Source organism: Glandiceps talaboti, chromosome 21 (assembly GCF_964340395.1).
Source record: "Glandiceps talaboti chromosome 21, keGlaTala1.1, whole genome shotgun sequence".
NCBI lineage: Eukaryota > Metazoa > Hemichordata > Enteropneusta > Spengelidae > Glandiceps > Glandiceps talaboti.
Genome location: NC_135569.1, coordinates 12,021,922 through 12,153,518, shown reverse-complemented (window position 1 = coordinate 12,153,518; position 131,597 = coordinate 12,021,922). Strand labels below are relative to the sequence as shown.

Below are 131,597 nucleotides of genomic sequence, written 5' to 3'. Positions count from 1 at the left end.
ATATTTTGATATAATATAATAGCAAAAACCCCCGCCGAAGGCGGGTATACACTCGAATTTGGTTCAATTCGCTCCATATAGTTGTGATATGGATGAGGATTGTGTTCTTATTTTTGACGTTTAATTTATAAAACAATGTTATCTACTTAAACAATCGAATGTGAAGCAACATATATCAAGTTATTGTTTTTAACGCAATACATTGCAAACAGATAACAAAATGTGTTTAAAAGTTTGTTATTGTACGTACAATAACAAAAATTGTACACTTCTATTAACCTTGTGCAATTTATTGAGCTACAAACAAGGACTTCACATATGCTGTTTCACATTGAGTTTTCAGGTAGAAAGCTATTATCCTCATCCATATGGCAACTTTAATGGCTTCAATAGGGAATTTACAAACCCGCCATGTTGAATGCTGCATCATGGGAAATGTAATAATAAATACTAACGAATTGATATTGTAAACAATACTGTTACACTGTTTGCAACCACGAATGATAACATAAAACCCAGACCATTGTGGGAGGTTTATTTTATCGGTAACTCCAGATTAGGTATTACGATAACCACAGATAATCCCATAGTCCTTTGCGTCTGAGCATGCTCAGTCTGGATTGCAAACTCCCTATTGTTTACCTAAGTGACACATATATAACTGTCGTTCAGAGTTCCATGAGTGAAACACCAAAGTAAGCCCGTTTTTAGATTAATGACTCACCTTTGTTTGGTGATATTACAGCAACATACTTCAATATCAGTCCCAAAGTAAACATCCTTCGCCTTCAAAATGAAAATATAGTAATCATTTTGTAGTACGTATTCCCAGTCATTAATACCTCAACAAAGACTTCATATATATATATATATATATATATATATATATATATATATATATATATATATATATATATATATATATATATACCTCGAGAGTTGTCTGATGATCGCACTATACGTGAAACTCCGAGTTACAACCAAGAAAGAGTTCCAGTACTACCAAAACTATATATATATATATATATATATATATATATATATATATATATATATATATATATATATATATATATATATATATATATATATATATTATAAGAATATGTTTTAAATAGTACTAAAGCACTAAATTATATGAAACACTTCTTTCATTGAGGCCCTCAGTGACAAATCGTATTTCACAAATTCAGTATCTCTTGAGTAATTTGAATTCAATTTAGCATTGTTAATGACGTCAGATAAAGATGCAACAAAGTAACGAGCTTAGGTTCCAAATTAAAGATAGTTTGTAAAGTATGTTTGGGTTAAACTGCTTTCGCAAACTTACAATAGTGCCCAAGAGGGAAATGGTGTGCGGATGACCCATAGGCCTCAAGAAAACTGTCATATATATGGCATTGCCCAAATATGGACTACATGTCACGTGTTACAATGTCACGTGTTGCCATACAATATGAGGAGCTGGGGCAGTTGATAAAGCACCCTTTCAATCAAACATCTTTACAGGTAACCCCTCCCCCCCCCCCCACACACACACACACATACCCAGAAAGTTCAACTACCCTCCTTGAACCCCTTCCAGAGGTGTTTCTGAAAGCTGCCTTATATTATAGAATGAAGTCAGGCTAAAATACCATGGAAAATAAAATTCTACATTTCATCGCATGCACTACACGAGCATGATTGGAGATGATGTTCTTGAACGCATTTAATACACAGAAAAGGAAGAAAACCAATGGTTCCCGAAAATCAACTCATGTGTTACTTGGTAACTTTAGGCATATATTTGAAACAAAAGATACCCTAGTGCAGCTTAGCTGAGACGATGACTGAGCTCATAATCCCCCTATTAATACCACGGAACAATATTCGTTGTCGGTCTGTTTCTTCCTTGTCTATATTTAATATCAATGGCGTCATTATTCCCATTATTCTGCCATATAGCTAAAAATCCAGCTACGGTACACAGACATAACAGGGAATGACGCCATTGATTTCTGTTCTTGGCACTATTCTTTGACCATATTGTGAAAAATTGAAGCGATTTGATAAATTGGGATTTTCTCTTGCATTACATCATCAAATAAAATTCAATATTTCTCACCAGATCACAGAAGTCCTTAGTGTCTTTCTTCACGAGTACCTTGAAGTTCATTGAATATTCCAGCGGGCAGGTCTTGATTGCACAGGTATTCTTAGTTGTTGATCGTGTTGTAGGGTTGGAAATTGTAGATGTTTCTCCTGTCGGTGTAGGGATATCTGGCTGTGTAGATACAGGACTTGCAAAGGTATCTGTGGTGGCACTATCTGGCTGTGTAGATACAGGATCTGTAGTGATTGATGTGGTGGCAATGTCTGGTTGTGTAGATACAGGATCTGTAGTGATTGCTGTGGTGGCAATATCTGATTGTGTTGATACAGGATCTGGAGTGACTGTTGGTGTTGTTGTTGTTGTTGTTGTTGTTGTTGTTGTTGTTGTTGTTGTTGTTGTTGTTGTTGTTGTTGTTGAAGGGCACGTCGATGGGCAGGCAACACGAATAGCATAATCCTGGCATTTGGCTCCTTCTTGCTTATCGTGAAAGCAAACAAATCCTGAACTTAGACTACATACTAGTTCTTTTTGACCAGTTTGGTTATAAGCAACACTTGTGTCATTAGCAAGTGCACACTCGATTTGAGTAGGGTCATCACAAAATTCAAATGATTGGCTTAATATGCTAAATACTTCAAATTCTCCAGCACCGGCTGGGTCGACAGCTGTTCCATTCTCGTCACTCATCCAGTCTGTCCAAATAGAACATGATGTACCAGTAGAACCTGAAGTAGGAGCAGGTGTAGATTGTGCCTGGGGATTGGTAGGTGTAGTTACAGGATTTGTGGTGATTACTGTGGTGATGCCATCTGAACTTGTAGATACAGGATCTAAACTGATTGTTGTTGTTGAAGGGCACGTCGATGGGCAGGCAACACGAATAGCATAATCCTGGCACTTGGCTCCTCCTTGCTTATCATGAAAGCAAAGAAATCCTGAACTTAGACTACATACTAGTTCTTTTTGACCAGTTTGGTTAAAAGCAACACTTATGTCATTAGCAAGTGCACACTCGATTTGAGTAGGGTCTTCACAAAATTCAAATGATTGGCGTAATAAGCTAAATACTTCAAATTCTCCAGAACCGGCTGGGTCGACAGCTGTTCCATTCTCATCACTCATCCAGTCTGTCCAAATAGAACATGATGTACCAGTAGAACCTGAAGTAGGAACAGGTGTAGATTGTGCCTGGGGATTGGTAGGTGTAGTTACAGGATTTGTGGTGATTACTGTGGTGATGCCATCTGAATTTGTAGATACAGGATCTAAACTGATTGTTGTTGTTGAAGGGCACGTCGATGGGCAGGCAACACGAATAGCATAATCCTGGCATTTGGCTCCTTCTTGCTTATCGTGAAAGCAAACAAATCCTGAACTTAGACTACATACTAGTTCTTTTTGACCAGTTTGGTTATAAGCAACACTTGTGTCATTAGCAAGTGCACACTCGATTTGAGTAGGGTCATCACAAAATTCAAATGATTGGCTTAATATGCTAAATACTTCAAATTCTCCAGCACCGGCTGGGTCGACAGCTGTTCCATTCTCGTCACTCATCCAGTCTGTCCAAATAGAACATGATGTACCAGTAGAACCTGAAGTAGGAGCAGGTGTAGATTGTGCCTGGGGATTGGTAGGTGTAGTTACAGGATTTGTGGTGATTACTGTGGTGATGCCATCTGAATTTGTAGATACAGGATCTAAACTGATTGTTGTTGTTGAAGGGCACGTCGATGGGCAGGCAACACGAATAGCATAATCCTGGCACTTGGCTCCTCCTTGCTTATCATGAAAGCAAAGAAATCCTGAACTTAGACTACATACTAGTTCTTTTTGACCAGTTTGGTTATAAGCAACACTTGTGTCATTAGCAAGTGCACACTCGATTTGAGTAGGGTCTTCACAAAATTCAAATGATTGGCGTAATAAGCTAAATACTTCAAATTCTCCAGAACCGGCTGGGTCGACAGCTGTTCCATTCTCATCACTCATCCAGTCTGTCCAAATAGAACATGATGTACCAGTAGAACCTGAAGTAGGAACAGGTGTAGATTGTGCCTGGGGAAGGGAATATCTGTCAATTAGAGGTATATTTTATCTATAGGTAGCATAATTGTGTTAAATTGACTTCTTGATTCATGGGAGGGGGGCTGATTTTTGGATGCGGACACAAAAAATATACTTGATTTAATATATTACACCTTACTATCTTTATTGCTACACAGATGTGGTTACCAACAAGGGATCCGGATTTAATAAATGTCGTGGTGAACAACAACCGAGTAATAAATCATTATATTTATTTACAAATATTTCAAAAAATGTTCCAGTAGTAACTATTGAAAATGTCAAAGTAAACAAGGAGAATAGTTTTATTTAATATATTCTGCATAACTGGAAATGTTATTCAAGCAAAAGACAAGTGCCACAATTTTAAAGATTTCTCGGCAGACAATTTTTAAAGAACGCTAGGCACCACATTATCTGCCTATGTATGACTGGCCTACCTTTCTAAAATCTATTATCTGAAAATATTGTTTTCCTAGTACTAGCATTACATATCAGGGCAGCCTTACTTAAATTCTATGTTTCGAATGACCCGACTGTCCCGGAACTAGATCCCATTGGTCATCAGTTAAATGAATAATAAATAAATAAATAAATAAATAAATAAATAAATAAAGATATAATAAATAAATAAATAAATAAATAAATAAATAAATAAATAAATAAATAAATAAAAAAAAAATAAAGATATAATAAATAAATAAATAAATAAATAAATAACCCTATATTTCTTCAATCTGGCGAAAACGTACAAATTCGACGCCCTCTACGGCAGGATTAAAAAGTCACAACGTCGCTGATTGTCATGCTAACCCTAATGAGAGCGTATCTGAGCGAAAATTATCGTTTATTGGTGAAATTCGGGAAATTTAATAAAACAAATCAGTTTCCTCATTCAGACTGTTAAAGTACGCTCATGAAAGTATCATCAAAATATCATTCATATACTTAGTTTTTGTTTATTTTTTTTTAACTTATCGATCGGCCCATTATTTTTAAGGTGTGTTACTGTGAATATAGAATTACGTACCTTCACCCTACCCTCATAAACCCCCTACACACCACCACCACCACCACCACCCCCACCCCACCCCACCATACACCACCACCACCCCCACCCCCACTCCCACCCCACCCACCAACTTATAGACGTTCAGGGAAAGTTTATGCAATTGATTAGTGTTTCTCAACACTCAAAGGCAAACGCAAAGTTTATGGTTAGCCTACAAAATGAAAATGAGAAAGCTTTTATTTACCTGTGACATGGTGACGAGGAACATCATAAAAGGTAAACAGATGAGGACCATCATAAATGAGGTCTTGCTCTGAACTTTTCGTCCTAACATTTCCAATTCTCTTCTGAAAAGTAGAAACATTACACACAACACAAATCACATCAAGATCAATCTGCGTACATGAATATCGTCGTGTCAGAGGTTATCATTCGACGCTTCAGATCTGACAACGGCGTACCCATGGGTAATTTTTCGTTTTGCACTTGAATAAAACGAAGGGCAAGAAAATAAGAACTGATTCAAAACTTTTCAGAAATGTATATGTAGTTTAATTTACAGAATAAACCATTGCGTCAGTTTTTTTCCCATAGCACTTAAACACAGCTAACGATCGCGACAAGAATATGTTTCAAATATTTCTCATGAAATTATGTTCACTGTAAATTCAATCTCAAATTTTTTGAAGACATTCCTCCACTTTCTTTTAAAATGTGGATTTTCGTTAGTTTAGTCCGTTTTAGAGCACAATTTGGATATTGGGGGGTTTTGCCAAACACAAGCTAGGTTGAATGCGTTCGAACAAAAATATGGGTTTTATACCCTGGTCGTTCTACATCAAGACGACTCACATCTACGGTGCAAGAAATGTGAGTCAAAACGTTCCAAATCGCCATTGTTTTCACAAGTAATGCTTGTGAAAGTATGATGACTTTATTCATAAACACATTCCACCTAGTTTGTACATATGTCGTATGTTCACTCGTTGCAGTGTCTGACTTGTCGACGACTCTCCTCTTGGATTGGGTTACAGTGTTTGTCTTTCGTTTCATGACTTTCCGATTATAAGCCAACATCGCAGTTCCAATGTCTAAACTACTGTGCAACGGAGTATATATAAAATACACAAAGCCCACCAAATCAAACATATTACTCATGCAACGCAGAACGGTTTTACGGGTCACCAGTCCGCACTGGTTCATCAACAAGGTGTTTTGATGACTGTGTATGGTACGACTGTTTACGACTAGTGGGTACAGTAAATGTCACCTGTTTATGCACAACATAAAATGACTGACGCATCGAAACATTCATTTTACCGCCGAAACATTCATATTACTCATGCAACGCAGAACGGTTTTACGGGTCACCAGTCCGCACTGGTTCATCAACAAGGTGTTTTGATGACTGTGTATGGTACGACTGTTTACGACTAGTGGGTACAGTAAATGTCACCTGTTTATGCACAACATAAAATGACTGACGCATCGAAACATTCATTTTACCGCCTTTGTTCAAAAAGGAGTGCCATGGTCTAACTCAATCGACATTCCACTTGCTTGAATTGACCACACACACAAGATTGTTAAGAGAACAATCATTTGAATCTTCTATACTGCTCGTAATTGTCACAAAAGTTGCCCTTCATTTTATGCATTGAACCTGAATGGGCGTATTATGTTGTTTTGAATGTCCTTAAAATAGAGAGAGAGAGAGAGAGAGAGAGAGAGAGAGAGAGAGAGAGAGAGAGAGAGAGAGAGAGAGAGAGAGAGAGAGAGAGACAGAGGGGGGGAGAGAGACAGACAGACAGACAGACAGACAGACAGACAGACAGACAGACAGACAGACAGACAGACAGACAGACAGACAGACAGACAGACAGACAGACAGACAGACAGAGAATGGAAATGGGTTGCAAGGCTCAGGGAAAGTTATACATATCAGTGGTTTGACACGTTGTTGTAATTTGTTTGTCTGCCTGTCTGTCTGTCTGTCTAGATCACTCTCCATTGATGTCGTCAACTGCCAAGTACTGTAACAACAGGTAAACGAACTTACCTGATTTCTCATAAAATCACATCCACAAAACTAAAATAGTGAACATAAACAAACAAACGAACAGATTTCTGGCAATCGACTTTTCACAGCACTCCCCTGCAACAGAGAAACTTTCCCTGGCCTTGAGTATTGCACTTACACACGTTACTTCATCTACATAGACAAACGGATGTGTATCATTCGCAGCATGTAGAACAACAATGCCCGTCCCTTGATGACAATGTTATGGATTTGGTTCATCCAATTAAATTATTTTCTGTTCGTAGGTTGACATGCTTGAATGTACCTAGTGTTATACGAGAAAGATTGAGAAGGGTCTGACCTTAGAGTGTTTACCCAAGGAGGTCAGTATTTTGTCATGTAAATATGCATGAAAGGAGACGTCTTCTCAGGCCACGTACTGAAGTGGTGGTATGGACCTAATTGCCACATTTCTTTACGTCAGCCATGACTTTTCTTTCAGGTCAACCTGTAACTGCGTTGGTTCGGGGAAATGAATATTTTCTTATATTTTCTAAATTGACAGGGCAGATTTGGAACATTTTAACCTGCCACACATACGAACACTTTCGATAAATGACAAAACCTTCAAAAATGCGACGTATTTCTACAATGTGTTACACCCACGCATGTTCCTAACCTGGGTGGGGCCATTTGTTATTTGGATACTATGTTTCCAACAGGTAGTAACCTTCGGCTTTACCTTTCGTGTATCTTCGGTTGTTTCCGAACACAATAGCGCTTCAAAACCACCTGTTCTGCATGTTTTACGACCTGTAGTCATAAATATTTGTGGGTTGACTTCAAGAATAACCATCAGTGAGTATCAATCAATTCAAAATAAAAACGAACTGATAGGAGAGAACGCTACTGGATGTTTCAACTTTGACCCAGTCTATGATGTAGTTATGTTGTGCTATTCGTACGCTATTTTACTCTCATTATTGATAGTAATGTGCACATATCTGTCTGTCTATCTGTATGTCTGTCAGTCTGTCTATGTATGTATGTATGTATGTATGTATGTATGTATGTATGTATGTATGTATGTATGTATGTATGTATGTATGTATGTATGCATGCATGCATGCATGCATGCATGTATGCATGTATGTATGTATGTATGTATGTATGTATGTATGTATGTATTTAAGTATGTATGTGTATGTATTGCTCTGTACTGTACTGTACTGTACTGTACTGTACTATACTGTACTGTACTGTACCCTAATTGTACTACACTGTACTGTAATGTACTGACTGCACTGCTGCATTGCCTGTATTGCACTTTAACGCACTACACTACACGGACACCACACTGTACTATACTATACTGTGACTGTACTGTATTGCTCTGTACTGCACTGTACCGAACTGTACTAGTACTGCACTTCCATGCACTGCACTGACAAGAATTTACATTGAAAGTGTTGTAATATCACCAACAGAGTTTTTATTTTCTGATATGTACACTTTTTTACCTAAATGTGCAAATCGTTGTCAAAATAACAATATAATACTAATAATGTTTTTTATAATATTTTTTTTCTAGCAAAACTCAGAGAAATCAAAATTTTCATATAAGGGAGGGTAAAAATAGCAACATAAGTTTTGGGAATAAATAAATGAATAAAAATAGCTGGCCTAAAGAAATATATATAGTCTTACGACATCATGGAGTATGTACACTAATTTAGTCATGTGGTTAGCATAAAATAATCTTAATTCAACAACAGTGTAATATCTTACAATATTGCCCTTGTAACACCATGACATTTATAGGAGACATTAATATTATGTTATTCATCAGAATCGCTGAATTATTTTTCCCATGTCGCAAATTTTAGTGATGACGTCATCATATGTGTACCAAAAATCGCCTATGACAACATGGCGTATGTAGACATAGTCGATCAATGCCTGTGATCTGGAAGGGACAAAATATGGTTTAATTTATTTAAGTAGCTAATGATGGTACAGACCATGTACCTTGAAGAATATGTAAATTGTCTCCAAATTGTCTCCTGTCGCGTGTCGTATCTGATAACTGTTGTTGTGCACTATTTATGATAATTGGTTGGTTTTTTTCAGAATAAATACTAAATATACATTTGGAAGTTTATGATGCCGGCGAAATAGAGGATCGGAGGTAGAATTAATATCCGAAAATGTGATTAGCTGGATGATTTTCGTCTTTGGCTCATGTAGATGTAGGCAGTAAGATACGTCGTGACGTTTCGCCCTCACCGGCCTCCTCTCAGATGTTAGGGGTTGGCCGATGTTTGAGGGCGCACCGTCACGGCGTACCTTACAGATTAATGTAGATGTAGGCTGGAGAAAAGTCCAAGTATTCCCCATATTTCGATATGGGTCAATTAAAAGTTTAAGGTACATAGTTTTAATACCAACCGCACGACAACTTATTGTATAACTACGCCCCGTTTCATGCATGGTACCAGGCACACATTTATTACTGCGGTTTTCAGTGGACGCTAAGGTTACTTAGAGCGCAGACCAATATATTTTCCATAGGGGTCTGAGCTGAGCATATATTTCCCTCCGAGATCCCTCCCTCCGTGTCTTGGTAAGATTGGTAAGATAACATAAACTGGGAGACAGCCATCTTACAAAAAGGTCGGTAATCTCTGAAAAGGTTAACGACCTTTGAAAAAAAATAATCAGCCAATCACGAAGATGTGTTATTAATACGGCGTGCATTTCTGTATATAGTAAATTTCAAGTGTGACCTGTATTTAGTGAGACCTGAGTGATAAATCTATATTATACAATATAATTTACATTCATGTAAGAAAAAAACTCGTCAAAAAAAATTGTCATATCATGATTGCGTTGATATTAGCATAATGTTTATGTAAATGATGAGCTGCAAGACTTTATCTGTATACGTCGTTCCAACTCTGGTGGCGCTGCCTCCCTTAGAATGACCTTTGCTAGATGGTGCGTTGGTTGTAGTGTCGCCATCGAGATCTGGAAAAATACGAAAGCATTTACTAATAATGAAATATTTAAGGTTATTGATCAAAACGTGTCTTAATATTTTGCTCTAAAATTTGACAGCCATTATCATATTAATATTAAGTTTGTGTTCCTTTTTCAAACTCGAAGTATTATTTTATTAAAAAATTTAGCAAAATATATATTTTGTAAAAAAAAAAAAAAAAAAAAAAAAGGAAGAGCAAAGTTAATTGAACCCAACAAATGACTAAGTTTATATCATAATACACGTGTACGTTTTTCCACAATCACTTTATTTTCTTTAAATCCCTCGAAATGTAACTATTCTTTCGCTAAATGTACTTTAAACGTCGGTGACGTCTAGTACTGTAATAGAGCTCATTATTTGTAATATCAAGTAGTTGATACAGACTCACAAACATACAGACACATGTAGTAGTGAAACAAGCATACAATGTTTGCATGAGCATACATATTTTGTTTTGTTTGCTCAGCTTTACGATATATGACGGTCAGATAGCGTGCATTTAGAGAAAACTATCATATATGGCGATGTTATCTGATGTTTTCTATTACTAGTAAACGATTTCTCAAGCCGTCGTCGTTGTTCTGTACTCTTTTGAAATGTAACCCCTCTCGTCGTGTGTATTAAAGGAAACGTGGACTATCATTTTGATCGGCATTTGTTATTGTAAATAAACTATGACCATTTTCGTACCAGAATATATATCAAATCATAAATGAGGGTTATAGCAATGTTCATAGTCCAAAAATTATACATGATGTACTAAAAATTTATAAAGAACGAAATCTTTTTGTTAAGAATTTTGGCGGGAAAATATGTGTTACCAAGAGCGCCTATCGGCAAAATCTGACTTACTTTCACAAGACGGTACACTGGCATTCCACACACCATCGTTACAGTAAATAGTGCGTTCTCCCTTCAACCTGTGTCCTGTGTCACATTCAAACCAAATATTTTCACCATGTTTGGTGTTTTCACCTAAGCGATGTCCATTGGCAGGATTTCTAGGTTTTACACAATTTGCTGAAATAAAAAATATTACGCTCACGTGACAAGCTAAACGTAATTGACCGCTGGTGGCGCTTAGTAGCGCCATGCAACCCACAGGTGCTCATTAGCACAATTTCGAATTAGGTGACTCCTGAAAAGTCATCGCTTTCTAGGTGCGCTGATTATACTTTCATGTCGGTTTTATTTCCACTCGATGTTGTGCCTTCAAGTAATTTCTTTATGTTTGACTGCAAAACTTCATATCATTTTGAAAAGAGCGATACACTTTTCAGAAATCGTCCATCACTGCGACCACCGGCACAGTATTTGAAACAGATTGCACTATAATTGTACATTCACAGTGTCGACAATTTTGGACAATTATAGTGCCAAAAATAAATGGTCACTAATGTAAAGTTCACTCATCCAAGAGTATAAGTTATATTATAGATTGTAAGAATCTCGTCGTGTACTTGAAATAATTCATAGCGTACATCTAGAATTGAACTGTTTACAGATTGTAATTCACAAACATCAATTTCTAAATTATATTAAGAAATTGTCGAAGATTTACTTAAAACTCACAGAAACAAATACAATGAAACATTTTACATATAACTCAGAAACATATTTATACATTTTGTCGAAAAATCTACTTAAAAACTCACAGAAACAGATTTTTGGCGGGAGATCACTGTCGTCAACTTTAGTACCATTATTGTACCATTTCCCATCAGACTGGCATGTTAGTGTGTTGAAACCATTATGTGTCTTGTCTTCGGCGCAGCTCAACTCTAAAATACTACCAATTTTATAAATTCCACCAATAATAGGTAACGGCAGTCGAAGCCCAGAATCTGGGTTGCCAAAATCTGGGCAACCAACTGAAAAATAAAACATTATTTTAAATTATTTGAATTGAACGTTGTTTTGATAAACCAAGCCATTAAAAATAAAACATGATTTTATTTGAATTGAATGTTGTTTTGATAAACCTCGCCATTTCAAACAATAAAAGTAAAGCACATACTTTGAAAATATATTGAAATGGTCTAAGTACGAAGTTTGAATGGAAAGAATTGCCGGCCATTTTGTAGTTCGGCCAACGAACATTGTCCTGCTATCCGTCCGTCGTATATCACATGCCCTAAATTATGAGCACTCTAAAATGTCAAACATTAGTTTTTTACTGTTATTCAGAACACCACCCACAACATTGTCTGCAAAATTTGTTATCAACATGCAGTAACGATAGTATAGAATGTGGGGACTCTGCACCATCCCTCATCAGAACATTAATATCCCATTTTTTGCTTTCTCATGGTCATATCTGTATATATATCGCCTGCTTTCTCATCTGATGCCAGTGATAAAGTACTGTTTCAATATCAGCTTTGGCAATCATATGAATATTTTACAATAGTCTAGAATAGTCAGGGCTATCATTTCAATTTTGAAACCAATATTTACCACCATTTTTGTGACGGGTTAATTCAGAGTTGAATTTTTAGTTTACTTTTACTTTTTACTTTTAATATTTTTCTTCATATTATGTCGTATGCAAACATCGAACTTGACGCATTGCTCTTTTTTGGAAAGTGACTTAAGCGAAAGAATTTTTCAACATTATTTTTCCAAATTTTGCCATCTATGGAAACCTGCTAATTGCAGTAATTTAGTATTTCAAAGTACATATATTGTTCATGTTCGTATGACTGTCTGACACGTGGTTCATATGTATTCTATGATACATGATAGTTTTATTTCTTTTTTTGAGAAGAAAGAGGCCGTGCTGTAGAGATGGCATCCCTTTACCTTCACACACATCATCCCCAAGACTCGGGTTGATAACATTGCCAGTCACACATCTATGACCCGTATCGTGCTTAGGTAAATAGCCTTCATCACAAACCAGCAGAAACGATGGTGGGTCCTCGGGTCCTCGGAGTAATACTGCATGGCCTGCCGCGAGTGACGTACTACCACAAGTTTCATCCGGGGACCTCGTATAGCATACCACATTCAGCGATAGGTAGGGCAGAATGCAATCTGGAGGGGAAAATTAGTCGATGTTTAGAAATGTATTTGAGTTATAGCTTGGCTATTTTGTCAAAATAAGATAGAATATTTTTCGTCGAACTGTTACTAAGCAGTGAACAGAAAACTGCATACTCACAAGTTATATTTTTTTGTCCAAACAACTTCCTCTAGACTAGTACACTTTCTTTCAGCTCAAAATGTTCATATTTGTGATGACCAAAAACTCGTGTCAGTAGCCCCATAATCGGTCGCAACTAAGCCATTATCAACACCGTGACATTTTCTCGTGTTTAAGTTGTAACAGTCAACTGAGTTCAATATGTACGACAAATTCGGTGGCCGTACTTTATAACGACTCCGAGATGTAAAAGTTCAAAGAGAATGGTTGTAATAAAAAGTGAATGAAAAATCAATCAAATCAAAATTCTATCTGCTGTCCATTTTAGCCAGAAAATGTTTTGAATTCCCGCCACGTGTTTTTTGACGACACTTACTTCCACAGGACGGCACACTATTGCTCCATACGCCATCATTGCAATATATGGTAGCATGTCCAACCAAGTTACCTAGATTACATTCAAATGTGATACTTCCACCGTGTAGCAGACTACTGCTGACCCGTCCTCCGTTGACTGGGGACCCTGGATCTAGACAATTCGCTGAAATGATGGAACAAAAAAGATATACTACGACGGAAATCAAGCTACTGGTAAAGTACAACAGAGGCAATCGAGATTTCAACTTACTTAGAAAGACACACGCTATAACTAGTGTTCAGTTTGGTACATTTCACAAGTGGATGGTGGTGGTACCTCTGTTGTATTGATGTATAAATCAGCCAGCTAAACACCACCATACTGAAAGATTTTTTGAACTTTTGATATTTTAGTGAAATTCATCCCTGGGGCGCATTCTACCTTAAAAGAAATTACCAATAGGTTATAGCCACTGGGCTTTAACTAAATGCAGACGTAATGATGAACAATGTGGTTGTAAAACTCACAGAAACAAATTTTTGGCGGGAGATCACTGTCGGCAACTTCAGTGTTACCATTATACCATTTCCCACCAGACTGGCATGTAAGGGCGCTGTAACCGAAATGTGTTTTATCGGCTGTACAACTCAAGTCTACAACACTACCAACTTTGTAAAGTCCAGTCGTGACTGGTTCCGGCGAACGAAAACCAAATACAGGACTGCCAAAATCAGGGCACCCGACTATAAAAGAAAAGAGAGAGAGATAACGTACCTGTTGATATACGTTAATATCAGTCACAATTTGGGGAACAGGTGAAATAGTGATATATACCTTGAAGTTAATGTGTGTGTGTGTGTGTGTGTGTGTGTCTGTCTGTCTGTCTGTCTGTCTGTCTGTCTGTCTGTCTGTGCCTGTGTCTGTATCTGTGTGTGTGTGTGTGTGTGTGTGTGTGTGCGCGCGCGCGCGCGAAGACCTACTTGTAAAATATAAAAAGTATTTTGAAAACAGTTCGATCTAATACACAACACAGTCTTACCAGTGACATAGGCTATATCATTATACTATATATAACACCTCAGCCCACCAAAACTATACGCAAGCCAAATTGAACGCTTTCGAACAAAAAATAAACGATTTATACCCTGGTTGTTCTACGTCACGTACGCCTAAATGTGCGCCTACACATTTCGTTTTCGAAGTCAACGTCACTCCTCCCTAATTTTCATAAATAATGCTGATATGACACAGGTATATAATTGTATTAATCCAATAATTTTCTTCATTGTACTAGAAAATACTCTTCACTAGTGGATGTTCTCACTTCTCATCTCCGACCCGAAATGACAAGGTCTCTTACAACCAGTGACAGACAAGCATTTACAAGCGGAACTTGTTACAAACAGGGAAAGTAAATAAATGAATTAAATTAATACCACTTGGCACAGCATGTTAGAAGTACAGAGACAAATATTACATTCCATCATTTGATAAGAACAGTTTTATGGACTCTTTACACAATAGCTCACATTCACAAAATAAATTTCAAATTCCCCTTGCATTTCATGTAAAAGTAAAGAAGCCATCAATCTGTTCTTATCAAAGCATTTAATAGGTCTCCGCTGTTCAAACATGCTGTGCCAAGTGTTATTACTTCAAATCAGTTGTTTACTTTCCCTGTTTGGAAAAAGTTCTGCTTGTAAAGGTTTGGTTGTCGCTGGCTGTACATGGTCAGGAAAAGAACATTTAGTTGTCCAGGGTAAATGGAGGGGTATCTAAAAACCATCCACGTACCTTCACATGCATCATTTCCAAGACCAGGGTTGATCATGGCACCTATCGTCGGTGAGATATAAACGCATGTATACCCTGCATCATACTTTGGTAAAAGTCCACCGTTACATACCACCAGTAAAGATCCCCCCGGTGACACTTTACCGGTAGGAGCAAGGTTTGTATTACTGCATGTATCGTCTATGGCTTCTATGTAACATTCCACGTTAGATGGGAGAGCTGGTAGTTCACATTCTATCAACAAAATTAATGAAAATAAGTAAATTAATAAATAAGTACATGAATTTATGCTTCCTATGATACGTGTCGTGTGATTGGACATGCTATCATAAGGACATGCTTGATATGATACGTGTACATTGATTGGCCAACATGCTATAATAATATGAATAGCCATATGTCCATTCATTGCATATAGGCCTTGTAATGTCTTTATTTTGGTGGTGTATGTGTACGACTTTCACCCTAAAGCGTAGCCGAGTGTATCCCCAGGGCCGGTATCAGTGGTCAGCTCTGCTGGTACTGGTGTGTGACCAGTGCTGGAAACCCCAGGCCCTATTTTAGACCCACTTTGACTAGGTTTTGAAAATTGTTAAAATACCAATAATTAGACAAGTTTCATTACTCGGTGCTCCATATTATCCATATTAAGCAGTATCGAAACAAGTTGAAATCGTGCTCGCCGTTGAGGGCGTTGATTTTTAGTGCGAATCTAAATATCAATTTAATAGATTTCTTGTGTATACAGCTACAAAAATGCGTTTGTACACAGATGATATAATACATGTACTGTTCATTGTGTACTTTTACGAGTAAGTTCTTGTACTTTACAAAACATTTTTTTTAAACGTTCAAGTTGCAGCTAGTGCAGTTTTGATGAAGTTGAAAACAACCACCTATAGTTACATGCAGTAAGGTGAACAGAATACCCAACAGTGTGAGGTTGAAAAACAGCTGAGATTTAAGAAAAGGGTCGTGACCTCTAAGGCGTAATCCCTGCCACTGGCAATAGGCAGACTGTAAAAAAGTGATTAAATATATATGACAATGTGGGAGTTCACAAAAACAACATAAAGCCTACACTCCAAAGCGTCGTTTGACAAAGCGATCCAAAAATGGAAATAACGCCGATTTTCAGCTTTTGTATTACAACAAGTTAGTGCTCTGAAAGGTCAAAAAACTGTGTATATGGCAAAATAGTATGGAATTCTGAAGTTCGACTGAAACTGAATTTGTGACTGAAAGACGCGAATACAACGTTCCACAAACGCCATTGTTTACGTAAAATGTTATACAACTGTGCAAAACACATGTGTTTTACTAGTATCGTGTTTATATATGCTGGTTTACTGTACGTGTGGTAGTTTAAGGTCCCAGTCACCATGATGAAGTATGTGCGGTCAGTGTCACGAGCTTTTGAAGGATTCGTGAACGATGTTATGATGTTTGTACATATCAGCTATTAGCATGTTGTTGAACATTTTGTTATCCACTTTGCAAAGACATTTCTCAAACACTTGTAGCCACTAAGTATTTGTACCCACGCACACCTACCACCAACCAGATCACGCCACTCTTCTCAATGAGCTACGCACAGGCCAGTGTTAATTTGCAGAGCATCATTTTTGTTTAAGTCGTGAGAAGACCATTCCCCAAATACTTTTGACCACTAGTGTTTCTATCCACACATACACACAGATCACTCTTCTCAATGAGTCACGCAAAGGCCCGGCGGTGTTTACCAAAGCTTCAATTTTTTTAGGTCGTGAGAAAACCAAATTCTAAAGAGACGTTTGCTAAGACGTTTGCTAAGAGTACACCATTAACAATGACGTGGCCTTGTAGACGATTGAAAGGTGATTCTAAAAAAAATATTGATAGTATCGAGAATTGCTTATATTGTTGTTTATTTTTCTATTGCAATATACATTTTCTATCTATTTTAGTGTACTGAAGTGTACCATATAGGGAAAACTTATCCTGCAAGTGAATAAAGTACAAGTAAAGTAATATGAAAATATTGGGAGAGAGTGTCAGGGAAAGACACGGACGGACGGACGGACGGACGGACGGACAGACATACAGACAGACAGACAGACAGACAGACAGACAGACAGACAGACAGACAGATGGACAGGCGGACAGACGGATGGACAGGCTGACAGACAGACAGACAGACAGACAGACAGACAGACAGACAGACAGACAGACAGACAGACAGACAGACAGACAGACAGACAGACAGACAGAGTTGTGACATCTATTTGGTGTTTATAGCATGGTCACTTTAATGCCCATATGTACGTCGTAAAACGTCCGAGTCAACGCCTACTTTGTAAATGGGTAGTTGCACGAGTGTTTGAAGAGACGTTGTGATACAACGTTGTAAGTACTGTTAATCAGTCTAGTCGTTAGCTGTTACAGTTTTAACTGTTCGTTAAGTATTTTGCAGGTAATGTTCCACCAAAGACAAGTAGTCCGTATTTGGGCGCAACAAACTATTAAACGTCGGAGTAAATTTTGCAAGGAATGTTATGTTATAGTATAGTATATTATATTGATTATGGTTCGAAGATATCAAATCCAAGCCTCTCTTAGTACTGACGTACCATGTATTTTCAGATTCACAACAAAATTATCGTCGAAATAGTATCCGAATTATGCCCAAATTATTGAAAATTTTCTGTCTCATCTCATCAAGAGCTATTACAATTTCAAAATTCTTTACGAACAGGCTTATGGACCGAATTTGGGTATCGGATGCATTAGCAACAAATTTGTCTGGTGGTGTAGTCTTTGATGTGGTTCACGGTTTGTATAACTATTGTTGTTTACTTCGTCCCACTTCCACTTGTGTCGAACTCCTCAATACCAATTTTTTTCACACAAAAATGGATTACATACAAAAATACGTACCTTGTGCGTGTGCTATACATACAAATTGAAGCAGTAATGTCGTCAGAATAAGAAATCCCGCCATTTTGTATTCGCCGACACCAAATAATCCAGTTGAAAAATTCGCGAACTCAATTCAACGTTCAGCTCTGTAAATATACGGTTCTACGCTAGTAGTCTGGACAACAAGCCAAAGGAACGTACGTTGGTGTGACGGTGTGAATTGCAACAAGTCACGATCTCGATAGTTATACACTCGTTCAAATTAATCATACAAAAATGTGGCACGGTTGAATGCGTCCAATTCACTGAAGTAGCGACTCTTAAAGAAATACCTGTCAAACTGTGTTTTTATTGTATGAATTGTCCAATGAAACACGTGACCACTAAAGTCGATGATGTTTGTACAATTTGAAGTAAAACACGTCACTTTAGTTATTAATACTCTGAAACCAAAACCTATAAGACAACTATTGTAATATTTCTACAATAAAATATTTAAGAATTCTGGAAAAAAAAAACCGTGTCGACGGCACGGACTTTGGGATATTAGAACTCACCAATGCTGCCAATCTGACATGAAGCATGCAAAGGTGTGGGTATATTTGAGTAACACTGAACAATTATCCAAAGAACACGAAAAGGCATTCATGCTTGCTATCAACGCTTCTGTGTATAAATAAGGGTGGATATCTTCTCACCAACAAAGGTTCAATTTCGGAAATTGAAAGGCGTTGTCTCTTTGAAAGAAACGTATTGTATACACGGAGAGGATAATTTTCTGTTTATTTCCACCCAGCCTTTTTGGGGTCAAAAGTCGTCACGAATAGCACTACTATATGGCTAACAGCATTACTCGGGTATGGAGATAGGATTGCACGTTTTCACTCGACTGCTTCTCTAGCATTGTTACGACTTCAAATGAGATAACGAGACAAACACATAGGCAACCAAACAATTGGGCAAACCCAAGAGAGCAAAAGTGTGTCACTTGTATTATTAATGGGCGGTGTGGTGTGGTGTGGTGTGGTGTGGTGTATATGTGGTATGGTCTGGTCTGGTCTGGTGCGGTGTAATGCGATGTGAAGTGGTGTGGTATGGTGTGGTGTGGTGAGGTGCGGTGTGGTGTTTCGGTGTAATGCGATGTGAAGTGGTGTGGTATGGTGTGGTGTGGTGTGATGTAATGCGATGTGAAGTGGTGTGGTGTGGTGTGGTGTTGTGTTGTGTTGTGTGGTGTAATGTGATGTGGTGTGGTGTGGTGTGGTGTGATGTGATGTGTTGTATTGTGTTGTGTTGTGTTGTGTTGTGTTGTGTTGTGTTGTGATGTGATGTGATGTGATGTGATGCGATATGATGCGATGTGATGCGATGTGGTGTTTTGTTTTGGGTATGATGATGTACTGCTTACAATCTTTCCGTCATCAAATGCTACTGAACACGTGACCAGTGTTATCTTTAAGCAAAGCCTTTATTTTATATCCAAATTCAACCCCCACAAAATGGAACTTGTCCCCCTCGAAAATAATACTGACCCTGTCATGTGATAGAAACTTTTATCCAATCAGCGCTGCGGAATTCGTCTGTCGCGTCCAGAACGGAACGTCCGCGTCCACCCAACAACAACAAAATGTAAACACAGTGGCGTTAGTACGGTAGTCATCTTTGCGGAGAACACAGTTCGATAAATAGTCTGTCATTGATACTCAGAATCAGAATCTCTCTCTCTCTCTCTCTCTCTCTCTCTCTCTCTCTCTCTCTCTCTCTCTCTCTCTCTCTCTCTCTCTCTCTCTCTCTCTCTCTCTCTCTCTCTCTCTCTCTCTCTCTCTCTCTCTCTCTCTCTCTCTCTCTCTCTCTCTCTCTCTCTCTCTCTCTCTCTCTCTCTCTCTCTCTCTCTCTCTCTCTCTCTCTCTCTCTCTCTCTCTCTCGTTTGCATTCTTTACACAACATCGCATCAGCACATATGTCTGAGATTGCTTCATTTATTGTTTCCTTCAACACTGACATTCATTTCAATCAAAATGTTTTAAAACTTATTTACAAGTAATTACTGTAATACAATTAACTGGCTGATTAGATCCAATCACATGACAACTACTAACAATCATACATCACATTACAACAAAACTATTTCACAATATCTAATACCTTATTGCATTTTCATAAGTTTAGTATGCTGTATGTTTCCATGAATAACTTCACTTAACGTGGTCATATGGATGAGGATTTGGTATTTATTTTGGATTTTTAATTCATAAAGCAATTTTATCATGACTTCCTACTTGAAAATCAATGTGAAATAACATATGATAAGTCCTTGTTAGTAACTCAATAAAATACAAAAGATTACTAAATGTGTAAAATGTTTGTTATTGTATGTGCAATAACAAACTTTTTCCAGATTTTTTTAGCTTTTTACAATGTATTGAGTTACAAACACAGACTTGGTCTATGTTGTTTCACATTGATTTTTCAAGTAGGAAGTCATGATAAAATTGCTTTATGAATTAAATATCCAAAACAAATACCAAATCCTCATCCATATGACCTCTTTAATTCTATTTAACACCTGGAAGTAAAATCACAGAACAGTGTGTATTTTACGTCAAATCTTATCATATTTCATTAAAGTAACCATGTAGATGAACAATGGTAAACTTAGCCACCATTTCAATGTAAAGGGAAAAGTTGTGATTTTCATACCCAACTTAGGTAGTCCAATGGTCATTTTATAATTCACTTAGCTGTAATTTTTATTACCAACTTAGATATTATTATTGTTATTTATAACTATTTATAACCATCTCAGGTGGTCTGGTTGTTACATTTTGTACTTACGTGGTCTAGTTCTTATTCTTAAAAAAAATAACTGACTTAAGTGGTCTAGTGCTTATGCTTTTTTATAACTGACTTAGGTGGTCCACTTATGATTTTTTTTTTTTTTTTTAACTGACTAAGGTTTCCTAATTGTAGCATAGACCCTACTTGGTGTAGGGTCTATGATTGTAGCAAAAGTTCCAACAGCCTCTGGTGCGCAGATAATTACTATACGGTACAAGTAAGTTACAACAATAGTTAAGTCTGCAAACACAGAACATTCTTCTAAAATCTTAACTTTATCTAAACTAAACAGTAACAGTTAGTCAATGAATCTCCAATGTATAATTCTAAAAATTCCATGTTATGACTGTCAAATTTGTAATATCTACCTAAATTTCAACTTTCCTGTACATGCTTGTTTGATATTGAAAAACTCAAAAACATTGTTCCTTCTGTTGTTTCCAACATGAAGAAGCCCCATCTCAGTTACACAGCCTGTCGCAGCTGGGTGTTCTTCTACCAGACCACCAAAAGAAAGTTTGAGAAAATGAGATTAGAAGACGCCTGGTTTATTAAACCTGCACTAGCTGTAACTAGAGTATTTTTTTTGTTTTTCATAAAACAACCGACGATATATTCACTGCAAATTGTTCGTCCAATCAGTGACTTCCATAGATTCAGACAGTGGCCATCTTCCTTTACAATAGGTACTCACGCTTTCAATACCTAGCTATCACTTGGCTTGAAGTGCGCCATCAGTGGTGAGATTGGGTAATTGAGACTTACACTTTTCAGGCAAACAATTCCTGTTTTAGCTGTATACATTTACTAACAAACATATGAATACATAACATATATAAATTCAGTGAATAATTATTAATACTGACATGAAATATTCCAAGATAAAATGGCACAAGCTGAGTTTAGAAAGTTTTTACTGAAGTGAAAATACCTCGATTAAACTATTTTTAAAATGCGTTTATGTCGATGCATGCCTTGTACAACATAACGATTGTCTTCTGGCATTGTTAGAACAGTTGATAGCATCGTTGAGATTACCTGAACATTTTGATACAATATCATAAATTACGTCATGGGATCGTTTATGAATTATATCTTGATACCAGGTTTGAGTTCAATCAATTGCAAGTGGTGGCTAAGTGTACTCTAGTAAGTACAATACTCTGAGTACCTTGTAAATATACAACTAAACCCAAACACGAGTAAACTCAGCTTGTGCCCCCTTTAAGAATGACTTTGTATAGGCTAACCATAATGACAACCTAAACAGCGTTATTTCATCGTCGTAAACCACAGCCTCTTTTACGGCACCATCCAAGACACACCGCCAATAGCTCTCCTTATTTTGTAGTGTCGTGGAAGAAATAACAGCTCTGGTTTGCGAGAATACATTATTTCCAATCACTTTTCTACTAAAATTATCAAAAATCTATCTGGGGAACAATGGCAAAGCTAGTTTCATCTTGGCTACATTTGTCTATTCATAAAGGGTCAAGAAAAGTCTTTTTTCATCAATTCTACATTCCATGAAGTTCTCTAAAATAGAGTTATCAAAATGGCAAATCTGGACTAGAAGTAGTCTCGGTGGCCCAGACTCTCGCCACTGGGGGCCTCTGCCTACAAGACCACCCCAAAGAAATGTACTGTGTGACTTCTGTCACAGGGTAGTTGGAATGTGGTTTTCTCAGACACTCATTTGTGGAGGTCTTGTAGGCAGAGCCCCAAGCGGCAAGAGTCTGGGTAACCGAGACTAGACTAGAAGAGGCCTGCTGAAAGCTAGAGTGAGGCATTCTGGGAAACACAGTTTGCAATTTCATACCTCAGACCTGTTCCATTGACTAAACAATGTTCAATGCTATTGTTTTAAAGAGATGTGAAGCTCCTTACTTTGTTTGTTTCCCAGAATTCAGTGTCCCATTGAACAGCACGCATATTCTAAGCCAGATATGGCGAAAGTATAAATTTCTAATTTTTATATTTGTATGTTAACGTGGCCATATGGATGAGGATTTGATACTGATCTTTAATTTATAAAACAGTTTTATCATAGCTTCCTACTTGAAAAATCAAAGTGAAACAACATAGACCAAGTCTGTGTTTGTAACTCAATATGTTGCAAAAAGCTATTTTTTTAAAACAAATGTGTAAAAAGTTTGTTATTGTACACATTTATGAATCTTTTGCAATGTATTGAGTTACTAAAAAGGACTTGGCATATGTTGTTTCACATTGATTTTTCAAGTAGGAAGTCATGATAAAATTGTTCTATGAATTAAAAATCCAAAATAAATACCAAATCCTCATCTATCTGGCCACTTTAAAGAGGTTCATGATGTTGAATTGGTGAAAATTACTTTCCTTAGTAAACATACAGAAATACAGCTAATATAAAATCAAACTCACTTTTGTTTCCCTTTGATCTGTAAAAATGTCAACATATCTCACAAACACATCACTCAAACAGACTGCTAACACAGTTGGAACATAGATACAAATATTTACATGTAACTCTTTAGAAGTTTTGAAAAAAGTATAAAAGTTTTTTTTCTGTTTGAAATAAATATTAATAAGAACTTCACTGCTTATATTACAAAAAATAAATAACTCCATCAACTGCTGCGACCAATACATGTAAATTGGCAGTAGTTACCAAAATAAATATACAACTTTTTAAATATTTTGAAAAAAAAAACAGTTTGCAAATGTGTATACTATATGTACGTATGAATGAACTTCATGAAGGCACTGCAATTTGAAGGATGCCAAAAGGAGATCTGATTAAAATCTGATGTAGTAGTGGGCTGAGACTGTAAGCTACATCAATGTCACTACGCCCTCGCTGGCCTGATCAGGAAAGGGATTGACCGATGTGTGAGGGCGCCCCATCATGGCATACCTTACAGACTGTAGTGGGCCATTTATTCATTAGTACTTTTGGTTTTTTCTTCAATTGTCCTTGTTATTACACATTCATGGTTTGGACTTGCTTGCCCCTACATCAAATCAGACTGCATTATATTTAACCAATAAGAATGCGTCTTGTATAATGCTCCATTTAACCAATGAGAATGTGTCTTACTGCAGTTCATTGGTTTTGATTAACTATTCGAGATTTGAATTTTGCCAGTAATGAGCATGATTGAATGTACATGAAGGTTCAGTAAGTATTTGAATGTACATGAAGGTTCAGTAAGTATTTGAATGTACATGAAGGTTCAGTAAGTATTTGAAAGAAGTGATAATTCCTGAAAGCAAAATAATGAAGGTAATAAATCACAAATAGCTCACCGCTACATCAGATTTCTTCAGTATAGGACATAGAGTATAGGACATATGGAAAGAAAGGATGGTAAAATTCATACCAGGTATTACTGCAGAAAGTAAGGTATCGACTAATAAACGCAAACTATTACATAAAATCTACTTTAAAAAAAAAATTACACGAGTGGATGATAGTGGTACTTCAAAATGTAACAAATCTATAAACAATGTTACCACTGGGAAGTTAGTAAGGTGAAGACGTCATAAAACTGGTGTGCAAAAATGAGCAATAGATATTGTTATTTCACACATGAAATAAATGCTATAAATAAGTGTGGTACAGACGTTGAATTGAACCATACTTGCATTAGTATGCATGTATACCATACAACTATATGGGCCACCAGTGTCTACTGAATCCTAACTACACATGTCTGGCAAGGCAAGTGAAATCAGATAAACCGAGATATTTTCGCTACTAGAAAATGTGGCGATTTGACAGTTTTCAACTACTTTTCAAAGACCAATTTTTACTAATTACCAGATTGATATAATGTATTTATGTACAAGGAGGCATTTTAGTCACTACTTATTTTTACTAATTACCAGACTGGTACATGTGTGTTCATGTACTAATAGGCATAGTCACTACTTATTTGTACTACTTACCAGACTGGTACACTGTGTTCATGTACAAGAAGGTATTTTAGTCACTACTTATTTTTACTAATTACCAGACTAGTACATTGTACAAGAAGGCATTTTAGTCACTACTTATTTTTTAACTAATTACCAGACTGGTACATGTGTGTTCATGTACAAGAAGGTATTTTAGTCACTACTTATTTTTACTAATTACCAGACTGGTACATTGTGTTCATGTACAATAAAGCATTTTAGTTACTACTTATTTTAACTAATTACCAGACTGGTACATTGTGTTCATGTACAAGAAGGTATTTTAGTCACTACTAATTTTAACTAATTACTAGACTAGTACATTATGTTCATATACAAGCAGGCAATTTAGTCACTACGTATTTCCATGTTTTTGTTTTCCAGTGAAATAAGCGAAAATAAGTCTTCAGCAAAAATGTCCTGGTATACAGTATTTTCAGTGTCAAAACACAGAAATAAAACATCCAGTTCAAAGTATACAAACCTCTAAGAGAGACAGAAATCATAAATTAAATAAACAGAATTTACTGGAATATTGCTAAATATACAAAACATATATGCAATGTTAAATATACAAAATAGATACACAATGCATTATCATACACATGTTCTCATAAATTATGGCTGGAAGTTTTCTTTGAAAGAGATTTTTTTCATCTTTTTTTTATGTTTTATCATTCTGCTATTGTCATTAGTCTGTAAGGTGCGCCATGACAGGGCGTCCTCACACATTGGTCAACCCCTCACGCTGGTGAGCAGTGTGACCTCTAATGATAGCCAAATTTTGTTGTTGTGGGTCAGTATGATAAAAACTGGCATTTCATTCTTGTGAGTAACCACATAGTAAGAGATAGGGGAACTCCAGCATCACTAGAAATTGTGTGCATCAGTGGCACATCAAATTGGCTTAGAGGACACACTGCTTGTGGGGGCAGAGCAACACAGCATATGTGAAAAACAGCTTTTGCATGTATCTTCAGGTAAATCCAGTACTTAAAAAATATGACCACAGTATAAATTGAAGGCATAACTGAGATTTGAAACATTGTAATGAATAAAAAAAGCACTTTGGCAGTGATTTTAAAGGCCTGGGACTAACAATTGACAGATGTAAACTTACGTGTATGGTCTAAAAAATGGGGGAAATAGCATTCCAAGTTGTTAGGCCCTGGAAGAAGTTAGTCACTTTCTTGAAGTTGACAGTCGTAAACTTTCATGTACAGTCTGAAAAATGGGAAAAATGTGGTCATTTTCCTTGTCTTCATCTTGAATCCACATCCTTCTAATGTACGTTGTGCTGCGACTTGTGACTCACTGACAGACGCTTGGATTTTCTCATACCGATTCTTTTTACCAAAGCTGATGACTGCTTTAACTAGCATTGTCCCGATTCCAACGTGTCGGTACATTCTGGAGACACTTAGCGTTTGTAAGCGAAGACTATGAGGGTCTATACGCATGGTGTTGACTGTAACGGTTCCGACAATTTCGCCATCATCATCAGCGACAAATAACCTGGCCTGTCGGTTTTCAATGTAGTTACGCTTGATATCTTTCAAGTCTGACTGAATCCTGCTTTTCGCATACGCACAACTTTTGATGTAGCTAACAACATACAAGACTGCAATCGTCGTGACGACAATAGAACCAGCTATTGCGAAAGAACGAAAAAACACCCACCCAATGAACGCAATGATACTTATGTATAGTCTTGCACTCTGTCGTTGCAAAAACACACGGAAGATATCATGGGAATTATCAATACAGCCATCTCTGAAAACCTTCACGACTGCTATGATATCTCTTCTTTCACAGGGTCTGATTTTAATCCCAGAATCTGAAGCTAAATACTTCATACTTCAAATTTATCACCCTAGATTAGATAAAAAATAATAAAATTATGAATAATCTACACAAATAAGAGTGAATAAAGACAGTACCTCACTTGACCCCTTTGTGGAGTGCAACGTACGCAATAGTCCGAGGAGGCTCCGACTTGAGTACGGAGTCGGATATATTTGGTCACTATGAGAATTGAGTGATATCAAATATATCTAACTGTATTCAAGTCAGAGCCTACTTTGTATTTGTACACTACAGCCATACTAGACTGTAAGATACGTCGTGACGTTTCGCCCTCACCGGCCTCCTCTCACTGTTAGGGGTTGGCCGATGTTTGAGGGCGCACCGTCACGGCGTACCTTACAGACTACAGCCATACAAGTAGAGCTAGGAACGAGTATGCATAATCAGAGATGGCATACTAGACTAGACTAGACAAAAGGATTCTATGCTCCCCAGTTGTGCCAGCAGTAAGTAAAAATTTAAAACACATTGATTAGAATGGAAGAGCACTTTTATAATAAAAATGTATTATTAATATCAATTATTAAAATGAAAATAAAACAAAATATTATATGAATACATAAATAAACAACTTATTTCTGTTTTACATGTATTTCATATTTTTGGTACCTTTTTTTTTCTTTGCTACATGCACGTATAAGTTCACAAGGTCTTAGAATCTGAATGAAAACTAAGTACATCGTGCGAACAGAAAATGATATTATATCACTTTTTTCAGTGCTGCAAATTACTGATCTGTGATCATGCACGTTGGACAAATATGAAGACATTATAATTCCCGGAATTCACAGATTCTGTTATAGTTGAATAGTTTCAATCAATGTGGTCAATAAAAATGTTCTCTAGCAGATGCAATTGTCCAGGACTTACCTCCAACCGTCGATATATTACTGTTAATATTTATGGTAGTAAATGAGCGAACGATATCTTTATAAAAGGTCAATTAGAGGTCAAATTATATGAACTCCCTAGGTTAGTCGGATTATTATGCACCGTGTCTTGCCGAGCGAGAGTACGAAAATAAACCAAATGGCTAATCTAACGTAAGAGTAGTTAGTTAAACTGCTCATTTCTTAACGAACAACTTAATATAGTCCCATGGTGTACATTTACGGAATTGTTTCAATTACTGCACGACTTCGAGTTTAGGACTCCCCAGCAGTGTTCGACAGTTTTCGGTCCTTGTCGGGATTTGTCGACGTGTCCACTTCCTTTTTCGACACAGCGTTCAAGATGGCCGGTGGTAGCAAAAAACTTACAAAAGAAGAGGAGCTTTTGCTCCAAGATTTCAGCAGAAATGTCAGTACAAAGTCATCAGCATTGTTCTACGGAAATGCATTTATCGTTTCAGCCATTCCAATCTGTAAGTTTTCTTATTTTTACCCAATATTCTGTCGTTATCTTAGGCAATGGAATTGTGGACGGCGTGACCCACGCCAGCGTAGCGTAGTAAACAGCTGATCAGAACGCTAGGTTGTGTTGTTTACTGGAGAAGTGTGTGTTTTTCGAAGCGGATATATTAAAGTCTCAGGGCCATATTGTATTGGACTAAAAATATTGCAGAGCTTTGAAATTGTATGAAACGAAAATTAATGTACATGCGTACGCATTTCACATGAAATACAAAAGTGTGGAGAAACACAATGAAGCTACACTAAAGGTCGTACAGTACAGGGTAACTTACCATATTGTGTGCCAAATAGTCAGAATCATATATTCTAAGTTGTAGCCTGGACCAATGGAAGCAAGGCTGGTAAACACAAGATTGACAGGCAGGCATAGATGTATTTTCAAACTGATCATCTTGTGAAGGTACATGTAACCCAGAAGTCTGAAGATAATAATTTCTTTGTTTTGCATTGTAGGGGTATTTTGGCGTATTCACCAAATGGACCTGTTCCAATCTGGTATACTCTTTGGAATCATGACACTTGTTAGCACATGGATGGTGGCCTTTGCCTACAAAAATGTCAAATTTGTACTCAAACACAAGTAAGTCTGAGAAATGACAACAATAGACGTACTGTCGGTTCCAAGATTCATTGCTCGTCTTTCCATACAATACCATGTATTGTGAGCGTACTGTGTGTGCCCACGCACTGCTCAGGGGATGGTTGTCACCTGACTGTACCCTCGGTTCACCCATAAAATCCCTCTATATCATTGACGACATTATGACGTTTATTCTTTGTCCTATAAAATCACCCATAATCAAAGAGATCAACTTGTCTTTCCATCGTTTCCTGATGAAAATGTTACTTCAAATGTAATAAAGACAAAACAAGACTAAATGTAACAACATAAGTGACGTCCTCTCGAGCAACGCATCTTAGAACCAGAAAATTGACAATATTACTGTAGATGCACTATCGGCAAACTAACACAGATAGATGTACAACTGTTATTGCAACTATTGCAACATTATGGTTTGAAGTGTAATACAACCGATAACACCAAAGTAAAGCATTTTCTGTATATACTACAATCATTTATAGCATCCACATCATGTGTAAAAGTATACTGTTTCATTTGCTAATACAACCCATAACACCAAAGTAAAGCATTTTCTGTATATACTACAATCATTTATAGCATCCACATCAAGTGTAAAAGTATACTGTTTCATTTGCTAATACAACCCATAACACCAAAGTAAAGCATTTTCTGTATATACTACAATCATTTATAGCATCCACATCAAGTGTAAAAGTACAATGTATACTGTTTCATTTGCTAATTGACCACATCAGAAAGACCACGTGCTAGGGCTGTAATAAACCAATTGAAACAGTTTACTTTTACACTTGATAGGAATGCTATAAATGAGTGTAGAGAAAATGCTTTACTTCAGTGTTACTCATAAGATATTATGCCCCAATATTTTTCTTTGATCAGTCACAGAAAATATGGGTGACATACATGTAATTTGTCACTACGAGTCGCTAGAAAGTCCTGGTATTGTCAATGTACATGAACTTTTTGTTATTCATAGAATTGCTTTGAAAAGAGAAGAAGCTGTCTCCAAAGAAGTCATGAAGAAATTATCAGATGCTGACTCTAAAAAGATGTCACGCAAAGAAAAAGATGAAAGGTTAGTATTTTCATTCAGAGATATCCACTCACAAGTTGTTGATGTGAATGAGTTGGCAACATTGTGTGTTAAAATATTAGTTTTGTAGGGTGAATTTATCAGATGCTGACTCTAAAAAGATGTCGCGCAAAGAAAAAGATGAAAGGTTAGTATCTTCAATCAGAGATATCCACACACAAGTTGTTGATGTGAATGAGTGGGCAACATTGTGTGTTAAAATAATAGTTTTGTAGGGTGCCCTCTATTGTCCAAACACTGCAAACATGTTAAAAATCAAAAATATGAAGTTATAGCCATTGCGTAGCTACAGAACCATTAGCCCTTGAATTTAATGTCTACACTTGGTAAAATTTAGCTAAGAGAACTGTGTTCTATTGATATCTTTCTGCCTAACAGACAACCACCTTGTAAATTTGTTAGTCTAGATGCTAGTCTCTCTCACCAGTCCTCGGGAGCATCGCTGAAAGGACTGTTTTGTATGTACCGATATCTACTGCATAATTACATGTATTGTATTCAAATATCCTTGTACTGTGGACCCTCATTGACTACATGTTTATATGTCTAATCACTCATTAATGTGTTACTGCAATGCCTCAAGAGCATCGCAATAACACAGTGTAGCAGTAACACAGAGTGTTGCAGTAACACATTAACAAATTATTAGCCCTACGTAGTCGGAGTGCCCACATGTACATAGGTCTAATCACTCATTGATGTGTTACTGCAATGCCCCGAGGAGCATCGCAATAACACAGTGTCGCAGTAACACGGAGTGTTGCAGTAACACATTAACAAATTATTAGCCCTACGTAGTCGGAGTGCCCACAGTACAAGGACATTCGAGTACAATTATGTGGTAGATATCGGTACATACAAAACACCCCTTTTAGCGATGCTCTCGCAGACTGGTAAGTTAGTCTTACCGTCTATCTAGATAGATGCATTGTTTAGTAGTCTATATATGCCCTGGACTACTGTCAATTTGGTAGTCTAGATACAAGTTTAGTACCATAGTCTATTTGCCCTGGACTACTTCTAATTTTTTCAATGTTCAAAAAAATGAAAAAAGATGTTATGACTACTACTATGGCTTTACATACCATGAGATGGTTATTCCAACTTCAAAGTCCTATCTTGACCATTTAAACTTGTCTTTACAGAATCTTGTGGCAGAAGAATGAAGTAGCCGACTATGAAGCTACCACCTTTGCCATCTTTTACAACAATGCCCTCTATCTGTTCCTCATTATCCTGGCATCATTCTACTTCTTGAAGTCTTTCAACCCCACTGTGTATCCTTTTGATTTAATATTAGCTACTGGGATAGCTACCGGTACTAGGAGTCTACAGGTGTATAACAAAACAAGTAGACTCCCACTTGTCCACACACACAGACAGACAGACAGACAGACAGAGACATTCATTGTGTATTCTTTGATTACAAGCTACTAGGGGTTTGAAGTTGTGTGACAAAACAAATACACAAGCAACCTCACACTTGCCTACAGACATAAACATGTCTGCTAGCATGTTTAGCCACCAACATACATACATACATACATACATACACACATACATACATACATACATACATACATTATGTATGTAACATACATACATACATACATACATACATACATACATACACACACACACATACATACATACATACATACATACACACACATACATACATATATACATACATATATATATACATACATACATACATACATACATACATACATACATACATACATACTTGTCAGTGCTCATTTATCCACTACATGCACACATTTAGTGTTACAATTTGAACGTCTTTAATGATATGTAATGACAAACTGATTGAAAAATCAAAAAGTAAAGAAATGAAACCATAGGAAAATAAAACACTTACGGCAGATGCAAGTGAAGCTAATGAGCACATGGGTTGTGAAAATACAATAAACAGATCCCTGATATTGATGGTAGGATCCTTGAAGTTCCTACTGACATGAAAGACTAACGAGCTAAGTAGCTGCAATTGAAGGATAGTTGATTAATGTGTATTTATAGTAACATTCGCTGTACTAAATAACATGCCTTTGGAATATACATCAACAGAGATCGGAGTTGTACAGAAAGTGTAGTCTATGCAACATCGTTATAATTGAACTAATCATCATTTTTCCCCTTTGAGCATACTGCTTAGTGGAACCGTCATTGAAAATAGTTTTAGTTCGTTAGTTTATTTCAGTAAAACAACGAGCAAATGAAATCTTGTACAAATTGTTGAATTACTTGGAAAGCACACAAAGTTGATGACACATGTATCAATAAATTGTAAGTTACAGTGTATCACTCCCATGCATTCACTTACAAGTTACCCAACCTCCACAAGGTTGTTGTGTTTGGTAGACACTAGCAGCAGTGGAGATTTGATATCAAAATTTGTTTTGACAAAAGTATAAAATACTATTACCTATAGTAATACAATTTTCATTCCTTCAATGATAACAGCTTTTGTATTTACTACTGAGATGTTGATAAAAATTTACTTCTAATGTGAGATGTGATGCTGGGTTTCTGGTAGTCTTAAAATGTGTTTACAATCATGTTTTTACATTACATTGATTGTAGTGGTGTGACCGCTTCAGTTTTCATCAGTTTATATCATATATAAATGTTTGGTGTCGCACTTGTGTGTGTGTGTGGTGGGGGGGGGGGGGCTAATTTAACTATGTTCGTTTGTCGAGTTGTGGGACATTGTGCTATCGTCCCTAACCACCAAGTTGTTAGTAAGAATTGATTACAGTAGTGTCAACACTAACGATACTTTGACTCCACAAGGCCGTCAATGTCCAAAACGTCATGGTACATTTGTATTTTACAAAATGTAGTACATACAGTAAGTGCACTGTGATAATAACTTCACCTAGTTTTCAAAGTGGTGTATTTTTCCTTGACAACATTTTTTTCCAGAAACTACGTTCTGTCTGTGGCCATGGCTGGAGGATTACTAGCATTATTCTCAACTGGGACCAAATAGTACTGTGTTGAAGAGTTTTAACAAAAAAATATAAAATATCCACTTTTTTTGCTTCATTTTTACATGCAGATGTAATTGTCATTTGGTGAAATAAAGAACAACACCAAACTGATATTGACATGTAGTTTATTTGAATGTGGCGCGTGTGAAAATTGTAAAACTTCCTTCTCATTGCAATATTAGAACTAGTGTTCCTTTTAGACAGAATTTTCCTGCGAGAATACATGTTCATGGACTCTGGGTTCATAGTAGTCTATCTGCTAGACCTCGGATGTTCTTCCGGTAGAATACGACACCCGCCCGAACATCGCTATCGAGGATGGAACATCCGAGTGTTTGGGCAAGCCCTCACTGCGAACTTTGTTCACTTATAGTATCGAAAGAAAGCCCAAACGTCTAGCAGCAAGACTACATGTAGGTTCATAGTTACTTAGGTGGTTCTGATTATGCTAAATTTTAGAACAGGTAGGGTAGCTAGATTTGTTTCTTTTTCATGTGCGAGTGTCTAGTTCAGGTCCTCCATTGTTTTCCAAATGGTCTCTCTCTTATTTATTTCCATCAGATGTACAGCCATTACAGATTGGAAGAACAGTTTTATATTGTCTCCTTAAGTTGATATCAGTTTCCGCATCCGCGATTTCTCGTGAGAGTTCACATTTTTATAATTTTAATATTTTTTCTTGAATATGTAAAAAAAAACAGTTTAGGGTCGGCAGTGAAAAACTAGGTGAGGGTAGGGTACCGGAACCAAACAATTATTTTTTTAGACCGAATGAAAATTCATACTTGCAGTCAAAAATGCCTCTTTATCCCCCTCCCCAAATGAATACTGAATGTTTGTCTCCCCCTCTACTAGATAAGTATTGAATGCTTCTTCACACCCATCCTACCCAAATGGGAAGTTCAAAACAAAATCATTCTTCCCCTTGTAAACGACTCTTTAAGGTTGCATCTAGAACGCGGGGTGGGTTTTTTTTTTGGTTTTTAAAAAAAATTTTGTTACATACAACTTAATCATGGTGTAGTACACTGTGAACAGTATTTACATCATGTGATAAATGTATTTCATGTAAGTTGTATTCACGATAAATCAAATCAAATTGATCTTCGGGTCCGCACCTCAAAATCAGCGCCCTCAACGGCGATCACGATTCCAACCCGTTTCTATATTGCTAAAGAAAAATATCGACCACTGATTAATATGTGCAATGTTTACAATATACTGTGGTTAGTTACAAACTGGAGCTTTCGCTCAATATTTAAACTTGCCACTATACTACACTACCTACAGTTGATATTGACCGTAACAGATAAAGTGTCTTTTTCTAAGTAACTGACAATTTTAATGAATATATCGTTGGTTATTTGATGAACAAATGTCCCAATTGTAGGTAGTGCAAGGTTAATGACCACGTACGTGCTTAGTTTGTGGGAATCTGGAATTCACAAAAGTGTACGCATGTACCCATGCATTTTAAGTGACCGTGGTATTTGAGCAACGCAGTTCAGTTCATCATTTAATACCATGAAGTGTGTGTGTGTGTGTGTGTGTGTGTGGTGGGGGGGTCACAATATTGGGTGATATGGCCCCAGGAACCCTCAGCAAATAATCAGCATGGGTTATAAAGCATGATTCGAACCACGTGCACGTATATACTATACTACTTCTTTCGGTCAGCCAGCAGAGATCTGAGTTACACATCACAACCTGCTCGGGTAACTTGAAGGTCTCATTACGCCTGTGTGACAGACCGAAAATGTAGAGAAGGTTGAAGAGATGTATTTTTTACCGAACGATAGTAACTATTTCAATACCATAATTTAAAGTTCGAATTCATTGTTAAGCTTACGTGTAAACAACAAATTAAAGTGAAACTCCTCAAATTGGAGTTAGACTTTGTCTGTCTGTCTGTCTGTCTGTCTGTCTGTCTGTCTGTCTGTCTGTCTGTCTGTCTGTCTGTCCGTGTGTGTATGCGTGTATGTATGTATGTATGTATGTATGTATGTATGTATGTATGTATGTATGTATGTATGTATGTCCTTACTTTCAATTCCTTCTATCTAGAAGCTAAGCACTTAAAAATGGATGTCTGTCCAAAATTGTCCAACGATCGGATTGTCGAGAGATTGAGTTAAATAACGGAAGCGATTTGAAGACGAAAGTACATGTATATGTCTTTAAGTGCTTACGTTTGTCTGTTACCAGCTGATATGGAGTGATTGCTGGACTAAGTATCTAGATACATCATGTATATCCGACCATATCATAAGTTAACTAAATACATAGTTACAGCATATAAATAAAAAAAATAATCATTACGAATTCCAAAATTCCATTGAAGCACTCCCCAGTCAGAGTTAATTTTTAGAGATCGCGCACAGTCGAAATACATGACGTACAATACGAACTAGTTTCCCATTGGTTAGTGAAAACTGGTATACAGACTAAGTTTGAAGTCCGCTGAGATTCATCTGAAAACACCTGTTACGTACTTGCGTTGCGAGTCACTATGTATACCGTATGCTGTACATATAATACAAGGCTGTATGTACTATACTCTACGTCATGTACTAAACTGTACAGTCATTTTGATTTGCAAAATTGATAAATTGACTGACAATGCAAGCTTTACTTATCAATTTAAAATTTAAAAAAAAAATCACTTGACACTGAGTTCCCTAATTCCAGATACCGCGTACACGTACACACACCACCCGTATGGTATTTGTTTCACAATATTAGCCCTGCATCTATCCCTTCTTGTAAATGTTTTTTTTTCATTCTTTTAAAGCAAATTTCGACATTTTCGGTTAAATACAACTGTGAATGTAGACAATTTATGGAAAGTTAGCAATATTACAACAGTATGCACAAGTTACTTGCATTTTTGCGAAAATTTGTTGATTTTTGCATTTTCTTCAAATTAATTGATTGCTTCTATTTTTAGAAAGATTTTGCCACATGTACTCCTCACTTTCCCCGACCCACGAGAAAAATTAAGTTTATTCGCAATGTTCACTAGTCAAGTATAGTTAACATTATGGGATGGCAGGGAGAATATTATGGGATAAGCCCCGGGGCTAATGACGTCATACTGCGCATGTGCAGGACTCGTTTTGCCACCCTTTTGTCGTGGGGGGTGAAACCAATCGCCGCCATTTTCGACACCCAGACGATCTACCATTGATTGTCCTGGAAAATCTGCGGGGATATTGCCGATATTTTTGTGAAAATTTGATCACATCTTGTGTTGATTGATAAGTTCCAACTTAAAGAATGCCAGGGGAGAAGAAGAAAGACGGGGAATCCTCTGCCGAGGAGACAGAAGTCGCCGAACCATTAGAAGGTGGGTGAGAGGAAAAAAGGGTTTTGTCACTCCAAATTTTCCTTTGTTTGCTTTTGTAAAAAAATACGATATTTGAACTGTAATCCTGTGCCATCGTCATATTAAAAGTATTTCAACAAGTTGTGTCGCAAATATAGGTGGATATTAACCGGAAAAGTTTGTTTTGGTTCGTCTGCGATGTCGGCGAAAACGTGTATGTGAACCTGCTATTGTTATGAATGGCATTTTACACATGTAAATGCTGCACTGCCTTGGCGAATGCTGGGTGCGGGGATGACCGCGTTTCGTCGTAGCGTGGCATAGGTAAAACTCAATTTCACGTGCCTAAACTGCAATTTCAAAGTGCTGGCCACAATTTCAAATCAATATTCACCAATTCTTCGGTGTTGTATCTGGCTTATTTTGATTTTTTATTCGCCTGAATGAAAATTATCACGTATGGTCGTAGCAATTATTATGCAAATTGCTCGTCTCGCAGAGATCGATATGCACGTCGCACGGGTCTGCGACGGCTAGTCGGCGAGACTGCCACACAGGGTCCGGGCGAGCTGCATCAATCTCCGGTCTCAAAAAGTCAAGTCATGATCGAAATACTCCGGATTTATATTAATTTTGCACTTCGAATTTTTAAACCATAAAAATATTAAATTAAGTGATAAAGTATGTCGTTTTCGATATGCTTTTGCCTTGATACGTGTTAAGATAATTGAATTAAAAGTCTCATTGTTTTTATACAGTAAATAAATTGTAATTTATTACAACCTCTGGGTCAAATGTAATTGCGACCTACAGACATGTGATTGTGAATGTAGTTCATTAATTATCAAAACAGAGAAAAGTATTACAATATGTTATTTTGTAATCTGTTTTGTACAAAAATGTTTTATATAAAAAAAAAATTATTCAAATTGTGGTGGAAAAAAATTAAATCTTTCCTGTACATAAAAAATATTACATATCCATATGCTATGATATAGTCTTGATAGGGGAGCACCTTTCGAGATTGACACCTTGTAGTATGGGCATTATTTTGGCAGCTAGGGAGTTAGGGGTAGGGTAAGAATGGGGTTAGAGCCCGTAACTTAAACCCTGTTGTTATCACTAATACTGAATTCCCACTGTTCTCTGTTTCCCCTTTAAACTTTCAGATACTGTAAGAAATAGAATTGAAAGCAGTGTATTTATGGATTTAAAATCATACCTCATGTTTATTTATATAGTCGATGCGAGATTTTCAAATCAAAATTCATCTGTGTTGGTAAACCATCGTATCGAATGAGCTTTTGTTCCAAACACAAACTTAAAAATTGTACCTGAAATTTTTGACTGCACACTTCAGTCTTTGTGAATAGATTGACCCACTATTTAGAATTATTTAGATGTTTTAATCTTGTGTCTACAATATGGATGCTTTTTAAGAATTAACTCAGGTCAAATTAACTGCTACATGTGCAATGTAAGTTTGGTAGTCATGATTTAGCTAAGTGAATGTGTCAGCATCAAATTGCTATAAATTGATTGTCATTGGTTTGATAGACTACCACCTTATAAACTCCCATAGTCTAGATACAATGTTTAGTAGTCTACATGTATGTGTCCTGTACCGTACTACTGCTAATTTGGTAGTCTAGATACAATGTTTAGTAGTCTATGTGTCCTGGACTACAGCTAATTTGGCAGTCTTGATACAATGTTTAGTAGTCTATGTGTCCTGGACTACTGCTAATTTGGTAGTCTAGATACAATGTTTAGTAGTCTATGTGTCCTGGACTACAGCTAATTTGGTAGTCAAGATACAATGTTTAGTAGTCTATGTGTCCTGGACTACTGCTAATTTGGTAGTCTAGATACAATGTTTAGTAGTCTGTGTGTCCTGTACTACTGCTAATTTGGTAGTCTAGATACAATGTTTAGTAGTCTGTGTAGCATGGACTCCTAGCAATTTGGGTGTCTAGATATAATGTTTAGTTAGTAGTCTATGTGTCCTGGACTACTGCTAATTTGGTAGTCTAGATACAATGTTTAGTAGTCTATGTGTCCTGGACTACAGCTAATTTGGTAGTCAATATACAATGTTTAGTAGTCTATGTTCCCTGGACTACTGCTAATTTGGTAGTCTAGATACAATGTTGAATAGTCTGTGTCCTGTGGACTACTGCTAATTTGGTAGTCTAGATACAATGTTTAGTAGTCTGTGTAGCATGGACTCCTAGCAATTTGGGTGTCTAGATATAATGTTTAGTTAGTAGTCTATGTGTCCTGGACTACTGCTAATTTGGTAGTCTAGATACAATGTTTAGTAGTCTATGTGTCCTGGACTACAGCTAATTTGGTAGTCTAGATACAATGTTTAGTAGTCTATGTTCCCTGGACTACTGCTAATTTGGTAGTCTAGATACAATGTTGAATAGTCTGTGTCCTGTGGACTACTGCTAATTTGATAGTCTAGATACAATGTTTAGTAGTCTGTGTAGCATGGACTCCTAGCAATTTGGGTGTCTAGATATAATGTTTAGTTAGTAGTCTATGTGTCCTGGACTACTGCTAATTTGGTAGTCTAGATACAATGTTTAGTAGTCTATGTGTCCTGGACTACAGCTAATTTGGTAGTCTAGATACAATGTTTAGTAGTCTATGTTCCCTGGACTACTGCTAATTTGGTAGTCTAGATACAATGTTGTATAGTCTGTGTCCTGTGGACTACTGCTAATTTGGTAGTCTAGATACAATGTTTAGTAGTCTATGTGTCCTGGACTACAGCTACATTTAATTTGGTAGTCTAGATACAATGTTTAGTAGTCCATGTGTCCAATCTGTTTTATTGATATTGAATATTCAGTGTACCCAGGTGTTTTCATCATTTTTGAGTAATTTTTTTTGTCTTTTAATGAGAGGGCACACTAACCTGTACCCCATGATGTGTTGCAAGTGTGTCAGCCTATTTGCAATGTAATTTGCATATGAATTTACATACTATTTACATATAATTTGCATAGTATTTTGCAAGTCATTTCCAAACCATGATATTGGTACTTGGTGTCCAGAATAATATTCTAAAAGCTTGAGTGAAATTTATTTTCAAAAACATCTAAATATAAGATTTACACTACTGCTCATTTTAGCAAATTTTCCAAACATTTGAGTTTTTTTTCTAGTAATACTGTAACTGAAGTAATATGATAGTATTTTAAAATAAAAAGACCTGGGGATGTTTTCTGTGAACGTGGTGAAAGCTAGTCATGATTGATGATGTTTGTCAAAAAAAGTTATCATTAGTATCAAATTTCTAAAATGGTCACAAGACCCCTAATGTTACCTTCCTGATCTATGGTGTAGCAACTACAGAGTGTTATACTGGTATAATGTACATGCGACTGAACCCTTGTGTAATTTCACAGAACACTTTTCGTAATATGAAAATCGTGATCCAAACCGCTGTTTCTGTAGAAATGAGATCACAAGCTTCTCTCGTCATAGTCTCTGACTAGTAATGGCTTGTCACTTGTCAACAGTGTGCTCTCTAATGATAGTCAAATTTTGTTGTTGTGAGTCAAAATGATAAAAAATTGACATTTCTTATGAGTCACCACATAGTAAGAGATAGGGAACACAAAATTTTGGTGTCAATTGTGTGCTTCAGTGGCGTGTCATATTGGCTTCGAGGGCACACTGCTTGTCATCGATCCCTCAAGATAAAATTCTACAGAAAATTTTGGGTATTGTTAGAGAGTATTGTAATCCTGGAAATTTTCACTCAAGATTTGTTTCTCATATTTTACTGGAAAACAAAAAAATGGTGATATAAGAATTGACAAAATGCCTTCTTGTACATGACATTGAACACAATGTACCAGTCTGGTTTATATAGTCAAAAATAGTCTTTGAGAACTACATTGTACCTGAAGACTGTAAAATTGGCTAAATTATCTAGTGGCAAAAATATATATGGTTAGATGTTGAGGAGAATTGGGTATTCATTGCCTTTTAGCTCTGATGTTCAAAGTCAGAAAACTATTTTGTGCAATTATATATTACTGTTCTCCCCACTGTAGAGAAAGTAGAGTGCTGCTAACACTGTCCTAGCCACTCAGCCCACGCCGTGCTTGGCAGGTTTCTGCCTTGCTATGGAAGTGTTCTACCGTCCTTGAGCTTTAGTAATCTTTGAATGACAAAATTATGATATAATACTTTCACATGAAGATAAATGGCTGATCACAATGTCCGTGTATGTATGTGTTGAATATAAACATGTCAGGGTAGGTTTCAGTGTTGAAGATGTGCGTATTATACAATACATATGTGCAGATCATTATGTAAATTTCATTGTCATTAATATGTAAATGATTAATATGTAAATTATTATGCAAATTAATATGTCAATGTAGGGAAAACACTGGATATTATCCCCCAATTAAATATTTATGTTAACTGAGGAAAAGATATTGTACATAAATACATGTGACGTCACAGTTCTTCTTAGCCATTGTTTCTTTGACTTGAAGCCACTCGTTGCGGTTAGCAGGAGAAGCTGAATTGGAGTCAGTCATCCAGTGCTGTAAACAGACTAATGATGTTCAGAGGTAGCAAATAAATGTGTCTTTTTATACGATTAACAGTGGCTGAAGGAGAGGAGGAGGAGGAAGAAGAAGAGGAGGAGGAAGAGGAAGGGGAGGGAGAGGGAGAAGAAGAACATGAAGAGGAGGAAGAAGAAGAAGGCGAGGAGGAAGAAACCCCCATGGCAGAAGTAGAGCCTGAACCGGAAGTAGAACCAGAACCCGAACCTGAACCAGAGCCAGAAATTGAACCACCCCCTCCCCCACCACCAGCACCAAAACAAAAACCAAAGAAGAAGAAAGGAAAGAAAGAAGGAAAAAAGAAAGAAGGGAAAGGCAAGAAAAGAAAACGAGAGAAAGATACGGTAAGACCTACTTCCCTTTAAAGTTTTTCTATTTTTTAAAGCGCCATTTCTATTCATTAATATTCGAAAGCATTGTACATACAATATATATATAAAAGCATGGTAAAGCAATCAAACGAATAGAGCTAAAACAACAAACTGGTTATAATAATTACAAAAAGGCTGAAATGACATCTTAGTAAAAGACACACAGTAATACATCAATACAGTTTATAATATTGTTTAAATAGATGGGTCTTTAGTTCACCTTAAAATGTTCACTCTTGAATTTATTATATATATAAATTTTGTTTGCTGTGCCATCTTACCTGCACTCCTTGGTCATTAATGGCCCTTTAAAACGGTTGTTTTGTGTAAACTTTGGAATTATAATAAAGAGGATATTTTTGCCAGATTTTTACTTGCTGTACGTTATTTTCAAGTCCTTTCATCAATAAAAGATAACCTGTACCAAATCTCTTTACTACATGCTCAAAATAAGGAATTAAAACTTTTGAAATCTTGCAATTACTTACATGTTAAGTGTGCTGATTTTAGAGACGGACATATTAGCAATGAACCAACAAAGTTAGGGTTAGGGGTTCTTAAAATGACCTTGCTTTTTATCCCAGATAAAAAGTGATAAAATTATTAATTAATGTACCCATGAAATTATGGATATCTGAAATGAATGATGTGTGTGTGTGTGTGTGTGTGTGTGTGTGTGTGTGTGTGTGTATGTATATATGTAGCTATGTACATGTATGTATGTATGACAGTACATTGCACATGTATTGCGTGTATGCGTATATCATGTTTGTGTGAATGTATGTATGTATGTATGTATGTATGTATGTATGTATGTATGTATGTATGTATGTATGTATGTATGTATTTAACTACAAAAAACTAGAGAAGATGCCACTTTAGAAAGTTGATGTACCATTTTTGGCACATTTTTTACTATGTTTGCAATATGCTGTATATAATAACAGATGTTCTCAGGGTTAAAGGGGTACAAGCTGAGTTCATTATTTGTTTTGGGATGAGATTCTTAGTATCTAAAAGTCACTTGTAGTATTCTCCTTACTGAAGTATACATAATTTAATTATCACTTGCAATTGACTGAACTGAAACTGGATATTAAGATGATAACATACAAAATAATCCGATGACATAATTTTTGACATGTATCAAATAATTTTGAGGAATCCATGCAAGACAATCAACTGTTCTACTATTTTCTGGTGGGTTGGTGGTTGGGGTTGGGTGGTACATTAAAATGTGTCTCTGCTGTTACTTTCAACCTTTATTCATGACTGGCCAAGAGGAAGTTCGTTGCGTAATAGACTGACAAAACCAGAAAACAATCGGCCATTTCAGACTGCAAACAGGAAATTGAGAATACAGCGCCCTCGCTCAAATTGGGGTATCATCACCTCATAGTACCGTTTCTTAAGAGCTTTGTCCCTTGGTATTCTGTAGAAGTGTAAATCAGGGATGTTTTTCGTATTGTTCAGAGATTGAGGAAAGCAGCAGTGCTCTATGATTAACCAAGTAACCTATACCATGTATACACCCAAGGTACACACAGACAGGAAGTAGAGCGCCACCACCATGGCATATTTTGCAAAGGCCTATTGGAATGTCACAGAAGGCATTCATTGACATTTAATGTTTTGTGTACTAAGTATCTCACCTGAGGAAAAGGTTTATAAACTCAGTTTGGGCCATTTACTAATACTAGCGTGTTGCTATAGTGACAAGCCTTGCATCCTTTGACTTTCTATAGCATGCAGACCAGGCTGATGGAGAGGAAGCGAAACCTAAGAAAAAGAAGAAGAAAGACAAAGATGACAAAGAAAAAACACCAAAGGTAGAAAACTGGGTTTCTTGTGAAGTGGTGATATTCTCCAATGTGTATTTTTCTTAGTTCAACTTCTCCTATAGTATCTAATAAGTATATACGACCGTAATTGTATGTTTTTTTGGCAGAACCCTGTGTTCATGCCATTATGTGTGAAAAATAATGTTTTTGTGGGTACAACCCTGCTGTGTATATCAGGGCTCAAAATTAATGGTAGTTCTGCTTCCACAGATAACCAAATTCTTGTCAGGCGGCTACCATGATTTGCTGCTGGTAGCCCTGCTTGGGTTACCAGTGATTGTGCAACAATTTAGAAGACAGAATGTTCAAGGAATTGAAAGTACTTTAGTAACAGGCATACATGTATGCTCCTTCAGTTCAGGAATATCGGACTGACTTCTGGTCACCATCCTTTTTGCCCACCAATTTTGTGAAAATTTTAGCCCGCTGGAACTACAAAAAATGTTAATTTTGAGCCCTGTATTGTGTTCATTTGATTTTGTGTGAAATAATTTTGATTTCATTTGTTTTCGTTTGTATGAAATTGTATGTTATCTGGGGAGAATGCTGCTGTAATAATAGTTCATCATGTTATTTTGTCGTAGAATCCAGTTTTGTAGGAATTTTGCTCTTGTTTCCCCCCTACCACATCTGCAACGGTCGTATATTCAAACCTAACATTAGATTTTGATTTCCTGCAGTGACATTGAATGTGATAATCATGTTTACATCGTACAACTCGACCTTCCATTGTCCAAGTTGAATCTAATCACATGGTAACACTATTGATATTATCTCACAGTGAGAAAGGAAAACCCCAATAAGAAGTTGTGCCTGTTTTCTGGCCAGAGCTTCATTACAGCAACAAGTCGTTCGCAAAATGCCAGGCGTGGTAGTAGAAAAACGATAGAAAAATGCCAGGGATGGTAGTGGAAAAATGATAGCAAAATGCCAGGCGTGGTAGTGGAAAAGGGAGAGCAAAATGCCAGGCGTGGTAGTGGAAAAATGATAGCAAAATGCCAGGCGTGGTAGTGGAAAAAACGTGAGCAAAATGCCTACACCACTGGATTCCAGGTTAATGCCGTTGTGTGTGAAATTGTTTTTCTATGGAGAACTGTACATTGCGTATATCGCTCATGTTCATGTATTGTATGTGCTACTGTAACATTCTAACCTAACTTAAAAATTAGGAACCCAAGGAGCAAAAGACACCAACAGAGCTATTCAATGAATTTGGCTTTGAAGAGGTGCAGTTTGAGTACAACGAGGAAGATTTTGACACCTTGACAACTTACAAGCTGTATTGTGCTCACATACGGCCTATGGTAGTGGAACAACATCCCAAAATTCCTCCCACAAAGATGATGACACTCTTGGGTGCATTGTGGCGGGAGTTTCAGGATGTAAAACGAGCTCATAAATTAAACCCACAACCCGATGAGTCTGAGAAGCCCAAAAGAGAGAGTATGTGTAAATATCCAATTTTTGTGTTCTCTTGTTCTGCACACACACTTTGAGTGTTGAGTTTGACTGTATTCCTGGGCTGTGTCGTAAGTATATTTAATATAAAAACAACCAGCCGTCTGTTTAATTCTATAGCCTTCATTCAGTACCTTAAACTTACACTAACACCTAAATGTAGTAAAGTCCGGGTATTTTTACTAAACAGTGTCAGTTTTTTCCCTTGTGTTTAAAAAAAAATGTTGAGTTGTTCTGTATTTCGTTGTCAACACCGTGAATTCTTCATTAGCATAGAATGTTTTCAAAGTATAAACAAATCCATAAGTCGTTTTGAATGTAATTGTTGATTGAAATCATTGTCTGGTCATTTGGTGCTACTTTCAGCCAACAAGTTTTTGTTCCTCCGTGTTCGAATTCTTGAGCTTATCAAAGATAGTTGCAGGTTAGGTTTATTTTCTCCTGATTCAGATTTAAGAAAGATAGTATTGTTATCTCATTTCATATAAGCCTAGACCCTCCACCAACAGGATACGCAACTGCAGTATTTCCTTTGAAGTTAGCAAGGCGTAGAGTTGACTAGATACGTCAGGAGGTTCATTTTTGTTTTGATTTTCTTTACTTAGCAGGTAGACAGGGTGCTTGGTGGTCATATAGAAAAGTTACTCTTAGGAAAGGTCAGAGAAGATATCAGACAGGTGAAGGATAGTATAGGGGTCAGAGTTCAGAGTTCAGAGTTCAGGGGTCACGCTTATGGCTACTTTCAAATAATCAATATGGAGGCATTTTCAGACATTTTGCGGTCGTGGTGATCTTCCAAAAATAACATGTAACAGTGGTCTTTCGGTCTTGTGTTACTGATTTTAAGGAAATGTTTGATGATTTTATCTCATCCTGAAGAAGCCCTTGCATTGGCAAATTGCCAGAAAATGTTGAAAATTCGAAAGTGGTCCAAATAGTGTATACGTGGAGGAAGTTGTTGAAGATAGACTTAGAGAGACTAATCAGGACAGAGAGGGTTTTCAAAGTAGTAGAGAGGTTGAAGGAAAGGTAGAAATGCAGATATGTTGAAAATCCAATCTGACGGATAACAGTAGAGGACAGATGAATTTAAAAACACTGACACTGCAGAGAAGAACTTAATGAAAAATTTAACAACTTAGACATACATATAATACAGAGAAAGCCCATAGAGTAGGGAACAGACACTCCACCTGCACAGAAAACTGTTTCTCATTTTTCGAAAAATTTTACCCCCTAATTTTTCCCCTAGGTAAAGTTAAGATTGGCACCGGTGCTCAGAGGAAAAAACCCAAGAAGAAGCCAAAGAAAGTAGTAGCACCACTGAAAATCAGAGTTGGGTTTGGTAGAAAGAGGAAAAGTTCTACAGTGAGTGATTATTTACTCGTATTCATGTTACATTTTGAAGTCTACCCTGGTAGGTAGTAGTGAGTACATAAGATAAATGTAACTGTACACTATTCATTCCCCAGCTTGTACTTGATGTCAGTACCCTCTAATGATAGCCAAATTTTGTTGTTTTGAGTCAAAATGAGAAAAACTAGGATTTCTTGTGGGTCACCACATAGTAACAGATAGGGGAACACCAAATTTTGGTGTGTCGCTAGAAATTGTGTGCGTCAGCTCTCTAAGTCAAATTCACTTAGAGGGCACACTCACCACATAGTAAGAGATAGGGGAACACCAAGTTTTGGTGCATCACTAGAAATTGTGTGCATCAGTGGCACGTCAAATTGACTGAGAGGGCACTCTGGATGTTACAATGACTCAATGCACCCAAAGTCATTTTGTAGAGGGAAACCATTACAAAATCATGCACTCGCATTATAAGGGAAGGCTATCAACATCCTTCAACTATGGTGCAATAGTTGGATGGCAGTCCAGTAAACCTGGTAAAAACCAGCTTTCCACTGCAATGTCTGATAACTTGTGCGTCTAGGGACCTGACAACAAGCAAGTACAAGCTAGGAATGAAAGTCTTCAGTTAAAAGAAGGTTGAAGGTTCAGTTCGGCTTAGGGTGAAAATTCAGGTGTGAAAAAATGTTGTGAAGAGCTATAGTAAAAGTTGGTTCTGAACAAAAGAATGATTCTATGCAACCATTATTGCGTCACAGTCTGTCTGTAAAATATGACATACTGAGCCATGCTATCAGCTATCATTGATTTGAAAAGGCTGAACAACATGACATATCTTACAGTCTAATGGTCCCACTGAGAAGATAACACTAATGCAAGAACCTGGGATTGAAACCCTGGCCTTTAAGTAATAGTTGAATGTTTATTTACTTTACAGAGTGGAAGTGATAGTAACTTCAGTGATAAAGATAATTCTGATGAAGAAGCCAGCATGCAGTCAGCGTCAGTGTTGTCGGACAGCTCAGCCAGTAGACTGTCTGCGCCAAGGAGAGCTAAACGCAGAGATAAAAAGAAGAAGAGGCGAGATGCTGGCGGATCAGATTCAAATGGATATGAGGTAAAGTTGTCAACTCAACTTGTACAGTAGTGTTTCGTTTTGGGTCATGGTGGTTGAGGTAAGGTTGTCAAGTCAAGGTAGTCTTTCAAGGTGGGTCATGATGGTTGAAATAAGGTTGTCAAATCAAGGTAATCTTTCAAGTTGGGTCATGATGGTTGAGATAATGTTGTCAAGTCAAGTTGGTTGTCTTTCAAGTTGGGTCATGATGGTTGAGATAAATCAACTTTTATAGTAGTCTTTCATGTTGGTCTTGATGGTGAAGGAGATTGTCTGGTCAACTTGTAGCATAGTCATTCATATGGAGCCGTGGTAGTCGAATGGCTAGCTGGCTTGGGAGTGCAAGTTGTTGGTCTGAGTTACACCACTGTCATTTTTTTCTGAATGGTTAATGAGGTAAGGTTGTCTGCCAGCTTGTACCATAGTCGTTCTGTGCTGTTTGTTTCTGAATGGCTAAAGTCCTTAGCAAGATTTGAACCACGATTGTACCTCAGTCAACCCAGCTGTATAATTGGGGACCTGGTAGGATAGAGGTTGCATTGTGAATGCTTTAATTATATATACTTACAGTGGCTGCAATGAACTGTTTTGGATTACCGCTAGTGCTGTCTTATCAGTGGAACCAAAATGAAGATAATTACTTTTGTTCCAGACTAACTTTTTCTACAGCTTTGCCACACTACTGTTTTTCGCACTCAAGTAATAATCCCTAAAATGTGATTTACCTTTAAAGGCTCATAATTCAATCCCAGGTTCTTTGCATTTGTGTTATCTCATCAGTGACACTATGAGAATTACATTGTATATATATGTGCGTACAATTATTCTTTGTTCGTGACCAACTAATTCAAAAGTTCTGCCATACAGCTTGTTTTCCACACCCAAATGTAATACTAATCTGACATTTCCCGCTAAAGGCCCAGAATTCAATCCCAGGTTCTTGCATTAGTGTTATCTCATCAGTGACACTAAAATTACTTTGTTCCTGATCAACTTATTCAGAAGCTCTGCCACACAGCTGTTTTCCATACCCAAATGTAATACTAATCTGACATTGGCCTTTAAACCTGTTTTTCCCCAACTTGTATGTATTGTGTACAAACAAATACCCTTGGTAGACAGAGGAATAACAGCCCATAATTCAATCCCAGGCTCTTGCATTAGTGTTATCTTATGAGTGAAGTTATGAGGAGTACTTACGAGCTTTTTTTTTTTTTCAAGACTAACTTTTTCTAGGTCTGCCAGACAACAGTTTTTCACACCTTCATTTCAATTCTAATTGTACATTGGCATTGAAATGTTTGAAACTCTCTGTAGAATCCCCATGTTTCCTCAGAATAAGCTGTTGCATGTTAATCCTAATCTGACATTGTGTGTGTGTTTTATTTATAGACTGATCACCAGGATTACTGTGAGGTCTGCCAACAAGGTGGTGAGATTATTCTCTGTGATACTTGTCCAAGGGCCTATCACTTGGTGTGTTTAGATCCTGAACTGGATCAAGCACCCGAAGGTCGGTGGAGCTGTCCACACTGTGTAAGTACCAACAACATATCCATTTCCATTGAGTGTGCACTAGATTCAATTGAAGTCTTGGGAACATAAAAGTATATACCTAGTGAAACGCTTAGTCTTATTGGTTAGAAAAGTCATAGGAGTATATACTTCGTGAAACATTCAATCTGATTTGTTAGAAAAGTCATAGGAGTATACATGTATGTACACATTGAAACATTCAATCTGATTGGTTAGAAAAGTCATATGAGCATATATACCCACTGAAACATTCAATCTGATTGGTTAGAAAAGTCTTGGGAGTATATATAGCCATTGAAACATTCAATCTGATTTGTTAGAAAAGTCACATGGCATGGAAGTAGATACCAAGTAAAACACTTAATCTGATTGGTTAGAAAAGACATGAGGTATAAGAGTATATACCCAATGAAAAGTTACGTTTGATTGGTTGGTTAGAGAAGTTATTGAGTTAAGAGTATTCATACCTAATAAAGCAGTCAATCTGATTGGTTAGAAAGAGTATGGGATATAATAGTGTAAACCTTTATTAGAAAAGCAGGGAGTGAAGTGTTTCTGACACTCACAAATACATTAATTAAAGTAGGTTTTTAAAAACCCAGAAAAAGTGTTGATTTGTGTTTGTGTGATATACATCTCTTCCGAAAATGATCCGTATATTTGGCATTTTGGCAGATGAAATTCTGTGAAGCCATTCAATTTAGTGTAAGATGAAGCTATTCAATTTAGTGCAAGATGGTCAGTTGGTGCTCATTTGCATATCTAACAGTTGGTGCTTCATTTGCATATGCTATCAGTTGGTGCTTCATTTGCATATCTAACAGTTGGTGCTTCATTTGCATATCTAACAGTTGGTGCTTCATTTGCATATGCTATCAATTGGTGCTTCATTTGCATTTCTGCTGTCATTTCTTTTGCTTGTTCAAATGCTTTCTTGGAGCCTCATTAACATATGTTTCTGATTTTGTTTAACAGTTTTATCTGTGTGAGTGAATTAACTAACTTTATTGAGGCACAACTCATTAAATATAATATTCATAATATTTAGATATAACATGACTAAAAGAATTTAAAAGTATTTAGGGTTTTGATTTATATTTTTTGTTGCATTTGCTGTTTGTATCTTTGATATTTTTGTACAAAAGGAAACAAGCTCAAACAGAGGTCAAAGGTCAAAAATAAAAGTAAGTTTTTTAACGCTGTGACAGGCTTTCTTTCAATATTAATTTCAGAATGATGATCAATACAAGTTCTTTTTTTTTTGCAAATTTGTATTGAACAGTGAGCGTGACTTGTTTTTGGACACGACAAAAGTTTGATGACCAATATGTGAATATGTTTTGCTGTTTATACATCTTGGTCTTTATTTATTTCCTGTGTTTAAACAAGTGTTAGGAACTCAGGTTGTATAACCATCGTTCATGAGCAAAAACCCTGTCTTAGAATCGTGAACTACAAAATGTAGAATTATTCCAGGATGGATTTAGGGAATGTTTACATCGATATGCTGACTTTCTGTAATAGTGGGAATTCCTAGGCTTAAAATAGACCTGTTGCCAGTTCCAAGATGCATTGCGCGTCTCTCCATATACAATGCCATGTATTGTGTGTGCACTAAGAGGTTTGCATGTTCTTCTCAGGGGGAGGGGGGGGGGTGTCACCTGACCATACCCTGGCTACACCTGTAAAATCTCTCTCTGTCATAGATGGCATTCAGTCTTTGTTCTATAAAATCACTCATAATCAAAGCGGTCAACATGTCTTTCCATCATTTCCTGATGAAAATGTTATTTCAAATGTAATATATACAAAACAAGACTAAATATAACAACATAAGCAACGTCCTCTTGCTCAATGCATCTTGGAACCAGAAAATCGACTATTATGGTGTGGGCGAGGCTTCATGCCTTTATTGTTTTCTACAAATGCATAGAAACAGCTGCATAAGTAACAATATAAACTGCTGCATCAATAACAATACAAACTGCTGCATCAGTAATAATGACAACCACTGCATTGGTAACTATAGCAACCACTGCATCTAGTAACCATAGAAACCATTGCATTATTTTTGTATCGCAGGAAGGAGAGGCAGCTGAAGAGGAGGATATTGAAGATGAACATATGGAGTTCTGTCGTGTGTGTAAAGATGGCGGCGAATTGTTATGCTGTGATCAGTGCCCATCTGCCTATCACATGCACTGTCTGAATCCACCCTTGAAAGAAATCCCAGATGGTGAATGGGTCTGTCCCAGATGTTCAGTAAGTGTCTGCCTTTAGCAAATTCTGTAGTAGCTGCGCGCACAAATTAAAAAAGTACATTCCTGTGAACTGATGTTTCCATGCCAACTTGTCAATAAAAAACAACGTAATATTTGTATGGTGCTTAGATTTTGTCAGTTTTCAAAAAAACCAGACTCTTTTAATATGGTGTATCATGTAGACAGAATATTTCCCAAATGCATTTCACTAATTACTGTTTACAATCTTTAGATTTCTATAAAAAAAAATTAAAAAATTGAACTGACATGAATGAATGAGATATTTGTTGACTAACCAGTCTAATGTATTTTTCGTCTACCCAGTGTGAAGCACCTAAAGGTAGAGTTCAGAAGATTCTAACATGGAGATGGACCACCCCTGTCAACACTGATGCTCTGGACCCTGAGTCAGAATGTGGTAGTCCAACCAAGAAAGAGCACAACAATGATTGGAAGCCCACCAGAGAATTCTTCTGTAAATTTTACAACATGTCCTATTGGCATTGTGATTGGGTATCGGAAATACAGGTAAGGAGGCATTACTCAGGTTTTGAAATAGAGGGAGGGCTTATCTAAGATAAAAAAAAAAGTACCAGGACCATCACTGCCATGATAGCATGTACACTAGCATGGCATTCTATGGGTTAATGTTGTGTTGAAGTGAAAAGACTTGTGTGGCCCGAAGGTCCTCACTGGGATAGTGAAAAGACTTGCAGTGCCCTAGGGTCCTCACTGGGATAGTGAAAAGACTTGCAGTGCCCTAGGGTCCTCAGACTCCTCACTCCCATGATAGTTTCTGTACTAGAATTCTAAGGGTTGAGAGTTACACTTTCAGGATAGTGAAAATATGTGCATTCCCCCTCCCTGCCATGACAGTGTATACACTAGTATGGCATTCAAAGGGTTTCATATGTGTTGAGATAGTGAAAAAACTTGCATGGCTGTAAGGTTCTCCCTGCCATGAGGGTGTATACATTAGTCTGGCTTTCTAAGAGTTTAATGTGTGTGTGAATTGTTCTGATGTTCAGATGGACGTGTACCACCCTGCACTCTTCAGAAACTACATCCGTAAGAACGACATGGATGAACCACCACCCCTGGAAGATGGTGAGAGTTATGGAGGCTCTATAGAAAATGAAGATGATAAAAGTAACTTGGAAGACAGATATTTCAGATACGGTATCCAGCCATCCTGGCTTAGTATTCACAGAATTCTGAATCACCGGTATGTACGTGTAGACTTGGGGTCCCATGATATGAAAATCCTCACCAGTGCCTAAGTGCGCTGAAATAAAACTTTGTTTCTGAGCACTGCTGGGCGAGCAGATATTTATACAATTTACAAAATACCCCCACTCCCCCCAAGAGAATTACATTTGCTTATGATATGTATCTCTTCATTCTTGGTTACATGGTCTGTCATGGAGTCAAACTTTTAGTTTGAGTCTATCTAGTATGCTGATAGCATGTTTTCCAAAGTAGTATTTGCTTATGTTATGTATCTCTACATTCTTGGTTACATGGTCTGTCATGGAGTCAAACTTTTAGTTTGAGTTTATCTAGTATGCTGATAGCATGTTTTCCATAGTAGTATTTGCTTATGTTATGTATCTCTTCATTCTTGGTTACATGGAGTCATAGTTTTAGTTTGCTGCTAGCTTTATCTCCATTCTAGTATTTAGTTATCTATGTTTATCCATTCATTCTTGTTTACAGAGTCCGACATGGAGTCAAATCATACCTTATTAAGTGGAAAGATTTGCCGTATGATTCCTCTACCTGGGAAACAGAAGACATGGAAATCACAGATTTTCAAAAATATATAGATGAATATTTTGCTCACAGGTGAGAACACTTCCTTCCTCAAATATCACCTTAGTAACTTTTCAATCAATCAATCAATCAATCAATCAATCAATCAATCGAGTCATTTATAAAGCAGCCATATCCAATATTTTGTAAAGTTCAGGGCCACTGTACAGTTATTCAACTTTGAAATCTTGCAAAAGCCTTACTGCACTTGACATACGTTCAACTATTACCTGCAAAGTTTTATGGGAAAACCTGGTGATGACATCACATTTACCACAATTGTGATGTTCTTTGATTTCACTTCATGGCATTTCTTGCAAGGTTTCATGGGAAAACCTCTGGTGATGACACTGCATTTACCACAATTGCGATCTCTGATCTAGTTTAGTGTAGACCAAAATGATGTTACAAAAAGCAAAAAAGTGAGAAAAAGTAAAATTGTTCCCATTGATGAGTGATCTACTATTGTGTTTGCTTTCCTTAATAGGAATAAAGTTGAAGGTGTTCCTCATGGTGGAAAATCAAAGAAGGCTAAGAACAAGAAATCTAAAGACGGTCACAAAGAAAAGGAAAAGGAGAAGAAGAAGCATAAAGCACAACACCCACCGATTCCTGAAATTGATGTAAGTAAAGAATTCACAAAATATCACAAGTAACTAATTCACAAAATATCACCCACCAAAACTTCTGAAATTGATAACAAAATTCACAAAATATCACCCTCCAAAACTTCTGAAATTGATGTGAGTAACGAATTCACAAAATATCACAAGTACATTGTAACTATTAGATTCGCAAAATATCTGCCACCAAAACTTCTGAAATTGAATAGTGCAGGGTTAGTGAAACTGACTTTTCTTGGTTTCCTTATATAAAGAAATGGGGGTGAAATAATACCAGTCCATACCTTTGTTCCCCTTCAAGAGGAACAATTTATTTATTACGCATGATAATTTCAACTCCTAGAATTTTAAAATTTTGGAACTCAAATCCAAAATTTACATTCTTGCATTTATTTCTTGTCTTTAGATTAGGAAAAAGTTTGAACAACAGCCGGAGTACATCACAAAGACTGGCGGAACTCTTCATGAATACCAGCTGGAAGGTTTGAATTGGTTGAGGTTTTCTTGGGCTCATCGCACTGATACCATCTTAGCTGATGAAATGGGTCTTGGCAAAACCATCCAGACAATTTCATTCTTGCACTCCTTGTTCAAAGAGGTAAGTGTGTGGTTCTCTTCAACAATATTGAAATTGTAATTTCTAGTTTTGTTCACCCACTGGACAAAAGTTAAATAATTGTAATCAAGTTAGGGAGTTTTGGGTTGGTTTGGATGTTAGTTAGGCTCCCTAGCATGACTCTGATTCGCACTACTGACCACAGTTTAAAACTGAACAACTATTTGACCACTGCATGAACTTTTGATCTGATTGTGGTATGGCAAAAGCTAGTCGCCATCAAAATCAGTAATCTGCTGGCTTTAGTTTTCAACATTTTAGCAACCTTTTTAGTAATCCTCTATAACTTGTATGGTATTTCCACCAGCCTTTTTGAGATTCTCCACATGCTGCAAAAACTAGCAACACCCCTGAATATAAACCCTCTTGACATTGACAATGCTATGTTTGCAGGGTCACTATACAGAACCATTTCTCATCAATGCACAGTTATCGGTATTGCTGTTTTGAAGGTCGCATGACAGGACCGTGTCTCGTCTGTGCACCATTTTCAACTATCGCTAAATTGACAATGTTATGTTTTCAGGGTCACTCTGCAGGACCGTTTCTCATCAGTGCACCGTTATCAACTATCATTAACTGGGAAAGAGAGTTTGAATTCTGGGCCCCTGATATGTATGTGGTGACATACTGCGGTGACAAAGACAGCAGAGCTGTTATCAGAGAACATGAGTTCTCATTTGAGGAAGATGCAGTGAGAGGAGGCAAAAAGGCTTTCAAGATGAAGGTAAGAATGTACACTGTTATTACGACATTTATGATTGCATCGTCGTAAACCACAAGCTCTTTTACGACACCGTCCAAATGTACCGCCAAGAGGCCGAGGTTTTGTTCACATACAAAAATATTTTGCAGTGTCGTGGAAGAAATAACAGCTCTAGTTTGCTAGAATGTTATGATTGAAACCAAGATTAGATTTACACAAAAAATTGAGAAATTAATTTTGACTATGTGGACATTGTACTTCTTGCTGTTGTCATTGCAGACTGATTAATATAAGTAGTTATTGTCTAATTGCAACTTTTTACACATTTTTTTGAGCCGGGAATTGGTCCCAGAGCTTTACTTTGTTTATACAGACACATAAATATACAACCACATATTCTTTTCAGTTTTGGGACATCATGACTACTAGTCCTGAACTTCAATGACTTGGTTATAATTACTAGATAGTTCTCTACCTTTTGCCGATGACTGCAATTGTTAAAGTAAATCACATCATTTCTGTACAGAAGGTTAATACCCACAGTACTTTTAAACAAAACACACATATTTCATTTGACGTACACCAGAATTGACTTACATTTAATTGTTTTGCAATCTACAGAAAGACATGCCTGTAAAGTTTCATGTACTGCTGACATCCTATGAATTGGTCAGTATCGACATGGCAACGCTTGGCTCCATTGACTGGGCTGTACTTGTTGTAGATGAAGCACATAGATTGAAGAACAACCAATCGAAGGTAAGAGGACATCAAATTTTACTCCGAACATTTTCCCTCCACCGTTCCTACTCAAGTAGGTCGGACACGGTATATGCTACCAGGTGTACCTGGTTTTAGGAGACTTCCCGTAAGTCCTAAGTCACTACAGTTTCAGGAAATATCTTGTAGGTATCCTAAGTGAGGACAGTTTCAGGAAACCTGAAGGTTTCCAATAGGCACAGTGAGGACAGTTTCAACAGTTTCAGCACACTGATAGTAGGCAGAACTGCATCATATGGATATCAGGATGCACTCAAGTTTGCATGAACACCATACAAATTGTCTCAACTCTGACCTGAAATAGGACAGATTTTTGTGCCCATGTTAAGAAGATCAGTTGTATGGAACAGGAATCAACTTTGAGCCAAGGTAGATTTGACCTGACCTGACCTGGCTTGTGAACTAACCTCTCACAATAGTGCATGTAAAAATGCATACATTGATTCTGTTTTATTTTGTTTCTTAGTTCTTCAAAGTTCTGAGTTCATACAAGATTAATTATAAACTACTGTTGACTGGTACTCCACTGCAAAATAACCTGGAAGAATTGTTCCACTTGCTGAATTTTCTTAGTCCTGAGAGGTTTATGTAAGTATGACCTGTTATATGAGACCGGTAATCCAGCCTTCAGTTTACTAAGATAGACGCAAACTAAATCTGTTGTTCTTCAATGTGGTAGTTTACACAAGTGGGTGATAGCAGTTCCTCTGTTGTGCGATTCTAATCACCCTGTGATTAAGATAGTGTAAACATTGGAAGTCCCAAAACAACACTGCAATTTCATGGAACTCTAAATAAACTAGTTTTCAGAGATGCCTCCCTACTGAGACTATAATTAAACCCAACATCTGTTCAATAGCTTATCACTGTTGTATCAACATGTTGCGACAATAGTTTTAGTTTGTGTCTATCTTAGTAAACCAAAGGCTTAAATACCAGAGTGATATTTCAACATGTATGGAGAGAAGTGGGTGTGGTTTACAGGGTCTATTTCGGAGTCATAGTTTTAGTTTGCTGATGGCATATTTTCCTAAAGTAGTAGTATTTGCTTATACTGTGTATCACTTCATGTTGTATGTTACCATTGCTTCATTACATACAGGCCTCGAAATTAGCAATTCTGGGCACATACACTACTAAACATCACATCTTGACTACCAAATTAGCAGTAGTCCAGGACATATAGACTTTTAAACATTGTATCTAGACTACCAAATTAGCAGTAGTCCAGGACACATAGACTACTAAACATTGTATCTAGACTACCAAATTAGCAGTAGTCCAAGACACATAGACTACTAAAACATTGTATCTAGACTACCAAATTAGTAATAGTCTATGATATTACAATTGCCTTGCAATTTTGTTAGAACAGTTGATTGCCTATTATGGAATCTGCAAAAAAAATTTGGTACGTATCAAAAATTACGTCACTGGATCATTTACATGTTATATTGTGATACCAGGTTTGAGTTCAGTCAATTGCAAGTAATAATTATGTTTGCATCAGTAAGTAGAATACTATGAGTGACTTTTAAATACACAGTATAAACTATTCCCAAGAATGTATCAACTCTGCTTGTGCCCCTGTATCGCCATTGTTAGAGCTTTGCCTGTATTTTTTGTCTCTACAGATCACTACCACAGTTTTTAGATGAATTTGAAGACATCTCGAAAGAAGATCAGATCAAGAAACTTCATGATCTTCTAGGTCCACACATGTTGAGACGTTTGAAGGCTGATGTCTTGAAGGTAAGGAAATGATAACAACACACAGTGAAATCATAGTAGTTTAGTATATCAAGTCATATTTGTAACAAAACAGATGTCAAAGATCAGTTTGCATTGGTATAAAATTCTTGAATAGTTGTTCCATACATTGTCGCGTCAGTGTAGTAATTGCTATGCAATTGTATAATTCATTCTTATAAGATATAGTGTATAACTACTTTCTACCAATTTCATATTATTTTTAATCTTTTTTTTAGGGTATACCTTCCAAGAGTGAATTTATTGTACGTGTGGAATTAAGTACCATGCAGAAGTGAGTGTTTATTTATTTATTTATTTATTTATTTATTTATTTATTTATTTATTGAGCTTTGACATTACAAGGACTTTGTCTGTAATTCTATGATCATGTCTTTATATTTACTAATTGCTGGTAGAAGCCATATCAGTTGCTCGTTATGACTACAGAAAATGTGCTATGCAAATTAATATTTGTGGCGTGTGGTAGATTACACAAGTGATGGCGTGTTTCATGACAAAAGTTGATTGTAATAGTATGCCCTCTTGTGGCATGTTTTTTTGAAAATTGCATTGTGGGTAACCAGAATTTGTATGAATATTACTCATTGTGAGATCAAGGACCATAGTAGACAGATCAAAACGACGCATTTGTTTCCAATTTACCATCCCAACGTAAGTATATCTTACTGTCCTCTGTGTATTTGTGATTTTTTTTATAGGAAATACTACAAGTTTATTCTAACCAGGAACTTTGAAGCATTAAACACCAAAGGTGGTAATCAGGTGTCCTTACTTAATATTATGATGGATCTCAAAAAATGCTGTAATCATCCGTACCTCTTTCCAACAGCCGCTGCAGTAAGTACGAAGTTACCGTCAACCAGGACATTTTCGCTACAGACTTATTTTCGCTTCTTTCGCTGGAAAACAAAAATGCATAAATAATTAGTGACTAGAATGCCTTCTTGTACATGTACATGAACACAGTGTACAAGTCTAATAATTAGTCTTTGAGAAGTATCTGAAGACTATAAAATTGTAAAACTTTCTACTAGTGCAAATATCTAGGTTTACATTATGAAATCAGTCATGTTATTTTAGTCTAGTGCAATCCATGGTATCAAATCTCAAGATCTCTCAGTACGTCTGGCTCAATGAGAAGATCAGAGATGAAATTTCAAATTCTAACGAAGCCATTCAGACTCACACATCATGTCTTCATAATCAATCACAGACTTCTGGCGAATAATAAGCTAGTGTGTATTGAGAGCAGTTGTGTAATGTCCAAATATGGTATATTTGTCCAAATATGGTATGTTTGTGTCCAAATATGGTATATTTCTCAGGTCAGGATGCTACTTATACATTGTTTACATCATTCTAACAGTTGGGGTTTACTCATTTACATAATTCCAAATATGGTATGTTTGTGTCCAAATATGGTATATTTCTCAGGTCAGGATGCTACTTATACACTGTACGTCATTCAAACAGTTGGGTGTTTACTCATTTACATGAACAAATTTTGGTTTCTCATTGAGCTAGACGGGATGTAGAGATGATTTGATACCATGTGTAGCATCTAGACTATGTAATGTTGAAACTATGGATTACCTTAGTGTCGTATGCTCCTCAGAAATAAAAGTTTCTTGATACTTTCTTCAAGAAAACTCAAGCCATTTTCATTGATGCTGTTTGATACAACTACTTAGAAAACCAATAAGAAACGACACATGCTACAGTTGTGCCAAGTGTATCCAATTCATTTGTTTATTTTCCCTGTTTATAGCAAGTGCCACTTGTCAATGCTTACATGTCACTGGTTTTATTTAGTGTATATTTACTTTCCCTGTGTATAGCAAGTGCCACTTGTCGATGCTTACACGTCACTGGTTGTATTTAGTGTATGTAAATTTGGTATTGCTTGTAATTCCAGGAAGCACCTCGTATGCCAAATGGAGCGTTTGAAGGTACAGGACTCGTCAAATCATGTGGAAAACTCATGCTGCTGTCCAGGATGATGAGAACTTTAAAGAAAGAAGGACACAGAGTTCTTATATTCTCACAGGTACGATTATCAATTTAAAGGCCTATGATTCAATCCCAGGTTCTTGCATTACTATTGGAGATATGAGAATTAAATAAGAGTATTCTTTTGTTTTAGGACCAACTCTTTCCAAAGCTCTGCCAGAGAACTGTTTTCTCACCCAGATTGATCTAAATGGGAACTGAGCCTATAAATGGCCCGAAATTTTATGCCAGGTTTTCATATTTGTGTCGTCTTATCAGTGTAGCCTTAAGGATTACTTAGGATCATTCGTTTGTTCTGGACCATATTTTATGACACTAAAATTGATCTTGCATTAGCAAGATATTTTCAGTGGAGCTGTATGAATAAAATGGGATCATTCTGTTGTTCTGGACCAACTTTTTCTAGCTCTGCCAGACAACAGTATTCTGAAAGATGGCTTTTCACAGTAATATTTAGATGAAATACGACTCTGGTAATTGAACCTTCCATTTACTGAGATAGGTGCAAACTAAATGTATAGTTGTTCAATGTGGTTGATTACACAATGGGTGATAGCGGTTCCTCTGTTGTGTGATTGTAATCACCCTGTGATCAAGATAGTGCAAACATTGGAAGTCCCAAAACAGTACGCCGCAAGTTCATGGAACTTAGTCAATGAAAATCTGACACCTCCCTACTGTGATTATCCATTCAATAGCTTATCACTGTTGTATCAACATGTTATGACAATAGTTTTAGTTTGTGTCTACCTGAGTAAGCCAAAGGGGTTATTACCAGAGTAATATGATGTCTCAAGTTCACTGTGTAACTTTAATAATAATATATTTTATGATTTTTGTCTACAGATGACTAGGATGTTAGATTTATTAGAAGATTTCTTAGAATATGAACAATACAAATATGAAAGGATTGACGGCTCTGTGACTGGAGCTCTCAGACAAGATGCCATAGATAGATTTAATGGTACGTACTTATGACAAGTATGCATGTGCACATGTGTGTGAGTGTGAGTCTGAGTGTGTGTGTGTGTATGTGTGTATGTATGTATGTATATATATATATATATATATATGTATGTGTGTGTATGTATGTATGTATGTATGTGTGTATGTATGTATGTATATATATATATATATATGTATGTGTGTGTATGTATGTATGTGTGTATGTGTGTATGTATGTATGTATATATATATATATATATATATGTATGTGTGTGTATGTATGTATGTATGTATGTGTGTGTATGTATGTATGTATGTATGTATGTATATATATATGTATGTTTGTTTGTATGTATGTATGTATGTATGTATGTATGTATGTATGTATGTATATACATGTTTGTATGTATGTATGTATGTATGTATGTATGTTTGTTTGTATGTATGTATGTATGTATGTATGTATGTTTGTTTGTATGTATGTATGTATGTATGTATGTATGTATGTATGTATGTATGTATGTATGTATGTTTGTTTGTATGTATGTATGTATGTATGTATGTATGTATGTATGTATGTATGTTTGTTTGTATGTATGTATGTATGTATGTATGTATGTATGTATGTATGTATGTATGTATGTATGTATGTATGTATGTATGTATGTGTCTGTCTCTCTGTCTCTCTCCAACATGATGCCATATATATATTTAGCTGTAATGGTATGCAAGATGTGTCTGTCTCTCTGTCTCTCTCCAACATGATGCCATATATATATTTAGCTGTAATGGTATGCAAGAACGATGTGAATGTCTCTGGTTCTCTTGGTCTGTCTCAGTTTGTCTCTCAGTGTTGTGGGTGTATGTATGTAATGTGTGTCAGAACAAATAGCCTACATTTTGTTCATTTTGTTCATATTCTCTCACAGCTCCTGGTGCCCAGCAGTTTGTGTTTCTACTGTCAACAAGAGCTGGTGGTCTGGGTATCAACTTAGCTAGTGCCGACACTGTTGTTATTTATGACTCTGACTGGAATCCACACAATGACATCCAGGCATTCAGTAGAGCCCATCGTATTGGACAGTCTAATAAAGTCATGATTTACCGATTTGTCACCAGGGCGTCTGTAGAAGAAAGAATCACTCAGGTTAGCATATCAACTCTATCCTCATACAGTTGGGGGCGACATCAATAATGAAATGTAGGAATAAAACTTAATAGGGAACTTGCAATCCAGACTGAGCATGCTCAGATGAAAAGGACTATGGGATTATCTGTGGTTATCGTAATACCTAATTTGGAGCTACTGATAATATAAACCTCATACAATGGTCAGGGTAACTATGAATTGATTATTCGTGGTTGCAAACAATGTAACAATATTGTTTACAATACTAATTGATTAGTATTTATTATCACATTTCCCATGATGCAACATTCAACATGGCGGGTTTGCAAGTTCCCTATTCTTTTAGTTAGGCCTCTGTTGTTTTACTGACTATCCCGAAACTATACCAAACAAGATGACTATCTAATTCTATGACACTATAACTGGCGTCTTGTTGACTATTCCCTCTAAAGCAATAGCCACAAGTATTTAGGTCAAAGACAACGCATTTGTCTTCTAAAATCATGAAAATATCTTCGTTGTTGACGTAGAAGTTACTCGCCTGTATTTTAGACTGGGCACACACATTTTGTACTTATGTCATCACCACGCATTCGCTCTTAGTCTTAAGAGAACGTTGTGAGCAGAATGCTCATGTTCAGGTGCACACATGAGGAAAAATTCATGCGAGGCCAAAAATATCAAACATGCTAGGTATTTGGCTCATGGCCACAAATGACCAAATTCTCATTAAAAGTTGCTCACACATGAGAGGAGTCAGCGTGATGAAATTGGCACAAGTGAAATTTTGCTCAGCTGATTCCCCGAGTGTGCACTTGGTTTTAAGTTGATAACAGTAATCAGTACAACTGTACTAAAGGTAGAAATAAGTCTGACTGGACTTTTCCTTTAAGTTGATAGCAGTAATCAATACAAGTGTACTAAAGGTAGAAATAAGCCTGACTTGACTTTTCCTTTAAGTTGATAGCAGTAATCAATACAAGTGTACTAAAAGTAGAAATAAGTCTGACTTGACTTTTCCTTTAAGTTGATATCAGTAATCAATACAAGTGTACTAAAGGCAGAAATAAGTCTGACTGGATATGCATTAAGTTTTCCACAGGAGTATGACATTTGTAAGACCTACTGTTGTCACTTTTGTAGGTTGCTAAGAGGAAGATGATGTTGACTCATTTAGTGGTAAGACCTGGTCTGGGTTCCCAAGCTAAGGGTGCTATGAGTAAGAAAGAACTGGATGATATTCTTAAGTTCGGTACAGAAGAGTTGTTCAAAGACAAAGAAGAAGAAGGAATGTCAAAAGGAGGTTAGCATTATTTTACACTTACATATTTAGCATTTTGTGCGTCTCAAATAAAAATCTTACAGTTTTACTTTGTTCAATAAAAAAACAATTTTATATTGGCTTCCTACTTGAAAAATCAATGTGAAACAACATGTCAAGTCCTTGTTTGCAAGTTCGAATACATTGTAAAAGATTTATAAATATGTAAAAAGGCAAAAGCAAACATTTTTTAGCTTTTTGCAATGACCACTTTAAGTCATCTATTCCTGTTATTTTCTTGTATACAGATGATTTTGAAGGTGGTGAAGGTGTCATTCATTGGGATGAGAGTACAATTCAAGATCTATTAGACAGAACTAAGGAAGGTATCGAAGAAAAGGAATTCTTTGCCAACGAGTACCTCAGTTCATTCAAGGTAGCCAGTTATGTGATGAAAGATGTCCAGGAGGAAGAGGTGAGTATGGTGAATTGTAAGCTGTAATCTGATTGGCTATGATGGTGTTGGATTTACAGTTTTGATGGTAGTCAGCCAATAAGGAAGTAGGTTTTAGAAAACAACATACTGTCAGACGACATGTGAAACTGTCCATTGTAAGCTGTATTCTGATTGGATGAAATACATTCATGTTGCATTCATGCTATAAAACAGCCTGCATGCTATTAACTTGAAATTGGAATACAAAAAATATTTTTAAAAAAAAAAAAAATTATTTCTAGGAGGAGGAAGAGGTAGAAACTGAGGTCCTGAAACAGGAATTGGAGCCGTCCGATCCCTCGTACTGGGAAAAGTTGCTCAGACATCATTATGAACAGCAACAGGAAGATTTGGCCAGGACTTTGGGTAAAGGAAAACGTGTCCGCAAACAAGTCAATTATAACGACGCACACCAAGACAATGATGGTACGTGGTAATCATGTTGAAATGGTGGGAAAAAAAAGTTAAATTAACTTATGAGAAAGGTTCTTATCTTAGGGATGATCGCATAATGTCACACAAGCTCAATAAATGAACTTCGTTTATTTAGGGGGGTCATCAATACTTGTAACCAAATTTCAAAAATGTTCATGCCTTCAATGATAACAGGTTCTGTATTTACTACTGAGATGTTGATAAGTTAAAATTTACTTCTAATGTGAGATACAGTGCTGGGTTTCCAGTAGTATTTGAATGTGTTTACCATCATGTATTTACATCACATCAGTCATAGTGGTGTGACTGCTACATGGTTTACTTCATATAAAAACTTTTTGATGTTGAACTTGTGAATGTTCATTTAGGGGAGGGGGAGGGGGGTTTGGCTTAAATGAACGAAGTTAGTTTATTGAGCTTGTGCAACTTTTTGATCGTTTCTTAGATTACATCTGTTTTACTGATAGTCACGTAGATATGAAGCCAGTGCTAGACATGATAGAATATCACAGTGTATTTACCAAGGTGTCGGAACAGAAGTGGTGAATCTGGTAAAACTTGGTGGGAACACCCAAGAAACGCGAGTAGAATTCACCTATAGTAATATTTAGTATCCACCCTTGACAAATAGACTGGGAGCATTGACAGCGACATTGGTAATAATTTTTGCTCGTAGGACGTTTCAGAAATTCTCCATTAAGCACAAAGCTTCGTGTTGAATTGTCATACCATATGATCAATTGATTGCTCCAGCCTTGGAACTTGGATATATTCCATATATGTATTTGTTATATGACATGTCAGAACCATTTACAATCTTTGCAATATAAATTTTGGGTTCAAAAAAATCTACTGTGCCAGTAAAATGCTCACTAAAAACAGAGTTTGGAACAGTGACTTTTAATTGCAGTGTTCAAAAAAAAAATTAGGTGTGAATTCATCAGAGATTCAATTTTGTCCTGAATTTTTCAAATTATGGCGAAACATATTCTGGCATCCATACATCTTTGCCAAGATGTATTTCATGATGTTGCTATAAAGAGGTTACTATACTGTGTTTATTATTAGTCTTTTCGATGTTGTCAAATAACAGTTGTCCTATCAATTTTAGTACTGGCTTCAAATTATTCTACCATAATAGGGTTACTGTACAAAGTTGACCATTATTATTTTGTTCCTCAACAAATATCATAATGACTTTTATTAACAAAATTAAAGGGGACTGCCACTCCAGGAAATAGAGGCATTTTCATAAACTATGGGTTCTGGAGAGTCATTTCATGATTTTACATCACTTATAATTACTTGTGATTTCAGAGAAACATCAAGGTGATCTTGTGTCTTTATAAGGTATCCTTGCTCTGGGCTATTGCATCATGGGAGTCAGCAGAAATAATATATTCATGGTTGAACAATGAATATTCATGATTCCAGAGTGCTTATTCCCTTCAGTGTAAAAACATCTACTTGATGTTTCTCTGAAATTTCAAAAAAAAAAAGAAAAAAAAAGAGAAATTGTAGGTGCTGTAAAATCATGAAATAACTCGCCAAAACCCATATTTTATGAAAATGACTTCATTTCCTGGAGTGGTGTTCCACTTTAACAGTACTTATTATAACGACAGTGTGAGAGGTATGAGCACATCATAGTCAACTTTCTAGAGTAACCCTATAAATGATAGTACCAACTACTGTTCACCCATCTTGTTTTAGACTTCCAACCCCTGCATGCTGTATATGAATTCTCTACTGAATAATTAGACACATTAAATACAATCTCGGTAACATCTTATGACAGCGGCAATCAAGGTTTCACCTTTATACTAAGACAGACACAAACTACAACCCATAACACCAAAGTGAAGCATTTTGTGTATGTACCACAATCATTTATAGCATTCATATCAAGTGTAAAAGTATACTGTTTCATTTGCTAATTGACTACATTAGAAAAAGCTAGGCTTGTAAATAAACTAATTGAAACAGTATACTTTACACTTTATGTGAATGCTATAAACGAGTGTAGCATATCAAGAAAGTGCTTTACTTCAGTGTTACCAGTTGTAAAACAATTGTTGCGATTTGCTAAATCCATTGAATGGATGCTGGTGTGATTATTCTGACAGTTGGGTTGCATTGCTGATGCGTTTCGTAATCTTACAGTGTATATGTTGGGACTTCCAATGTTACACTTTCTTGATTACACAGGCTGATTGTATCAGTACAACCGAAGCACTGCTATCACCCACTTGTGTAATCTACCATGAACTGTCTGTCTATCTTAGTAAGCTGAAACCTTGACTGCCACTGTAGTATCAATCGTTATGTACTGTGCTATAAAAAGAGACTATGTTGCTATCAATTTCTCTTCTCTTTGCATGATATCCTTCTAAAAACAACCCAGTTCCTCTAGACATGGTACTGTTATCAGCCACTTTCCCAGTGTTCTCTGCAGTTGTAATGGTAGTTTTTGAAGTAAGCTGTAGAATTGTTGTTCGGCAGTAGAAAAACAAAATCAAAGCTCTGTACACATGCCCCTCCCCCCACCCTGAAAAGAAAAGACACAAAAAAACGCAAAGATTTAATCTGACCAGCATATTACACTCTTGAGACAAAACATTTTTGAAGAACAAACACACAGATGTGACTCGACAAGATTTTGAAAAAATTAAGCATTCTTTGAGACAGACACTTTAAGAAAAAGAAAGAAAAAAATGCAAAACTGTGATTTGTCCAGAACATATTTTTAAAAAACACATACTTTTTCTTAAGGACAAAAACTTTTGGTTGACGAATTGACCATCCAAAGATGTTATTTGACTAAAAAAAGGTCTGATAGAAAAAAAGTAGTTCTTCTGACGAATTATTGGTTGACAAAAGGATATCATAGCTAAACTCTTCGAAGCCACAGACAAAACTGAATCATCTAAAGAACTCAAATTGTGAGAGAGAAAGTTGATATACTTCTTCTGTTGTCATGACAACAACAATTGGGATGATGTATGATTCCATGTTGGCATGACAACACAAATTTGTATCAGTTTGTTCATCGTAGCATCGTCGCTAGAGTATTAACATTTGGTATTAGGAAAGGATTTGTGTGCTTCTAGCTCAAATCTTAGTTGTTTGTCAGCGTTCATTTTGTGTTGTCCCTTGTCCACTAAAAAAAAAAGAGAAATAGAGTTTTAGAACACTGGGGAGTGCTATGATACGTACCCTAGGTGTTTTGATTTTGATTTTCTACCTTTTTGCACAGCCTGGCAAGATAATTTGAGTGATTATCAGAGTGACTTTTCAGCCCATTCGGATGAGGAGGAAGATGATGAAGACTTTGATGACAAGGTCGAAACTCGTAGAGGTCGAAGACCTGCGTCTGAGCGAGACAGAGAACGTCTACCTCCGTTGTTGGCTAGAGTCGGTGGCAATATCGAGGTAGAGTGTCACTTGATCTTTGTTGCATGGCTGTAGAATTGTTTTGATTAGTGTCTTGAAATATTGAAGAGCGTGGTCGCTCAAAAAAATGCACGTAATACCAACAATCCAGTCGAATTTCCGAATGAATATTATAGTAAGACCGAGAAGGTCTACCTCCGTTGTTGGCTAGAGTCGGTGGAAATATCGAAGTATAGTGTCACTTGATCTTTGTTGCATGACTGTAGAATTGTTTAGAATTGATTAGTGAGGTTGGATGTTGAAGAATGACTGGCAGGAAAATGAACTAAATGCAAACTATCGGTAAAATCTATAAATTATTAGAAAGCCCATGCAAGAACCAGCTACCCTTCATCGTTGACTAGAGTTGGTGGAAATATTGAAGGTAGTGTGTCATTTGATCGTAGTTGCATGGATGTAGCAATGTTTGATAAGTGTGGTGAAATGCTGAAAAATGCTGAAAACTGAATAAAAAGCTACAAATAAATATTATAGTGCCGGATCCAAAAAGACACAATGTTTACTTTAGTTACCTATCAGTAGTAAATGAGTACAAAAGTGAATAACTCGCCATTGTTGGCAAGAGTTGTTGGCGTGTCAGTACGGACAGCAATTTCTTCGTTACTTGACACTATGAAGTTCTAAAAAGTGTGGCAGTATGGTTAACATTTCGTACATGACGGATTTATTCATGAATGGTAATAAGAAACATACACACACACACACACACACACACACACACACACACAGAACTGTCATACTCGTATCAGAGAAGATGGTTTTGGGAATGTTATTGTTAGTTTCTTTCACCCACTTAATGCCAAGGACATGTATCTGCATTTCTAGCACAGTGGCTTAGTGCTGTATCACCCAGCCTAGTCTGTGCCATATTCTGTTAACCTAGATATTTTCACTGCTAAAAAATTTGCAATTTTACAATCTTCAGCTTGATCTCAAAGAATAAATTTTACTTATTACCAGACTGGTATATTTTGTTCATTATACAAGGAGTCGTTTTAGTCACTACCCAATTTATGTTCCAGCAAATTAAGCAAAAATAAGTGTATAGTGAAAAATGTCCAGGTCAGTATTGTCTGGCACAATGGCATTGTTCTGTCGAAATATTAGCACTATGCTGTGTGAACTGACATAGAGTAAACAACCACCTGTTAATAATCGGATGGAGAATATTGAGATTGTTCTCCGTTAAATGGTGCCAGGACATCACTAATGTGTAGATAATTACTATTGACTTCAGGAGGGCCTGTAAGCCATACCTCCGAGGTCTCCGCAAAAACATAATGTGAACCAAATGATGTGTTTTAATGTCTGGCACAATAGCAGTGTTCTGTAGAGATAATAGCACTCTGCTGTGTAGACAGACAAAGAGTAAATAAACCACCTGTCAATTTAGGATGGAGACCAGTGAGATTGCTCTCTGTTAAAGGAATGTCAGGACATTTATTTTATCGTACATACAGTCCATTTCAAGTTGCGATTCAGTGGCTCTGTTTGATACAACCATGCAGAAACCAATAAGAAACTCCATATTCTATACTTAGTCTACGGTAGCAAGACTGCAATTTCTTGCTAAAATGCAATTTCTTGCTAAATCGTCTATTGAAATAAGCCATGTAAACATTCTGCAACTAATTCAGACACACAGTGCCAATGTTTTGACATTTGCATATGATGTCTGTATTCCGAGTTTACCTGGTGTCACATAAATTCCTTTAATATCAGACAAAATGTTGCAAGAAACTATATTCACTCAAAATCTTGCGATCTTAACGTGTAGCATGCGCAGTTTCTCATTTGTTTCTGCTTGGTTGTATCAAACAGAGCCAGTGAACACTAACATGAAATGGGCTGTAGATGAGGTCCTAGGTTGACTACGACTGTACTGTACATCATACAGCTGTACAAAGTTGCTCTTAGCTAAATAGCTGTTGCCAATTCATGCAATGAGAGCATGAAATTTGGTCAAATTTAACAAGTTTCAATCATGCATTTTTACCACAAGATGTGTGAATTTAAACAAACTTGAGTAGAAATTACATTACTTTACAGACATAAACAGAAATAAGAGTGTAGAGGGAAGATGATATTATGCATATAATGACCTTTGACCTTAATCTTGTGTAGTCTCAAAAAGATCAATATGGTGTCTTCCGGATTGTTGTACAAGATGTAGAAATTTGTCATATTAAATTCGACCTTTGACATACATTGACCTTTACCCTTTGTGCTGTCAGTTCTTTGTTTAGATTTTCAAAAGTTAAATCATTGTTGATGAAACCTTCCAAAGTGAAGTACAAGAATGTAGAAATTTGTGACTTCGAATTTGACCTGTGACACATGTCGTTACCAGGTGTATTAGAATATCATGCAATGTGAACGCAATGAAATAGGGCATGCTATCACATAAAACCTGACCTTTAACATGTGTTGACCTTTGACTTTCTCGTAGGTTCTTGGTTTCAACGCCCGTCAACGTAAAGCTTTCCTGAATGCAATAATGAGATGGGGTATGCCACCACAAGATCCGTACAACTCTCAGTGGTTAGTCAGAGATCTAAGAGGAAAGCCAGAAAAACATTTCAAGTAAGTACACGATTGTTGTAAAACGGCACCCTGAACTAGCACCGCAAAGTTTTGTCTATCAAATGTACAAATCAATGTTGAATGTTTTCTAAACAGTTACAGTGCTGATAAATGTATGCTGGTTTCTTATACCTATTCAGGGCCAATGTGTTATATATACTGGTTTCTTATTCCTATTCAGGGCCTATGTGTTATATATACTGGTTTCAGGGCAAGGGTCCTATATAGTATATACTGGCTTCAGTATTCTTATTCAGGGCTAATGTGTCATACATACTCGGTAATATTCTTATTCAGGGCCTGTGCTATGTATGCTAGTATCTTATTCTGATTCAGGGCCTATGTATTTATTGTTTAATATACTATTTTCTTATTCTTATTCAGGGCCTATGTATCATTATTTATGCGTCATTTATGTGAGCCTGGAGCTGATGGTGCCGATACCTTTGCTGATGGTGTACCAAGAGAAGGTCTGTCAAGACAACATGTACTTACACGTATTGGTGTCATGAGTCTTATAAGAAAGAAGGTAAGTGTCAAGACAACAAGTACTTACCCATATTGGTGTCACAAGTCTTGTAAGAAAGAAGATTAAGCAATTGTCGTGATATTGATGGAGTAAAATACTTTGGAGAACGCTGATAAATTTCACCCAACTGTAACTTTTACAGGAACAAAGAAAAAATGTTTTTGTCTTGATTTCAAATATAAGGTAGTATTTTATTTCAGTTTGTGTTGTGACAGTTTTTGAAGACTAATTCTATCAAGAGCCACAACTAATATCATAACTAGGCAAAGCCCATAAGCTCACGCAGGGTAGATTCATTTGTGACCGGCTGCCTCATGATGATATTGTAGATAGCGCCCTCAACGTGGAGAATGCACATATAGAATACACATGTGTAGTCATTGCGCCGCAATGCATCCTTGGGTAAAACCACAAAAAAAAACATCGCATAGTATATAGGATGCGCATGCGTACTAGTCATTGCTACGTCGCCGCTTCAACTTACAAGAGAATTGTTGAGTAGAATGACAAATTTTTCCTCTTTCTTTGTGTTTGTAGGTACAAGAGTTTGAACCCATAAACGGTATTTGGAGTATTGTTGAATTGGAGTACATGGTTATAGGGAATTTGAAGTCAGATTCTAGACGGTCATCTAGGACGTCCTCTCCTCTCACAATTCCAAAAGCCAGGGACTCACCTCTCAGTATTGAACACAAAGTTAAAGAAGTCACGGATAAAACCCCGAAAGCAGAACCTAAACCAGAAAGTTCAAATGAGAAGGAGAAGGAAAAGGAAAAGGAGAAGGAAAAGGAAAAGGAAGGGGAAAAAGAGAAGGAAAAGGAGAAGGAGCCGGAAACTAAAGATAATGATACTGTTCTGCCAGAGGCTGAAAAGGAACCGGAGAAAGAGAAAGAGAAGGAGGCGGTTGAAGAACAGAAAGAGGAAAAGGAAGAAAAATCTGATGAAAAAGTCGAGGAACAAGAGGTGGAAAAAACTGACAAAGATGAAACTAAAGAAGAAAAAATGGAGACGGACGATAAAGTAGAAAATCAAGAAAGTTCAAAAGAAGAGGAAACGGTAAAAGAAAAGGTTGATGAAGATGAAAAACCAGAGAAAGAAGAGAAAGTTGAAGAAAAAGTACAAGAAGAGAAAACTGATGATGCAAAAGAGAAAGTTGAACCGATGGAGACTAGTGAGGCTGGGCCCAGCAAAACAGTGGAAGAGGAGAAAAAAGAGGAAACTGCTGACGAAAAGAAAGAGGAAGCCATGGAAACAGATGAGAAAGATAATAAGGAGAAGGAGAAGGAGGAAGAAAGTGAAAAGGACAATAAGAAAGATGATAATGATGAAAAAGATGAAGAGAAAAAGGAGTCGGAAGAAAGCAAAGATAAGACTGAGGAAGGAGTAGAGAAACCTAAAGTCAAAGAACAAGTAACTAGTGATTCAGAGAAAGAGAAGGAGAAAGAAAAAGATGAAAAAGATGTAGTCGTAGAGAAAAAAGCCAAAGAAGAGAAAAAAGAAGGTAAGTGTAGTTTTGCTAATTTTAGGGGGAAGGTATTCTATGTATCTTGTTTAGGTGTGACTCAAGAATTGATAAGGAAAAATGAAATGAACAATGGTTGTGGGGAACTGAAAAACTCTTTAAATGGTTGTTTGGAACTGAAAAACTGTGTGTGTGTGTGTGTGTGTGTGTGTGTGTGTGTGTGTGTGTGTGTGTGTGTGTGTGTGTGTGAGTGTTTGTGAGTGAGTGAGTGAGGGTGTGTCTGTCTATCTGTCTCTGTCTAGCTGTACTCATTTCAGATGTCAAGTATGAAATGAGACAGGCCAAGTTTATGTAATATTTTCCCCCATGTTTTATGTCAAAAGTCAGATATCTGTGAGTTGTGCATGTCGTCCTACCTTCATGACGATTACCCACAGTCCAGTCAATATTTCAAACTTCTCTCCTTTATTACGTTTCTCTCTAGAAGTGAAAACAGAAAAACCAGCTGCCAAAGAAGTGAAGAAGGAAGAGGAAAAGAAGGATGAGAAACTGAAGTTCATGTTTAACATTGCTGATGGTGGTTTCACAGAATTACATACTTTATGGCAGAATGAGGAGAGAGCAGCTAATCTAAATAGAGACAGAGCTACCGAGATATGGCATAGAAAACATGACTATTGGTTACTGTCTGGTATTGTCACGTATCCTTCTAATATGAACAGATAATAATAATACTTCGGAAAGCTCAAATGGGCACACCACTCGAAAAAATAGAGACATTTGAATAGAATACAACTTGTATAATAAGACTGAGGTCGCATTTCCATGACATCTAATTATAGATTCATAATGTGAGTTGATGGCATGATTTAAATATGCCGAATTATGTATTCGACCAATCAGGTTTTATATAGGAAGGCCATTTGAGACTAGCATCGTGCGGTACTCAGGGTACACTTGGGAACTGTAGTGAAAATTCAAAATGTCAGTTAGGATAGTGGAATAGTGTAGCGATAGTTGTTCTCAAGTGTACAGGTAGGCTATAGTTAGGATAGCGGAATAGTGTAGCGATAGCCGTCGTCAAGTCTACAGGTAGGCTATAGTTAGGATAGTGGAATAGTGTAGCGATAGTTGTTCTCAAGTGTACAGGTAGGCTATAGTTAGGATAGCGAAATAGTGTAGCGATAGCTGTTGTCAAGTCTACAGGTAGGCTATAGTTAGGATAGTGTAATAGTGTAGCGATAGTTGTTCTCAAGTGTACAGGTAGGCTATAGTTAGGATAGCGAAATAGTGTAGCGATAGTTGCTGTCAAGTCTACAGGTAGGCTAATGTGGATTGGGTAAAACACAAAATAATCAGTTATATCCATTACTTGACCATCTACACATCTCAAATTTACAATGTACTTGATATGGATGCTATAAACGATTGTGGTAAATATAGAAAATGCTTTACTTTGGTGTTATGGGTTGTATTAATTGAAAACAGGATGAATGAATATTATAATAAGAAGAGATCATATCACTATTAATAATAATTTCACCTTAACCATTACCAGTCATGGCTATGGCCGTTGGCAAGATATACAAAACGATCCCAAGTATGCCATTGTTAATGAACCATTCAAAATGGACATGGGGAAAGGTAACTACCTGGAGATCAAAAATAAATTCCTTGCCAGACGCTTTAAGGTGAGTAAAATAATCTTGCACCCCTCAGTACATATGTACGCACACACACACACACACACACACACACACACACACACACACACACACACACACACACACACACACACAAACATATATTTACATACATACATACATACATACATACATACATACATACATATATACATACATACATACATACATACATACATACATACATACATACATACACACAATCTATTTTTATATTAGGATTCAAGTGTTTCATAAGGGGAAGATGATTATTTGGAGATATGTCTTTCAAAAACAATGATTGATATCTTCCATTATTGAACATATCTGTTTTTCAGAATGATAAGAGAGGTGACTCTGTTATAACAATGTAATCTCCCCCGGAAAGCTTATTTTCATGAAATTCTTTGCTTACAGCTCTTAGAGCAAGCCCTAGTTATTGAAGAGCAGTTGAGAAGAGCGGCATACTTAAACATGACCCAGGACCCTAGTCATCCTGCCATGGCTCTCAATGCTAGGTTTGCTGAGGTGGAATGTCTTGCCGAGAGTCATCAACATCTCTCTAAGGAATCCCTAGCAGGCAATAAACCAGCTAACGCTGTACTTCAAAAAGGTGCGTTCTTGTGTATGATGGTTATATACAGGTTAGGATGTTATGCAGTGTGAGATTAATCAGATTCGCTGTAAGAGCTCTCTTTCCAGCCAATTCAGGAGAATCTTGGCTCATACCATTGGCAAAGCTCGGAATTCTCGTACCATTGGCAAAGCTCCGAGTTCTCATACCATTGGCAAAGCTTGGAGGTCTCATACCACTGGCAGAGCTCACCATCTCGAGATAAGTCATATCCAAGACGAAGCTCAACACGAAAAAGTGTAAATTGTCCCAAAGTGAAACAATACTAACAGCAATAGAGCTTAGTGTAGCTAATTTCAGATACATTAGTTACAAGTTGAAATGAGACAACCTATATCATGAACATATTTCCTTAAAACAGCCATACAGTTTTGTCTTTTAAAGGGCTAATTTTCAATCCCAGAGTCTCCACACTTCCCAACTTGTATCAAGCCAACATTTTCTCAAATACAGTCCCCAAAATGCGACTAATTTAAAAAATACAGCAACACATTTCTTTCCCGTATATTCATAATACCGTAGTCCAATATTAGGAGATAAAAAATCTGTAATACTCTCTAAAACGGAAATTTCATACACACTCTTTGAGCTCTGTGAGTGTGTTACATCGTCAAAGTCATCGAGCATAATGAGTGTCATCTTAATCTCACCCTTATCAGTGTGCCCTCTAAGCTAATTTGACGTGCCACTAACGCACACAATTTCTAATGGCGCACCAAAATTTGTTGTCCTATTTCTTACTATGTGGTGACTCACAAGAAATCCCAGTTTTTCTCATTTTGACTCGCAACAAAATTTGGCTATCAATAGAGGGCGCACTGACCCCTATTAATATGCAGATTAAGCCTTTAAGAACAGTAATTACAATCAACTGATATATTACGTTTTCCTTCCCTTACCTTGCAGTTTTAAACCAATTAGAGGAACTGTTAAGTGATATGAAATCAGATGTAGCCAGGCTCCCAGCAACGTTATCTCGTATACCGCCAGTTGCAGCTCGTTTACAGATGTCGGAACGCAGTATTCTCAGCCGATTGGCTGCCAGTAGAGATGGACAGGCACAGCAGGTATGATCTAATTGTACCAGGTATGACAAACAGCTAGGTTTGTCTACGTTTATGGATTTGCAAACTACTAGTAAAGTCCCAGTTCGGGTTAGGATTAACATATACATGAGTAAAATCGTTGTTTTGAGAGAGTAACAGGTAAAATTTCATCTTGAACAAAAGAGTAATCCTATTTTGAAATGGAAAATTTGATGGAATAGCAATTTAGGATGTGTCAGGAACACGTCAATTTGATAGAAAGTGCAGAGGAAAAGTAGATACTACTTAAAAATAACTTATCTGGTTAGCCCGCCGTATTCAGTTGTCACGATTCACAACAGATGAAAATAGTAATGTGAAAATGTGTCAAGTATATTTGCAGGACTTATTTCTGCAGAAAAAGCTTTTGTACAAAGTAAAACCAGTACCGAATATATGACTACAATAATAGGAATCCAGCAACATGGATTCAAATATAGTGATATATATGATATAGATTAAGATACCTTTGATTCTGTTATACAGTCAGGGTATGTACCTATAACAGAACAAATTGAACAGCAAAGCCTTAAAAAAATTGTTTGGTTCTGGTTTCCCGACCCCACCTAGTTTTTCACTAAATTTTTTTTTACATATTCAAGAAAAAATAATAAAATTGCGAAAATTGTGAAGCCTTGCCAGAAATAGGGGATGCGGAAACTGACATCAACTTTGGTACTTAAAAAGACAATATAAAACTGTTCTTCCAATCTGTAATGACTGTACAATGTACATCTGATGGGAAGAAACCAATAACACAGAGACTATATGGAAAACAATGGAAAACTTAACTACCTGAAGTAGACACTCACACATAAAGAAAAAAAAAATGATAAAATAAAAAATCTACCTACCCCACCTATTCTAAAATTGAGTGTAATCGGAACCATACATTTTTTTTATTAGGCCAAATGAAATTTGTTATTTTATGTGGTGTGTACATACTTCAATTTCATTTATCAGCAGTTCATCGGTAATCACACCACACCACTTCTGTTCGTAGAAAAACTTACAAAATGTGTTGTGAAAAGTAAACTTTCAATTTATCACAATTTTGAGTAATATTACAACATGACATTTTTCATTGTATAGGTTTCACCGGGACAAGCCCAAGCAGCACAGGCCTTCTATGGTACACAGAACCCTTATGCTGGTTACAACAGTAATTTTGGTGGTAGTTTTGCCACTAGTTTCTCAGCGTACAGACCTACTAGTAGTCAGTTTGCTGCTGCAGCTCAGTATGGGGCAGGTCTACAGGCCACACCATATCAACAAGGTAGGGGTTTTGTATGTATATATGTATATATGTATGTATGTATGTATGTATGTGTGTATGTGTCTGTCTGTCTGTATGTGTGTCTGTCTGTCTATGTATGTATGTCTGCAGCTCGGTATGTGGGGCCGGTCTACTGGCCACACCATATCAACAAGGTAGAAATGTGTTGTGTCTCTGTCTGTCTGTCTGTCTGTCTGTCTGTCTGTCTCTGTCTGCAGCTCTGGGGCCAGTCTACAGGCCACACCATATCAACAAGGTAGGGATGATGTGTGTGTGTGTGTGTCTGTCTGTCTGTCTGTCTACGTATGCATGTCTGCAGCTCAGTATGTGGCAGGTCTACAGCCTCTACAGGCCACATGTTAACAACAAGGTATGTACGTATGTATGTATGTGTGTGTATGTCTGTCTGTCTGTCTGTCTGCAGCTCTGTGTGGGGCAGGTCTTCAGGCCAAACCATGTCACTAAGTCTATCTATCTGTCTGCAGCTCAGTATGTTACATGTCTAGAAGCCATACATCAACATAATCTTGTGCCACTTAGAAGTAATTATACACTACTTTAAAAAAATGCTGATTATTAATATAAATTATCGTTTCCTAATGATAGCTTCAGTGCAACAGTTTGCTCAGAGTGGGAGTATCCAGGTACCAAGTTCTGGTCCAAGACCAGGCCAACAACATCTGAGTGTGAACAGGTCCGCTGCTGTATCCTCGGTGACCCAGCCATCATCCACACAACCCACCTCCTCTAGTAACTACTACAGTACTATGCTTAGTAATGCCTCCAGTGCAATCTCTAGTACAGGTAGGTTCGTCTAGCTGCAACTGGGAGATTTGTTTTCATCAAGCAACTAATGATAACAAATGTTCATTTTACGTATGAAAAGACATGGTAATTTTGTCCGTGCATGTTGGTTTGTAGGTACTCGCATATTATGGGATACTGGTGTCATCATCACATGTACGGGTGTTTGAAAGTCGTCTAGATAAACTGGGGGAAAACCAACCCTTGTATTATGATTATAAGGAAAACACTATTGAAACTTCACAATATAGAGACTGTAGTACAGAGGGACCCCATCACTTAGTTAGCATAGAGCTGACAGAGGCCAGATAGGACACTTCACTATATAGAGACTGTAGTACACAAGGGACCTCATGACTAAGTTAGCACAGAGCTGACAGTAGAGGCCAGATAGGCATAAAGTCAGAATGAATCTATGAATCTGTGTTATTATTTGTAACGGCAATTTATGCAAAAAAAACTACTCCCATGTGTATGAGTAGTTTTGTGTACATGGAAGGACCGCATGCTTCATTTTATATGATTAGACAATAATGTTTCAGAATTATGTACCTATGTAAGTAAACATGGGTACATATGCAATTACAACCCATAACACCAAAGTAAAGCGTTTTCTATACGTAACACAATCGTTTATAGCATCCATATCAAGTGTAAAAGTATACTGTTTCATTTGCTAACTGACCACATTAGAAAGGCCACATACTAGGCTTGTAAATAAACCAATTGAAACAGTAAACTTTTACACTTGATATGAATGCTATAAATGAGTGTAACACAGAGAAAGTGCTTTACCCATTGTAACATGAATGCTATGAGTGTAGCATATAGAGAAAGTGATTTACTTCAGTGTTACCCATTGTAATATGAATGCTATAAATGAGTGTAACACATAGAGAAAGTGCTTTACTTCAGTGTTACTCATTGTAATATGAATGCTATAAATGAGTGTAACACATAGAAAAAGTGCTTTACTTCAGTGTTACTCATTGTAATATGAATGCTATAAATGAGTGTAACACATAGAGAAAGTGCTTTACTTCAGTGTTACCTGTTGTAACATGAATGCTATAAATGAGTGTAGCATATAGAGAAAGTACTTTACTTCAGTGTTACCCATTGTAATATGAATGCTATAAATGAGTGTAGCACATAGAGAAAGTGCTTTACTTCAGCGTTACCCATTGTAACATGAATGCTATAAATGAGTGTAACACATAGAGAAAGTGCTGTACTTCAGTGTTACCCATTGTAACATGAATACTATAAATGAGTGTAACACATAGAGAAAGTGCTTTACTTCAGTGTTACTCATTGTAACATGAATGCTATAAATGAGTGTAGCACATAGAGAAAGTGCTTTACTTCAGTGTTACTAGTTGTATACTTTAAAAAAACAACACTTTATGTTTCCATTAAACAGTGACTACTGGTCCGCCATCAAGTAAAGCACATGCCAGTTCCTCACAGGGTTCAAAGTCAGAGAACACAACTCAGGACAAGTCTGGTAGGTGTCTTTTCAACTTTCTCATTTTCTGTTTGAGTGGTTAATTAATCAGTTACAACAATGGTTTGATACTCTCTGTCATTCTAAAGGCAGTCATTTGCATGATATTTTTTAACTCACTTTTTGCTCCTCGCCCCTTTCCTTCTGTGTGTGTCTTTTGTCAAAACTTTCTCTGTGGTCCAGACTTGGTCATTCTGTGCTTTGATCTGATCTACTCCCATGTTGTAATCAGAATAGCCATTTTAATATATTGAATGTATGATATGTGTGTGCGTAAGTTGTTGTGGTTGGACATGTGTGAGAGAGGTGGGAGGATTTTGTGGAGGAGTTCAGCTATATGTACTGTGTTTCAAACATACAGAGTGATGTGTTGTTGATGGGTGGGTAGATTTTGATTTTGTGTCTGGTGGGGGGGGGGATCAGCTGTGTAAGGATATGTTTCCAGAATATTGTTTCAATGTGTAGGATGATATGTTTGTATGGGGGGGATGGGGGAGGGTGGGGGTGTATATACAGGGGCAGGGGTTCACAACACAGTTTCTAGAACATGTATGGGTATAGGTACAAGGGAAATGAAAGCATTTTTTTCTTATAAATTTTTTTTTGAAGAATAGAACATTAAATTTACTGAGTTTATGGCAGTTAAAAAGACAGAAATGCTAATCTGCAAACCTCATTTGTATTGTATGTAATCGTTATGATCTTTTGTGTTTTCTGTACTCCAAAATATATACAACAGTAAACCTATCTCGTTCTTGTATCACAAAACTTACAACCATTGCAGCTCTTGAACAGGAATTCCACTCCAGGAAACAGACATTTTCATAAACTATTAAATTGATTCTGGAGAGTCATTTCATGATTTTACATCACCTACAATTACTTGCGATTTCAGAGAAACATTAAGTTGATCTCTTAACATCATAGGGGTTCTTTCCTATGGGCTATTGCATCATGGGAGTCAACAGAAATAATGTATTCAATGGTTGAACACTGAATATTCATGAGGGATGGTTTACACAGAAGGGAATAGGCATTTTAGACTCATGAATATTCAGTGTGGAATAAACAGGAATTCGGAGCAGCAATGGTTGTAGTGTAACATCTTGTATTCACTTTATGTATTTGTGCACTAAATAATGTACAAGTCCTGGACAAAATATATATATCTGGTAGTTAATACTTAAAACCCTCCATCATTTCTCGAAACTGTGATAAGTGTTCTCCCCGAAAGAGGCAATGAGGACGTTAAACCCTCTTGTAATTTCGACACCCTCTTGTTTAAATGAATATCACTTCCAAAAATGCGTACATTTATGCTAAAAATAAAACTGACAAAAAATCCGAAATATTATCTTTCCAATAACAATATCAGAGGGTGTAACTGGTATTTTAGCCCTCTTGTGCAAAAACTCTTGGGGGCGCTCTTGTTGGAAAAAAATTCTCTGGAGGACACTGAAAGTGTATAAATGGAAAAGGACCCAAACAATTTTATCATTATTTATATGATCTTTTTTCCGCTGTAGTTACTGGACAACACTTTGACGTGAAACTTTGAATGTTGAATGTTCTACAGACTCTCAGGTTATGCATGGGAAACCTTGAAGCAATGCTTTCGGTTTGGCATGTATGGACTTACTGGCGTAGAGCTGACCTTGAGGTCATGACCTATGACCTATCATCATGCATCACATGTTTACGAGTACAGATTATGTCCACGCTCCATGATGCAGTACATAAATAGTCAATTATGGGACATTAAGTGTGTTCAGTGTTTATGTGATGGCCTTAGAACCTGGTATTAAAATATCAGATATTTTGTAACATTGATAATTTCCAATATGGTTTACGTTTTGTGAACCTGATCAAGATTTTGGGGAATTTTGTCATGTCTGGGGAACATAAAAACCACCTGAAACAAAACCCCTGGTATTAGTTTGTTCTATATTCTTGTTAAAACTCCCCATCCCCCTCATCCCCTCTTCTCCCTCCCCCTTTTCTCCCTCCCCCTCGATACATCCCCCTCCACATCCCACAAGCCCACTGCTCCCATCACATTATCACAAGAATACTTGAATATTTAGTCCCCTGTACACAAGCTGTACATTTTGTGAACTAGAACAAGGAAGGTTTTATGGGCCATAGTTATATGAACCCAAACATAAATTTGTTCGAACTAGTTCGAAATTGGTAGTTTAGCTAACCATTGTCATGGCAGCCATTAACCAACTATGTAAGTGGTGTTTTTGTTAAGGGTGGTAAGCATGTAAAATCTAGCCGGGTTCTACAAGTATTTTACTGGGGTTCCTCACAGAAATTTATGGTACATGATATGGAAAACTTTGCAAATTTTACCTGATTACCCTCCTCTGTTACAAAGGTTCCCAGACCTTAGCAAACACACTGATGACGTCATGAGGTGATAGTAGTTACATTTCCAATGCATCATGGAGTCTGGAGTGTGAACTGTATTCTTTTCTCTGCCATGGCCTTACTTTGTTTTATTTTCTTGTGATGCCTGCAGAAAGCAATTTAAGAAGAGACGTCAATGTTTGAATGTCTGTCAGCGCCAACTGATGATGTCATGCAATGCTTACGGTATTTAAATGCAAATGGTTGCCTTTGAACTCTCTATACTGTCAAATTCTGTGACCTTGACCTTGAACCAGTCTGTCTGCCCGCTTCAAGTCATAAACCCCTGTTGCTAACTTTGTTAAAAATGTAAAAAAATGTGATTCAGTAGTTACTCATAGTACCATACTTTCAGATCGCCCATGATTGCTGATTTGGCCACTACTGAGAAAATCAGTGTTTTGCCAATCCCTTTCTACCAACCAAAAAATTGCCTGCCAATTCGTGATCCAAGTTTACTAGTTAACATGTTGACAGACATGTGAGTCTTAACCCAAGTTAACAAAATACAAGTACAACATGTGACAGTCATTCTTGATCCAAGTTTACAAAACTCACAACTCATGACTTTTTATGCAAGTTAGCAGAAACCACAACTTGTGACTTTTGATCCAAGTTAACAACAAACAAATTGACAAACTGGGCTAAATACGCTGGTCAAGACCATAAATTTGACAATGTGTCTACGTCTCTACTATAAGTTAAAGTGAATGGTTTTGTACTCTGTTATTACACATACTATTCAATGCATGCCACCTTGCCACTTGTTTCTGCAGGCCATAATAATATAATGTATAATCTAAAGACCACAACTGTTAAGGGATATGTACAGAGTAGTCACCATGAGCATACAGTTTTGATCTCACTGAACTTGAATCCTCGTGTCGTCAAAACAGCATGCTTGTGGTACATCCTCTGTAATTGGGGACATTTCACAATAGTTTGCCACATAGGATGTTGTTGCAATATTCTTTTCAATAGACAGTGAGTAGATATTGCTCTCTGATTAGCATGAGACACTGTGAAACAATATGATAAAACACTGCTATCTTATGCCAAAAGCCATCAGATGGTTCCCATACTTCAGCGTGCATAGAATATATTTCACACCCTTAGTGGCAAATCATCTTGAAAACCCCCCTTTCACGTAAAACATTTGAATATCTGGTCTAAATGCACTCACTCCATGGTATTAGAACTGTAGAACTATATACAGCAGCACCATCTGACCTTGACATGTGTGTAGGTCAAGTAAATTGAGCATTTGACCTTGACACATGTTAAGGTCTTTTAATGTATGAATAGAACAGCACCATTTGACCTTGACACATATGTCTAGGTCCAATAAATTGAGCACCATTTGATCTTGAAACTAGTGCCAAGGTCAAGCAAATTGAGTACCGTTTGACTTTGAACCTTGTGTCAAGGTCAAGTAAATGAGTACCATTTGCTCTAGACACATGTCTAAAGGTCAAGTAAATGAGTACCATTTGCTCTAGACACATGTCTAAGATCAAGTAAATGAGTACCATCTAACCTTGAACCTTGTGTCAAGGTCAAGTAAATGAGTACCATTTGCTCTAGACACATGTCTAAAGGTCAAGTAAATGAGTACCATTTGCTCTAGACACATGTCTAAAGGTCAAGTAAATGAGTACCATTTGCTCTAGACACATGTCTAAAGTCAAGTAAATGAGTACCATTTGCCCTAGACACATGTCTAAGATCAAGTAAATGAGTACCATCTAACCTTGAACCTTGTGTCAAGGTCAAGTAAATGAGTACCATCTAACCTTGAACCTTGTGTCAAGGTCAAGTAAATGAGTACCATTTGACCTTGAACTTTGTGTCAAAGTCAATAGGTAATGGGTAATAGGTTGGCTTCATCACATGTATATTGTACTCAGTGTTCCCAACTCATTACAAGGTGCATTTAAAAATATTAGGGCAGCCATTTATAAAGACTAAAGATTTGTGGTAGTTTGCACCCCTGTAGCCATAAGTAAAGCACTGTGACAACATGACAACAGGAGTGTACACAACAACAACATTTTCAGTCTATCCTTTTTACAGCCATGACCCAAACAGTCCAATATTTTATTGATCTAACAAAATAAAGTAACAAGTAGAAAATAGAAGACAAATTCATTTAAAATAATGAACATAAACGTACCTTGTACCTTCACAGGTAGCTCTGATGCAGGTGAAGATAAACCCAAGTCTAAAACAGCTGATGTGATAACAATAGATGATTAGAAAGATGTAGTATTTGGTGAAGAACGTTTGTACGGACTGATACTGTCTCTGTTACGTATACAGACTGACTTTGTATCTGTATCATGTACGGAGAGGTCTCTGTTTCTTGAACAGACTGGCATTGTCCCTATCTTGTATGGACTGACGTCGTTTCTGTAACTTGTATAGACTGGCGTCGTCTCCGTAACTTGTATGAACTGACATCATCTCTGTAATTTGTACGGACTGGCATTGTATCCATATCTTGTACAAACTAGGCGTTGCTCTGTATCTCTGTCCAAATTTTGAATACAGGTTATTTCACTGTTGCAATTTTGACATCCTGGCAATACCTCTCATGTGTAAAAGTTTTTTGAAAATGCCGATACAACTACCTAACAAATCCAAAATTGGACTAACTTACTACCAAATAGTAATGATTGTACATGTAAAAGAAAAATTTTTATGACAATATGTTCACTGACGTCAACAAATAGAACTTGACCAAATATATTTGGGTGCAATTTTATAGCTTATTCAAAATTTACCTGTGTAGTTATGTTCTCCTCAGACCGCTACAGTGTAAGCTGTTCCACCCTACGAACTCGCATAAATGGAAAACTCCCATTTAAGTAACAATGTAACCCTTTGTTATGCTAACATATTGAGACTGGATCATTATTTTCTAGGGGAGAATTGTAGTTTGCTTTCAGTGGTGTATATTTGTTGATGCTAAGTCTGTTTGAAATGTTCAGATACCTATTTTTGTAAGTTTATATATAGTTTATATTTTAGCAAAGGATGGCCATATGCTTTGAAACGACCCATCTCATTGGTCTGTTCATATAGTTCAATGATATTTTGGCCAATAAGGAAGATTCATATAAGTAGGATATGGAGCTTTCTTCACCCTGATTGGTTGTTTTCTTTTGAGAGTCAGATACTTCAGCCAATCAGGGGTTGCTTTACTGCCTATAGGTTTGTTTAGTCGTCTATTTATACAGTTTAACCGAGGGAAGAAATAAGATACACTATACATTAAGCTGAAATAAATCTAAGAAGTGACATGAAACTGCCTCCTATTGTAACATCAGTGTTGTTGAAGGGGGGGGGGGGGGTCTGTGTCTTCTACGAAGCCTTGTTTTTTTTTCGAGTTTTTTTTTTGCTGTGTATGACACACTTTTTGGGTCATACAAAAACATCAACTATCATTCGATAGCTTAACGCCTATTTTATGGCACCGCCATGCTACTTTAATTTGCCATGACTCGTTATATTAGCGCGAGAACATTCATTTAGATAGAAATCGGATCCTGTCAAACTGTTGATCACAGCGGTCTCTTTTTTTTCTTTCTTTTTTTGATTGATACAACTGAGAAAAGTCTTTGTACAGGTGAAAAGTGATTGTAAACAGTCAATTTATAAAACAAATAAATATCAGGATTTTATGACTTAATAGCAAAGATTTGAACTCTGACGACATCCCCCAAGATTGCATGAAATGTTTTGCTTCAAATTCAAGTGTCAACACCAAGGTAAAGACATTTAGGGGGATAGAGTGATTTAAGTGGTCTGAGAGAAATAGGTATTTTGTAAGTGTTATTTATGGTACTATAATGTATTATTCATATTATTATAATTAATTCAATAAAAAATATTCTGAGAAATCAATGTGTTTTTGTTTTATTGTTGGAGATAGTCGAAGATGGTATGTGTGCAACTTACTACCAAACCAAAGAGACTACAGCATTTGAATTAGTGATGGTGTGAAAGGCATTCGTTTGCATCATAAGATGTGCAGTAGTGTGTCGTAGAGTTACCATAACAACGAATTTTTCAGGCCTGTCATGTGATAAGGCATTAGTTTAGGTTGTGAGTGTAGTGAAAATTGTATGAGATGCCAGTCTCGGTTACCCAGACTCTTGTTGGGGGGCAGGCAGATGTAACCCCAATGACGGGAGTCTGGGTAAACGAGACTAATGATATGCAAGAATTACGTTACCAGAATTTGACCACCTAGGTGCATCAAAAAAAAGTAACAATCATTCGATGTCTTGATCACCACCATGACTGTTCAGTGCATTCATGCATTGCAGTGCTGTGTGTGAGAATATGTTGACCACCTTCTATTTTGATCCTCCAAACTAAGGTGCCACGGCATGTACCCAGAATTTGATGTAGTAGCAAAGATGAACAGCTGTAAATGACACAAATATATATCCAGCCACACTTCAATGAATTCCACTACACATAGTTGTTGAATGTAGAGTTGCTTTATTCATCCGATTACTTTGTTCCAAAAATGTTGGGGGTGCTCTTTACAATACGCTTCATGTAAACAACAAGAGGTGTACAGTAGAGCGCCACCAACGGTCAAATGTGTACCTCCGTGTGTGCCCAAAAAATAATACTAGTACTTTAAAGTTACACAGGAAATAAATTTAAACTAACAAAAAGTGTCTTGATTATATTGTGATACGATGGATGGTCAACATATCACCTGATAAGCAGTCTCTCCACATGGCTTTAAAAATAGTTACCTTGTAAGTTGTAATTCCAATTTTGAATTTTTAGCCCCCGAACCTGAACAGATGAAACATGACTCAATGGTAATGAGAACATTTGGTTATGTAGCAACAACTATTTATTACAATGTCAAAACATGAAAAGCTAGACACAAACTAAAAATAATAAACTAGACACAAACTAACACTATTGTCACAACATGTTGATACAACAGTGATAAGCTATTGCATGGATGTTGGTTTAATTAAAGTCTCAGTAGGGAGACTTTGTAGAGTTTTATTGACAGAGTTCCATGAACTTGCAGTGAACTGTTTTAGTACTTCCAATGCTTACACTATCTTGATCACAGGGTGATTAGAATCACACAATAGAGGAACCGTTATCACCCATTTGTGTAATCTACCACATTGAAGAATAATAGATTTAGTTTGCACCTATATCAGTAAACCAGGAGCTCGATTACCAGTCATATCATGCAAATGCTTTACTTGAGTGTTACAAGTTGTACTATTTTGTCATCAGAGGCTCCTCTAACTCTATGATTAAATGATACATGCAAATTTATACACTTTCTATCTTTATTTCCATGTTCAATAGACATGTTGCTATAGTATATACCAGGGTACGGACGTCTATAGTATTCAGTACGCTAGATAGTCCTTATCGTGTGCTCCCCTCAGTTGATGACTAGATGGTACAGACAACACAGGTCAACTCTCTCCCACTCACATACGGAGGACATGGTAACGACCCACAATTTCCCTCAGCAACATAAAACATTGCCCCATCACTGTTGGGTCTGGAGCCTATTCTGACTTCTGGGGCTTCATCCATGCATTCAAACATATATCGACCATTATGCCCATAGTGGCCGGCTACCAAATATCCAATGTACTCCTTGGTCCAATCCTCCGGGCATTCGGTCTTGGCGGGTATCATCAGTTTCGCACCACGTGTTGGGACTCGACATAACGCACATGGTACATCGTGGTCGTGGAGTGGACCGCCGTCTGCATTATCATGTGAGAATGGGTCGAAGCTACTGACTTCATATTCTGCTCCATATATGTAAGAATTGGAATTCCACGCATCATTGTAATTGCCCCACTCAGGATCATTGGGTAGACATATATAGCTAGCTGAGCCCCCTTTATGAGAATAGTGCGATCCAGCAGCCAGACCTGAGAAGAAAAAAGAAAAAGTATGATCATAATGATGATGACAAGGACGACGTTGCTGCTGGGGGAGATGATGATGATGATGATGATGATGATGATGATGGTGGTGGTGGTGGTGGTGGTGGTGGTGATGGTGATGATGGTGGTGGTGGTGGTGGTGGTGGTGGTGGTGGTGGTGCAAGTGTTGAGCAAGTGTGAGGTCAAAATGTGATAATGTGGGTCCAGTGCAAGGTGCAGACTAAGTCAAAAGAACCGAGAAATAATGTTTTAACTTCATCTTACTCAATATTTGAAACTCGCCAAATTTTGCACCGTGTGACAACAGCTCTTACCTTCGTAGACCAGTTCCGCACCTGTAGTCGGACAAGTAGTGCGCCCCCAACGAGTGTACACGCTGCCAGTCGTTAGGCGTTCACTTGACGACTCAGAAGATGATGATGATGATGATGACGACGACGACGACGACGAAGATGATGATGATGATGATGATGACGACGACGATGAGGGCGTGTTTCTTCCTTGAGTGTCATCGTTTATGTTTGCATCATAGGAGGCCTCTTTTAAAATCATGAAAAAGAAAAAGACCATAAAATAAATATTTACAATTTGTACCTGCACCTAAAACAGTGACACTGCCACATACACCTAAAACTGATGTACACAGGTGACAGCGCCATGACAACAGTATATTTGTTTATTTACAAAATAGAACCCATTCAGTCTGAGTCGATCTTACACAGCGCATTGCAGATTACTGTTCGCTGGCTGTGTTTGATACAACCACACAGAAGTCATTAAGAAACTGCACATTCTATACTACAAGATAACAAGATCGCAATTTCTTGCTACATTTAGTCTGAATAAAATCACACAAATTACTCATACTGCGACTATAGATGCAGACACGCCGGCGCCAATGTTTTGATGTCTGTATGTTGGCAGGTCATAGTTCACTTCATTCAGACACAAATGTAACAAGAAATTAATTCAATCTTTAACATCATAGCATATCAGCAGTTTCTTATCTGCAGGGTTGTATCAAACGGAGCGAGTGAACCGTAATTTGCAACGTGCTGTATTTGTATGTAAATGTAGCTGTGCTTAAACCTTGTCACTGAATCGAAATCACTGGTCTAGACATAGGGAGTAGCGATCATGTGATTGATGGGAGGGGGGGGGGATAAAACCCGGTTTTTCTGTTGTCTACTTTCTTTCCCTGGCTTATTGAATATGCATAAAATAACTTCTCGTCTCCTGTTCACTCTGACATATATAGATGTCCATTCCTCTACTCCTATCTATATAAATGAACACATTTCTAACCTTATAGTTAGTATGGTATCACTGACACTAGTCTCAGGTACGCCTAGGTACGCCGTTACAGGTCGCCCTCACACATCGGTCAATAGAAACAGGCTGGCCGGTGAGGGCGAGCGACACGATGAATCTCACACTCCACAGTACACTGGCACTTTACCGTCTGATTTTGTCTTAACTTCTGGCCAATTACCACACCACATAAACATTAAATCATTGTATACCTATTGTGTGTTGCAACGAATTAATTGACTCTGTATAATATTTTTATCACCGTCAAATAAATTATTAACATTTAAATACCATGAACCGTTGTAAAGTACCCCATGTCATCTCTTCCCAGTGATTGGTCGTAGCAACACTCTCCAAAGTCGCCTCTCAATCCTTTCAGTCCAGGTAGTCCGGTATCTCCTTTTGAACCTGGTAAACCAGGTGACCCTTTCACGCCTCTCTCACCAGGGTCACCCTTATAATGAAAGACACGAAAGTTTTTGGGGGTAATACGTTACCATGGTTATATTTATACCATATTTTTCAGGATTATGCTATGATAATATACTCACCCTGTACGCGGTGAAAACATGGTATTCATATGGATAAGATTATTTTAATGTTGTTTTGTTCATTTATTATTTTGTTGTTATTTTGTTTATTTGTCTGTTAATGTTTCTGTTCTTGTTGCTTCCTTTGTTGTTATTTTTGGGTTTTTTGTTTCGTTATTTGTTTGTTTGTTGTTATTTCTACTATTGTTGCTTCGTCTGGGGTCGATGTTGCTTTCGTCGTCGTCGTCGTCGTCGTCGTCGTCGTCGTCGTCGTTGTTGTTGTTGTTGTTGTTGTTGTTGTTGTTGTTGTTGTTGTTGTTGCTACTTTTGTTTCCTAAGTTTTGTCAGCTAACAATCTGTTACAATAGCAGTTATATGTTCTCTTACTCTAGGTCCGATTGGTCCTGAGGCACCGGCAGTTCCTGGTACACCAGGCAATCCTGGTGCCCCATCTCGTCCATCACGACCTCTGATACCCTCTCTGCCATCTCTACCATATGACCCCCGTGGTCCGAAGTAACGTTCAACTGGTAAAACAATAAAAGTTGTGCTAAGTATACGGCAGAACATTACAGTAATCAGAGGGAGCTCAGAATCCGTGTTACAAATAAACAAACAAACAAACAAACAAACAAACAAAAACGAATATGTATACAAACAAACATAATACGTGTTAGTAAATGAAAATACATGTATCATAAATGCATGAATAACTATCTATAACTTCAAGTCTATATACTTGTATATATCAGCCTGTATACTAAATTATATTACTATGTTTCTATATACAAGGGCATTCAAATTCCAAGGCAATCTGTATGTTTGTTTATTTATTTATTTATTTGTTTGTTTGTTTGTTTGTTTGTTTGCTTGTTTGTTTATTTGGGGATTTTTTTGTTTCGTGTCTGTTTGTCTATTCGTGCGTTGGTTGGTTCGTTTGTTTGTTTGTTTTTTGTTCATTTGATTGTTTGTTCGTTTGTTAGTGTGTTTGGTTTTGTCTGTCTGTCTGTCTGTCTGTATATATATCTGTCTGTCTGTCTGTCTGTCTGTCTGTCTGTTCGTCTGTTCATGCGTTCGTTTGTTTGTTTCATACTTTGTTTGTTTGTTTGTTTGTTTGTTTGTTTGTTTGTTTGTTTGTTTGTTTGTTTGTAACATGGGTCCTAGGTTCTTTAACAGAGAAAGGATTCCAGGCAGAGACAATGTCCTTTTTTGTGTTCCAGGTCAACAATTCGATCAAAAATGACTTTTGACCAAGAATGACCCCTCGTAAAAAAAATTCATGAATAAAATTTCCAAATACATTTATATAAATTTGACCGGAAACCGTGTCTACTTACATCGATCTGCTTTGACATCTCTTATTTCTCTCTGAAGGATGTCTGAGGTCAAAGGTGACTCTTCATCATCTATGATGATATCACGTGTCGTATCTTCCGTGTCAACATCCTGTCCCTCAGACTGGTTTCGCTGTGATAAGATTTCAGAAAATAAGTCGACGAAAATGGGTCACAAATAATATTCTCAAAGATTTTTTCATGAATGTATACAATTTTGTCAAAAAATCTGTAAGCACCACTTGTTTCATTATAACTGCATGCAAGATCTTGGACACCAATTAAAGTGGCTATATGGTTGAGAAATGTATTTATTTTCATAAACTTTTACTATGTTTTTATACTTTAAAAAAAAAACAATGTGAAACATCAAAGTCCAAGTCCGTGTCTGCAACTCATTACATTGCATTTGCACTGGAGTAAAGACTTTACAAACTGAGCCTGTGTATGTTATATACTAAAATAAAGTAAGTTGACACAAACTGAGCTGATAAACTTTTACATAATTGAAAATAGTGTATTTTTGGCAATGTTAGAACTGTTGATTTCATACTGAGGATTCCATCGGCATTTTTCATAAGCATAAAAAATTACGTCATTGGACCGTTTAGCATTTATATTTTAATACCTGCTTTGAATTCAGTAAATTGCAAGTGATGGTTAAGTACGCTTCGGTACATAGACATTGTCAATGCCTTTATACAGTACATGTAATGAGCAGCAAAAAATACACCCAAAGTATATAAACTCACTTTGTATCCCTTTAATGATGTTTTATGTAAACATTTTCACCTGAGTAAGAGCAGCAGTTTATGCCAATTTAATAGATGAGTACATATTAATCTAATTTTTCTTTCTATATCTTATTTCCATATTTCATAAATCTTTCGCTAACATTTATTTGGCAGGAACTCTTAACGATTATTTCACTTCCTTGTGTAGCTGGCGTTTCCGAGTAATTTGAGAGTTGTTGTTCTCATAAAAATGTAAAATGTATTCCCTGTAAATATGAACCTTTATATCTGAAAATAATTTACTCATTTATTTTCAAACTGTCTGTCTGTCTGTCTGTCTGTCTGTCTGTCTGTCTGTCTGCCTGTCTGTCTGTCTTCCTCCCTCCCTCCACTAACTTTATATGTCTATTTATTTATCTATCTATCCATCCATCCATCCATCCATCCATCCATTCATTCATTCATCCATCCATCCATCCATCCACCCACCCACCCACCGGTCTGTCTGTCTTGCCTACCCTTCTATCTACCGACTATCCATCCATCCATTCATACATTTTCCATCAATCCACCAATACATTCACTGTACGTATTCATTAGATGTTGACAAAAGAGAGAAGGGTGATCTCGAAAAATACATTTCTATCGAAACTTTAAACGGAATGAGGTGACACCAAAATCAATACCTGTACCATCGCAATACCGTTTTCCAGTTTCTCCAGCCTTCTACCAAAGTCTTTCACACCACAGCCATAGTTCTTTAGTTGTAAGTAACACGGTACGGACGCCACTGTCACCGCAACAGCCACTGTCATCAGGACCCAGCAAGCCGTTGGCACAGACAACGGTGAGTCGTGGTTGACTCGCGTTTCTTCTTCGTGCTCGGGGATAATAAGCTTCTGAGTCTGGGAAGTAGAAGTAGTCGGGCCAACACCATTCATGTTTGCAAATTTGCCAGACGCAATGGTAACCCTTTATGTGGTAGGAGAAGGTACGTTTCTAAAACAGTCTGTAGTAGGGAAAGGTAGGTATGATCCAGGGACTGCAGTGTGCAGACGATATCGTCGTTTTGGTTGCAACATCCAAATGATTAATAAATTCAATTTCCTGTAGATCACACTGCAAGCCAAAGTTTATTGTAAACACAAAAAATGAAGGTATAGAGTTTCAACCACATCCTTCTTTTGGTAAAACAATACGGATGAAATTAATAAGGAAATATCAAATGCTAAAAAATCCACGTTCACTTCTCCTTTTAGATCTTTTTTTTAAGACGCGTGATTGAAAGCCGCAAAAGTATATTTTCCTGGGTTTTAAACGCATTCTAAAGGAACTTATGATATTCTAGCCACATTTTAAGACGCCTTTCATACATATGAAAGACACACGGGGTTGGATAGTGGTCACATAGACACAGGTACACACATGTACACAGGCAGACTGAGACATACATACATACATACATACATACATACATACATACATACATACATACATACATACATACATACATACATACATACATACATACATATACACACACATACATACATACATACATACATACATACATACATACATACATGCATACATCATACATACACACACATACATACATACATACATACATACATACATACATACATACATACATACATGCATACATCATACATACATACACACACATACATACATACATACATACATACATACATACATACATACATACATACATACATACATACATACATACATACATACATACATACATACATACATACATACATACATACATACATACATACATACATACATACATACATACATACAAATATTATGTACATCAATATAGTATATACATAGTATATACATTTACTAAATGCACTGGGGCCGGTCTCACTGAACTTGACATCTCGTCTACTCCAAACTACCTACTCATCAGGAAGGGCTGTAAACTCTACTACATACATAGACAATTGCTAGAAAATAGTTACATGTTAAATACAATATTTAATAGGAAAAAAATGAATCTTGACAGAGGATGGACTCTAAAATGAAAAACATAATGAAATTACAAAATTTAGCAATCAAAATAGTTACACAAACTAAAACTTGGATTTAAAACAAAAATTTGTGACATGTTGGAATTAGCAGTAATTTGTCATGTTTCTACAAAGTACATAGAGCGGGAATATTTTACCCTAGAATACAATTAAGTCAGGGTGTTAGGCATCTACTCTACGCAAAAAGTACGTCAATTTCCGCCAAGGAATTGTTACAACATTATCAAATCTTGCTAACATGTAGTTGGGGTAATCTTCTTGATATATAATGTTTAATATTTACTAAACCTACAAGATTTAGTGCTCAAAAATCAACTAAATCGAGGTACACAAACACAAGTTTGGCAGCAAAATGGCCGAGGGCCCTTTGGTTCACTAGTTCACACCATTGTTTTCTCCGACGTTCGCGAAAGGTAGATAAAAGACGTTGTTTTCTGAGAGTTGTCATTCGCATTCTGATTACTCTACAGTTAATACAATTCGTAAACTCTTCAACATGGCTGCATCTTCTCCAGTAAAGAAAACCAAGGCTGTTCCTACTCATCCCAAGACATTGGATATGGTGGTAGAAGCTATCAAGGCTCTGAAGGACAAGAAGGGTAGTTCCGTCCAAGCTATCAAAGGTTATATTCTGTCACACTATCCTACCGTCAGTGCTTCTCATCTCACGTCTAGTCTCCGTCGTGCTCTCAAAGCTGGTACTGAGTCCGGTTTATTGGTCCGTCCTAAAGGTTCTACAGCCACGGGCGTGACTGGTCGCCTCAGAGTCGGTAAACTACCAGAGAAACCCAAGAAGAAACCAGCTACGAAGAAGGCTGCTCCTAAGAAGAAGGTCGTTAAGAAAGTAACGGACAAGAAAACACCCAAGAAGGTAAAGAAGACACCTAAGAAGTCTGCTACAAAGAAGGCTGGTGATAAGAAGAAGACCCCGAAGAAGGCAGTGAAGTCTAAAAAAGCAACGCCAAAGAAGCCCGCCATCAAGAAAATTGCTAAGAAGGCTTCTAAACCCAAGAAGCCTAAAGCAAAGAAGATAGCGAAAAAGTAAACCTTTCGCTGTCAACCCATACAAAACGGCCCTTTTCAGGGCCACCACATCCTCCGAAAGAGTATACCACACCATATAACCTACACTTACGGTGTATATGTTCACTTTCTTTCAGCCCATCGTATCAGTATTGCCGACTGCAGTAAGGAATTGGCCTTACTCTTTCTCGTGTCTGAACAAGTTTCCTCGACACCATTACTTTACATATTGTCTCGTTAACAATATCTTTTGTTTTCTATCTATGGCGATAATAACTACAATGTCTCCCTTTGTGGCGTCCTAACACCACGCGGGTATTAATAGTGATGACAATATTCATTATGCCACTCACGGTCGCTTATATTTTCTATTAGAGGATGATCGTAACACAAAAAAATGCGTTATTACGTATTTACGAATTTTTCCAGGATAACTACCACCAGGGTTGTTTACGCAAACAAGCTAAGTGTTTGCTACACCGGTTAGTAACTATATTTGTAACTAATACCACCATCATTGAATAATAAAAGCGTAGTGTTCGATCATTTTGCGGGCAGAGATGCAATTCCAGGTTATACATGTGACATTACTTGAGCATTAACGATAACATGGAGTTACTCTTTTGTTTTGGTCCTACCTTTTTATGGTCTGCCCTCAGACCATCTTGCTTTTATTGGGATAAATCTAAACTAAAATTCACCCATGAACGCTAAAAACTTTATAGCATGCGCATGTGCATAATTATATTAGATAAAGGAACACCAATGTATGCCTTTTTTAAAGTCGGTTATGCGACGTTTTGGTGGTCTGAGGTCTGCCATATGACTATTTTACACCCTAATCCAGGGTCTTTACATGTAACCCAAATCGTTAACGTTTGCTTGCTATGTAGTCCCATGCACTCTGAACGTCATTCACAATTCTACCAAGTCGGCACTTCACGTAGATGACATCATTTGTGTTCATCGTGTTTCCATAGTTGCTGAAGAAATAATCCAATCTCCAAGTGTCAATAAGTTTCAAGTATTGCGATTGCTTCTCCTCAAATGAATCTGACCACAGACATTCAAGAATGTGATTGGTCAATTCAGCCACGTGAGAGGGCGTCGAAGGATTTCGAGCTTCTGATTGGTTACAGAGCTTGTTGAGGTCGCTTGTCACCCAATGAGGCCAGGGAATGTCATCGAATCGTATGACACTGGATTTACGTGTTTTCTTCTATCCAAACACCATGGAAGTTGAAAGACAAAAGACAATTCTTATTAAGGGTGGGAAATAAAAAAGTGCAATGTGTAACATGGGGATGGAGAGGGCAACAGTACCACTCATTATATATCTGGCTTCGCCGCAGACGAAATAGGCCATTCCAGAAGAAATTGTGAATACAGCGCCCTCGCTCAAATTGGGGGTATCATCACCTCATATTACCACTTTGGTATTCTGTAGAAGTGTAAATCAGGGACGTTTTTCGTATTGTTCAATCATCGACGAAAGCAGAAGTGCTCTATGATTAACCAAGTAACTTATACTGTGTATACCCCCAAGGTACACACAGACAGGAAGTAGAGTACCACCATGACGCCACCATATTCATGTATTCACAAGGCAATATCTACTTCACAGTAGGAACACAATGGCATATCGCTATCAGACTGTTTACTTGTATGAATATACATGCAATGATACGTACTTTAAAGGCTGCCCACTTGTCAACTTTGTCCCTCTTCAGTTTCTTCAGTTGTTCTTCCCACTCCGTTTCTGATTCATCTAATAACGAAATATATGTGCCAGTTTGAGCAGTATTAATATTCTTGTTTTGTTGGGGATAAATCTCGACTCACATTTCTAATATTGTCTTTTTAAAAGTGAATAATATGATAGTTATGCGACTTCTTACCGAATTTGTCTTCAATGGAGGGCGCCCTCACTTTCAAGGTAGGAATACCGGGGTCGCCACTGTCAGACCAATATAGAGACATGATGATCATTGAATGGTGGAGAAAAGCATCACTTCCATCGGACAGCAGGACCTAGAATAATGCAATACAAGTTTCTATTTAATACAGGTATGGATGTACACGGTCCAAACTAACGCCCTCACAGTTATGGCCAGTGAGAATTAACGTCCTCTCAACTGGAGAGATATATTCCGCACTCAATGATTTGATTTCAGATTTATATATTTATACAGCATCCTACAGGCATTGCCCAATAACAGGAAGAGGGTTCGCTGTTAATGCAGGAGGGAAGTACCCGGGGAAACCCGTAGAGTAGAGTAGAGTCAAACTGCATGACACTCTTCTTACTTACAGTGTGGGAAATTTAATCAAATCCACCCGGCCACCGACAACCCTTAACCGACAGATTGAGAAATTGTACCTACGTCTTGGTTTTCAGGAATGCCGAAGTAAGTGGCTGCGAAGAGACACAGTTCTTTGATAGTTGTCTGTGGTGTTACTTCAATTTTGACATCTTCGTTAGATATTGACCAGTATAACTTGATCTGTAGAGGGACTAGTAATGGAATAAATAATGAGACATTTATTCAATGTTGCTGATTTATGACATGTGGGTTTATTATAAGGTGGTTCCTTGATCAGTTGCTAAACCTCAGAAGACCAAATATTCTGTCTGTCTGCCAGCCTATCTATCTCTCTATCTATCTATCTGTATGTATGTATGTATGTATGTATGTATGTATGTATGTATGTATGTATGTATGTATGTATGTATGTATGTATGTATGTATGTCTATCTATCTATCTGTCTGTCTGTCTGTCTGTCTGTCTATTTATCTATCTATCTATCTATCTATCTATCTCTATTTATCCATCTATCTCTATTTATCTATCTATCTATCTATCTATCTATCTATCTGTCTGTCTATTTATTTATCTATCTATCTATCTCTATTTATCCATCTATCTCTATTTATCTATCTATCTATCTATCTATCTATCTATCTATCCATCTATCTCTATTTATCTATCTATCTATCTATCTAAATATCTATTTGTCTGTCTGTTGTTTCTCTATTTGTCTGCCTGCTTGTTGATGGTTTAGTCGGTCATATCACTGTCTGTCTGTCTGCCTGTCTGTCCCTCTGCCTGCTTGTTGATCGTTTAGGTGGTCACGGCTGACTATCTAATGCTCCTACTTGTAGGTCTTACCGTTCGAAAGAGTGTGACCCTGATGTGGACCTATTACTGTTCCTTTTTAGAGAGTAATTGTAAAACAAACCGGCAAATGGCAATTGTGATTGTGAATTTTAAAAAATGAAGAAAAACACTTACCTTTATCACGGTATCTGCCATCCTGAAAAACTGACCGATATTTGTTCATCTCTGTCATGCGTGTTACCAGTATTTTCCTCATACCAGTCCTGTGTTCTCTCTCATCTTGTTCTAGTTGTATCAGACGGCCAAGGAATTCACTTTGTTTTTCATCCTTTAAAAGCGAGAAATGTTTGTTAAACTTCGTTGCCGACCGTGGGCACTCTTTTAATAGTTCCTAAAATAACGACCATGTAGTGATTACAGTGTGTGCTTAAAACGACGAATGTTTCACTCTGCTGTTGTTGTCCAACAGCGAACTAGTCTCTTAGCGTTATCAAGTTACTGGTAAGCTTTTCAACTACTACTACACTTATGGTAAACTCTTCGTGTCGCTCTGCCCTCAACGGCCTTGATTCCTACGGACAAGAGGTTGGCTGACGTATGAGGGCGTCGTAACATGGAATAATTTATGATAGCTTACAGACTAGAGTTATGTGGAAGAAAGCTACACATTTAATAAAATTAGCAATATACCCAGATAAATTGCTCCTCACACAGATAATTCAGTTGGTAATTCACAAGACACTTTTCGGTTTGAATCTGGAAGCACCCCTGTCCTACTGTGCAATTTTTATAGGAACATCTGATAACCTTTCTTCAAATACTCAGTGAAATTATCAGTTTGGTTAATGTCTTTCTTAGCTTGTCACTCAGGTCATCGCAGACGAAATATATATACCAACCTTGTACATTCTTAGCCTCGCCTTAACGTCTTCTAAGCCCGTCTTTTGATACTGTTCCAAATCTCGTTCATGACGCTCGTATTCTGCGAGGTTAAACTGTTGCAGGAAAAACATTCACAAACGTTAAAAATCGTTAAAAAGGTCCAATGAAAATAAATGACTTAAATACTCCCCCCCCCCCCCGCGTCGTTCTTTTTGTGTGTGTTTGTCCAGCCCATGCAGTCTGCAGATCCTTGGGGAAACACAAAAATAACCCTCCCTACTTCAGTGAAGACAACCACAGAGCCAATCATGACCAAGCAACTGACATCTGTCCCACATACACACTTGCTCTAAAGTACTAAATAAAAAGAACACTAACTGCCATAAATAGTAGACTGAGTGACAGGTTTGTTGAGAATTTAAAAAAAATCGCGTCGTCGCACCATTTTAGACAAACTATCCTGACCGGAAACAATTCTCTCTTTTTTTGGTCTTGAAGTTGCCTAGTAGAGATGTAGAAAAAAATGAAACAAATCGTCGCCAGCTTGCTCGGCAAAGTTCTAAATAACATACATGTTGCTCACTGAAGTTTTGTTTCAAGTCGTCTGGCTTCCATTTTAAGGATGATATAACTACTCGATAGTGTAAAAATGTAAACAAAAAATGGCAACGAAAATTTATTTCGTGAACACAACTTTTTCTTACCTGTTGTGCATAGTGCTGGTTTGGCTTCTCATTTCCACCTTGTGGTGGTACTCGTTTATTCCGTCTCATGGCGACAAAAGTTACTGAAAATACACCAATTGTGACGTTTCATCATATTCATATCCAAACGAGTGTATCGTCGTATAAATGATCACCTTAAACGTCAAAAAAATCCCATATCTGTTCGAAATTGGATATTTATTTTTGAGATTTGTCATCGTCGTAAACCACAGCTCTTTTACGGCACCGTCAAAAGGTATTTCGCTTTGTCGCGAAAGAATAACAGCTCTACTGGTTTGCGAGAATGCGATTTGCAGAATTATGTATTCATATTATCACGCATGTGTATATCATCTTCATAAATTAAAACATACAGTGCACTCTTACCACATTTGCCATTAGAAATTTTTTTCAGTAGTAAGTTTTATTTCATATGAAGAATAATAATTAATTATACTTATTGAAATATTTTGAATTGTTACCAGTAACCTTGGCAACTATAACATTACTACGGTTAAAGCACACGAAGAAAATTATGCAATGACGTCATAGTATTTTTGGGTATCTCCAAAAATTGCAGTCAGTGGCACCAGGAATGTTGAGAAAATGCATATGTATAAATTTATCAAACTAAACGAATATTTCATACAGATTCCAAGGCGCTAATGGCCTTAAATATGACATTTAAGAAATTTGTGTAAGTGTAATTTTTAGATTTAATTGTGTCTCTAATTTACCCGTGTCACTTCAGGGACGATCGCACACTGTAGCACGAGCTCAACAAAACGTACATCGTTCGTTTAGGTCAACCCCCCCCCCCCCCTCAACCACACACTCACAAGTCGGGACGTTTATATGTGATGTAAACTATGATGAAAACTGAAGCGGTCAATCCACTACGACCGATGTGATGTGAAAACATGGTCGTAAAAACTATCAGAAACCTTAACGATATTTCACATTAGAAGTAAATTTTTATCAACTTTTCAACATATCAGTAGTCACATACAGAAGCTGTTATCATTGAAGGGGTGAAAGTTTTCCGTCGAAATTTCGTTAGAAGTGCGAAAATGAAGTTCAGGAATCTAGTTGATATAGAAATTACTTTGACTGTTTGGTTGCTATGGGATACAACCCGACCAGTGCTGTTTGATGAGTCATCATGTTCCCATATCTAAGACAGCGTATTAAATGTAACAGAACTACAAGAATGGAATTTGACAACTGTTCATTTCGTTTGACTTGCTTTGATGAAATTTTTTGTGTCAAATTTGAAGAGTTCCATTCACTTATATTATGGGATATGTATACGAGTGTTGCATTCACTGCCTACATTTTAAGTGACCGGCGAGTATGTTTATACTACGGGAAGTAATGTTGATTTCTGAAATTAATCGGAACTGAAACCGACAACATGATAGCAAAGTAGAAATGCCACGTAAAACTATTCGACTTGAATTTATAAATCAATCATTTGAAGCATGTATGTAATATTTATTTTGAGCAAATTCGATATTTTCTTTCTGTCCAACTATTCATTTTGCATGTAACGTTCAAATTCTTTTTGCAGTAAATACACACAATAATGTCTTAAATCTTTGACCAGTTTCACACTTCGGTGAACTCAAGAAGTTTAATACTTTGGCACTGTATTGACAAACGAAGCACACGGTCATCTGTCACATACGCACGTAAGAACACTTACCTCTCAGCACTTTGTTAAAATATAGTCCTAAACGCCTGTAACAGCAAACAAGAACACACGTTTGGTGTTGTCTGCAATGGTGTAGACCTACTCACTGCGCTAAACTTGTTACATGGCACAGGTTTTTCTTCTTAGACGTTGATTGACAGCCTGTGTGTTTCGGGTCAAATCATCACAAAAGAGGGCGCTGTCCAGGTGGTACTTCAGTCACTGTGAACCAATTTTCTGTTTATTGGACGATTGCCAGTTATATGCATAAAATTGAGATAAATTGTTCTTATTTTGATTTATCTGTGTAAAATAACTTAAAATTCGATACAGCAAATGAAAATGTTGATGTTTTTTCATCTTTTAGAAAGGAAATTTGGAAAAAACGGTGACCCGCCCACTCACTCAGGGAGTCGCCGTGACATAGTTAGTTTACACTAGGTATTGTACAGTATGGCTCATATCGCCTAATAGAACCTATTAAACGTTATAGAAGACATGGTATTTTGTCTATGACATGCACGTCAGTTTGAATAGCTTTATGATCTTAGTTTCTGATAACCGTATCGAATTTCATGTACCTGTATGCGACTGGAAAATTTAAACCACCGATTAGTGAGATATTTGCAGTCAGAACGGATGCGAGGTGTAGAGCTGCAGAGGAGAGGAACTGTTCTGTGGAGGCAGAGATGTCAACCGAACCACGGCAAAGACCGGTAGCCACCGCCGGTGGTAACATGGTCGCCAACTTAGCTACACGGACACGGGAAAAACTCCACAAAGCTCGTATGTCTGTTGATAATTTCCTGAAGGAGAAAGAACAGACCGGACAGAAGGAAGTACTGCAGGAGTTCGCAGGTATCGTGGACCGAGAAAAACGCTTGCTGTTGGACGAGAGAAAAAACTTTGATGAAATGTTCAAACGAAATTGGAAGAATCTGAACAGGTGGGATGATTTTTGTCAGTTTTATAACATTAATTACATGAATATAGCAATGTAACGAACTCTTCATCGATAACTAACATGGAAACTAATTGTACTTGTAAACATTATACAAAACATTACTTTTCAAGTATGTGTAAATTTAACGGTTAGATTCGCTGATTAATGATGTGGAAAAATAACCCATTCATATTATCATGTACAGCTCGTTTGTGTGTGTGTGTCTGTATGTGTATATATTGCTATAAAAAATTCTGCAGCGGAAGGTAACTCACGTGTGAAACAAACAAAAAAACACATAAATAATTTGATCGTAGAAAAAAAATGTAAAAGTTACTGCGGCAGCTAGCTGTACGTGTACATGCGATAGCAAAACGTTATTTTCAAGTATTCCGTTTGTGAAATACGTATAATGAAAGTCAGTTACGTTGAAACAAATATTTCGCCGACTCTACAAAAATCTTACTATAGGCCAAAAAAGAAGAAGAAAGAATTGTTTCTGGTCAAGACATATGGTCTAAAGTGGTGCGACGACGCTATTTTTTTTTTCATTCTCAACAAACCTGTCACTCAATCTACTATTTATGGCAGTTGCTGTTCTTTTTATTTAGTACTTTACAGCAAGTGTGTATGTGGGGCATTTGCTTGTTCATGATTGGCTCTGCAGTTGTCTTCACTGAAGTAGCAATTAATGTAGGGAGAGTTATTTTTGTGTTTCTCCCGGGCCCCCGGATCTGCAGACTGCATGGGATGGGCAAACACACACACACAAAAAGATCGATGAGGGGTATTTAAAGTGATGCGCGCGCTGACCAGAAACAATTCTTTTCTCTTTTTCTATTTTGGCCTAATGTAATATTGTTATATTGTATTATCTGTTTTGACAACAATCTGATAAATAATGCTACATGTTATCGTTCGATGTGTCGAAAATAGAAGTACAATTGTAGCATTTTAACCCAACATGGCTGAAAAAAATTGTTACAATGTAATGATTTGGCAACGAGCTGCAAAGATAACAGTAGCTCATGAAACAATGTAGCAATGTTTGTTACATTTTGTCTTGCCAGGTGATGAAAAGAAGCAGTGTTAGTGAGATTTTTGTTGCGCCAGATGAACGTACGCGTCCGTTGTTTTAATTCAACTGTTTTCCATTGAAGTCCATTTTGCCAACGACAGTTGACTAAAGGTGACAGGTTTACCTGCAACCTGTACGGAAAAATTTCACTTTTTTTCAAAAACATTTCCTCCCTGTTTAATTTGATAATAATATTTTATATAATTTCATAAAATGGAACAAAACAACATTTCTAACATGTTATATTTTAGAACTATTGTAAAGATCCATTTTTCGAATTCTGACGACAATTTCGGCGAAAATAATGAACGTCAAATGAGTTGCTAATAAGCCCCAAACATCGCAAATGGTGAAACTTAGTGCCGTGCCTTTAATCTATCAATGTCCGTAAAAATAAAGTTTCTGTTCACTCTTCAAAATTACCCAATAAACAGTTCAACAGTTCGGAATACATACGCTATGATAAAAGCGGTAACTTTTCGTTGCTAATGACAACCGTGTTGTGACAATTAACAACATATGTGCCGACCCCCTGGTGCGATGAACACATTGCAAGTATCACCGCCCTATCACTTTTCTACCTATTTTTAAAATAAAAATCAACAACGCATAAATTAATTATCAATCACCCGGCATTCATGCATTTCATTATATTCCGTGGGCTAGATGAGTTCGGGAATTTTCGGGATGGAAATTCATAAACGTTATCATAGTAACAGCCGGGCTATGTAAACCAGTATAAACAGCACCCCGTTTATTCTCATCTTCGAACCAATTGTCAAGTGTTTGTCTTGATGGGTTCGGGAATTTTCGGGATCAAAATTCTTAAATGTTATAACAGTACTATTATCAGTCGGATTGTGTTACCCAGTATTAGCAGCACCCCGTTCGCTCTCAACATCGAACCAGTTATCGAGTGTCCATCTTATATTACAGATTTCAGCGTGAAGACTTGAGGTCAGCTGTCGTCAGCACACCGCCCGAACCCTACACAAATTGTAAGTATGATAATTCCTTATATATCTACATAATTCTCCGAATATTCAGAAAATATTTTTAGATTATTGTTCAGTGATACGACCATATACCAGTTTTCACCATAATTGAGGGTGTTGGCTTTTAAAAAACCTAACTTTCAATAGCCGACATGTCGACGACGCGGCACTCATTTAACATAATTCAATCAACCTGTTTTTCAAGCCCCACTGAGCAACTGTACGGTAGACTTACAGAATTGAAACAGTTTTGTGGGTTCGTTTACTTATAGGAACGTCTAGCACACAAAACTTCACGGAGATTTGATACCGGTACTGCAGAACTTAACAGAGTCCCGTTATGTTTGTTAGCTGCCGAACCATTTTTTCGTAGTGTAATAATACTTCCGTCTTTTAGTTCGAACTCACAAACAGGAACCATGGTATCTCTAATTTCATACTTTGTGACTTGCAGAACGTAAATTTAGTCCTTCCCATGGAATTCCGAAGACCAAGTTTACTCTCAAATGAACCACATATAGGTGTTTTGAGACTGGGGTTAACAGCCTCGATATCGGAAAGTATATTACCAGTACCTTAATTTTCAGTTCTTCTGCACAACATATTTTCCAGCAAAAAACAATTTGATAGGCATTCTCTCTTTCCACGTCACGTGACATTTTGTTGGGATTCTTTAAGTTAATTACCATAGACCGCGAGTGTCTATAATTATAGACTGGTAAATTCATATGACCGTACTATTGTCTTCTGGCATATATTGATTGAACAGTTATTTCCAGCATTAAGCTAGAGATTTCCTGGGCATTTTCATACGAATAATAAAGGGCATTGTATTGCTTATAAGCTAAACCTCAATGTCAGATTTGAGTCTAGTTAATTGCAAGGGATGGTTACGTATACATCAGTAGGTAAAATTCTGCGAGTACCTTTTGATTATATAGCAAAAACTTCACACCAAAAAAAAAGTATAAACTCAACTTTTGGCCCTTTCAGTTTCTGCTCTAGTGTCACTGCACTGTCTATGAGTATATACACAATCAATAACGTCATCAACGTCATCATTACCTATATACATTAATTATGTTTTATGCTGAGACTTTGATGTGCTCAATACTATTATCGCTGACGTCATACGTCATTTACATTGACGTCATAGCTCAGTGGTATACATCCCATATTGAAACTAGATGTTTAGGAAACAACGTTCGAGAGAAGGTAAAATATAATATCCAGAAAAATGCAACAGTAATGATGACGTAGACAAAAACAATCTACACTAAAGTGCGTATTTAATTGAGTTATATTGTAACAGGATTTAAATTTTACTTCTCATCCGAACTGGTCCTTAAATTCCCAGACCTCTAAAAAATTCTATAGCGTAAAAGTGTTATCTGTAGTTTATGCCTGGACTGAGGCATCACAGTAGCAAGCCACAGCTGAGCGTTCCAAGTATTTCAGAGATGAAAGCACTGTGTATCTACAACCTTGACGTCGAAATATTTGAGATTCATCTGATGTTTTCCGTCAAAATATTTAGATATAATTATTTTGAACCACTTGCCTAACTACTCAGTAAATTTACCCCACATAAATTATAAAAACACGCTGATGTGACGTCATACAATTTGAAACTTTTAGTACACTTTGGGTATAGAGATACCACCCAAAGATACTATCGTCGTCAAACTACAGGCCACTTTACGGCACCGTCTGATGCGCCAGCAATATCCCTTGGCTAGCGAGAATAAGGGATAACTAATGACTTTCAAATATTTGTAATCCTTTTTTTAAAATCCGGTTTGACGAAAATAAAACAATAATCTCAAATAAATGAAAACTTGTTTGAATTAGATAATGTTAACATGGAATAAAAGTGTGGATTTCATCAGAAAAACTACACATAAACAGTTAAAATTAGTTTGTAACCACGAAAAATTTAAAATGCTATAGCTAAAATAAAATAATACTTTTGGCGTGAATGGCTTGCTATAGGGATGGTCATCTGTAACTAAATTATACACAAGTGTGAACGTCCACTAATACAGACTCTATCAAAAAATTTAGTCTCAATTCGCACACTAACTTATCAAAGTTGACAGTAACTAGCCATTGGCAAAAAGCAAACCAACAAAATAGTCGATTAGATATAAAAAAAATATAGCAGAACAAAAAATTCAAAAAATTATGCTTTTAAAGAAATTCAACCTATTACCTTAGTCATCCCACCAATCAACAGCTGGCTCGTTCCAGGCCAGGAGTATTGGCTCGTTCCAGGCCAGGAGTATTGGCTCGTTCCAGGCCAGGGGTATAGTTTCACGTATTGGTTTCGAATCCAACCTTGGATGTCGCCGCCAGCCATTAGGCTAGTCACTAACATTAACACACTGACCTAGAATAGTAGCTTAAATTACCCATTGTGAGTCTATTTACTGGTGCCAGGTTGGAATCGTCCCAATAAAGTTTGAGGTTTATTCGAATGTTTAGTATGCAAGCAGATACAAATTCAAGGCCATTCAGGTACAAGACGGAAAAATTGAGATGAACACTTTGTGACTGAGAGTAGACCACAAACTTTAGCTTTGTTACGTATGTTTCACAAAATGTATGTACCTTTTCATGAAAATGTTTTGCATTTGCTGAATTTTATGGCAAAAATTGACACAACTTAATCAGGAAGTGTTACTTACAATATATTCCAAAATAGAATCAAAATACAGACAACTTCAAAGATGTATACTCGGGTACGTGACATTTATCACTAGTACTGTGATAGAAATTTGGGCATGGCGATGAAAATTTCTGGTTGCTGAAATTGTGTGCACACTCAGTGCCTCTTGACCGATTAGGGGTAGTCAGACTATGTGTTATGTGTGTTTTCACGAAAATCTTTCAACTTTGTTCATTTTTTATATTTAAAGCAATTTTATAAGTAACGGTTATTGATGTAATATTTACCAAAATAGAGTGAAATATTAACAGAATTCCACGTGGATACTAAAAAATGTCACTCAGTTCGGCGGGATAATAATTAGTACTGCATGGGGTTATGTTACCTGCAAAAATCTGGTTGGAATTGTGTTCAAACTATCGTCTGACAAAAAAAGTGGTAGATACTTAGTACAGGACATACAATGAGGTGTGTGTGAGCTTTGTTATGTAAGACTCATAAAAAACTTCATACATGCGATATAGTGACGAAATATGGCGAATATGTTTCATACAATTTTTTTAAAATTTGTTCATTTTTTGACAAAAATAACGACACAGTTTCATGAGAAAGGATTACTAATATGATAATTCTAAAATAAATTACAAAAGTTCCAAAATTGTACAAAGATACAAGAAATTTGTCACTTATTTTGGCGGGAAAAATAATTGGCTAGATTATATGAAAATATCTGGAAATTGTATCCATACTTTCGTCTAACAGACCATAAAAGTGGTATATACGTCTATAAAAAGCTGCGTCATCACCTACGTGCAAGAAAATTGTTGTCCCTCTTAAAAATTGTGTCAAGGTCGATATGTGATTCTGAATCAGCCGTTCGTGCAGACGACATCACATTTTGTGAATGTTTCAATAACTCTTGTCAAATTCCGTGAACAAGACTTGACTGTGTCCTGCCAAAGTTGAAAGGTAGGCAAAAATTTGAGTCTCTGAAAAAATAAAAGGGTACGCGAGGAGAATTGTTTTCTGGAATTCATCCATTTAGAAGGTGCGGCGCAACATGATTTGGTGCATTTTTGAACCAACAAAGTGGGCCACGTGACATTATTCATAGTCTGTAACTGAGGCATTAATTTCATTTATAAACTCAGCTTGTGCCATTTTTAGGGAGAGAGTGTGTCACTTTTAAATGAAACTCTCGAGTGTGAAATTACTTGGCTGCTTGTCACAGCCACGTGGACAAATGAAACGAAAGTCTAACAAGTGCCAGTCTCTCAAAGCGTACCTGACCCACGGCACGTCGATGACATCGCGTGAAACGAGAAACGCTTTAGACGGAACTTACAGAGGTTACCACAACGACTTAAGTAAATAATAAACATTAAAAAGTAAACACAAACAAATAATGTCAATTGCTAGACAAATATCCAGGGTATCATATTAGCTATCGATCGCTTAGTAGGGGGGATGTGGGGGACCGCTTTGGTCCCTTTAATCTGCACATGCTCAGTGGCCCTTTACCGTTAATAAATGCTGTCGTGTTATTTTTCCCGCGCTTTGGACCAAGCAAGCAAACTGTATTGTTCGAACGATCAGACCCGACCTACTTTTCTCATCTCGACCCTAAAAATCTATGTAGTGTAAAAAATATCTCGAAAAATTGCATGGAAACCAAGAAACACACAACGTGGACCCAGAACATAAAAATAAAAACGTTCTTGAAAAGAGCGGGGTTTTGTCTGGTATTACCAAAACAGAAAAGTCAAAATGCTTGCACAAACAGATAATGAAAAAACCAATGCGCTTAGGAACCAATACTGTATTTCTTAACATGCCGCAATATCAACATTTGTGAAGGTTGAACGATTCGCTTTTCCCTCCTTCACTTTGGCGCCATTTTTCTGACGACAGACTAGTATCGTTCAAGTTTGAAATAGTTTCCGAAATTTTCCCTTTTTTGAATACAACTTTTGATTTGACAGAAGTGGCGTTACGAATACACTTCATTTGGTGTCCGTCAGAACAGTACTTACAGAATGAATTATTTGGAAACTTGAGTATCGAGAAACATTGTTATTAGATTGATGTATAAAGGTGCACGCTTGAAATTGGAAACTACCTGCTGATATTCAAATGAGATATATAAGTCTGTTCTAAATCCATACTCCAGCTGATCAATTTCGCAAGGTTGCACTATATCGTGTATCTACCGTTAATGGTGTCGGGGACACGCGATACTTTGTTCCCCTCGCAAATAGTTGGCGCGTGTCAGAGTGTCACACTTTCATGATTAATTTTTTTTGTCCTTAATTTTCTTTCTGCGAACCTCTCACAGGTCCGGAATACCTGATCGTTACCCAGAAGACGTCCGACGGAAGCCGCTCGAAGAAGATCCGCGTTCTCCCTTCTCTGGCTATCGATGACGTTTTAGAGCAAGTGTTGACGATATACTCGTTACCGCGTCACTGTGTGGACGACGTACAACTATCAAGCAAGAAACTCGATTTATGCATTCATACCGGGTGCGGGTTTTCAACTGTGCAAGATGTTTTCGGGAACATGCCGAACTCTCACCGAAGAAATTCTGTCGCACCAGAAGTTTACCTGACGAAGCATAGAAAGACTGATTCACGTAGTACCTCCAGGGGCGATTCCGGCTTCAATTCGGCTTCTGGGAGAAGTAAACCTTCAGGTCGGAGTAGCAGTTCACAAGTTAGTTATGTGTCGCTAACTCGTGATCGGTCAGAAGCTTTTTGTATCGAAGGAGACGTCGAAAGACTAGAAGACAGACTAGAGAAAGCTGCTTCGGCATACTGTCGGGCATACTCGGAAGAACCGAAGTACGCAATCGGTCATTTGAAAACGATTCCGAAAGAGTCTCTTGATTCTGTTATAAAGACTTTAGAAGAGTGGTGTCCTTGCACGCAAGAGGCTCAAGCAAAACGCTCAAGGAATGGAATAACCATTAACTGCGACCAAATCTGCGAATTTCTCCTTGGCGCAGGGCACGGAATAGCGCCCTCAAGTATCCCTGCTAACTCGACGCGTGTTGATTTACTGTTCAAAGAGAAGAAGTACAAAGAAGTTATCGATAGATGTACAGGTCTGCTTGATCAATACCCCTTGAAACCAACTCGTGTTATCTTACAGAGGGGATTAGCTTATCTCTTAATCGGGAAACGCGAGAAAAACGCAATCTCGGATTATCTGAAGGCTTTCTTGGAAGATGAGGAAGAAACTGAAATGTATATAAGAAATTGTCAGAAGGAACACCTGACACGCATTTTGGAGTTGTTTCGAAAGTGTGCCAACTCAGATCCGCCTAAAGACGAAGGAACAAAGGCACTTGAACAGTGGCGGCGCTTAGTTATTGACTGTCACAAATTCGTTTTGGCATTTAAACCAAATGACAGCAAAGCATTGCTAGCTTTAGCCAACAACTTGAAGGAAGTTCGCAACTTCAAAGATGCGATCACGGCGCTGACGTCAGCGTTGCAAGGATCAAGAGCCAAATCGAATCCATCCATGAAAACGATCATCGAGCTACTGGTGTTACGCAGTGATTGTTATCTCGGGGTGGACGATGGTGAACTTGCTGTGAAAGACTTGATTACATCAATGCACATGGACAAAGTGTCTACAAAGACTATGATGATGAAACTCTTGAAAAAGCCATCTCAGCGCGAAATTGTGGTCCTGGCGCTTGAGATGGCAGAAAAACGTTTATATGAGTACAAAAAGGAAAACAGAGTTGGCATGGTGAACGGAATAATGAATAAGGACACACAAAAAGGACTAATCAAACAAGCAATACAGTTTTACCGATTGATCATGATAATTGCACCGAAGCATAAACATGCGATGGCAAGTTGTGGTGAATGTCTATGCCTCGAGGGGAACCACACAGAAGCTGTTCTGATGTTCAACACCGTGCTCGAGGTCGAGAACGTCTGCTCCACACTTTGCGCGCGGGGAATGTGTCATTTCCACCTGGGAGATCTTGCAGACGGTCTGGATGATTTCTCACGTGCTGTTGATGACTTCCCGGACAGTATCCAGGCTCTCTGTGGACGAGGATATGCAAATTTGTTGACAAATGATTCCCGGGCAGCCGTTAAAGACTACCTCAAAGCAATCTCCATGAGTATCATGGAAAGTGTTGGCTATGCAAATACTATTCCCTTGCCTCAGCAACAGAAATTGCAACATCTTTTACGCAAAGAAGTACACGAGCTGTTCGAAAGAGCCAGGAAGATGACGCCCTCTTACGGTAGTGTAAGGGAAAGGACCCTCGATAACGGAAAGAAGTAAGTAGCACATATTACTAATATGGGGCTTATTTGAAGACTGTAATCTATGAAAGAACTTGGCATTCATTCTTTAGCAGGTTAGTTCATCTGAATTGGTGAACTTCATTTCCAAAATTCGAAACTGGTGACAGATTTCTTTTTTTCTTTTTTTTTCTTTTTTTTGGGGGGGGGGGTCAACAATACTTTGTCAGGGTACCGGTGATAACATTCAAGTTGAAGTAGTCTAGAGGCTAGCCGCTTCGAAACTCAAGATCTCTCTCCCCCGTCAATGAGAAATCATGAACCAAAATTTGTTCAGTCAAATGAGCAAACCTTCAACTGTCAAAGTGACGTAAAGAGTATATTGTAGCATCATAATAAGACAAATTTACCACATATGAACATTATATGACTGCCTCAATAAACAAATTCCACCAAAACACACATATTTTCCATTTTCTCAACTAGAATTTTAGCGACAGCTCTTGCCGACCTATCAAAAGACTCAAATGAGTTGCAGTACATTTCTCGAAACAGTTCATTGGATAACATTTTTTTTACTCTTTCGGTATAAAATCATCTTGAGACACAGATCTTGACGATGTCAACTTTTTTAAATACCTACACTAAAAGTTACAGTGCAGTAAACGGTTCGAAAAAATCTACGGGTGACGAAAACATCTCGATCTAGAATTTTTAGACAACTCTCGATACTTCTGACTTTTTTGAGATATTTACACTAATATAAGTTGCAGTAAACACTTGCCGCCAAAAAATCTATCAAAACACATATTTTTCTTCTCTCAATCTAGAATTTTAGAGACAGCTCTTGACATTGCCGACTTTTTGAAATACTTGGATGAAGATGACGTCAGCGCTTGGCTTTTAAAAGTTGATGCTTTACGTCGTCTGCAACGCCAGGACGAGGCTGAGCGGGAATTGATAGAATTTGTAGACAGACACCCTGACAATGAAGTAGCCATGGTACATCTTTCTAATCTCAGGATGAAATTTGGCAAGTCTAATCAAGCTGTAAAAGTGAGTTGTAATTTTTTATGAAGACGTCAATGAACAGCGCCCTCTCTTTCTTTTTCAAAGAACGTTGTAGCATATAGGCCAAACATACATACCCCAACCATGTCCCAGCCCTCCGGGGTGTTATTGCGTATACTACCACAGGGACCCCCGGTTCGAAGTTGAACCTCCAAAATAGAGCGAAGGTAGCACTGAAGGCATACATCTCCGTTTTGCGTGATTGTCAGTGTTTTACCTCAGACCACTGTAGAAATTCTCAATAGTGGTATAGTATACCAGGCTGGTATATAATGCAAAACATCTTCCCGTATTTGGTAGGGTCGTAGACCCTTGTCATAATCCACAAGTGGCCTTTGCAACGTCAGAACCACAGATAAGGATCGACAATGGTCTGAGGATCAACCAAAGACAAGGGTCCTTGTCTGTGACGTCAGAACTGAGATACTAGTGGCAAACCTAGTTTGTGCAGTGATGTTTTGTTGGTTATTTGTCTGTGATAGGAGACGTCCCTCTACGGTTGTCTGAAGTCAGCAAAACTTGATTATACTGAACAGCCTCGTTTTCAGTATAGACAGAAGGTAGAAATCTGCGTGATTAGTGTCAATATGTTAATAGCTTGTTATCTGTATCAATTGTCCAGTCGACAAAAGTGTTTGTCTTTCCCATGGCCATTCTTTTTTGTCTTTTTAATCACTGTTGGTACAAACTTCACTAAGAGGACTAATTAGACTAATTATTCAAACCTTTTGTTTTAAAGTGGCGATCTTGACAATGATAAAAGCGAAAGAAGTTTTCTCAGACCAAAGCTGTGAAAAAAAAAACTTTTGAATTTCGCAGTTGTTCCCCTGCTGTCGACGCGTTCACATTAAGTATGGCGTTCGTGCACACGTATATATGCCATTTTCAAGTCCATGTCTCTGGCTGTCATAAGAAGCGTGCTGTGTGTTTACCGTCCCGGTGCCCCACCAGTCGATCTAACTTAGCAAAGCGAAGGCCACTCACTCATATTTTCTCTGTTACCCAGGACTACCTGGATGTTCTACGAATGAAGGGATCCACTGGTATAGCGGCGGCATTTGTTGAGATAGACTCGGCTGATCGCATCGCCATTGAAAACGAAGCACATCGTTACGCCGTACAGCTCCTCGAAGAATCAAGAACTCCGGAGACCTTTAAAGATGCCATTGATTGCTTCACTGTTGCCATAGCAGCATCTGGTGAGTTCTCCTATATTGTTTAGCAGTTTGTCTGCCCTCTAAACCTCAACCGAACAAAAATAGTTCGTTGAACATTTGAAGAAAAAATATCACAAAGTTAATCTACCATGTATTGTGTTGTAGGTATAGGGTCTAAACGATCATAGATCTGAACACGGAGAGAACATCGAAATGATGGCGTTCGCCTTCTGAAACCAAGGACATCCCTGGGGGATATCCTCTTTCGTTTCGGGGATTATTTCGTGTAGGGTCAATGTTATTCCTCTAGCCAGCTTTCGTAACTCCGCAAGGGATTAACATTCGTTGACGAATGTGTGTGATAATTTTTAATCCCCTGTTCCTTTTCACATCATCAGGTGTACGAGCGACCAAGTCACTTCTTGCCAGAGCTGAATGTTACGCCCATTTAGGTGACCAAGTTGCGGCAATTGCAGATTTCTCGACCGTACTAAACCACGACCCAAACATCGTGGAAGCGTTATGTGGAAGGGCTTGTATGCAGTTAACACTTAACCATCAACAGGTATTTTGACTTATTTTACTTTGCTGATCTGTTCATTCACAATGTAATATCATGGACAGTTCAGTTTTAAATAAGGCTGCGGTCCACACGCTCACCCAACGACCACAACCGACAGTTTCACTTGCGCAAGGGAACCTGTAGAGCTAGCGCCATCAACGACTATAGACTGATGCCGGAATGATTGGAAATGAGCGACCTGTTGTGATCAGTGATGGGTATTTTATGGTGCTGTCAAACTTGCTAGGAGCAATAATGATTTTAAAGAAGACCACTATTGTTATCTGTGACTTTTTAAAATCTTCTACGTGTAGCGTGTAACATATTATTGGGTAAGGTGGGAATATCAATATCATGACCAACTTTCACAAAAGTGGTCACAGTGTATGGTCCCCGATTGGGAACACATACACACACGTGCATAAATACATACATACATACATACATACATACATACATACATGCATGCATGCACGCACGCACGCACGCACGCACACACACACACACACACACACACACACACACACACACATACATACATACATACATATAATACTAGTATATACCTTCTGTTACAGTATATAACCGGAAAAATCTCACTGTCTGTCATATAAGGCATTTTGTGAGCGTTGTTACCAGACAGCACAGAAAACACCTTTTTTTAGATGATGCATAACCTGACCCAAACATGCTGTTATTTCTAAATTCTTACAGGAGACTGTGGTAGACTACCTTCGGGCTCTCACCGTAAACTTTGACTACACCAAGAATCACATTGCTTCGTTGCCAGAGCAACCACGTCTGCTCGTTATCTATTGGCTGCACCAATATACCATGAGTTTATTGTCTCAAGACTCGCCCAATCAGAACGATAAGCGAACACTTCGAGCGAAACTCATCGGTCAATTACTGGTTGCTTTGGATGAGGAGAATTCGACCTGGCATGGGTTGTACGCTGATGCCCTTATCGTGGAGGGTAAGTGTGTGATACCTTGTTTTATCTCTAGACAATTTGTGCTAGCTGTCAGAACACATCGTCGTACTATAAGTTACCATATACAGTTATCATTAACTTCAAGAACACGAATCGTCGTAAAAAGAACGGCAGCCTCTTTTACGACACTGTCCGATCCATAAGACGCGCCGCCAAGAGTTATTTTGCAGTGTGGAAGAGAAATGACAGCTCTGGTTTGCGAGAATGAGAACACTAGATACGTTTTTTATTGGTCTTTGAACCTTTGATATTTTGCTCATTCATAAACAATCTAAAAACTAAACTCTTTAAGTTTAGACTGGTGTGAGGTTCAATACCAATCATTTTGTTATCTTTATTATTATTTCTGCTGATATTGTGTTATTGATGTTGTTGTTGTTGTTGTACTACTATGTTGTTGTTGTTGTTGTTGTTGTTGTGGTGGTGGTGGTGGTGGTGGTGGTGGTGGTGATGATGTCGGTGGTGGTGGTGGTATTGGTGGTAGTAGTGTTGTAAAAACAGTTTTTGTTGTGGTGGTGGAGGTGTTGGTGGTGGTGATTTCGGTGTTGTTTATGTTGTCGTTGTTGTTGTTGTTGTTGTTGTTGTTGTTATTACAGTTGCACTGACGCCATTAAAATATAATTTTTCATTGTTCACGTCAGGTGACTACGAAACCGCTCTTGCCCACCTGAACAAAGTAACGGAACTATCCCCAGATGATCTGACAGCAGTTGCTAGGTGCGCATTAATACACGTCAAACTTGGTAACATGGACCAGGCAGTGTTACAACTAGGTAAACTGGCTGAAGATGATTTACAAGGACTTAACTTTGTATTGAAAGTATTAGATCCCGAACAACACGAAGAATTAGCTAAGGTAAGGAAGGAAGATATATGATTTGTATCGACTTGAAGAAAATGCAGACCAGAAAATGAATTAGAACTACTGGTACTATTTTTTATAACATCGAAGCACTGAAGTTTCGCTCAAATTATAATCAGAAAGGCAATGCCTAAGTTAAAGCACAGACAAGTAAGAGATCTGACAACTAAGTGGCAGTATGATCACCACAACCATTCCAAAAATTTACTTACAGCTAGTAAAGCTTTCAATTTAAGACTGTAAGCCAAACAGCAAAATGTAATACTTAAGATGAATAACTACGTTTTTCTATATTTTCATTTTCAAAGTTTGCGTCAAATCAAGCGGAAAACTTGAGTCGGAAGAACCGACACGAAGAAGCCCTACACTATCACAGTCTCGCCGTCTTGTCAACGAATGCCACACAACCGGATATTCTCCGTAAAAGAGCGAAATGTCTGGCCCGTCTGGAAAAATATAACCGTGCCGAAAGAGACTTATCTTTGGTTTTGAAGCTAGAGAAAACAAATCCGTTGATGAGCGACTACTGTGCACGAGGCCATATCTATCTTCTTCACGAAAAAGAGCACCCGGCGTGCAACGACTACATTCGGGCCCTCGATCTCAACGCGTCGGCGGCACTGAGTATAATAACCTCGAAGCCTGGTCGAGCAAACCTTGCAAGGGTTTTCTACAATTACGCGCAGTATAATTATGATAACAAGAAATTCCCTGAAGCATTGATGGTCGCTGATTTCGGTTTACAAATCGACGAGAAGCACATGGACCTCAGAAAACTGAAATCGAAGACGAATAAACAGATGGGCAGAGGCTGCGTAATACAGTAGCCTACGATGTGATTTACATGAAAACAAAGGACGTTGCAACGCCAAATCAAAGAGGGCGCTTTTTGAGCCCATCTTGCCAAATGTAAAGTTCAAAGAGCAATATATAATGTATTATTTTTTACTTATATGCAGATGTTGGTTTGTTTTAAGCTTGAGTGCTGTTTTTATAAGTGATTTGGTGTGTTGATTTTGTCCGTGTTTGAAGTGCCGCGTATGAGTTATTCGATCTCGCCACAATACGATATATTTGCATAGTACAAGAAACAATTCCGATAAAATGACTTTAATACAATGAAAACCAATAGCGTAAAACAAAACATCGCCTGGCACGACAAAAAAGTTACGAACATTACTGTATATTTATCAAGAATTGTCATTGCCGAGCCAACCAACAATTTTGTTTATATTCGGCTGGCTTCCATGCATTAATTATCTTCCGCAAGTAGTCTTTGGTCAAAAGTTTCTATTACGGCGCCAATAGCTGTAACTAGCGGCAGATGTCATAATTTTAACTATGTCTGGTGATCAATCCCCGACATCCCATAATTTTACAAAACAATCGATCAGGTCCAGACCGTATCTGTTTGCATACAGACATCAAGCCAGTGTCTTGAGTACTATCAAGTAATCTATCTAATCAGAAAAGTGGACTGTTTTCTGTAAATGAAGTGACAAAAATAGCAACAAATTATTACTGGAGATTTCGTCTTAGCTTGCAAATGCTAAAAAAACAATGTATCAAGATCAGTGAGACTGGTCACAAGGTTTCATAATGAGATAGACACAATAAAGATAACACACAAACAACACTGTCTACTCTATTCTGTTCATCATAAAAACACACACGTCACAGAACTGTAACCGAAGACAGAGCAGACGCTGTGTAATGTATGTCTGTGTGTTATCTTTATTGTGTCTATCTCAACATGAAACCTTGTGATCAGTCTCACTGATCTTGATACATATCCTTTGCGAGCTAAAATCCCCTGTATACCACAGTCAAGGAAGTCTGTGTGTATACCTACTTTACCGGGGAGTTTGTAAACTGCCCACTTTGCTGTTGTGGTATTTATGATCTTACGTACATGTATATATTACGGTGATGTAATTACAATGCTATGCAATGTCTACCTTGCCTGAACACTTTCAAAGATTCGTACAGAATTATCTAGACTGTCGATAGCCGTTCGTGCCTTTTTTTTGCTACGTTTCATCTAAAACAAATTTCGTCGCCTTGCTCCGCAGCATGCAGCACTGAATACTAACATCAGTACGCGGTTATAGTATTGCTCTGGATCGGAGCGAGGCGACGACTTCAGTTTTAGATAAAACGTAGCAAAAAGGCCACGAATGATTGCCGACATTCTAAGAATTATCCTGTAGATCTTTTTGCAATCGAATCAGTTCACCTATTTTCCTCGACATGTTTGAAATGTTCTGCATATTTGAATCTGATATCTCAAAGTTTTCAAGGTGCAGCGTAATGTTTTTGAAAACTCTTATTTGCATAAACACCATATTGCACTTACCCACCTTGCAGTCCTTTTTTCGAAAGAAGTGTCACATGAGCGCTGTCCCCTTCCATGAGGAAAAGTGAGGGTTAAAATCTCATCATGCAGTCACGAACATGTGGCATGTGGCTAAACAAATCTGTGAGTTTGTCAAATTACATCATTGGAAACAGAGCTAGCAGAACGTTTTAACTGGCTGAGAATGTCTCCAACTTGTGCCAATGCATGCAACTATTGAACAGCGCTCCTAGCGGCCAAACTATATAATCTTTTGTCTTTCTGATAAACTTGTATGCTACATCCGTATGACTTGTAATAATGATATACTCCAACATTCCATTATTTAACTTGTTTATTATACTACAATAAATCAATATCCTTCAAATGTAAATTCGAGGCATTGTCTTTGAGTGACGAGTGATTGTGATGTGAGTAAAACTATAGTTTAAGGTTTGTTGACCATTTTCTGGAACTTACACAAAATCTTGATATCTTTGAACATACAGTGACCTAATCTACAAGTCCAGTCTAAAATAAAATTGAGATGTGACAAAAATTCAAACACGAACAACAATTTTTGTCAAATAATTTTGGCGGGAAAGGACCACTGACAATTTTGTCATCAATTCACTATGATTCCAGTCTAAAATACAGTTGAATTGTGTCAATAAGTCACAGAAAAACAAGACTTTTGTCAAATAATTTTGGCCTGAAAGAAACACAATTCACAAATAAGTATTATTTCTATCATTCTAGACTAAAATAAAGTCGACATTTGTCAAAAATTTACAGAAAAAAATTTTGGTCATAATTTGGGAGGAAATTAGTACAATTCTATCATCAATTCATGATTAAGTGTTAGGCCTATTTCTATGATCTTGTCATTTTAACAAAGTCATGAAAATTCATGTTTTCAATACACTTATTTCTAGCAGAGAAGAGTTTGTTGTGTTAAGACGTTTCTCATTTGCTCGCTGGTTGATAAAAATTCAGGCTACAAATATTCACATTTTTGATCATTTTATTGACGATAATAAGCTACAAGGACAAGGTTAGTAGTTTTTGGAAGATACTTAAAATGAATATTATCTATCTAATCAACAAACATGTTTAAAAGAGCAACTACTACATGAATACATTTTTTATAACATATCTGCCTTTTCTCACACCATCAGGATCTCTATGTCCTATTGATGTGTAGTCTGTACATGAAGATGTAAGGTTGTGTCGTGTTGTGTTGTGTTGTGTCGTGTCGTGTCACGTCGTCCTTTCAGTCAGTGCTCAGATTGTTGAGGACAGACAAACATGATATGTTGTCCCAGTGGTGGCAATCCCAGATGAAGCATGTTTGTTAAAAATTTCACGGAAAAGGCGGCATTTTTCATAGCCATCTGGGTCCATGGAATCGTAAAAAAGGAGTACTTTGAAATTTCCCTAACAAGCATGGGTACCTACCCAAGCAGGGACTGTCACCACCACATGATGGTTACTCACGTCACAAGACATTCATTAACAAGTGCATCTAAAATCCAATGATCAAAGTTACATACTTAACCATCTTTAATACATGACACATTAAGCCACACCACGCCATACACATAATGTATGCAAAACATTAGCATAAATTTGAATAGAATTTGATTTACATATACTGATTGCACGATTTAAATATGTCAAATTATGTATTTGACCAAGCATGGTCTATGGTGGAATACCATTCAAGACTATCTGGAAATAGGAGTCTGAGTAGACTTGGAAGGACGAGGGAAGATTCAAAATATCTAATCAAAATGTCAGTGAGGATAGCAAAATAGTATAGTCATGATAGTCCTTGAAGTCTACAGGTAGACTACTAACTGCTTCAACAGAACTTGGAAGTATTATGCAATGTACTAACTATGGTTTTGAGGGTAAGTATTGGTAAAGTGATTTCTATATTGTAAGCTTTTTATCATTCTATGAAGTTATAGCTAAAATGATGTAGGCTTGGTGTTTTACTCATCGGACATTACGTTTTTGACATAAGAGCTAGACATATGTCAACTCTACACTAACAATAACAGAGACACAATAAACATCGCAGGATCCTTTGCTCAATCACATTGAACACTGATAAGCATTGCTATTCTTTCACAGTGCAGTAAAAACAGGCCTCTAATGAAAATGTTACACATGGACTTGATGATTTTAATGGCTGCAATTGTTTATTTTCAGATAATCAACATATCAACTTGACTACTTCTACATCACTACTGTGCAAGGCACCTATGTAATTGTTTCTTTTAAATTAGAAGTTGTCTGAGTGTGTGTATTAAATGTCATGTCACGACTGAAACACCAAGCCTACATCATTTTAGCAGTAATTTATACAACAACCAATAACAGAGCATTCTCATCTTCACAGATATATATTTCTACATCAACTATAAACTAAAAGTTTCATCGTTGTTAATCATTAACGCCTGAGTGAGTGGCGGAGTTTACATACTGATGAATGTTTTAATCTATGTTGACAATGTAAGTTGAGTTTCTCCAGTCTGACTAACTACATTTATCTTTGCATGATGTTTTTTTAGCTCACTTCATACCAGCAAAGTCAACGCTATTCATTCCACAGTTGTATCTTTGCATGAAGTTTTTCTTAGCTCGCTTTATACAAGAAAAGTATATGCTATTTATTCCACAGTTGTATCTTTGCATGAAGTTTTTCTTAGTTCACTTCATACAACCAAAGTATACGCTATTTATTCCACAGTTATATCTTTGCATGAAGTTTTTCTTAGCTACCTTCATACAAGTAAAGTCAACGCTATTCATTCCACAGTTGTATCTTGTATAAACTTGAAGGCTTCATAATTCTTAGACTTCCATGAAGTAAGCGTTTACATCTTACTTAAAAGATTACCCATATAACTGTATCTGTATCATACTTAAACAATACTGCTGGTATTACTGCTGAGTTTACATAGTATTTTACGTTCTTCAGATTTCGCTTTCTTCAGATTTCACCTGTCTCTCACTTTCTCTTTTTTCCCTTTTTTTTTTTGATTGTTTAACTATTATATTCTGTAATATATTGTTTCTGTACACAAAAATAAGAAAAAGCAAACTATTTTATGATTTAGTCTAGTTCCGATATGACACATTGCGATTACTATGATCATCTGCACTCATGTATAAGGAAAGTCATTATTCTAGCACAGAAATCTGTGCTACCACCGACTGTGTTCATATAAACATGATGACGTTATCGCATCCCCACATGATTTTAGTTTCAAACTGGAGAGGTGGAGTTTGGTTAATGAGCAATTGTCTAGAGGAAGTAACCAATTACAACTGCCTGTCAATTTGTGATGAATTGCTACTGACGTGTCATTTACCATTCGCCCAGCGGGGGTACCCCAGATTTTTGTGCTAGAATAACGACTTTCCCTATACGTGAGTGGAGATGATCATAGTAATCATAATGATTCATATAGGAACTAGACGACTTATGATTATACAATAAAAATAGACAAAAAATTCTTATGATTGTCGCCACATAAAAAGTTTTTTTCAAACTCCATGTATTGGAACGATATGGAAACAACTTACATGTATATTGACATCTCTTTTCATCTTTCAGAGCTAGGAGTCTATTTTTTTCTCTCTCTCTCTCTGTTTTAAATAAAAGTTATTGATATAATTTCCAAGCTCAGACAGAAGTTGACTCAAGTCAACACCTTTGTGCTATGGAAAACGTTGCACAGCATTAAGCTATTTAACATTTGCTTGAAAATATTCAAGCGGTATGACATAACAAACAGATAGTTTGACAAAGCCTGTCGACCAGGTCAGGTGAAACATTACTCGCAGGTAACTAGAATGTTTTGGTCGTGCAATACGAACCGTTATAATACTATTTAACAATTGTATTCCATTTCTTGTCGGACATACGGGTTTACCGTACATGTTTATACGAAAAGAATATGTACGTTGTGTCACAACACCAAATAAACCATAACTTCTAGAACGGAACACTTGAGTGATTTCTACAATCATACATGCAAAAACGGAATTCACAACCTCTTGTAGGAAACAATGGTTACGTTTATACATATATATGTTGCGTCAAAACAACAAATAAATCACCACTTCTTAGTGTTTTTGCTACCGGCGTTCCCATGTCATTTTACCTGGGTTCGCAAACAAAATTACCATAGACTCTATGGGGAACCACTGCCATTTTCACCCCTTTCTCTCTTTCTATTACCAGGGTTCCCCAACCGTAACAAAAACACTGACTTTACAGTGAAACTTTTAATGAAGGTTTCAATAATACATCATTTCACAAGATGCGTAATCTGTATCATAGTTGACCTTTGACATACCCATCATGCATCACACTGTCACATTTCCTGTGTCCATATACTATATGCTATGTTGGAACACTTCTACAGGAAAACAGTATTAGCACATGCTGTAGTCTTTCACTTGTTTGTTATTTTGATGATCAAATGCATCATAAAAAAGAAAAACAAAAAACAAAAAAAACAAAAAAAAACTAGCATATGAACTACTACTGCACAACAGGAAATTCAACCTTTTTCAAAAAGATTTCAATTCTTTTATATAACCACACTCTGGACCTATCATCCAATCAAACAGCTGCTGCCGAACAGCACTCCTAGTGGCCAAAATGTACAATCCTTTGTTTTTCCGATAACCACAACATGGCGGACAGAGGATCTAACACTGAAATACTGTTTAAAGCACGGTGCATAACATACATATAAAAACATAAACCGATAGTTGAATAATACAGGATACTGAGATAAAACTAACTGGCAAATTAGATAAAATGAACCACATTTATACACTAAAACCAAACGATTAATGCAATCGAAGTCAAAATAATAAGAGAATACATGAACTAAAATGAGCGATTTGTTAAAAATAGTTACAGTCTTTGTTTACTTCCTTGCATGTGAACCACAATTGGACTTATGTCCCTTTTCCCATGCATTCACCTGACAGTCTTTGGAGCAGTAGATAGCTGCACAATTAGCGCATCGTTTTAGTTTTTTACCTTCACCTTTTGAACAGTATCCACATCTTTTTAGACATTCAGATCCACCATTATCTCTGTATCTCAGAAGAGTCTGGAAAGTAGAGTATGAAATTCACAAGTTAGTGATGTAGGTATGGTGAAGTAAAAAAAGCCCCACCCAATGTTATTTATATTTCATACACAGGCGCGCGCACACACACACACACACACGTGCACACACACACACACAGACAGAGACAGACAGACACACACACATACATACATACATTGACACAGACAGACAGACAGACACACACACAGACACAGACACAGACAGACAGACACTTCATCATGCCTAAATCACCCTTTGAACACCATACACACACACACACACACACACACACACACACACACACACACACACACACACACACACACTTAAAGTGTAAGATACTCACTTTTTCCATATGACTGTCAAACATGGGTTGATCTTTTTCTAAATAGACACAGTGACCGATATCCACTAACGCCCTGTGATAGCTACCCAATTCAAATAAAGCCTTGGAACGACGATACATGGCTTTAACAACTAGAGGAGTAACTAGTGGTTCATCTGAAAGTCAATGTTGTAATTAAGTATGATTAGTCAGTCACTGTCTTCAGGCGATATTTGTCTGCTAGGTGAGGGATGTATGGGAGGGGGGGGGATACTGCTGTATGTGGATGTATGAGAGGGGTGGGGTACTGCCATATGGGAGGGGTGGGGTACTGCTGTGTGGGGATGTATGGGAGGGGTGGGGTACTGCCATATGGGAGGGGTGGGATACTGCTGTATGTGGATGTATGGGAGGGGTGGGGTACTGCTGTATGGGGATGTATGGGAGGGGTGGGGTACTGTGTGGGGATGTATGGAAGGGGTGGGGTACTGTTGAATGGGGAATGTATGGGAGGGGATGGAGTAACTTGTCTAGTAAATTCAAACCTTGGGTATGATAATTGCGGAAAACGTATATCTTTGTGGTTTAATTTATAGATAATAGGAAAAGCTCTCTATGACAAACAAATCAATGACACAAGGAGCCATCTGTGGTATAAAATAAACCTTACATATTGTCATAATGACAAATGTCTACTCTACCTTGTCTAGAATCGAAGACTTCAGTACAACTTTTACAATCTGGGTGGACATTAGGACACTGCATTACCAAGTCAGTTATATGATCTACAACAAAAAACAACAAAAAGCGAATTATAGTTCAGGTAAAAACCGCCGTGGTAATCCCGGGATACAATTCATTACAAATATTGACTCGTGGACTATGGACTGCCACAAGAGAATGTCCTATTCATCGCCAATGTCCATACATCGTGGCTACGGCCTAATATGATGATAATGATGGATTACCTGATTTACAGGCTGATTGAGAGATTGCTGCCAGGTGTCAACTTGTCTAGTTCCTGATGGACCATATTCCGTACTACGTTAATTTCACTTATACCGTCAAATCAACCCTGTGTCTCAAGGCATTAATTGTGGTTCAACCCCATGGTGGGCGAAGCACGAACAGCACATGTCAGTAGTAATCCATCACAAACTGACGGGCTGTCGCTATTACTCATTAATATTCATTTGATACAGCTGTTTTGACTATGTCCAATGTCCAGCCAGGACTCCACCTCTAGTCTGTTTAAACTAAAATCACATGGGGACGTGTCGACATCATCATGTTTACATGAACGCTGTAGGTGGGAGCACAGAATTCTGTGTGAGAGTCACAGGCTTGACTAGACGGTATAAGTGTGAAGTGAATGTAGTATGGAATACGGTCCATCAGGAACTAGACTAGGTATCAACCACCCAGCCTACTACAGAGGCTATGCTTTGGTAAAAAGAGAAGACTAATAAAAAAAATAGTTTAGCACTCACAATCTAAACATCTTGCTACTGCTTGGTCACAGTCATAAACTGCTTCTTGATATTGTTTCAAATGAAGATAACACTGAGCTCTATTACAATATAGAGTTGCTGGAAGAATGTGCCTGTTCAGAGGGAACAAAAACAAAAGTACTGTAGCACTACTGAATATACATTACCGTATTGGACTGTGTTAGCGCCCTCACTCAAGCAACGACCCAGTACTTCCACACTAAAACAATTAACTCTCTTTGGGTATTAGTTTTTAACCAAAAATGACATTTTTTGACCGAAATTATACATTTGTAATGCTACGATGAGAATAATGTTGCAAAAATTTGTGAAAATTTATGAGAATTCTCAGTTCCTGCAATAGCTTTTGACGTTGTGCTAAAGGGTCAAAATAGAACAAGAAGGTCGACTTATTCTAACATGCACCTATGGATAGTATTGTAATGCATTTGAAGAGTGTGGATCAGAAGTTATGTCAACCAAGAAATCGAATGTTTGTTACTTTTATGATGCGCCTACGCAGTAATATTCTATTTCAGGTACTGAGAATTATTTACTTGGACACTGACAAACTTTTATTTTCCCATAGTGTTTGTTTGAAGGATATTTGTGGCAGCCATATTGAATTCTAAAATGGATAAATTTTGATAAAATTTTGACTTTTTTTCCAAAATTGGTAGTGACCCCCGACATTTTTTTCGTGAATTTAGCTGAGAATAAGTTTGAATTTTCACCACAATAGCACAAGCTAAAAGTGGCACATGTTGAGTTTGTTATATCTTGATACCAGAATTTAAGTTCAGTCAATTACGAGTGATGGTCATAGTATGTTTCAGTACAATGTGAGTACCTTTACAAAAAATACATATAAACTCAGTTTGTGCCCATTTAATATATAAATTATTTTTAAGGTACAAAAGTTAGTCTTACCATCGTTGTTTTATTCTCTGTTCATCAGGATTACTTTCGTCGTCTAAATGATGACAAGTATGTACTCTACGTGATGCTGGCGGACATACACGTATTGCTTCACTATACTGAGCCAAAGCTTTTTCATATTCTCCACGTTTGAATAGCTCATTGCCTTTTGCTTTTAATTCTTCCGTCTGTTCTCGATCCACAACTATCAAATCAACGTCTTTCTGAAAATCCTTCTCAGCTCTCTTCCATTGACTAAGTAAATACACACAAAAATTCCAGTTTTATCATTTGACACCATTATATCATCCTCACAACACACAATCCGATGACATCATTTGACAAGATCACATTAATATCATTAGACCACACAATCTGATGACATCATTTGACAAGATCACATTTAATCATCAGATCACACAATCTGATGACATCATTTGATAAGATCACATTTAATCATCAGACCACACAATCTGTTGACATCATATCAAAACACTGCAATGACATCATCATGGAACTCTGATGACATAATCCAATTTGCAACCACATAAATGTCTTAATTATTCTTATAACTCATAAAAGACAGTGATCATCACTTCTCACATTTGTGTAAATACTGTTGCCAACTTGAACAAATCAACTTGCGGATATGAAATGAATTCACTCCACCAACCTTGATGCCGACTTGTTATAATTTCTTCTGATTTCAGCTATGTGTAGTGATGTATGTTGCTGTGAATGAAAAACAGGAATCAGAAAATTTCAACCCATAGCTTACACTGGCACCAGTTTAGTCCCTTGGGAGATTATTACTCAGCTCATAACTTTTAAATGTTTTGAATTTGTGACTCATGCCAACTCAGACGAGAGGGTACTACTAAGACTAATTTGCATATACAGTCTTAGTACCCTATCATCTGATTGGCTAGATTAATCTATATACCTGGTACTACTAAGACTAATTTGCATATACAGTCTTAGTACCCTATCATCTGATTGGCTAGATTAATCTATATACCTGGTACTACTAAGACTAATTTGTATATACAGTCTTAGTACCCTATCATCTGATTGGCTAGATTAATCTATATACCTGGTACTACTAAGACTAATTTGCATATACAGTCTTAGTACCCTATCATCTGATTGGCTAGATTAATCTATATACCTGGTACTACTAAGACTAATTTGCATATACAGTCTTAGTACCCTATCATCTGATTGGCTAGATTAATCTATATACCTGGTACTACTAAGACTAATTTGCATATACAGTCTTAGTACCCTATCATCTGATTGGCTAGATTAATCTATATACCTGGCGATCATTCTCTCTTTGTTTTACTGTTTAGTGACCACAGTTCTGGTCAAGAACATCTGAGCACTGGTGACTGACACCAGTCCCTTGGGAGGCTTCTAGTAACTTGGAAAAATGTAAAAAAAAAAAATCATCACATTTTCCTTCGTGAAATTTGAAATGAATAACAAATTCAAAGATTTGAAGATTATGAGACAAAAAAATCTACTCCTTGCTAGAAAGACACTGCTTGTAGGAAGCATTTGCAGTCTATAAAATATAACATCATCCCCCCACCCCACCCATCCCCACTGAACAGAGTTCCAAAGTTTAAGAATCAATCTATATCCACACACTTTAACACAAATTTTGTAACTATTTTTCAACCTAAGTGGTCCCAAAAAGAATAACCCCCAGCAGGAAGGTGAATAGCGACTACACCCTCCCTAGGTCCTCAAAATTTAGAAGTTTCCCTAGGTAGATGAATAATGATAAACTGTATATTACTCACAAATCTGTGAAAATCTTCTAAGAAGTAAAGTTCACGTGCTCCAATAAATTTCATCATAGTAACAGCTGTAGGTCCTTCAGAGAACATAACACAGCATGCTAGTGCATGGATTTGAATGGAAGGAACTGTACTGTTTACGTGAAAAGACAGGGCACGTAGAAGTTCCTACAACAAACAGATAATAAGTTGTACACAATCAGCATTTTAGAATCCAATATGGCTGCAAAATACTGTGTTCAAGGCGGAGCTGGCTAACCGTGTGGTTTTTGTTAGCACCAAGACGTCCTAATCTTGAATAATTAAGAGTAATGAATAATAACAGCTTTTCAGTACGAGGAACGAACAAGCTCCAGTCTGATCAAGTGTTGTCCAAAACTGTATATACCATGTATAAATATCAACTTTCTATAACAACTTGCCCATTCCCAAGACATTCACGCATCCACAACATTCACGCATCCACACATACCAAATTTATTACCAAAATCACCAGCTGCTCATTGTTGTCATGGATTTTCATACAGGAATTACTGCGTTGTTCAGTGTACACATTCAAGTTTGACAATGCCCCAAGAAGTTAGGAGCCATTATACCCATGTCTTGCCTTTAACTCCACATGAAAATGAAATATTGTCGATTTTCTTGAAAACAAGATTTTGAACCCCAAAATTTCTCAAAAGACCTTTCATATGGCCAAGTCTGGAGCGATTTTAAGTAACTTTGGTTTTGGGGAAATTGGACCCAAAGATGCATTCTACTTTTAGAATATGTCACTCTCATCACGGGAGAAATGGCAAAGTTTATAAAACTGAATAATAGAAAGACTCACAAAATTCCGTTCACTTACCTCACTCTGGCCAACTTTATTTTTAACTTTTCCGTTGTGATGTGCTAGCTGAACTACAGTTGCCAGGAGATTATGAACAACTTCTCGTAATGGGTAATACACTAGAATAAATGAAATGGGGAAACTAAATATACAGTCTCCAGGTTTACCAAATTTTGAAAATGTTTATTACTATTAGCTGTAACTAGGGTGATACTTCTCACATTTTCTGTTGTTTTTCTTTCAAGAAACATTAGAATGATTGCCTGCACTGTGATGATATTGAATAGCTTCTTTGTTCAATGACATTATGTGGTTATGACTGCATACAGGAAATTGAGAATACAGTGACTTCGCTCAAATTGGGGGTATCATCACCTCAGTACTAGACATACATACCTCCTAGTACTAGACGTACATACCTCCTAGTACTAGAAGCACATACCTCCTAATTCAATAGCTTGAATAATATTATATTCCTGTATAAGTTGCCATGCCATATCTTCATTCAATACCATGGAACTCAGTATTTTGGCACCCTCTTCTACCATCATTTTATCATGTCTAGTGATCGGTGGTCCTCGTAGCCACTTCATGACAGCCTGTAAACAAAGTCACCCCGTATTACAAATGCAAGGGAATACACGATACAACGAACCAGGAATTTCAGTCACCCCGTATTACAAATGCAAGGGAATACATGATACAACGAACCAGGAATTTCAGTGTCACCAATTCTCGCTATCTGCAATACAATTCTATGCATTGCTAAGGAGTCAAATGGAACGCAGTCTCGCGACCGTGCTTGCATTTGTCGACACCTACACTTCTGGTCGCCTATGTCAATACACGTGAATGTTTCTTCCAAACAGTTTAATTTGTAACAAATAAGATAAACGCAAGTTTTAAGCTCATATAATTATGGAGGTGGGAAAATTAAATATGTACAGTATCTTTCCAGAGCAAAATTACAAGAGATGTCTACAACTGAAAATGGGAAAGAAACATTCCTGTGTATTAGTATAGCCGACCGGAAGTGTAGTTGTCAACATTAGAACGTGTTGTCGCGCGACCTCGTTCCATTTGACTCCACAGTAATGTGTAGAATTGTATTGCAGGTAGCGAGAATTACTACTTATCCCACCTCCCTCTCACCTCACTAGCAACTAAAATTGCTATGTCTAAAAAGAAGAAGCTGGACCAGAACAAAAGAATCCCATGTAGTCTTTACGGCTTCACTGATAAGATAACATTAATAGAGAACCTTGGATTGTCAGTTTGAATACCTACAGCTGTTAAGGCCCATTTCAGACGAGGATCTAAATTTGGTTCAAAACAAAAGAATGATCCCATATAATCCTTGTGGCTCCACTAATAAGAATATTCGATAACACTAATGTGATTACCAGGAATTGAAACAAAGCCCTTTAAGGTTTCAAGTAACCAACCATCCCCCTGAAAAACCACTACTAAAAATATCTTCAATCAGGTCACAGGGCTCAAAATTAACAGTACTCAGAGTCCTGTGTCCACAGACTACAAATTCTTGTCATGGAGCTACCATAATTTGTAGCTGGTAGCCCACTCAGGCTATCACTGATTATGCAATGATTTAAAGGATGGAAGATTTATGGACGTACAAGTATTTTAATAACACACATATTCCCAATAGAGGAACTCTGTTTTCAGTTCAGGTATAAAGGACTACTAGTCACCATCCTTTGGCTACCACTTTCTGAAATTGGTAGAGAAGTTGGTAGCCCGATGGGAGTGTACCATAAAAAAAGTTAATTTCAAGTCCTGTGGTCAGTTGTATTCCCAAAAATGGAATGATATACTTGCTTTTATTGTAGCTGGAGATTTCATAAGGAGTTGTCGATGTCTGTCGTTCATTTGCATACAATACAGAAGCAGCTGCATTCCTTCTAGTTGTAGTGTATGACTCCAATTCATGGCGGTCGCCACGTAATCCTCTTTCTTACGATACCTTGGTGCCGGTGGAAGATGCGATCCTTCTCTACTGAACGGTAACAATCCGTCAGAGTGTCTACCTAATATATTAAGTTCAAATTCATTGGGCTCTTTATCTGCCCACTTAAACATGAACTTTGCAGCCGAGTCTTTGTACAAGAATTGTCCCAGTTTGTGAACTGCTCCACAGAATACGGCTCTCTCACACGCTTCCGGACTGTTTTCACATAGATGGCTTAGAACACGCACACTACAACATGTTGTTAAAACACATTTTTCTCGGTCTGAAAAATAAACAATTTAGAACTTTTTTAAAAAGCTTTTGTCAAATTAGAATCAAGACTTTGGTGAGGACAAGTTGTGTGGCTGAGCTTTAGAAAAATTGGTCCCAAACATCAAGAATGCATTGATCCTGTTGGGTGTTAGACTGTAAGATATGTCGTGTCGTTCCACCCTCGCCGGCCTCCTTCTGGGAGGGGTTGGCTGATGTGTGAGGGCGTCCCGTCATGGCATACCTTACAAACTAATACGGTGCATAATACCACTCTTCACACCCAACTATGCATTTATTTCTCTGCTTGCCACACTTGTTCATAGCATCCACATCAAGTGAAAAATAACATCGGTTTAATGATACGACAAGCATATGCCCTTTTGACAAAATATTCGTCGGTTGCCGACCACCGTGAGGAGGTCCCTGAAATAAAATCCTAATACTGATGAGTTGATCTACCAAGGTGAGGAATATTTTTTGAGTCGTTTTCTTACCATTGACGAATCTCATAAGTGCCTCCACTGTACCATACTTCAGAAGTCTGGGTATGTAAAACTTTTTGTTGTCGGCTGCGCGTTCGTTTAAATAACACAACTTAATTATAGTACCAATGATATTGACGCAATAATAATGGACAAGATACCATGGAATCTCATCCTGATCTTTCATATCTGATACGATGCCTTTCTGCATTTCATTCTTGTCTTGTTCAAAGTATAATTCATCAATCTGAACTTCCAGGATTTTTGTCGTGATATTTATCACAGCTGCTTTAACCAGTAACTGGATAATGTCCAGTCGTTTCTTTTCGTCTTCTGTCTGTGAATCAATTAGATATGAAAAAAAAAGTTTTTGTTTGGAAATTGAATGTATTTCTCTATAATTCTCTTGCGAGTAGGAAATCAATGTGAAGTCTGTGAGTTTTACTAGGGAGGAACCACAGTGGATATAGGACGACATACTGTCTGAGAAAACAGAGCATAATATACTTCTAGCTGCAATAATTGTAGCGTTTGATGTGATTTTGAAGGCTTTTTCGTCTGTTTTTGTGCCTTTTTTCGTTCTGACGTTTAACCCGAATCAAACGCTAAAATTCCTCTAATGCAAATGCAAATAGACGGAAGCGATTCAGATCTGAATCGCAAGGTTGGGCGGACTTTTCTGCTAAATTACGCCTTACCTGGCAAAATATCGGACATTTCCTAACGCCAACATTAATTACGGAGCCTTCAAGACCAAAGAAGTGTTCAGAGGTACCCCAGTTCCGTCAAAATCGGCAAATGTAGCAAGGCATGCAGCAGTTTGAAACGGGTAGTACGCTGACCCCTCGCTCACGTTTTCGATGTGGTCTCGTCTATTTGCATTTGCATTAGAGGAATTGTAGCGTTTGATTTGGGTTAAGCGTCAGAACGAAAAAAGGCACAAAAGCAGATGAAAAAGCCCTCAAAATCACATCAAACACTACAATTATTGCAGCTAAATATACTTC

The 131,597-nt window shown here is 37.3% G+C and overlaps 8 protein-coding genes across 9 annotated transcripts in view; 4 read left to right on the top strand and 4 right to left on the bottom strand.

The window, feature by feature from the left end:
* LOC144451226 (mucin-5AC-like) overlaps window positions 1-7,466 on the bottom strand; it is a 12,923-nt gene extending 5,457 nt beyond the window's left edge. The window contains exons 1-5 of the mRNA XM_078142026.1: window positions 7,373-7,466; window positions 5,419-5,521; window positions 2,611-4,153; window positions 2,108-2,406; window positions 725-786 (exon numbers count right to left, since the gene is read on the bottom strand). Of these exons, the coding sequence (XP_077998152.1) occupies window positions 725-786; window positions 2,108-2,406; window positions 2,611-4,153; window positions 5,419-5,508 (1,994 nt within the window). The 5' untranslated portion in view covers window positions 5,509-5,521; window positions 7,373-7,466. The remainder of the gene's footprint in view (window positions 1-724; window positions 787-2,107; window positions 2,407-2,610; window positions 4,154-5,418; window positions 5,522-7,372) is intronic.
* A 2,489-nt stretch (window positions 7,467-9,955) lies between these two features.
* LOC144451225 (CUB and sushi domain-containing protein 3-like) lies at window positions 9,956-18,597 on the bottom strand. The gene is made up of 8 exons (XM_078142025.1): window positions 18,451-18,597; window positions 15,535-15,768; window positions 14,268-14,483; window positions 13,759-13,923; window positions 13,040-13,273; window positions 11,893-12,108; window positions 11,090-11,257; window positions 9,956-10,221 (listed from the first exon to the last, which is right to left on the bottom strand). Exons 1-8 carry the CDS (start codon window positions 18,512-18,514, stop codon window positions 10,073-10,075), a joined length of 1,446 nt encoding a protein of 481 aa, XP_077998151.1. The 5' UTR covers window positions 18,515-18,597; the 3' UTR covers window positions 9,956-10,072.
* A 7,787-nt stretch (window positions 18,598-26,384) lies between these two features.
* LOC144451223 (putative N-acetyltransferase camello) lies at window positions 26,385-27,062 on the bottom strand. The gene has a single exon (XM_078142023.1). The coding sequence runs from the start codon at window positions 27,060-27,062 to the stop codon at window positions 26,385-26,387; it is 678 nt and encodes a 225-aa protein (XP_077998149.1).
* Window positions 27,063-28,299: 1,237 nt separating this feature from the next.
* On the top strand, window positions 28,300-33,308 carry LOC144451571 (translocon-associated protein subunit gamma-like). The gene is made up of 5 exons (XM_078142452.1): window positions 28,300-28,435; window positions 28,938-29,064; window positions 30,065-30,163; window positions 31,327-31,458; window positions 33,128-33,308. Exons 1-5 carry the CDS (start codon window positions 28,306-28,308, stop codon window positions 33,192-33,194), a joined length of 555 nt encoding a protein of 184 aa, XP_077998578.1. The 5' UTR covers window positions 28,300-28,305; the 3' UTR covers window positions 33,195-33,308.
* A 3,026-nt stretch (window positions 33,309-36,334) lies between these two features.
* On the top strand, window positions 36,335-84,923 carry LOC144451624 (chromodomain-helicase-DNA-binding protein 4-like). 2 transcript variants are annotated; one of them, XM_078142517.1, is made up of 37 exons: window positions 36,335-36,541; window positions 41,158-41,459; window positions 43,232-43,315; window positions 44,497-44,776; window positions 46,038-46,153; window positions 47,079-47,258; window positions 48,648-48,791; window positions 50,874-51,053; window positions 51,377-51,580; window positions 52,081-52,277; window positions 52,769-52,897; window positions 53,352-53,487; window positions 53,894-54,085; window positions 54,630-54,830; window positions 55,431-55,568; window positions 56,056-56,177; window positions 57,224-57,341; window positions 57,578-57,633; window positions 58,061-58,199; window positions 59,278-59,409; window positions 60,219-60,336; window positions 61,247-61,464; window positions 62,590-62,749; window positions 63,016-63,182; window positions 63,446-63,629; window positions 66,895-67,070; window positions 69,541-69,674; window positions 70,059-70,203; window positions 70,741-71,704; window positions 72,150-72,366; window positions 73,224-73,356; window positions 73,765-73,960; window positions 74,888-75,048; window positions 76,159-76,342; window positions 76,949-77,146; window positions 78,570-78,657; window positions 83,258-84,923. In XM_078142517.1, the coding sequence occupies exons 1-37, from the start codon at window positions 36,472-36,474 to the stop codon at window positions 83,319-83,321; spliced, it is 6,627 nt and encodes a 2,208-aa protein (XP_077998643.1). In that variant the 5' UTR covers window positions 36,335-36,471; the 3' UTR covers window positions 83,322-84,923. The 2 variants fall into 2 exon arrangements, with proteins under 2 accessions (XP_077998643.1, XP_077998644.1); XM_078142518.1 differs by lacking the exon at window positions 47,079-47,258.
* Window positions 84,924-85,572: 649 nt separating this feature from the next.
* LOC144451349 (uncharacterized) lies at window positions 85,573-91,999 on the bottom strand. The gene is made up of 6 exons (XM_078142160.1): window positions 91,618-91,999; window positions 90,201-90,330; window positions 89,251-89,390; window positions 88,625-88,787; window positions 87,337-87,561; window positions 85,573-87,007 (listed from the first exon to the last, which is right to left on the bottom strand). Exons 1-6 carry the CDS (start codon window positions 91,870-91,872, stop codon window positions 86,514-86,516), a joined length of 1,407 nt encoding a protein of 468 aa, XP_077998286.1. The 5' UTR covers window positions 91,873-91,999; the 3' UTR covers window positions 85,573-86,513.
* A 1,491-nt stretch (window positions 92,000-93,490) lies between these two features.
* LOC144451650 (sperm-specific protein PHI-2B-like) lies at window positions 93,491-94,039 on the top strand. Its single transcript, XM_078142544.1, has one exon. The coding sequence runs from the start codon at window positions 93,491-93,493 to the stop codon at window positions 94,037-94,039; it is 549 nt and encodes a 182-aa protein (XP_077998670.1).
* Window positions 94,040-103,215: 9,176 nt separating this feature from the next.
* Window positions 103,216-117,683, top strand: LOC144451177 (uncharacterized). Its single transcript, XM_078141974.1, has 8 exons — window positions 103,216-103,435; window positions 108,436-110,407; window positions 111,202-111,427; window positions 112,449-112,641; window positions 112,998-113,164; window positions 113,876-114,137; window positions 114,797-115,011; window positions 115,326-117,683. Exons 2-8 carry the CDS (start codon window positions 108,660-108,662, stop codon window positions 115,842-115,844), a joined length of 3,330 nt encoding a protein of 1,109 aa, XP_077998100.1. The 5' UTR covers window positions 103,216-103,435; window positions 108,436-108,659; the 3' UTR covers window positions 115,845-117,683.
* The last annotated feature ends 13,914 nt before the right edge of the window (window positions 117,684-131,597 follow it).

Coding starts and splice junctions, on each gene's coding strand:
- LOC144451177 (XM_078141974.1), top strand. CDS start 108,660: ATGCCGAACTCTCACCGAAGAAATTCTGTCGCACCAGAAGTTTACCTG. Junction 111,428..112,448: donor AGTCTAATCAAGCTGTAAAA/GTGAGTTGTAAT, acceptor TCTGTTACCCAG/GACTACCTGGATGTTCTACG. Junction 113,165..113,875: donor TAACACTTAACCATCAACAG/GTATTTTGACTT, acceptor AAATTCTTACAG/GAGACTGTGGTAGACTACCT.
- LOC144451571 (XM_078142452.1), top strand. CDS start 28,306: ATGGCCGGTGGTAGCAAAAAACTTACAAAAGAAGAGGAGCTTTTGCTC. Junction 28,436..28,937: donor CGTTTCAGCCATTCCAATCT/GTAAGTTTTCTT, acceptor TTTGCATTGTAG/GGGTATTTTGGCGTATTCAC. Junction 30,164..31,326: donor CGCAAAGAAAAAGATGAAAG/GTTAGTATTTTC, acceptor TTGTCTTTACAG/AATCTTGTGGCAGAAGAATG.
- LOC144451349 (XM_078142160.1), bottom strand. CDS start 91,872: ATGAATGGTGTTGGCCCGACTACTTCTACTTCCCAGACTCAGAAGCTT. Junction 90,331..91,617: donor ACGGTATTGCGATGGTACAG/GTATTGATTTTG, acceptor ATCTTATCACAG/CGAAACCAGTCTGAGGGACA. Junction 88,788..89,250: donor CAGGACCAATCGGACCTAGA/GTAAGAGAACAT, acceptor TTTCATTATAAG/GGTGACCCTGGTGAGAGAGG.
- LOC144451225 (XM_078142025.1), bottom strand. CDS start 18,514: ATGGCGGGATTTCTTATTCTGACGACATTACTGCTTCAATTTGTATGT. Junction 12,109..13,039: donor TGGGGATGATGTGTGTGAAG/GTAAAGGGATGC, acceptor TTTATTTTTCAG/TTGGTTGCCCAGATTTTGGC. Junction 10,222..11,089: donor CAGTGTACCGTCTTGTGAAA/GTAAGTCAGATT, acceptor GTATTTTTCCAG/ATCTCGATGGCGACACTACA.
- LOC144451223 (XM_078142023.1), bottom strand. CDS start 27,062: ATGAAGTATTTAGCTTCAGATTCTGGGATTAAAATCAGACCCTGTGAA.
- LOC144451650 (XM_078142544.1), top strand. CDS start 93,491: ATGGCTGCATCTTCTCCAGTAAAGAAAACCAAGGCTGTTCCTACTCAT.
- LOC144451624 (XM_078142517.1), top strand. CDS start 36,472: ATGCCAGGGGAGAAGAAGAAAGACGGGGAATCCTCTGCCGAGGAGACA. Junction 43,316..44,496: donor ACAAAGAAAAAACACCAAAG/GTAGAAAACTGG, acceptor CTTAAAAATTAG/GAACCCAAGGAGCAAAAGAC. Junction 76,343..76,948: donor GGCCACACCATATCAACAAG/GTAGGGGTTTTG, acceptor TCCTAATGATAG/CTTCAGTGCAACAGTTTGCT.